Genomic DNA, 144,179 nt, shown 5'->3' with positions numbered 1-144,179 from the left:
GCCTACTGATGTAAGAAAATAAAAAAAAAAATTATATACCTTAGGCTCAACATGAGGGGCTGAGTGTTCTGTTAATCATGGTGGAAGAAACAGTGACTCCAAGACTGAACAGATATCCTATCTGTACATCAGCCATTATTTCTGCTAGTTTGTGATTTTGTTCTCCATGGCACTGTGGGGTATAAAAAAAGTTGTATGGATTAAATTTGCTGCTACAGTATTCACTGGACAGGCATGCCAAATCTATCTTGTATCACTGTGTCTTCTTTCTGCTTTTCCTCACTGTCTCATCAGAGGACTGCCTAACTTGTGCCTGTGGGTCCAGTACAGCCTTCTAAATCAACATTAGCAAAGTGAATATAAACTCACAGAGACTGAAGCAACATGCATAGGAACTGCATGGATCTGTTCCAAATCTTCTGTGTATATATTGTCTTTCAGTTGAGTGTTTTTATGGGATCCTGAGTGATTCAATGGGTAGATCTCTGAGTCTTGTATCTTCTCTTATGTTCCTTTCTGAGTTTTGATATGTCTTGTCCAACTCCAAAATGATAGTATTTTCATCATATTTTTATATAAAAAAATAAATTTTCAAAAATGAAGACCTAGTTGTAAGAGTAAAGGCGAGCAACTGAACTGTCACTTATACCTGTTGGAAAAGGGAAAATCAGTTTTATCCAATGGAGTGACACTAAGTACGTAAAATGTAAGGGAAAGGAAGCACCTTAGAGTCAGTATAGAACACAGCCAATCACCAAATTCTTAGCACAAAGATTTATTATCCTGGGGAAGGGCATGGGCAACGGAAGGAGAGAGGGTATAGCCTCTGGATGAGCATATTAGACAGGATGTAGCAGGTGGTTTGTTTGTTTGTTTATGTTTTGGGGTTTTTTTTTTGTTTATTTGTTTGATTTGGTTTGATTTGGTTTGGTTTGGTTTGGTTTGGTTTTTGGCAGGAGTAGTATTTTAAGGAGGAAAGGGGAAAACTGTCCTAGGGTGAGTTTAGAAGTCCTGATTATATAGGTTAGCCAGGGTATTTAGGGAGTATATAGACCACTGTGGTGTGTCATGATATAATGTTGAATGTAAATTGGAGATACTAGTCAGAATGGAGAGTACAGATATCCTTTGTTAATTGGTGGGCCACAAAACATGGAGCAGTGTCCAGGGAATCCCCTATGGTCTTATATTTTGATTCCTGGTAAGAGGTGACAGGTAGAATTACAAAAGCAACAAAACTGGCCCACAGTTCTGGGCTACCAGTCAGTTATGGTGTTCCTGTGGTCCTGTGTCAGAGATTTTTGAGACCAACAGCCTATAGAAAGGGTGAAGGAAGCTCAACTTGGACTTGGAGATTAGAAGCAGTGGGGAACAGGAAAAGGCACAGATATTCCTGGAGAGGAGACACTATGAAAGAGAGATATTTCCTTCCTTCAGTTCTTGTGCTCGCATTTTTTTTTTCGGTTTTTCAAGACAGGGTTTCTATGTACAGCCCTGGCTGTCCTGGAACTCACTTTGTAGACCAGGATGGCCTCGAACTCAGAAATCCACCTGCCTCTGCCTCCTGAGTGCTGGGATTAAAGGCGTGCACCACCATGCCCGGCAAAATTTTTAAGTTGTCATTTTGTTTTACATCTGTGGAATATATAGAATGTTTTGAATGTTGAGATGCACTAGTAATGTTGGATGTGAATTGGGGGTATTAGTCAGAATGAAGAGAACAGATCTCCATTCCTAGTGGTGGGCTATGAACATAAGTGACCTCAAATGGCCAATAGAGCGGTCTTTGAAAGGGATGGGTTGCCACCCAATCTCTGTCATGAAAAGAGGGACATAGTATCTGAGGAGAAATCCAGGACAGGATTTTTGAACTGTTATGACTGCAGATTCCAGTGGAGAGACCACCAAAAGTGAAAGGACAAGTAGCAAATTAGCTGAACTGAATGGAATGTGCCTATCATCCGTCCCAGGGAATCTAAAGTGGAAGCTGAAGGCGATGGTGAGGTGCATTCTCGCCATACTCAAAAGGAAGAGCAGGGATGCAGGGCATTCAACAGTCATTGCCTTACATCTTGTGGAATGTTTAGGACAGGAAAACTTGGGGAAGGTCACCAATTTACCACTCTTGGATGAAGGGACCAGTGACACGATGGTCTTGTGCATATGAAAAGTGAGTTAAGGGTTTTGTTGACCCATCCAAGATATAATCCAAGTCACAGCACCAATATAAGGGGAGGGAGGCACCTCAGAGTTGGTACAGAACACACCCAAATTCTTGGCCCTGAAAGTATAATGCAGGGAGTGAGTGCTGCCTCTGGATCAGGTGAAAGCAGACAGCAAACAACAGATGATTTTTGCAAGAGTTGGTTTTTAAGGAGAAAACGGAGAATCTATGCTAGGCTGAGATGGAAAGTCCTGGTTAGACAGGAATTTTGATTGGACCTTGGTGGTTATTCTCAGAAATAAGTCAGTAAATATATAAGGAATCAGACAGTGAAAGCCTGCTTTAGGAATGTGATCTAAGGGTTTAGTAAGAGAGAGGGAAGAGCAAGTATGGGTGTGCATCATGCCTATAGTGCTTGGGTCTGCTGGATTGCCCTTCATTAACAACTCCCTAACAGGCCTCGTGTTGGGGAGTAGTTGACCAACGTGTAATGGACTATATAGTTTTTCTCTGTGTTTAATTTAATTATAGTTCAGTGTTTTTATCCTTTCTTTCATTCATTCTGTTTTTGTTGTTGTATTTGGGCATGAATTTTTTCATTTTTTTCTAAGTTTTGGAGGGTTCTGTTATTGTATTGGAATTTTCTTTTAAAGTACCTAAAAGTGTGTACAAAGGGCAAAAGGTTAGGGAGGACTTGGGGGAGAATAATAATATGATCAAAACATATTTAATTTAAAAATTAATTATAAAGAGAAAATTTTAAACATTATATTTATATTATATATTCTAAATATTAATTATATAATTATTAGTTATATTATATCATGTATAAATATATAATTATAATATATTAATATATTATACATTACATGTAAACATATTTTTATTTTATAAATATGAATATAATATAAAGATATGTTTATAAAATATACATGCATATATTCTCTTTTTACCCTTTGCATATATATATATGTGTGTGTGTGTGTATATATATATATTAGCTTAAAATTTTAGTGTTTTTGTGGAATTCATGTGGTTGTTTTTTTGGTTTGGTTTGGTTTGGTTTGATTTTGGTTTTTGGTTTTTTGGAACAGGGTTTCTCTGTGTAGCCCTTGCTTTCCTGGAACTCACTCTGTAGATCAGGCTGGCCTTGAACTCAGAAATCTACCTGCCTCTGCCTCCCAAATGCTAGGATTAAAGGCATGTGCCACCACTGCCCAGATCATGTGTTTTAAGAGAAATAATGTGTTGGATTCTGCAGATATATCTGCTTCTGATACCTTTCCATGAGCTCTTTTACCCCCAATGGTTTTGTCCAATATCTTATATTCATTTTATTATTATCACTTAGAAGCCTGTTTGTTTTTTATTGTCATAAGGATGCTTGATCCACATGGGAACAGTCATAGGGAGGAATTGGAAGGAGTAAAGGGAATGGATAACATAATCAAGAAGAAATGTGATGGAAAATCCCTATTTTTCAACGACGGAATAAATCACACACTAAAAAAATAAAGAAAGTGCTAAAATTTGCAGGAGAATGCACAAACATGTGGGTAAATAATCTTGTCCACAAGTGTGACACTCACAGGTTTCTATAAAATAGAAGCTTTCCTCTCTGAGGACAAGTATTTTTCCAATATTGGGTTGTCATTTCAAGTTAGAGGGTTAAATAAAAGTATTTATTTATCTAATTTATAGCTACTAAAAATACATTTCAAAAGAAGATTCATTGAAGAATATACAGAAAGAATGAAAGAGCCAAAGATGGGACATGAAGTAGGAAAGTATTGTCTGGTCATGTTTTTAGTTCTTTGTCTTATGAGATCCTTGCAGTTATGGTTACCTAAACAAGACCTGTTCAAGATTTGTCCTGTCAAATCTGCATCATGGATGGGATGCGAGATGACATCAAGGGGTCTATGATGTTCCATCATCCATAATTTGCAGGAATTATTGCCAATTCATGGTTTGGGTGTAATATTCTCCAGTGTATAGCTATCAACAATTTCCTTTTAATAACTCCTTACCCATGCTCAAGAAAGAGTATCTAATTAGTTTCATTGGGCCACTATGCGGATTCGGTTTCTAGGGAAATGCCTCCAAGAGACTGGCTTATAGGTGTTGTTTTGATGATTGATAGGAGAGGGTGCAGGTCATTGTGGGTGGTGTCACCACTGAGCACGTGGTCTTTGGTCACAAGAAGGCAGGCTGTGCAAGTCATGAAAAGCAAGTAATTTGATCTCTAGCCTATGGAGGTGTTTAGTCCTGTAATAGTTCTTCAGGAAACGGAGTCTAGCAGTAGGAAGGAAGCTGTTTGGAGCAGTATTTGAGAATTATAGGCTGGTCCCCCTTCTTGATCATGCTTTGTTTTCTGATTGTAGATGAAATGTGACCAGTCAGCTTCATGCTCCTGTTCTTTGCCTACCTTTATTGTTTCCTATGCCTTCCTTTCCATGATGGATGATCACTGAGGAACTGTTGGCCAAACTAAACCCTTTCTTAAAAGATGAAGAATAAAGAAAAATATTGGCAAATAATGTATGAAAGAATCAACAGTAAAGTTTACCATGTTGACACAGCAGATATCTCTATGCATAAGTGCCTATGTCATGGATTTTTAAAAAGCATAAACATGGTAATATGGGCAGAATAGGACTTCTTAGAAACTTTTTGTATCTCTAATATGCAGTATATCTTAAAATAGCACCATATTTATTTTCAGGATCCCTCCAGGTGTTGTTTTAGTGTTACAGACATCACTGTGCTAGTGACAGATATGGAAAAAAATAAACAGGGTGTTATTTCTGGTACTCGTATACCTAGTGGACTGTATTCCTAAATAATCCTCTTTTGAGGGACCAGAGAGACATAACAATTGTAATGCCACCTGTCATCAACCCTGATAGCAATGCCTGGCACTCAACCATGTCCATGTGGTAGAAGGCAAAAACTGATTCCCCCAAGATGCTCTGACATCTACCTTTGTGGTGTGATGTTTCCCTTAGCTAGTTAAGAAGTAAATATCATAAAACAGTTACTTTTATTTAAAGCAGTGTCAAATATATCACAGCTGACATGTTAATTAATAAAAGTAGAGAAAATAGGGGTTCTGTCAGAATATTTTATTAACCCTTAATATTACAGAAGATAATTCAGGTCATATGGGACTAATTTTGAACCAACTTTTCTGTCCCATTGATCTCTATATATCTGCTCAATATTGATAATATTGGAGTTTACAGTCTATAATCAAAGTATATCTCTTTGAAATTAATAAAATGTTACACACATTCTTTTTTAAATTTCAGTAAGTATTTTCATTGATGCTCTTAATTTCACTCTTAAGTTTTCCAACTGTTTCTGTGTTAACATTTTTTGTTATATAAAATTAAAATATTTTCATATATGTTAGACATGTGCATATATGTTAGTACAGAATAAATAGAACTGATACTAGTATTGAAGTTAGCTAAGGTGGGAATGGGTCATATTAGTTTGAATTGAAATCCCCATGGGGTAATTAATATTATAATAAGGAAATGAGAAAGGCTTCTAAGTATGGAAAAAGGGCAAAAAGTTGCCAGGTGAAAAACAGCAAGTGCATTCATCTTTATAATCTAAAGAGAGAGCAAGTCAAGTTAATCTAAGAAAAGGTTTATGGAGCATAATAGACTATCTAGAGTCTATTCTTAATGGAATGGAAGGTATTAAAATATTTCAATACAAGTAACATAAATATGTTTTTAAATAGCATTTGTTGTACAGACAACTTGTGTTACGAACTTTACAACCTATAACAACCACCAGAAGTGTCTACTGGGCTATAGTGATATGAATGTCATGAGAGTAACAAACTACTTTATAACTGGATGTAAAGCTATCTCTAGAAGATGAAACCCATACCTATCAATACTCTCAGAGCCAAAACCTGTGCTAGACAGGTCAAAAGTCCTAGAGAAAAATCTACCACTATTATACTACTAAATGGATGTAGTATTAAACTGCTTTTTAATGACTTATCATTATACCCATAGATTAGAAGACCTCCCAACTTTCATCAGAGAAATGCCTGGTAATTGTAGTAGCAGTTAATTAACACACAAGTCCTCAGTGTTCAGGGAATTAGAGGCCACTGTAGAAGGCACAGCTCTAAATACGGCATCTATTTTATCCCCCTCTCATCTATAAGCACAGGCATCTTGTCAATGAGTGGGTGAAAAGATTGCAAGAGACAGATGCTGTGTATGACTACTAAGAAACCCTTTTCTCAGACACAACAGAATGGTTGTAGATATGAACTCATGGTACCTCTGTCAGCATGTATGAGCTAAAATCAGACAAACTCAAATGTGGCCATGGGAAGTAATCATGAAATGAACCTCTAGCTGAAGTGTAAATTGACAATTGATAGCTGACAGGAGAAAGAGAATCAATTGCCTTTAATGATATGTCCTTTGGTAAGATAACTATTCTCTGGTGGATGCCTACACACCAGAGTATATACAGATATCACAAGTATTATTTGATAGAATAAAAGAACATGGAGTTGAGAAACAGAGCTCTAGGACTAGGAGGAGTTGGGGAGAGAGTGTGAAAACAATACATCTACTTTGCACAAAATTCTCAAAGAGGGATTGAATAATACAAAGGGGGAAACGCACTAAAACGGCTATATGTTCTGGGAGGAAATGGAAATGAAAAGGAAAAAGATTATTCATAAGGCAAATAACCAAGCCTGAGATGATGATTATATTTGTCTGCATAATTTTTGTCATCATATTCTTTTACAAAAAAACAAGATTATTTTAAGAAAGTGTTTTCATACCAAGCTGTCTCTTCAGAGCACCTTTAATTTCATTATTGCTGAGGCTGTAGATGAGGGGATTCAACATGGGGATCATCACCATGTAGAACACAGACACCACCTTGTTCTGGTCTGTGGAGAAGCTGGACTTGGGCATCACATAAATGAATGTAATGGTGCCATAATAAAGAGTGACTGCAGTGAGGTGGGAGGTGCAGGTGGAGAAGGCCTTATGTCGGCCCTCAGTGGAGTGCATCTTCAGGATGGTGATGAGGATGTAGGAATAGGAAATGACTATGACAAACACTGTAATCATAGTAACTGAGCCAGCCGAAAATGAGATAATAAGTACAGAGACACTGACATCAGAGCAGGAGAGTTCTGCTAAAGGAGCAAAATCACAGAAAAAATGATCGATTCTATTTGGCCCACAGAAGAGAAAAGAGAAAAAGTAAACTGTGACGATGAGGGAAGCATTAAGGAAACCCCCTATATAAGATCCCACAACCAGCTGGACACAGACTTGTGTGGACATTTTGGTGGAATAAAGCAGCGGGTTGCAGACTGCCATGAAGCGATCATAAGCCATGGCAGCCAAAAGGAAGCATTCAACGGATGCAATGAAATCAGCTGAGCCAAGCTGGATGCCACATCCAAGGTAGGAGATTGTGCTTCTCTCCAACAGGAAGTTGACAAGCATACTGGGTGTGACAGAAGATGAAATGCCTATGTCAACAGAAGCCAAGTGGCTGAGAAAAAAGTACATGGGGTGATGGAGTTGGGAAGAGACTCTGATGAGAAGGATGGTGCTGAGGTTGCCAAACACAGTCACCAGATAGATGCACAAGATGATGGTGAAGAGGACAACTCTGAGGACTGGGTCATCTGTTAATCCCAATAAAATGAACTCTGTCACTGCAGTGTGGTTCCCATCCTGCAGGAAAGCCATGGGACAGTGTAGTCACTGCCACATCAAGGCTGTGATAGAGACAGAATAGGAAGTGATTATAAATATTTCACTTCATTTTAATTAATATAGACATAGAGAACATGGCACATCAATATATTATTCAAGAAATTGAACCAACAATAGATGTTTGGGGTTTTTTTTGTTTTTTGTTTTTGTTTTTGTTTGTTTGTTTGTTTGTTTGTTTTTCGAGACAGGGTTTCTCTGTGTAGTCCTGGCTGCCCTGGATCTCACTCTGTAAACCAGGCTGGGCGAGAACTCAGAAATCTGCCTGCCTCTGCCTCCCAAGTGCTGGGATTAAAGGCGTGCTCCACCACGCCCAGCTAGCAATGGATGTTTTAATCAGGGTTTTCATTGTTTATGTATCTGTGTGAAATAAGGCCTTGAAAATTATGTAAGCAGAGATCCTAGAAATAGCTTATAAATAATAAGCTTTATTTCTATTTATTTAAAATAAAAATAAATTAGTAGCTACTAAAGCTAAATATTTAAAATTATTGGATTTTGACTGGCAAGATGGTATTTGAGGTAAAGGTTCTTGCCATCAATCTGACATCTGATATCAAGAATTTTTTTGCTGGAGCTCAGATGATGGCAGAAATCTTGTCTTTAGGTATCCACACATATAGTATTTTCTATACCATTCTATTCACAGAGAAAAAAGTCAATAAAAAATAATACAAGTTTTGATGAAAATATATTGAATGTAAGTGTGAAAAGGAAGTAATATAAAACATATTATTAGTTAATAAAGATAAATCTTTGCTATTTTTGACTGCTTACTAAATCATAAGCACAGAATTTAAAATTTGTTATGTTTTTACTGTTATGTTTTTACTATTATGTCTATGAGCCATTAATTTCTTTTTATAGAATGAAATAGGTTTAAGGTAAATAACAAACATGTAACTTTCATTTACATTTATTTATAATAAAACATAATTAGTTGTCATTAAAGCTAAATATTTGAAATTATAAGACTTTGCCTGGTGAGATGGCTACTCAGTTAAAGGTTCTCTTTATCAAGCTGACACACACACACATATAATTTATCACACACAGAGACACACAGACACATTTAAGAGCACTTGATATGTTTGCATAGAAACCATGTTTGTTCTCTAACACTCAGAGTATCTCCCAGCAATCTGTGGTTTCAGTTATGGGCATCCAGTGACCTCTTCTGTGGTTCACAAGCACTAGACATGCATGAGGTGCATATATATGCATATATATATTTATATATATACATGTGTGTGTGTGTGTGTGTACATAATGCAACATTCATATACACAAAAATATTTTTAAAAACTTTAAAAGAGAATTAGAATGAACAAAAGGCTGGTTGGACTCAGTCTATTCCTATTAGTGTCCATGCTGTAAATAAAGGGTGTCTATGAACTTGAAGGCACATAAAAATTTATACAAACAGCTTGTCAGTATTTTACTTTTCCAATGACTAATACACAGAGAGACGGTTTTTTAGTAACACTGGTTATAAATTCTAGCATTTCTGTAAGTAAGGCCATATCTTCAAAAACTTTTAAAAAGATGATACATTTTCTTTTCAGGATTGAGAAGAAATAGAATTGAGATCACACTAAATTTACAAATGGAACTTCCTATTATAGGTTCATTAAATACTGTAAATGATTCTCAATGGATATCTGTCTTTAAAGTAATTTGAAATATCAATTGCATCACCATGTAAAATATGAATAATATGATATTGTTATAAATTTTTATCAAAGCACACCAAATCCTTTCCCAATATCACAGCTTGTTAAAACTAGAGTTTGATGGAATCAATTCACATGACTTTTAACAGAGGATACTGATTAGTAAATATCCAAACTAAGAAGTTGGGATATTTATCAAGGTTCACCCAACAATATCTCTCAGATTCTATATTTATATTTTCATTTGCCCACTGTGATGTCTTTGAACTTGGAAAACTTATTCCACAAAGGTCTTTGCATGTGATGTTCACTGACATAAGCAACCAAAGCATTTCAAAGCTACTGAACTTGTTAGTCTGTTGACTGAAGGCTACATGTGTACACACTTGAGGGTCATGATAGTTTTGTGTCTTACCAATGGATGGAAAAATAAGGAGTCTTTGAAAACTGGATGGTAGATGGGAAGAGTAGAAGGAGGAAAAACTGTGATTACAATGTACTGTATGAGAGAAAAATGTATTTCCAATAAAATACAAAAGGATCTTAGTTTTATACCAAATCATCCTGAATTATTTGCCTTTCTAAATATAACATGTTCCATAAGATTTACTTTTCTTCTGTTACATATCTGCCTGATTCCTTTTCACTTCTTTTTATACCATATTTGGAAATATAGTACATTTTCAAAAAAGAAAGTATCTCCAAAGTTAAAAAAAAAAACAAAACAAAAAACATACCTCTTGAAGTAAGAATTCATTTCCAAATAAGAAGTTCAAAGTTACTGTGATTTTTATAACTGCACCGTTATCTCCACTGTCATAGTTTGTCACTGAGGATAAGTCCCTCTGAGGCTCTGGATTCCAGTATGAATTCAAATCATCAGGGATCATTACCTCATCCAGGTGAGAACTGAGCAGTTCATTTCACACATGCATATGATAAATTTTCAAAGACTCTGTCAATCTCAAGTAATACCTTGTTTTTCTCTTTATGTGAGTATTGATGCACTTTCACTTGATAATCATGGGAGGTACAGAATCACAAATAATTTTAGGTAAATTGTTCAAGTTGATATTTGATTCATTTTGGTTTGTGTTAGATAATATTAAACAAGGTAAAAAGTGAACTATTTTTATTTTCTTCATCCATGCACACCAGATTTTTCCTTTAGTATTTTAGTGGTTGACATAACAAACTCTATTAGGTAGGTGCTTTGTTGAATATAGGGAGGAATGAGATGCAAAGTTCAATTATTATTTGAAGCAAAATCAATTTTTATAGGAAAAGAGTGCAAAGAAAGAAGTTTTCCAAGTAATGATTAACATTTCATAATTCCCACCTCAAAGATGTGACAGGTGGCAAAGCTTATATGCTATAAGGGAGAAAATAAGACTTAGTGATTCTCCACCTGAAGAGTCATCTCAACTCTATTGCTAATATTACTTTCACGAAGTTCCACACTTTACTATTGATATTACCTTGAGAAAAGATTTTGACCACTGACCAACAGTCAGCTTTCATTCAAAGTATCTCCTGTCCCTGTTGGCAAAGGAGAGGTAGGGACAGGATCATCACTGAAAACTCCCTGGTACACTATCCTGGAGTATAGGCCAGTGAATGACAGAAAAGACCCTGTATCAGAAGGGTGGCAAATCAGGAAAGATAGTGACATTGAATTCTGATCACTGTATCTATTTACTCTGGCATAATGGCACCTGGACTCACATGATCATGTGCACAAACATGTGTAGGGAATTGCAGGCTGGTCTCCAGTCGAGCTGAAGTCTGAACCTCGATAGTCATAATTCACCTACATGACACGGTAGGTGTTCCCTCATGCTCCTGGAACTCAGGCCCCTGCCTAAGGTACCACCTCCTACAGTCCCCACAAGAGAAGCATGGTCAGTAGTCACGTAAGCAATGGCCCAAGCTTCTGACCTTCAGGCTAAACTCCTCCCCAGTTACCTATCAACAGTGAAAACCATAAAAAGGGTGCTCAGCCTGCACCTCACTCACTTATTCCTTTGTCCTCTCACCTCTCTCTTCTCTCACTTCTCTCTCCTCTTCCCTTTCTCTTTGTCTTCTTCTTCCCTCTCTTCTCTCTTCTCTCTCTTCTCTCTTCTCTCTCTCTCTCTCTCTCTCTCTCTCTCTCTCTCTCTCTCTCTCTCTCTCTCTCCTTCTCTCTCTCCCTCCTTTCTACCTTCTCTCTTTCCCCTGCATTTCTATAATAAAGCTCTTAAACCATAGAGTCTCTGCTCTGCTCCTTCAAGTTCCACTACGTACTCTTCTGGTCAGTGTTGATGTACCATTATGGGTGTGGGTTTTAAGACCCTATTCTAGTTGCCTGGAAGGCAGTATTCTGCTAGCAGCTTTCAGATGAAGATATAGAACTCTCAACTTCTCCTGTACCATGCCTGCCTGGATGCTGCCATGTTCCTAACTTGAGGATAATGGGCTGAACCTTTGAACCTGTAAGCCAGCCACAATTAAATGCTGTCATTTATAAAACTCTCCTTGGTCATGGTGACTGTTCATAGCAGTAAAACCCTAACTAAGACAGAAGTTGATACCAGGGACTGAGGTTTGTTGTGATAGACCTGACCATATTTTTGTTTGGAAGAATGTGGATTATGGGATATTGGATTTGGATAGCAGTGGAATGCTTTAAATGGGGCTTAATGGGCCATCCTAATAGGAATATGGAAGACATTATTGCTGAGATAACTTGAAATCTGAAAACCTGGGCCAAGAGGTTTCAGAAGAGCAGAATTTCAGTATGTGGCATAGAGACTGTTTTTGTGGTAATTAAGAAGACACCAGCATCTTCTGGGAAGTGTTTTCTGAGAGCACAAAGAAGCTGTGTTCCAAAAATAGTTAAAATTCTACTGAAGTTCATCAGGACTGTAAATGTTATAGAAACCTATACTGATATAAATATGTGTTAATCTACCTGCATCCTTAGTTACACTTTGTGTGCACTAAAACAATAAATGACTAAAAGTTTGTGAAGTTTTTTTACAAACACCTAATTGTAAGCCTCCCTTTCACTCCTCCTAGATAAATTCATCAATAATGGTCATCATTCTGCCATGTAAAAGATGAAGAACATTGGGCATCAGACTTGAATGTATGCTGTATATCACGTCTCTTGATGTTGCAGAGTCAATACATATATGATATTGTTCAAGAATATCTGTTTCAAAATGAAAAGTAAAACCAATTAAATACATAAATATAGCATGAAAACAGAAATGGTGTCACCAACAAAGATTAAAGGAACAAATACAATGTAGAACTTAATGGAGTTAAGATTAGTGAGAGAATTGAGCTGTGTCTTCAGGTCAACCATGATTTCTGTTCTACACTATATTATATAAATTGACACAAACTGTCTCTTGCTTGGTATGAACTATGAAATATTTATTCTTACCTAGAAAACATCCATATCTCTCTGTACTCATTATTTTCTATTTAATAATAATATTTATACTCTTGCCTAAAAAAATGTTAGTACCTATAAATGTTACTCAACTAAACACCTCATTCCTGCCTATACTCACCAAGTACCTAATAGATTATATTAAACAACCACAATGAAAAGAGTAAACCAAGAACATATGCACACTAAATGAAAGAAGCCAATATAGTTCATTTTAGTGGTCAGTTCAATATTTTCTAACTTGACCTAACCTGAAACAAATATCAAATTGCAGGAGTATTTACCTAAGATAATTTGTTATCATGTATGTTCCATAATCACTGAGATAATGTGCACTAATACGCACACAAATTGAAAAACAAGAGATTGCTTGAAATTTATGGACTCCCTGAAAATTAATTGTGTTTGTTTTAAATGAACTGCTCAGTACTCATCAGGAAAGCAGTAATGATTCCAGATGCTTTGAATTCATACTGGAATTTAGAGCCTCTGCAGGGACTTATCCTTAGTGACAAACAATGACAGCAGGGAACAGCTTTGCAGCTATAAAATCATAGCAACTGTGAATATCTTAATTTGAAATGAAATCATATTTCAAGAGGTAAGGTTTTTACTTTGTTGGTACATGGATTTTCTTCCTTGACATGTACTGTATTTATAAACCATGGTGTTGAAACATGTCAGATGGGATTATGCAGTTATATAACAGAAGGAAAAAACAAACTTTCACACAATCACCTTGTATTTTATTAATAAATTGTTCAACATGATCAGGCATAGAATGAAGTTTTCATAGATTCCTTATTTATCCATCCATAAGTAAGTTCTTCATAGCTGTACCATTCACCAAAAGGATAAGACGTTCACTAGCTTTGAAGTGCTTTGCTGGCTTACTGTCAGGGGATATCCTGTGTAAAGACCTGCTTTGTTTATGGACAGAATGTGCCAGCCTCATAGATATCTCTGTAGATGTAAGTGTAGAATGTGAGGGATGACAGTCAATCTGCCTTTTATTGGGTAAGCGTGATAAATAATTTAACATCTTAGGTTGAGTATTGAACAGTGTGAATTCATTCCATCATATTCTAGTTAGAAAACACTGTGACTCTAGATAAGGAGCTACTGTGTCTAAACTAATAGTAACTAATAGTGTGTTAAATATTTATATTTGGCATGATGATAAAGTTGATATTTAAAATAACTTTAGAGAATATTGGTCTATTTGAAAGAATTTTAAATATCCAATGAGTTTATAACAATAAGCTCTACTTGTAAATTTTGTGAAAACTTTATTCAGTTTTACAAACTATGAGATCAACATCACCAGCAATGCACCTTTCTATGTACATGGGGAAGCTGAAATATTATCCTTTTGTCTTTCCCTGATCTGAACAGCATTGCCACCACTCACTTACAATGTGCTTACTAAGAGCAACAGACAGAGTTCAATCAGCTGGTGTTTATATCTAATACTCTTTTAAAATTTGTTACTTTCACTTAGCATATATGAGTGCTGCCTGCTGTACATACATGCACCATGTGAATGTCTAGTTTCGGTGAGGACCAGAACAGGGTACTGAGTCCCAAGAACTGTAAAAACAAATTGCTGTGAAAAACAATGTGGATATTAAGAATCAAACACAGGCCCTCTGCAAGTACAGTTAGTGAGCATATCTTGAGAACAATCTCTGAATTTCACATCATGTTACTTTATATATACATGTGGTGTGTGTGTGTGTGTGCATGTGCATGATGTGTCTGGGTATATATGTATATATACACACACATGTGACTGTGAGTGCAATTTTGTATATATGTTTATGTGTTTGTTCAAGGCCAGCCTGGTCTACATATTGAAAGCCAGGATTACACCATGCCTTGAAAAGAAAAAAACAGTAACAACAACAAAAAATAACTAACTGATATTTCATGGAAATAAAATTATAAATTAAAAATGAATACATTTTTTTAAATTCTATTCTGGGCATTTCATAAGCATTCCATAAATTTAGCAATAATTTCAGACTTCATTATATAATTCTATAATTTTACTTTTTATTCCTTTGCTATAATAAATAAATGACTACTTTGAAAGGAATCACAAATTTTGTATTCACTCATTTGTTTATTTGTCTGAAGAGAATGATGCAGCTAAAAGCATAGGTCTGAGTGTCAAAAGACAACATCCAGGAGTTACTTCTTCTCTCCCACCTTGTGAGTTGCAGGAGTAAAACTCTGGATGTCAGAAATCAGGCTTGGTGGCAAGAATGTTTACCTGCCAACTCGTCTTACCTGAATGTAGCATGATTTTAAATATTTACTAACAATTAACTATGTTTTATTATAAAAACTATAATCAAAAGTTATTTATTATTTTTAGCATATTTCTAGCTATTCTGATTGAATAATTTGAAGAACATTTTGTACAGATATGTAAAACAATAAAAACTTTGAGTATAACATCCATTGTTTCTCCACCTTTTGGATAATATGCTTACTTGTAATGGTCTCCAACTATGTATTATAGGAAATCATGTAACCTATGATAAATGCCTCCCTGTAATATATCCATCACAGCCTCAATCTAGCAGCAGCTACACTGTCCCATGGCTTTCCTGGAGGATGGGAACCACACTGCAGTGACAGAGTTCATTTTGGTGGGTTTAACAGATGACCCAGTCCTTAAAGTCATCCTCTTCACCATCATCCTGTGCATCTACCTGGTGACTGTGTCTGGGAACCTCAGCACCATCCTTCTCATCAGAGTCTCTTCCCAGCTCCATCACCCTATGTACTTTTTCCTCAGCCACTTGGCTTCTGTTGACTTAGGCTACTCATCTTCTGTCACACCCAATATGCTTATCAACTTCCTGGCAGAGAATAATACCATCTCCTACATTGGATGTTCTATACAGTTCGGCTCAGCTACTTTCTTTGGAGTACTTGAATGCTTCCTTCTGGCTGTCATGGCTTATGATCGCTTTGTAGCAATCTGCAACCCACTGCTTTATTCCATCAAAATGTCCACACAAGTCTGTGTCAAGTTGGTTGTAGGATCTTATATAGGGAGTTCTCTAAATGCTTCCTTTGTCACTGTTTCTATATTTAATTTGCTCTTCTGTGGACCAAACAAAATCAATCACTTTTTCTGTGATTTCGATCCTTTGATTGAGCTCTCTTGTTCTGATGTCAGTGTCCCTGTGGCTGTTACCTCATGTTCTGCTGGCTTAATTACTATGATTACAGTGTTTGTCATAGCCGTCTCCTATACCTATATCCTCATCACTGTCCTGAAGATGCGCTCCACTGAGGGCCGCCACAAAGCCTTCTCCACCTGCACCTCCCACCTCACAGCAGTCACTCTGTTCTATGGAACTGTCACATTCATTTATGTGATGCCCAAGTCAAATTACTCTACAGACCAGAACAAGGTGGTGTCTGTGTTCTACATGGTGGTGATCCCCATGTTGAACCCCCTCATCTACAGCCTCAGAAACAATGAGATTAAGGGTGCTCTGAAGAGACAGCTTGGTAAGAAAATATTTTCTCAGAGTAATATATTGTTTTGTAAAAGTTAATATAATAATAGCAATTGTACCTTGGAGAGCGGGGTGGGGTGCGGCGGTGTGGACGCCCGAGGTCTCCAGCGCGTCCCATGAAGGATCTTAAAAATTGTACAGAATTTCAAGATGAGTGATACTTCTGAAGAAATTCCAAATTTTGAAGAGATGTTTGCAAGCAGATTCACGAAAGATGACAAAGAATACCAGGAATACTTGAAACGCCCTCCTGAGTCCCCTCCAATTGTTGAGGAATGGAATAGCAGAGCTGGTGGTAACCAAAGAAATAGAGGCAACTGGCTGCAAGACAACAGACAATTTAGAGGTAGGGATAACAGAGGATGGCCAAGTGACAATCGGTCAAATCAGTGGCATGGACGGTCATGGGGTAACAACAACTACCCACAGCAGAGACCAGAGCCCTACTATCAACAACAGTACACACAGTATGGCCACAACCAGCGGCCTCCATATGGTTACTACTGACAGAAATGTCAGCAGCTTTTAACAAAGACCTTTTATTTTGACAACGTGCTAAATGCTTGTGTGTCTTCTGTTGGTCATAGTTTTTCATTCTATTTTAAAGAATGGGTTATTAATTGATTAGAACTTGAGACTTGGAAAAAAGTAATCTTATTAGAAACCTGATGATTGATGGGAATAAATTTACTAAATGAGGATTATTTGACTTCTTTTACATACTGTTTTGTTCTATGATTTGGTAGTGTTTTGAGTTTTCCTTATTTGGACTCTAGGGATTCTGGATCACAGAAATAAAAATTTTTAATTAAAATGCTGGCTTTTGCTGTATGAAAGAATAGCATGCTCACATGTGCTCACCTCTGAAGTGTTTCAGAGGCTAGGACTGTCAGTCTGTGAAAACACACCCACAATTACTTAAAGTAATTGAACCGCAGTTCAGTTGAAAGGTAAAACAGGTATGTCGCTTCTGTGTTTGTATGTGATCATGGTGTCTTGTGGTTTATAAGTGAGTCAGCTCCAGAACTGCTTTGGTCCTATGTGGAAGGGCTCATTTTCTGTGCAGCCTCCTGAGGCGGTGGAGGGTGGGATGGTAGCACTCAACATTTTGTATATCCCAAGGTTTTTGTAAACTTACAACAAGGAAGACATGGATGTGCGCTGTAACACAATACTCATGTAAATATTGTTGCATTTTGATTGTTTTGGTATTATGTATTGATTTTTATGAGATTATTTTCATTTTCAAATGCTTACCTTCGATGCTTCCTCTTACAATTATAGTAAGGCTGTCACTTGCTTCAGAACAATCATTCTTGAAATATTTTCATGATAACAGATTTATTCAAATAAAAAAATTTAAAGTCCTTAGTATATTATGTGTGTACCAAGTTGTGAAAGAATGAATAAATAAATTGCATTAAAATGTAGGCAACTTAAAAAAAATAATAATAATAGCAATTACCCAAGACCAATGGGACTGTCAACTGAGGTTTAACACTTCACTTTCTTGTTATTCCACTTGTCTTCATCACCTTTTACTTCTAGTATATATAGCTATTGTATTCTATTACATTTATCTTTGTGTATTTTGAAGTGTCTTTGAGAACATTATGCAATAAATTTGACTGTGTCCAGCTCCTCTCTCAATTCTTCTCAGTATAACTCCCTCTCCTACACACCTAATTATTCTTTCTTATCAAATTCATCTTTTGCTACCTGTAATTACTTATATATTTACATTTCCACTGAAGCATAGCTGTTCTTACCAGGGGCCAAGCCATTATGAAAAAACAAGTTTCCTTCTTCTAGAAGATTACAGTTGCCAAAAACTCCTCAGCTACCTGTGAACTTCATGCCCTTGTCCTGTCTCCAAGCTGAAATTTTGTCTGGTTTGAGATTGTACATGCAAACAGCTAACATAAGATCATATTTGAATTCACTCTGCTGTGTCCTGAAAACATTTTTTTATCCCTAGTCATCTACAAGCTCTGGCTCTTAAAATCTTTCCACCCTCTCTCCAAAATTATCATAACCTTGGAAAGAAAGAGGTCACACACACACACACACACACACACACACATACACAGAGAGAGAGAGAGAGAGAGAGAGTGAGAGAGAGAGAGAGAGAGAGAGAGAGAGAGAGAGAGAGAGAGAGAGGTGATATACATATATATCTCCCATTATAGTGCTGAGCCTTCCAGTCTCTAATTCTCTGCACATTGGCAAGTAATGCTAATCTCCTTCTATTACAAAAAGAATCTGTGCTGGGCAGTGGTGGCCCATGCCTTTGATCCCAGCACTTGGGAGGCAGAGGCAGGTGGATTTCTGAGTTCGAGACTAGCCTGGTTTACAAAGTGAGTTCCAGGACAGCCAGGGCTACACAGAGAAAACCTGTCTCGAAAAAAAAACAAAAAACAAAACAAAAAAAACACAAAAAAAAAAAAAAACAAAAAACAAACGCAAAAAAAAAGAGCCTTAAAAAAAAAAAAAAGGAATCTGTGACAATGAGAGTTCAAAGGTGTACTAATGTATTGGTATAATATTAAGTCATAGCAAATTGGTTTGATACTATGTCCATTGAGGGGAATAATGGTGATGGGGGCTTCCCTAGGGTCTATGACCTGTCTAACACAGATTTTGGCTCTCGTAGCGGTATAAGGTATGATATTCATCTTGTGGAGTTAGACTTAGATCGAGTAAGGAAGTTGTTTATTCCCATGATATTTGTGCCACTATAGCAGTAGTAAGCCTGTCTTTCCTGGATGGTGCATATAGTACTTGAAGTGTTCATAAGATAAATTGTATATACAACATATAATTGAAAACATGGTTGTTTTAGGCTACACCTATTTTAATCTTTCTATTTCCTTTAGAATAGAATCCAGATACTCTTCTTTTCTCAAATACTTTTTAGTTTCATGCTCTAATACCACTTGTATCATGGGAATTTCACTGTAGCCTACACAAGTTCATACCACCCACTTGTGCCACAGCTTCCTTTACTAACCATATCAGCTCCATTTACTCTTTCCCACCACATTCTGTGTTTTAAAAGATTGATTCATCTCTAATGTATTCTATGTTGAAGTATTAGTTCCATGAGAATTGTTTCACTCATTTATAAATCTTTAGTATCTGTTTGTTTTGACAATACCATAAATACTCAATAAAAACATCTCAATGGAATGAATGCCTCAGTGCTTATTGTGTATCTACCTGAAAAGTAATTCCAAAGCTCTGAAACAATATTCCAGAAAGAATTTCTTGTCATGACAGAAGACATTACCGGAGTTTGATGGCTTTTCACTGTCCTCTTCATAAGCCATTCTCAAACATGTAAAGAATGAGATAGTAATCTTCATTGTCACTTGAATTAATGTCTCTTACTGGTCATTAACTTATTATTTCTCACATATCCAAGCTCTGCTAATACCTAATGGAAAGTACAGAAAACATTTGAACACTTTGACATTACAACTATATACTCAGATTTTATGGGGAGTCTAACTTTATGTTCAGTAATTTGCACTAACATGACTAAAGTTCTAAGGTCTCATGTAGTCAGATCTACCTTAAAATTGTACACAATATTCTGAGATGTTTGTCAAGTGCTAAAGATTTTAAACAAGCTATTAGGAGAGGTAGGCATAATGCTCCCAACGTGACTGTTGTTAATGTGAGAAGCAGAGGCTTACTGGAAAAAATAAATGCCAGCATGCCCAATAATCAGGTTTTGACCCCAGGAACCTACATGGTAAAAACAGAGGACCTTCTCACACAAGTTTTACTCTTACACACACACACACACACACACACACACACACACACACACACACACACTAAATTAAACAATAAAAACATAAAGAAGTGGTCGAGACAGACTAGAGATTCATAACAAGATGATATAGGGTAGAATTAAGAGTAGATCTGTTGGACATGAAAGATGGCTAACCTTTTAAGAGCACAGACTACTCTTGCAGAGGACCTGGGTTACCAGAACCCATATTGTACACACAGCCATTTAAAACTACAGGTCTAAGGTATTCAGTAAACATTTTTGCCTTCTAAAGTGACATGGCTTGCATATGATGCACATCATTAAATGTAAAACACTCATACACATAAAAGGAGAAGGAAATAAATGGTTTTAAAAAAAATAGGATATTAGAGAGAGGTGGTCTATGGGATCTTTAGAAATTTCTCTGCTGACAGTATCTGTTCCTGATAGGATTGGTCATGGTGTTAATAACAGATTTACTTTTACTTACATTAGCCTTTATTTCCTACTTTATCTGAGAACATCAACAGGACAATGGTGTGGATCACAGCATCAATTCACCTCATCTGGGCAATGGATGTCAGGGCAACACTTCCTCTTTGAATGATCCCCATCTAAGGGTCAGTTCTGATTCCTAATATTTTTCAATATATAGTTTCCTCATCTTCTACTGTACTAATCATTGGAATGAGCATAGAGTAGCATCCCAGCTGGAGGAGTTGGAGAAGGGAGTGAAGGAGCTGAGGGGGCTTACAGCCCCATGGAGGGAGCAACAGTGTTAACAGGCCAGACTCCCTGGAGCTCGGGGGCAGGGGGGTGGGGGGAATGACTGGACCACCAACCAAAGAATACACATGGAGGGACCCATGGCTCTGGCCGCATATGTGGCAGAGGATGGCCTTGTTGGACATCTGTGGGAAGAGAGGACCTTGGGCCTGATGGTGTTCCATTCCCCAGTGAAGGGGAATGCCAGGGCAGGAAGATGGAGGGGGTGAGTTTGTGGGGGAGCATCCTCAAAAAGGCAAGGGAGAGGGATGGGGTAGAGGGTTTCCAAAGGGGAGACCTGGAAAGGGGGAAACGTTTGAAATGAAAATAAAGAAAATATCCAATAAAAAAGAAAATATATAATTTTTCAACTATGCAAAAAATATTAGAATATACACTGTATAAGGAGCTTCACTAATCCAAAGAAACAGAGGCAGCTACATTATGAGCCAGGTTGTCAGAAACAAAGACAGGCAAATTCCTGAGATCCTGGTCAGCCTGGAATACAGGGAATCCAGGCCCAGTTGTGGTAAAAATGTTAATTTCAGGACATTGTTCCACCCACCTATTTTAGCATCTGTGCTTAACAGAGGCGGACAAAACTCTGAGTTCTTTTTGAAATATTGAAAGGAAATGTGGTCTTGTCTCCTAAGAATCAAAGGGCTGGGTTATGTGATGCAATTCATAGGATAATCAAAAGAAAACCTGGAATACATTACTGAAGTAATACGTAAATAAAAAAACTGAGCTTTTTTGTTCAGAGTAATATAAGCTAGAAGAAAGCTATAGCAGTTCCTTAGAATTTACTTTTTTTATTAGATATTTTCTTAATTTACATTTCAAATGCTATCCCCTTTCCCAGTTTCCTCTCTGAAAGTCCCCTATACCCTTCCCTCCAACTACCCCCGCTTTGCTCCCCAACCCACCCACTCCTGCTTCCTGACCCTGGCATTCCTCTATACTGGGGCAAATAATCTTCACAAGACCAAGGGCCTCTCCTCCTATTGATGGCTGACTAGGCAATCATCTGCTACATATGCAACTTGAGACACAATCTCTGGGGGATACTGCTTAGTTCATATTGTTGTTCCTCCTATAAGGTTGCAGACCCCTTTAGCTCCTTGGGTACTTTCTCTAGCTCTTTCTTTCTTTCTTTCTTTCTTTCTTTCTTTCTTTCTTTCTTTCTTTCTTTCTTTTTTCTTTCTTTCTTCCTTCCTTCCTTCCTTTCTTCCTTTCCTTCTTTCCTTCTTTCCTTCTTTCCTTCTTTCCTTCTTTCTTTCTTTCTCTCTCCCTCCCTCCCTCCCTCCCTCCCTCCCTCCCTCCCTCCCTCCCTCCCTCCCTCCCTCCCTCCCTCCCTCCCTCTCTCTCCCTTCCTTCCTTCCTTCCTTCCTTCCTTTCTTTCTTTCTTTCTTTCTTCCTTCCTTCCTTCCTTCCTTTCCTTCCTTCCTTCCTTCCTTCCTTCCTTCCTTCCTTCTTTCTTTCTTTCTTTCTTTCTTTCTTTCTTTCTTCCTCCCTCCCTCCCTCCTTCCCTTTCTTTCTTTCTTTCTTTCTTTCTTTCTTTCTTCCTTCCTTTCTTTCTTTCTTTCTTTCTTTCTTGAGGTTGGGCAGCAGGTTTCTTTACTGGGGAAGTGGAATTGCTGTCCCTCACAGCTTTTTTTTTTAATGGATATTTTATTTACTTATATTTCAAATGTTATCCTATTTCCAGATCCCACCACTCACCCCAGCCTGGAAAATCCATATCCCATCCTTCCTCCCAGATTCCACCCACTCCCACCCCACCAGCCTGGCATTGCCCTACACTGGGATATCCAGCCTTCACAGGACCAAGGGCATCTCCTCCCGTTGATGTCCAACAAGGCCATCTACTACATATGCCACTGGAACCATGGGTCCCTTTAATTTCTTTTTTCAGAGACTTGAATTCTTGTCATACATATCTATCACTTGCTTCTTTAGAGCAACCCCAAGGTATTTTACATTGTTTGTGACTAATGTGAAGGATGTCATTTTCCTAATTTTGCTCTCTCTTTTTATTTTATTTTATTTTATTTTATTTTATTTTATTTTTGGTTTATTTACTTTTCAAATGTTATCCTCTTTCCTAATTTCTTCTCCAAAACTCCCCTATCTCCTCCACTTCACCCTACGCCCCAACCTGCCCATTCCCACTTTCTGGCCCTGTCATTCCCCTTTACTGGGGCACAGAACCTTCACAAAACCAAGGGCCTCTCCTCCCATTGATGATCAACTAGGCCATCCTCTGCTACATATGCAGCTGGAGCCATGAGTCCCACCATGTGTTCTCTTAAATTGCTGGTTTAGTCCCAGAGAGCTCTGAGGGTACTAGTTAGTTCATATTGTTGGTCCTCCTATAGGGCTGCAAACCCCTTCAGCTCCTTGGGTACTTTCTCTAGCTCCTTCATTATCTTAAGCCTGTGATGTTAGAGAATTTAGTCAGTAAGCAAAATCTGTATTTCAATGAGATATTTGTTATGAAATCACCAACCAATGCCAAAACTAGTGAACTTATCAGCATTTTTTCCCCTTGAGTGCTAAGCTTACATTCCATTAGAGACCATGTGGGTTTCCAGTCTTCTTAGGGTTTGGATTTAAAGTATGTTGTTTCAGTTAATGTTTATCTTGATCACACCTGACTTGTGTGTTTGTGTGTGTGCATGTGTGTGTGTGCATATGTGTGCACATACATACATTTTACAGGGAAGCCAGGACATTCACCTTTTGAAATAAGGATTTATTGTAAAGCATGAAGTCTGGATAATTATAAGACAATTTTATAACTTCCTAGCTGCCGCCCACAATGATTATTTACTATTGAGCACAGTCTCTGAAGAATCATGGAATTTGCACTGACTCAAATCCCCAAGGACCATTATCTCTGGTGAAACTTTTTCACTTCTCATGAACACAGTTTTCAAGGAGTCAATCTGACTTGTCTTTTTTTGTGAGAGTTGCTACCCCTTTATTTTATAATTATTAGAATATATGATAAATTATATCAGGTAAATATTGGCACTAGGTCCACTTTATATTTCATTTTAGTGGATATTGAATTAATATCCACTAATTAAAATAGACAACATTGGCTTCTTTCATTCAATAGCTTTTCAGGTCTTTTACTTGTTTTGTTAGAATTACTTTAAGCTATATTTTTTTGAGATTATTGGGAATAGTATTATTTCTCTGATTTCTATATCAATCCATGTTTAATTTGTACATAGTAAGGCTACTGAGTTTTGTACACTGATTTTGTATTGTTACTTTTTCTGAAAGTATTTATCAGCTGTAGAAGTTTTTCTGATGGAGATTTTGTAATTTTTGCAACTGAGGACTTTCTAAGTATGTAAGAATTATAGAATTCTCAAAAACATAGGTTCTTGAACCTTATAGCAGTGTGCCAGGCTGTGTAAATGGAGTTATGTGTATATGCCAGAGATTGTATTGTAGTTAAAAAATTCTGAGAGCAAGATTCAAGAGTGCAAGAAACTAGAGACTTGACTTTGAAATTTTCAGAGTCATTTTCTATTAACAAATTTGAGTTTTTCAAAATGCACAGCAACTGGCTGGGCAAAAATAAGCTGAAAGGCTGAGTACAGATTTTAGATTTTTGTACTTTACTTATCAAAGTTTTGTAATTTTAAGTCATTGAGGAGAGAGTAAAACTATAATGTCATAATATTTTATTTAGAATATCTTTAGTTCAGGAAGACTTTAGGTTAGTCTAGGAAGACATAGTCCTCAACTGCAATCAATAGTCGAAACTTCCTTGCTACTGGCAGTTGTTGGAAAAGTATTTGAAATTTAAGTGTTAAACTGTATATAAAGAGATACCAGCTGCTTTCCTGTGTGACTGACCTGTTTGGGCATAGCATTCTCATTTCCTCAAAGGTAGTAACTAGATGTTTCAATTTCTTGGACTACAAAATAAAATGGATTTTAGAGTAAGATATGCTTATGTCCTGTCTGTAATGTTTATCTTTGTTGTCCATCATTCAATAATTAAAACATGATTGGGCATGGCATAGGTGCAGCCAAATGAAAATAATTCAAGCATTGCAGAGAGAGAGAGAGAGAGAGAGAGAGAGAGAGAGAGAGAGAGAGAGAGAGAGAAAGAAGGAAGGAAGGGAGAGAGAAAGAGAAGGATGAAAGGGAGGGAAAAGAGAGAGAAAGGAGTAAAGCTGACTCTGAGAAATGAAACCTAAGTGAAGGTTATGTATATACAGTAAAATAGGTGGGGTTTAAAAGAGAAGAGGCAACTGAAGATAGCAACGGATTGCAAAAGCTATAATGCATATACAGTAAAGTAGGTAGGGTTTAAGAGAGAGTAGGCAGCAGTCTTGAGAAATAGTCAGCAGTTGTTTTTTATATGGCTTGTATGGATGAGTATGTGACATCATTGTCAAAAAGTTTGTAGAGTAAGGTTAAAATGAGGGGAAACCAACAGCCCTCTTGCACAAAGCTTTACTCAAATGATCATATACACAAATGTGAACATAAGGCTGGTCATTTATTTACTAGTACATATACTCCTATAACTGTTACTTCAAGTAAAATATACAATGATTTTTGTGAACACCACATATTGATCCATTTTCCTTAGACTTTTAAGCATCAACTCACTGCTGTATTTTCAAATTTGAGAAATTTTATGGTTCCTAAGTTCAAGTCCATTTCAGAGGAGGGAAACTTTAATGAAATATATAGACAAGAAAACTTTTTTTAAAAAAATACAGGTAAAAATTTAAAATCTTTCCCAGTTTGAATCCCTGTCTTATAACTAGGAATCTTACAAATAATAAGTGGAGACTACACACACACACACACACACACACACACACACACACACACACGCACCTATGAGAATTTTGGATTGCTTTCGATGAGAGTAGAATCATTATCATTGAATCTTATTTATCGACTCAGTCTATTTGGGTGAAATACCTTTTATTGCTACTGATACTTATTATTTTGTCTTTTCTCATTTAAGAAGGCATCTATTATCATGTGTTCCTGGTACTCTCCAAGCCTCCATTACCCTCTCTTCCAGGATTAAATTACCAGATAGTGAAACTTAAGAGCAAACTATATATGCAGTTGCATTTGCTTGCTAGCACTACTATAGCCAAATGTCATAAGTTGGATGTCTTAAGCAATATAGATGCATGTCTTGCAGTTCTGGAGGCTTGGAGTCCAAGATCAAGCATCATTAGGGTGTTTCCTCTCATAGTTCTGAGGGAGAATTTGTCTCACATTTAAGGCTATTTTTGACATTCATTGGCACATAGCAGCAGCATCCAGATCTGTGTCATCTTTTTAATAGTGTTTTGCTTTTTGCAGTGTTTGCATCCAAAATTTCCCTTTTGTACTAGTTCCCTAGTCTTAGTTTACTCGGGTCCCAATTTATTCCAGTAGGCTATCTTCCTAAAAAATTTTATCTGCAATGAATTTGTTTCCAAGTAAAGTCACATTCAATGACCCTGGGAATTAGAAGTCTTCCGTGTATATTTTATAAAGACACAATTCATTTTCAAACTGTACCCTAGTCTTCATTACCTTTTCTCTTGGGAGCATGCACACCTTCAGCACTCTCAGCTGCTTTGGGCCCTATAGTAAGATAATGGGTAAAGTCATAGTTTTGAGGAAAAAGACCTGAATATCTGCCCTGTGGTACAAGGTAAGGATCTCAGGGTATAAAACAGGGTAAGGGGTTAGTTGTAGTAGAGTGTTTACCTAGCCCCCACAAACCTTTGGCAGTCTCCAGCACCAAAACAAACCAAACCAAATATGATACCATGTGATCATTCATATAAATTTAATGTTCTAGCATCACTTACTCTGTTTGTGCAGGTAATGCTTTGTTCTTTCATGTATCTTCAGAACAAGAGAGCAGAACATGAATCTAACTCATCGCCCAAAAGGACTATATCAATGAGAGTTCTACCCACACACTTTACACCTGGATGAATTAAGCCTGAATTCTTTAGCATTGAAACACATGAGACATACCTCTGTATGAATCAGTAAGGGAACATTTAAACTTCCAAACCAAAAAAAAAAAAAAACCCACAGGTAAATATGTCACATAGCAACCTTTTGAATGAAGGAAAAAGAAAGAGGTAGACTGACCATTTAGAAGGGCATTCAGTAAGGTACATCCATGTCTATGAGAATACAATGCCTATATTATAGTCTGTATGTAAAATGTCATGACCCATCTCCTCCCATGTTCTCAGATTTATGTTTGAATACTTACCCTCTGGTTCGTGGGATTGTATCTGGGGAAAAGACTATGGAATAAGCCTCAGGTCTGTGGCCTATTAAAAGGGGCATGACTTAAAGGTGATATTAGGTCCTACTTGTGCCCCAAACTCTCTGCTTCCTGCCTTACCACATTGTGATAAGTCATGAGACACCCCACGGGCCATGCTTTCCCACCATGATAGAACTATGAAACAAAAGATGTCTTTCCTCCCTTAAGTTGTTTCTGTCTGGTACAATGAAAAAAAAATAAAAGATAACATTTTACAAAGAGATGATGTGTATTAAGAAAGGAGATGAAAAGCTGGACATGGTGGCACATGCCTTTAATCCCAGCACTCAGGAGGCAGAGACAGGAGGATTTCTGAGTTCGAGGACAGCCTGGTCTACAAAGTGAGTTACAGGACAGCCAGAGCTATACAGAGAAACCCTGTCTCAAAAAAAAAAGGAGATGAAAAAAGAATATTAAGAAGAGATATAGCCAATTCAATAAGGTGCACTGGATTTGAGAGTCTTGGAGAAAAATTTGTCTGTCCTCTAAGGAAGATTCCATTTGGAGAAAGAGTTATATTACCTTCCTGAAGGGCCAAGTGGAAGTAAAGATGAGGATAGCCAGAGAATGAAAATCTTCAGGCAGCAGAGTTCGGACTCCCACCATAACATTGAAATAATCTTTTCCCCGGGATGAAGTCAAACCCTGGAGTACCCAGCCCACATAGGTCTGTGCAGGGGTCTGCCCTAAAAGTATTGCATTGGTGAAAGCATGTGTCCATTATGAGACAAGCAGAGAAATGTAAATGAACAAATTTCAGAACCATAAACAGAGAAATCTGCTACCAGCAGACAAGGACATCTGCTCAGTCTACCTAATGAAGGATCCAAGAACGAGAGGTCAGCTTATGAAATGTGTTTTTCATAATCTTCTCAGGGTTTTTCCAACATTACAAATGTGTTAATTTTAAAAAGTATATTCACTAAAATATTAATCAGAAATCAGTTAGAAGAGTTAAAGGGAGAGATTGCCACACAGATACTGATCATGAATTGTGTAAGCATTATTATCCTCCAGTGCAAAGTCTATACCCAATTCCACTCTAATACCTATGTATGGAGATATCAGTTATCAGATCTAGACTAAGAGTCATTCAATCTCCTCTGTTATCTGATTTAGATCTTACAAAGGTAAAATGGCAGGATCATGGGCTGTTTTTTTGTTTGTTTGTTTGTTTGGTTTTTGTTTTTGTTTTTTTTTTTCATTCTGAATCAAATTAAATAAAAATAAACAGAGTTTTTTTTTTTCTGAGACATAATTCTCACTGTTTCCTGGAGTTAAAAGAGTGTTTTATCATGTAAGGGAAAAACCTCTAGAGGGTGATGAATACCTAACTTGTCAGATATACAATTTTTTATATGTCTACTGGAAATTTCATTCCCAAATGTTATTCTAAATAGGAGATTGAAAGACATTTGATCTTTGAAATATGTCTATTTAAATAACATTACAAAATTGGCCAATAAGGAATATTCAGAGTCATAAACTATCCTGTGAAGTATTCTTACCTTTTAAAAAGTCCACATTTCATTTAAATGTAGCAGATATTAATGTAAATGGCACTTTTAAACTTGTAAATGGAAATAAGCAGCCAGTGAGATTATGAATCAGAGAATATAATCAGGTGGGCTATTTTTCTCCTAAGAAATGGACAACCATGATGGGTGTGACCAATGTGGAATAGACAATGCCCACAAAAGTTAGATGGCTGAAAAACAGGTATGTTGGAGAAGCTGTGGGTTGCTTATAATTAAGAGGATTATGCTGATATTTCCCACTACAGTCACTATAGAAACTATAGAAAAACCACAAATAAAATGCAGAAGAAATGGATGTAGATATTTCAGCAATATAAGCATGACCACAAGAGAGCTTCCCAAGTGGAAAGAGGTCAAATTTCTGTATTTATAGGAGCTTCTCTCTATCTAAATGTTTAGGGTAAATAACATGAAAATATCAAGCACCAATGTTCCTCAAATTACTGATTTTATTAGCCTTGTTTTTTTTTTTCCTTTTGATTTACTTCAAGGGAACCAATGTGTTCTCGCCATTAATTTTTTCATTGCCTCCTTCACCTCCTTGTTCCTCAAACTATAGATCAGAGGGTTCAACATGGGGATCACCACTGTGTAGACCACAGAGGCCACTTTGACTTGGTCAGCTGAATAGCTGGACTTGGGCATCACATACACAAACAGAACTGTCCCGTAAAACAAAGTGACTGCAGTAAGGTGGGACGTGCAGGTGGAAAAAGCCTTGTTCCTTCCCTCAGCAGAGCGCATCCTTAGGATTGAGTGCAGGATGTAAATGTAAGACACAATGATCGTAGAGAGCGTGCTCACAAGGACGGAGGCAGAAGAGATGGATGGAGATATTTCAGCAATATAAGCATGGCCACAAGACAGTTTCACAAGTGGGAAGAGATCACAGAAAAAATGGTTGACTTTGTTGGGGCCACAGAAGTTTAGGTTCACAAAACAGCCTGTGAATGATGAAGCATTCATGCATCCACCCAAATAGGATGCCCCGAGCAGGAAGCAGCAGATTGCTGGGGACATTTGAGTGGAGTAGAGCAGGGGTGAGCAGATGGCCACATAGCGGTCATAAGCCATGGTGGCCAGCAGGAAGCACTCGGTAGTTCCAAAAGCTACATCAGAGCCAAGCTGGGCTGCACAGCCAGCGAGAGGGATAGTAGTTTCTTCTCTTAAGAAACTGATGAGCATTATAGGTGTGACTGATGTGGAGTAGCCAATGTCCACAAAGGCTAGATGGCTGAGGAACAAGTACATGGGGGTGTGAAGCTGTGGGCTGCTCCGAATTAGGAGGATTATACTGATATTTCCCACTACAGTCACTATATAAACCGGTAGAAAGAACACAAATAAGATAGCACGTAGTGTAGCACTATCTGTTAGTCCCAAAATAATGAATTCTGTCACCATGGTGTCATTTTCAGTCTCCATTCATTCACTCAATGGTGCCTACTGGAACCAGAACCAGAGGAGAGTCACTGACTGAAATGACCCTGTAGTTAATGTATGTACCTAAATATAGTCTTATAATTACATTATAAAATGGCAATTATATCATAGTCATAGAATGCTTTGTAAGTTTTCTTTAAAATTCCATAAGGTATTGTAATAGGAAATTCAATTACTTTAGGATCCAACTATGAAGTTCCTACTTGCATGTGATAAAAACAAGTTTGTTCCAGGTATGTATAGGAACTATATACATGGGTAATCCATAGTGATATTAATTTTAATAACAAAAACTTAAATATTTATGCCAGGGCTAACTCTTAGTGCTCCCATACCCATTGCAAACAAGCCTCTGCCCCATTGTTCTTTTCTCCAGTAAGTGCAGCCACCTTTTGTGTCATTGTGTTATTAATAACAATAGGACTAACTTGGACATCTTTTTTTTAAATGACATGTTAGAATATATTAAAAAAAATCAGTACTATGTTCAAGATAGAAAGGCTCAGAACAATTTTTATTATCACTCTGTTGTAAACTTACTAGACATTTTGAAAATTTTCACATGACTCTTCTCCACTATATACAAGCTATATACAGAAATACAATGGAGTGAGAAGCCACACAAACCAAGGACCAATTTGTACTTCTCCTAGTGCATGGAAACAGGCAAATGACAAGTACTTTTAACCTCCTGTTTCCCACCTGTATAAAGGAGAACATACATACCACACTGGATTCCTGTGTTTATAAGTGTGAATAAAGACAATACTGAGCACAGTTCAAACTCTAAAGAAACAGCAAAAATGTATCAATCATCTACACCTTCCTCAAGACAAATAGTTACTTCTGCAACACCTAGGAAATTTAAGTATTCCTATATCCTTGAAAAGCCAGTCAGTGACAAATCTACCACAACACCCAAGAGGGGCTCCAAGGAATTGTTACTGCACAGCAAAGCCAGTTTTAAGTGAGTTTTGATCATTTGGGATACAGCCCAAAATAACTTACTTCCCTTAAAATTACAAGTTAATTACTTCACTTATTTTGGACAATCTTACTGACAATCTAGTGGGACAGAGAATTTACAAGTACTTACCTTTTGAGACAGTGAAATAAAATGTGCCTATGATTATATACAAGTATATGGATGAAATATTTTTAATTACCCATGGGTTTAATTTGTTTTTAATTGAATGATTCTCAAAAGCAAATGACATCACTTAGCTGTAACTTAGAATTGGTACTTCTAAAATATGGCTGTATTCTGTGGTCCCCGTTTCATATTTCTTTTCAGAGATGATACATTTATCAGAAGAATTTATTGTACAGCTATGCACCCAACAGATATGAAATATCATTTTTGTTAATGAAATCATATTTATTTTCCACACCTTGTAAGTTTGTTTTAGAAGATGAGATATGAACGGTACTTGTGGACAGATACTCCCCCCAATTCTTCATTGCCTACTAACATTTATGATTTTCAATAGAATAATCAAACTAATACTGACACTTTAATGTCCCTGCCATGCACACTGGCATTCTGACTGTCAGATTATCCTAGCCATGATTGACACTTACAATGACCTTAAATTGGGCCTGCACTTTCCTGGTTAAAAGGCAAGATCTTTTCATGGTGGGCTTAAGGATTCCATTGGTCATCCCTCTTCACTACAAAGCTAAGCCTGAGGACCCACACTTGGAAATCTAGAACCTCAAATGGCCCAATTCCAGCTAGTTAAGAAATAGGATGCATACTTTCATCTACTCTATAAACACACTGCTCATTTAGGCTGTAAGAAAGTACAGTGGCTGATGAATAGTATAAGCAGCCAGCCAACAATTAAAGTGTCCCAGAGTGCATCTGGGAGAATGAAGGTCATTCACCTTCGTCTTCCCATTAGCATTTTGCTCATAGTTGTTGATCTGTATGTGACTTCTTATATGCATATTTAATAACTCAAGTCTAGAATACAGGGAAAGGTAAATAGATATTTGTTGACTTCATGCTAAAGTGTTTAAAAATTGTTCATACAATGATCAAATCATCAGTGTGACATAGTTAAATGATAATATAATCTTCCACAACTTTATCCTTACTCAACTGTAAATCATTCTGTATGTCCTGCTCCATGACTTTTCTCATAGATGACTAACTGTAGTCAATTTATGTCCTAAATTTAAATAACTTTGTTATCAATGACTTTCCTGACATCTTGGACTAAGACATTTTCTACAAATGGGCAGTCTCAGAGAACCCTGAAAAAAGAAATGTTTGCAGTGTTCTATAACTAACCCAGGGGAGGGATCTCTTTTGACTAGTTCTTAAAACTCAGAAGATTGGCATTCACATCATACTACCCTACCCATATCAAATAAATGAATAACAAATCTTTTTAGAGTTCTTATTTTATCATGCTAAGACCATCACATGTGCTCTACCTGTCTAACCAATTTTAAGTGTATAAGAAAGCATGGTTAACTACAGAAAAGTTATATGGTAACATATCTATAAAATGTATTAATTCTTCCTAGCTGAGAATGTATGCCCATGGTCTAGGAAAGGTATAAAATACTTTCCCTTCCCTCAAGCTCAGGGCCCACAGTTTCACTTGCTGGGCTTGTGCACTTGTCTATTTTAAAGAACTCATATTACCTGGAGTCATGCAGCACTGGCTCTTCTGTGATGGGCTTATTTCACTTTGTTTGGTGTCCCCGGGGACTATGAATTATTCTGTAGTGTATTGCACTTTCCTTCTGCTTTAAGATTAAGTGATATTCCCTTGTATAAACAGACGACAGTTTTTTCATCGATTCATCTGTTAATGGGCATTGGATGTTTTTTTAAGTTTTGGTTGTTGTAATGAATACTGTGCCTAATAGGAAGCCTTAATAGTGCTTAAAAATAGAGATTTTAATTCTTTTGATTGAATATTGAGAAGACAGATTGTTGTCTCACCTGGCAATTTCATTCTTAATTTCTAAAAGAAAACTGCATATTTTTTTCTGCAGAGACTACACTGCTTTACACCCTTCACCCTTATCTACAATACAGATTACTATATACTCCACATAAATGAAACACTTGCTTCTTTTGCAACAGTCATCCTAAGAAGTATACGAAATATGTAATTGTAGTTTTTATTGACATTTTGGCTACGATTAGTGACACTAAACATTTTTCAGTATATCCACTGGTAATTCATATGTCTGTTCAATTTCTTAGCCCACCTTTATTTTTTAAATTTATTTATTTATTTATGCTATGTATATAGGTCTTTTACCTGGATGTATATGTGGAGACCAGAGAAGGATGTCAGGTCCACTGGGACTAAAGTTAACTAACAGTTATGAACTGACATGTGAGCGCTAAGGCTTTTTTTTTTTTTTGGATTTAAAATTTCTTTTAATTAGATATTTTCTTTATTTACATTTCAAATGCCATCCCGAAAGTTCTCTATACCCTCGCCGCACCATTCTCCCCTACCCACTCACTCCCACTTCTTTTTCCTGGCGTTCCCCTGTACTGGGGCATATAAAGTTTGCAAGACTAAGGGGACTCTCTTCCCAATGATGGCCAACTAGGCCATCTTCTGCTACATATGCAGCTAGAGACATGAGCTCTGGGGGTACTAGTTAGTTCATATTGTTGTTCCACCTATAGGGTTGCAGACCCTTTCAGCTCCTTGAGTACTTTCTCTAGCTCCTCCATTGGGGGACCTGTGTTTCATCCTATAGATGACTGTGAGTATCCACTTCTGTATTTGCCAGGCACTGGTATAGCCTCACTCAAGGTAGCTATATCAGCAAAATCTTGATGGCATATGCAATAGTGTCTGGGTTTGATGGCTGATTATGGGATTGATCCCTGGGTGGGTTAGTCTCTGGATGGTCCATCCTTTCATCTTAGCACCAAACTTTGTTTCTGTAACTCCTTACATGGGTGTTTTGCTCCCTATTCTGAGGAATGAAGCATCCACACTTTAGTCTTCCCTCTTCTTGATTTTCTTTTGTTTTGCAAATTGTATCTTGGGAATTCTAAGTTTCTGGGCTAATATCCACTTATCAGTGAGTGCATATCAAGTGACTTCTTTTGTGATTGGGTTACCTCACTAAGGATGATATCCTCCAGATACATCCATTTGCTCAAGAATTTCATGAATTCATTGTTTTTAATAACTGAGTAGTACTCCATTGTATAAATGTACCACAATATCTGTATCCATTCGTCTGTTGAGGGACATCTTAGTTGTTTCCAACTTCTGGCTATTATAAATAAGGCTGCTATGAACACAGTGGAGCATGTGTCCTTAATTACCAGTTGGAACATCTCCTGGGTATATGCTCAAGAGAGGTATTGCTGGATATTCTGGTAGTACTATGTCCAATTTTCTGAGGAACCACCAGAATGATTTCCAGAGTGGTTGTACAAGCTTGCAATCCCATCAGCAATTGAGGAATGTTCCTCTTTATCCACATCCTCGCCAGCATCTTCTGTCATTTTTTATTTTAGACATTCTGACTGGAGAAAGGAGGAATCTCAGGGTTGTTTTGATTTGCATTTCCCTGATGATTAAGGATATTCAACATTTTTTCAGGTGCTTCTAAGCCATTCAGTATTCGACACTTGAGAATTCTTTGTTTAGCTCTGTACCCCATTTTTAATGGGGTTATTTGAATTTCTGAAGTCCAGCTTCTTGGGCTCTTTGTATATATTGGATATTAGTCCCCTATCTGATTTAGGATTGGTAAAAATCCTTTCTCAATCTGTTGGTGGCCTTTTTGTTTTATTGACAGTGTCTTTTGCCTTACAGAAGTTTTGTAATTTCATGAGGTCCCATTTGTCAATTCTTGATATTACAGCAAAAGCCATTGCTATTCTGTTTAGAAACTTTCCCTCTTTGCCCATATCTTCGAGGCTTTTCCCCACTTTGTCCTCTATTAATTTCAGTGTCTCTGGTTTTATGTGGAGGACTTTGATCCACGTAGACTTGAGCTTTGTACAAGGAGATAAGAATGGATCAATTAGCATTCTTCTGCATGATAACTGCTTGTTGAGCCAACACCATTTGTTGAAAATGCTGTCTTTTTTCCACTAGATGGTTAGAGCTCCCTTGTCAAAGATGAAGTGACAATAGGAGTGCGGATTCATTTCTGGGTCTTCCATTCTATTCCATTTATCTGCCTGTCTGTCACTGTACCAATACCATTAAGTTTTTATCACAGTTGCTCTGTAGTACAGCTTGAGGTCAGGCATGGTGATTTCCTCAGAGGTTCTTTTATTGTTGAGAATAGTTTTTGCTATCCTAGGTTTTTTTATTATTCCAGATGAATTTGCAAATTGCCCTTTCTAACTCAGTTAAGAATTGAGTTGGAATTATGATGGGGATTGCATTGAATCTGTAGATTGCTTTTGGCAGGATAGCCATTTTGACTATATTAATCCTGCCAATCCATGAGGATGGGAGATCTTTTGATCTTCTGAGATCTTCAATTTCTTTCTTCAGAGACTTGAACTTTTTATCATACAGATCTTTCACTTCCTTGGTTAGAGTCACACCAAGGTATTTTATATTATTTGTGACTATTTTGAAGGGTGTTGTTTCCCTAATTTCTTTCTCAGTCCATTTATCCTTTGTGTAGAGAAAGGCCACTGATTTATTTGAGTTAATTTTATATCCAGATACTGCACTGAAGTTGTTTCTCAGGCTTAGGAGTTCTCTGGTGGAATTTTTAGGGTCACTTATGTATACTATCATATCATCTGCAAATAGTGATATTTTAATTTCTTCCTTTCCAATGTATCCCCTTGATCTCCTTTTGTTGTCGAATTGCTCTGGCTAGGACTTCAAGTACTATATTGAATAGGTAGGGAGAAAGTGGGCAGTGTCCTGAAGTTAGTAGGATTGCTTTGAGTTTCTCTCCATTTAGTTTGATGTTGGCTACTGGTTTGCTGTGGATTGCTTTTATTATGTTTAGGGATGGGCCTTGGGTTCCTGATCTTTCCAAGACTTTCATGAATGGGTGCTGAATTTTGTCAAATGCTTTCTCAGCATCTAACGAGATGATCATGTGGTTTTTGTCTTTGAGTTTGTTTATATAGTGAATTACGTTGATGAATTTCTGTATATTAAAACTTCATTGCATCCCTAGGATCAAGCCTACTTGGTCATGAGAGATGATCGTTTTGATGTGTTCTTGGATTCGGTTTGCTAGGATTTGATTGAGTATTTTTGCATCGATATTCATAAGAGAAATTGGTCTGAAGTTCTCTTTCTTTGTTGGATCTTTGTGTGGTTTAGGTATCAGAGTAATTGTGGCTTCATAGAATGAATTGGGTAGAGTTCCTTCTGTTTCTATTTTGTGGAATAGTTTGAGGAGAATTGGAATTAGGTCTTCTTTGAATGTCTGATAGAACTCTGCACTAAACCTATCTGGTCCTTGGGTTTTTTTGGTTGGGAGACTATTGACGACTGCTTCTATTTCTTTAGAATAAATGGGACTGTTTAGATCAGTAATCTGATCCTGATTTAATTTTGGTACCTAGTATCTCTCTAGGAAGTTGTCCATTTCATCCCGGATTTCCAGTTTTGTTGAGTAAGCCTTTTGTAGTAGGATCTGATGATGTTTTGGAGTTCCTCAGGTTCTGTTGTTATGTTTCATTTTTCATTTTTGATTTTGTGAATTATAATACTGTCCCTATGCCCTCTAGTTAGTCTGACTAAGGGGTTATCTATCTTGTTGATTTTCTCAAAGAACCAGCTCCTCGTTTGTTTGATTCTTTAAATAGTTCTTTTTGTTTCCACTTGGTTGATTTCAGCCCTTAGTTTGATTATTTCCTGCTGTCTACTCCTCTTGGATGAATTTGCTTCCTTTAGTTCTAGAGCTTCTAGGTATGCTGTCAGGCTGCTAGTGTATGCTCTCTCTAGTTTCTTTTTGGAGGCACTCAGGGCTATAAGTTTTCCTCTTAGGTCTGCCTTCATTGTGTCCCATAAGTTTGGGTATGTTGTGGCTTCGTTTTCATTAAACTCTAAAAAGTCTTAATTTATTTCTTCCTTGACCAAGGTATCATTGAGTAGAGTGTCGTTCAGTTTCCACGTGAATGTTGGCTTTCTATAGTTTATGCTGTTATTGAAGATCAGCCTTAGTCCCTGGTGATCTGAAAGGATTCATAGGATAATTTCAATATTTTAGTATGTGTTGAGGCCTGTTTTCTGACCGATTATATGGTCAGTTTTGGAGATGGTACTATGTGGTGCTGAGAAGAAGGTATATTTTTTTGTTTTAGGATAAAATTTTCTATAGATATCTATTAAATTCATTTGTTTCATAACTTCTGTTAGTGTCCATGTGTCTCTGTTCAGTTTCTATTTCCAGGATCTGTCCATTGGTGAGGGTGGGGTGTTGAAGTCTCCCACTATTATTGTGTGAGGTGCAATGTGTGCTTTGAGCTTTACTAAAGTTTCTTTAATGAATGTGGCTGCTCTTGCATTTGGAGCATAGATATTCAGAATTGAGGGTTCATCTTGGTAGATTTTACCTTTGATGTGTATGAAGTGCCCCTCCTTGTCTTTTTTGATAACTTTGGGTTGAAAGTCAATTTTAATCGATATTAGAATGGCTACTCCAACTTGTTTCTTCAGACCATTTGCTTGGAAAATTGTTTTCCAGCCTTTCACTCTGAGATAGTGTCTGTCTTTTTCCCTGAGGAGGGTATCCTGTAAGCAGCAAATGTTTGGTCCTGTTTGTTTAACCAGTTTATTAGTTTATGTCGTTTTAGTGGGGAATTGAGTACATTGATATTAAGAGAAATTAAAGAAAAGTAATTGTTGCTTCCTGTTATTTTTTTGTTAAAGTTGGGATTCTGTTCTTGCAGTTGTCTTCTTTTAGGTTTGTTGAAGGATGACTTTCTTGCTTTTTCTAGGGTGTAGTTTCCATCCTTGTGTTGGTGTTTTCCCATTATTATCCTTTCAAGGGCTGGATTCGTGGAAAGATATTGTATGAATTTGGTTTTATCATGGAATACTTTGGTTTCTCCATCTGTGTTATTTGAACATTTTGCTGGGTATAGCAGCCTGGGCTGGCATTTATGTTCTCTTAGGGTCTGTATAACATCTGTCCAGGATCTTCTGGCTTTCATAGTCTCTAGTGAGAAGTCTGGTGTAATTCTAATAGGCCTGCCTTTGTATGTTACTTGATCTTTTTCCCTTACTGCTTTTAATAGTCTATCTTTATTTAATGCATTTGTTATTCTGATTATTATGTGTTGGGAGAAATTTCTTTTCTGGTCCAGTCTATTTGGAGTTCTGTAGGCTTCTTGTATGTTCATGGGAATCCCTTTCTTTAGGTTTGGGAAGTCTTCTTCTATACTTTTGTTGGTGATATTTGCTGGCCCTTTAAGTTGAAAATCTTCATTCTCATCTACCCCTATTATCTGTAGGTTTGGTCTTCTCATGGTATCCTGGATTTCCTGGATGTTTTCAGTTAGGATCTTTTTGCATTTTGCATTTTCTTTAATTGTTGTGCCCATGTTCTCTATTGGGTTTTCTGTACCTGAGATTCTCTCTTCCATCTCTTGTATTCTGTTGCTGATGCTCACATCTATGGTTCCTTATTTCTTTCCTAGGGTTTCTATCTCCAGAGTTGTCTCACTTTGGGTTTTCTTTACTGTTTCTACTTCCCTTTTTAGGTCTTGAATAATTTTGTTCAATTCCATCACCTGTTTGGTTGTGTTTTCCTGTAACTCTTTAAGGGATTTTTGTGTTTCCTCTTTAAGGACTTCCACCTGTTTAGCAGTGTTTTCCTATGATTCTTTAAGGACTTCTACCTGTTTAGCAGTGTTCTGCTGTATTTCTTTAAGTGAGTTATTAATGCCATTCTTAAGGTCCTCTACCAGCATCATGAGATATGATTTTTGAATCTGAATCTTGCTTTTTGTGTATGTTGGGGTATCCAGGACTGGCTGAGGTGGGAGTGGTGGGTTCTGATGATGGTGAGTGGTCTTGGTTTCTGTTGGTAAGATTCTTATGTTTTCCTTTCTCCATCTGGTAATCTCTGGACTTAGTTGTTATAGTCGTCTCTGACTGGAGCCTGTTCCTCCTGTGATTCTGTTAGCCTCTGTCCTGGGAGTCCAGCTCTCTTCTGAGTCTCAGTGGTCAGAGTACTCTCTTCAGGCAAGCACTCCTCTTGCAGGGAAGGTGCACAGAGGTCTGGCATTCAGACCTGCCTCCTGGCTGAAGATAAAGGCCTGAAACAGGGCCTGTCCCAGAAGATGGGTTGCCTCTGCAATCTTCAAGCTCACCTGCACAGACTGGTCTCCGAGGGATCCAAGACACAAGATGGTTCCCTCACCTGATCTGGAGGTCAGAGACCTCCCAGGTGGTCACCTCTCCTCTGGCAGGGAAGGTGCCCGGATCTCTGGAGCCCGAAATGGGGATCTGTCCCAGAAGCTGTGTCACTTCTGCCTGTCCCAAAATCTGAGTTGCTTCTGCAGCCTGCTTGCTCACCCTCTGCAGTCCGGGAGCTGATCTGCACAGTCTGGTCTCAGAGGGACCTGGGAGACAACATGGCTCCCTCACCTGCTCTAGGGGTCACAGCCCTCCTGGGCTGCCACCTCTCCTCTGGAAGGGAAGGTGCCGGGATGTCTGAAGCCCAAAACTGGGCCTGTCCCAGAAGCTGTGTCACTTCTGCCTGTCCCAGAAGCTGTATTGCTTCTGCAGTCCACTCACTCACCCCGGGTGCTAGGGCTCTTAACTGCTGAGACATCTTTCCAGCTCCAATCCATTTATAAATCACGAATTTTTCAGTTCAAAGAATTCTTTGCTTATTTTTGGCAAAGTAACTCTTTTTGGATATGTGATCTGCAAATATTTTCAAGTTCCATGACTGTTGCTTCCTTCTCTTAAGTATTTCTCTTTGCTCTGGGGAGGCTTTGATGGAAACTGATTTGGTTTTTGTTTTGCTATTTGTATCTTTAAGTTTCATGTGCAAAAAATAACTCCTCAGGCAAATATCATAAATTGGCTGCCCATGCATGATTCTAGAGTATTTATGTTTTCAGGTATGACATCAATCCTGTTGAGTTGATTTTTTTATATCGTATAAGGCTGAGGTTGGACTTCATCCTTTTACATTTAGTTATTTAGTTTTCTCAGCCATGAGTTAATGAGAAATTCCATTATCTGCTGTGTGACAATGACACAGTCTTCAAAGATTATTCAGTATATAGGTGAGAGCTTATTCTTTTCATTATTATTATTCTCTTATATATACATCCTGACTAAAGTTTCCCTCCCTCCACTTTCCCTAGATTTGTCCCTCTCCTCTCTGTTGCCCTCCCCTCCCCTGCCCTCTCTACTTTACCCCAGATCTACTGTCCCTTTACCAACCTTCAGAAAATAGCAGCTTCCCAGTGACATCAACTAAACACTGCATACACAGCTAGAATAAGATCAGGCACATACCATCATATCAAGGCAGGACAAAGCAACCCACTAAGGAGGAAAGGGTCCTACAAATAGGCAAAGGAGTAAGAGGCAGCCCTTGCTCCCACCACCAGGTTTCCCATAAGAACACCAAGCTACTCAGCTATACCATATATGCATAGAACCAATACCAGACCCTTACAGGCTCCCAAATCCCTTTTACGAGTAGCCTGGTGGAACATGGGGGTGAGAACAGGAGGGATCAGATGGGGGAAGAGATAAAATACTGGGAGAAAAGACTGGTATTGGAGGCATTTCAGTGGTGAGGTAGAAACCTAGTCCAAACTCAATGAAATCTGTAAAAGTAACCTTAGCAAAGACTCCTAGCAATGGAACACACAGGGCCTGAACTATCTCCTAAAATTTATGAAATCAAGCAAGACCTCAAGTGGAGGGATTAGGACATCAACCCAGCCACAAAACCTTTGACCTACAGTTTGTCTTGCCTGCACAGTTTTCTGGGACTGGAGCCAAGCATAATGGTCATCAAAGAAAGCAGAGAGTGGCTTCATCCACCAACAGATAGGAACAGAAGCACAGTCTCACAGACAAACATATATACAGAAATCAGAAGTCCTGTGGATGATGGAGAGGAAGGATTGAGGAACCAGTGGGATCAGGGACATGACGTGAATCAACTGACAAGAGTTCATGGGGCTTGCAGAGATGAATATTCATTCTTTCCTGGGTCTCTGTATCTTCTTTAAACCAGCACCATATAGTTTTAGTCACTGTAGCCTTGGCACATACTTTGGAAGCCTGGAGAGATAGCTCAGCCATTAAAAGCTAGATTGATGAGCGATCTCCCAGCAAGGCAGCAAAATGGAGGAGGGATTCTTCTGTGGAACAAGTGCAGAGTAGGGTAATCAGTTCAGTGACCAACAGAAGAAACCGCTCAAGCAGCTGAAATTTGCAGAATGCCTAGAAATAAAAGATGGACATGTGCAAAGTAAGTTTGGAGGTTATTAAGCCTTGGATAACAAAAAGCTATATTCACAACCAAAAATAAACATACTTTGAAAACACCAATTATGACACTTCAGCTATGTTGTTTCTCAATATAATTTTGAGGATTTTGAGGGTTTCTTGAGTGAATAGGAATTGTTGAGTTTGTATTTCTGTTTATATAAAGAATGTCTTCAAGGTTTTGGTAGGGTTTGGGTGACTTTATAATTACAATGGATACTGTTAACATTTAACAATATTAAATCTCTCAGTGCATGAGCCAAAGATGTTACACCATTAATTCACATCTGTGGCAGTTTTATTCATCACCTTCTTGAAGCTGTCAGTGCAACACCTTCCTGTGTTTTTTCCTGTGTGCTTCATCTTGTTTAAGTTCTTAGAAATGGGTTTCTTCTCTTGCTCTCTTGCTTTCTCTTGCTCTTGCTTTCTGTTCCCCCCTTCCCCATGTGCTCATGGTCAGCCTCTACTCCTTTTCTTCTTCTTCTTCTTCTTCTTCTTCTTCTTCTTCTTCTTCTTCTTCTTCTTCTTCTTCTTCTTCTTCTTCTTCTTCTTCTTCTTCTTCTTCTTTTCTCTCTCTCTCTCTCTCTCTCTCTCTCTCTCTCTCTCTCTCTCTCTCTCTTTCTCTCTCTCTCTTTCTACCTCTATTACCCTCTTAACTCCCCTCCCCATGCCCTTAATAAACTCTAGTCTATAAACCGAAGAGGAAGAAGAAGAAGAAGCAGAAGGAGCAGAAGCAGAAGAAGAATCAATCAGAAGAATCAGAAGAATCAGAAAAAGAAGAAGAAGAAGAAGAAGAAGAAGAAGAAGAAGAAGAAGAAGAAGAAGAAGAAGAAGAAGAAGAAGAAGAAGAGAGGGAGGGAAGGAAGGAAGGAAGAAAGGGAGGGAGGGAGGGAGGGAGGGAGGGAGGGAGGGAGGGAGGGAGAAGTTTCTTTTCTGAGTTTTCTTCTCAAGTAGTTCATAGTCCCTCTACAGAAAAGCAATCAACTTGGTTGTTTTGTTACAAGGCATACAACTTTGATTATACATTTTAGTTTTTTGAGCAAATTTTTGGGGTTTTATAAAAAAAAGTCATAGATATTCAAAGAAAATCCACCTCTTTTCCTTTTCTTACATGTTTCTTTTACTGTATTTTGTCCAATTATCCAAACTAGGACTTTCAGTACTACTATGAATTCAAGTATCAGAAGTTGACCCACGTTTCCCCTATGTGACTGTATGAAGGCATCAAAATTTGACCTCTATGTATAATGTTTGTTATGAGGTGGTAATATGCAACTTTTATTATTGTGAAACAAGTTATTTTATTCAGACCTTGCTGTTTGAGAAACTAAATTATAAAAGTGCTTGTATCCTAGGCCTTTTTAAACTTACAGAGATAATTCAGTGATATTTATTATTTATTTTATATCACATTAATTTGCTTATGCTACAGCATTCTTATATGTTATACATAAACTTAGAGTATATGGTCTTCTGTTGTTAAATTCACTTTGCTAGGTAATTTATGGAAAAGTTTTATATTTATATTCAGCAGTAATTGTGACCTATGTTTTTATTTTTTCATAAATCTGTCAAATTTAATATCAGGACTGCAACTACTTAAAACTGAAAATTTAACTAATAAAAAACAAACAAACAAACAAAGATGGTGTCATCCACAGAGGCATAAAAAAAATCATTTCCTGAAAGTTTTCAACTTTGAGTTGAAACTGATTATACATAGTGCACCCTTGTTCACTTTTGCTACTTCCAAGAGAGTTGGAATAGATTTTAGGAATTCATGAAAGGTTTTCAACAAAAAAAGTTGATGCAGACAAAAAGTAACTAGCAGATAATACATATTTATTCAAATACAAACATCTGTAATTTTCATAGTCCAGATGGATTATCATTGGAATTTTAACAAGCAAGTCAAGTACTCAAGGGGTTATATCCCAAAAGGCACTGTTTCTCATAAACATAACCTTGCTTTACATTGCCAATTCCATGCCATTTATCTTTCTTGTTGAGTCACAGAAACAGACAGGTAACGGGGTTTTTTTCCTGCTGATACATGATGACTATTTCTCATTTTTGTATTACAAATTAAGTATTAGGTTGTGTTAAGGCATTGATAATTTGTCCCACATTTACCTATGCTCAATACATAGTATTATTTTCTATATTCATCCTATTCAAAATAAGAATTCTATGAGGTACATGCTGAAGCACCTTATGATGAAGTAATGGTGGGTTTTCTGTTTTATATGCTAATTGTTTAAAACTCCACAAGTTGTCAGTCATAAAGCCAAAGACCTGAGTTCACCTGCCTTGTCACTGACCTTTAGAAAGAAAAGATATTTTCCCCATTTCAGTAGATCTCTATTGCTCACTGAAATATAAACTAGCAACATGAAGAACATATGATTGAACTATATCAAAGAAACAAATTTTTCTAATCATAAATGACCATGAATCATTGAATTTTATAAGCTGAAGTTCTTTCATGAGGTACCACACAACAGCATGTTCCTGTACACATGTAACTACCTATGTTTTGTCATTTATATAATGAGAACAATATGCAAGTGGCAATCCTGGATTCCATTCTAATACCTTCTTATTTTTCTTTCCTGACAGAGATGGAGCCTGGAAACTACACAGTTGTAACAGAATTCATTCTTTTAGGGTTAACAGATGATATTACAGTCAGTGTCATTTTATTTGTTATGTTTCTAATCGTCTATTCTGTTACTTTAATGGGTAACTTGAACATAATTGTGCTAATCAGAACCAGCCCTCAGCTTCACACCCCCATGTACCTTTTCCTTAGCCATTTGGCCTTTCTAGACATTGGGTACTCCAGCTCAGTTACACCCATCATGCTGAGGGGCTTTCTCAGAAAGGGAACATTTATCCCTGTGGCTGGCTGTGTGGCTCAACTCTGTATTGTGGTGGCATTTGGGACATCTGAATCTTTCTTGCTAGCTTCCATGGCCTATGACCGCTATGTGGCCATCTGCTCACCTTTGCTCTACTCAACACAGATGTCCTCCACAGTCTGCATCCTCCTAGTTGGAACTTCCTACCTAGGTGGATGGGTGAATGCTTGGATATTTACTGGTTGCTCCTTAAATCTGTCATTTTGTGGGCCAAATAAAATTAATCACTTTTTCTGTGACTATTCACCACTATTGAAGCTTTCTTGTTCTCATGACTTTTCTTTTGAAGTCATTCCAGCAATCTCTTCGGGATCCATCATTGTGGTCACTGTGTTTATCATTGCTCTGTCTTATGTCTACATCCTTGTGTCAATCCTGAAGATGCGCTCTACTGAAGGTCGCCAGAAGGCCTTCTCCACCTGCACTTCCCACCTCACTGCAGTCACTCTGTTCTTTGGGACCATCACATTCATTTATGTGATGCCCCAGTCCAGCTACTCCACAGACCAGAACAAAGTGGTGTCTGTGTTTTACACAGTGGTGATCCCCATGTTGAATCCCCTCATCTACAGTTTCAGAAACAAAGAGGTTAAAGAAGCCATGAAAAAACTGATTGCTAAAACACATTGGTGGTCCTGAAATATTTGAATTTACAAACAGTAAATTCTGCTCTTACAGGTAAATGGCAGTATACTAAGTAAATTTAAGATTATATTATAATATTGTAAACTTATTAATTTTGTCATCTCATTATCAAGTATTTTCTGTATAAAAATTAATGGATTCACTAAGATAGCAAAACTTTTTATTGTTTTTTTTCTTTATCCTTTTATTGGCCACCTTTTTTTTTCATCTGTAAGTACAAATATTTTCACCTAAGTCCTGTGTTCTTTGAATGCAACCTTTAAAATTAAAACGATAGAAGTTTCTGGAACCCTCTGAATGAGGATAGCATTGGCATCCACCATAATGTCAGTCTGAAAAACAGCCTCCTGCTCTACAGAAGTTTACTGATTGAAGCTAGTGGGACTGGTGTTGGAAGGATGCTCTTCCCAACAGGATTCTTTCATGGCTCTTCTGCTAGTGAACTATAACCCAGCCAAATTGGAAGATAACCTAAATTACATCTTAGACAATGGCTATTATCTTCTAGGAATCTATTGACAAGGATACTCCACTGAGGATAATCAGGATTGCCTTACTCCTGTGGAGATGAAGCACTCAGTATACTCTTGGGCCATTTCACTATTAAAAAAATATATTGCATATAGTATTTTTAAACAATTTATTTTTATTTACTTTAGACCTGAGCATTTTTGTTTTCTTTTTTAAGATTTGTCTATTTTATGTGCATGAGTATTTTGTCTACATGTATACCTGTATACCATGTGCTTGCTTGGTGCCCATGGAGGTCAGAAGAGTGTGCCATATCCCCTGGAGCTGGGACTCCTACCATGTAGGAACTAGGAATCAAACCCTGGTCTTCTGGAAGAGCAACTCATGCTCTTAACCTCCAAGCCATATCTAACCCTGTATTCTCACATTTTATACATATTTTATTGAAAAAAAACAGTCATAGTTGGAATTCTTTCTCTGAACCATTTTTCTCTCATTCATTTTTAGAATTTAAAATTATTTGTGTTGTAATCAACCCCTTTTGTGATTACCTATCAATTATCTTTTGTGTAAATTCATTTAAACAACAGTATAACATTCCATGAAGCTGTTTTTAATGACAACGTAAATATTTGATCAATCAATGCATTCTACATTAAAAATGTGTAGTGTTTTCACAGCCTTCAATTTTCCTGAGTGCAGGAAGAACAAGCATCTGTGGCAGTAAAATTTTGAAATTGAAAATTCGATGGAAGCCTCATAAATTCTACTTCTTTAGATCTTTTCAGTAATGTTTTAATATCAGACTATACTAATTAAACAATTTTCTATTATAAATAATGAGAAATGGTTGGTCTCTCCTATGCAAACTCTTTGACTAAAGTTTTCCCTAGAGGTTTATTTAGGACCAAGCAGTACATACATAATTGGCACCAGAGACCATGATATTGTCTGCAAACAATTCCTGTGTGACATAATAGAAAAGGAAAATATCACACTGGTCATTAGGGGACTGTTTTGTAGTCACAGGAATCTAGTGACTGTGCTGTGTAAACACATATGATAAAAAATTTATTTCCATTAGGGTCTATGGATAAAGAAGCAAGCAACAAAATCTTTAATTTTTGTTTTCTGTGAGATGATATAAAGGTAAGAGGAGGGGATATTAGGCTTTCCAGCATTCACTTTAGATTGACCATGGTACGCATTTTGAAACCACCTATGATCCAAAACATAGTGCTCCAAGGTGCTTCCTAATGCAGCTGCAGCTGGTATCTTTCAACTTGAAAAGAAATGAGCTAGGTATATTGAGCATTTAGTCCATGAATGTGAAAGTTTGTTTTCCCTCTTTTATCCTTAACTCCACCTGAATTTTTCAGTTGGAAATCGATCAGTCCATCAGTGTGATTGTTTTTTCTTCTCTAAATAAACAGCTGCTTATTTACCTATAGATTATTAATATTGTGCCAGTAGAATAGGGAAACATAAAAGACCCAGAGTTAAGGGGTACAGCTAACTGAATGATTGTTATGGAAGCGCATAGAATCTAATCAAATATAAAGGCATAAGGGAAGATGAGAGGAATGGAGAATAAATACTCTGTGAAATCAAGACACCAAAGTTCCCATCAAAATGTGACTAAAGGATTTTAGAAAAGGCTCACTAAAGCTATAAAATCAAGTTACTTGAGGTTTCTAAATAAAATGCGCCATGAAGAATACATCAGACACACTCTCTGTACACAGTCCAACTGCTTTCAGTCTCTCTGGTCTTGAGAATTTAAATTATCAGTGTCTAAGAATTCTACTCTGGGAAGTTCTTGTTTAACAACTATCCATATACTCATCTACCCATCTGATGTATATGATTAAGCCTAAAATGGTATCAAGGAACAGAAGTTAAATAACTGAATGACCTAGCTCTCATCCTCAAAGTGATAATCAGACAGTCATGAGAGACAGATACAAAAATAAAGTTTAAATTATCAAGTGGTAACGTGTAGCTGTTTAGAAGATGCCATGGAGAGACACAAGGAGTCTTACGTTATGAAGCAGCATGCTGGTAGACTCATTGATGGTCTTAGATGGAAAACTTCCATTTTCTGATAAAGTCTTTTCTGGGCTTTAGCTCGCCAAAATCAGTCTAGATACCTCTGTTGTCAGCAGAGTATTTCAGTTATATCTTAGCCCAGCCGCTCTCTCTGCAGACTTATCTGGTCATCTCATGGTAGTTTGATTCAACATGAGGAAGACATGGTTGTGATAACAGCTGAAAGATAGCACCCATGAGTTTGGATTGTTATCTTGCAGAATTAGAAAAAAAACATGGTGAGATAGTATGAATAACCTCAGTTTTCCAGCACTGAATGAAGGAGTCAATGGTTACATTAAATAACACTCTGTTAGTTTCCCTTTGGTGCCATAAGAAACTACTACAGGTTAGTAGCTTAAGGCAGTACGGATCATTCTCTTATAGCTATGAATGTTTAAAGTCCAGTATAATTCTTATTGAGATGCAGCCAATGAGGAAATAGTGTAAAGCTGTTCCAGAGGTTTAAGAGACAATCAGAAGCCACTCTCTCTCTGTGGTTTCTAGCTTCTTTTCTCTGTATTCCCCACCAGTATGGTTTTATGTATATTTCTTTTTAAGTCCAAAATTTTAACTTTTTTCATCTAGCCTCCTATTTTTAAGAACTTTTATTGTTGTAACAAGTCTACTTTGATAAGATAACTTATTTTTCAGCTGACTAGTGAATTTAATTTATCTGAGTAATTTAGCATATTGTTAGTTGATGAGATTTTTTTCCAGAGCATCTTTGGAAAGTGACTATCAGGCTTTCCCCATCAAAGAGTAAGAGACATTTTGTTTTCAAGAAATTGTGACCATCAGAAACCTTTTGTCTAATTACTTCTGTCATTAACTAATACCAAAGATTCAACATTCGTAGTCTTATCTAAAACTTATACAAAATAAGATAAGTAAACTTTAGGAGCACATAAAAGTGTTCTCTAGCCAGGTATGCTATACCATGCTATAATCTCAAGAATTATGAGACTGAAAGAGGTGGATTTCTGAATTTCAGGCCTTCCTGGTCGACAGAGAAAGTTCTAGGATAGCCAATGTATACAAAACCTATCTTGAGAAAACAAAAATAAAGGAAAAATAAATGACTAAGACAATCTAGGATTTGAAAACTGAAATTAATTAAGAGGTTAAAGTAGGAAAGAAAATTCAAAGGTAGGCAAAACCACAACATGAAGGGATGGAAAGTACTCCAAGCAAATGGCACCTGGAAGTGTTGCTATTATAATATAAAAAATAAACTTCAAATCAAAACTAATCAAAAATAAAATAAAATAAACAGGAACATCTTATTCTAATCAAGGGAGCAGTTAAACAAGAAGCCATTACAATACTAAATATATATACCCCAACCACTGATGCACACTATTTAATAAAAAGCATACTTCTGGAATTTAGTACACAGTCTGTCATCAACCAATTAATAATAGGTGATTTCAATGGGTATATTAGTCATTAAGTAAATTATAAAGCTTCAATCTGTGGAGCCAGAGAGATTGGGTATAGAGGAAGGGACTGTGGGGGACATATCACCTTTCTGGGAGGTAAAAATAGAATAGATTTTACGGGTGGAATGGAGGTAGGGATGCTGAAATGGAGGATCAGGTGGGGAGTGAGTAAGGGACAGGGGAGGGGGTGCAGTAAATCACAGCTAGAACTAAGGGGTATTTAAGGGCTGCTATGTGAAGCTAGTACAGTGAAATCTTCCTAAAATTTATGAAGGTGATCCTAATGAAGTCTCTAAAAAATGGGAGAGACAGAATCCCAACTGGCCATCTCTTGCCCTCAAATGAACCAAGACTGGATTATATCCAATTGAGTTGTTGGCCAAAGTGGTCATGGTAATAAAACGACTCCTAGTGATATTCTAATATACTCATAGATCAGTGCCTTCTTCGGCTGTCATTAGAGAAGCTTCTTCCTGCAACAGATGGGAACAAATAGAGAGACCTGCAGCTAGATAACATGCAGAGAGAGAGAAACCTTGGAACACTCAGCTCTAAATGGAAGGTCTCTGTCAAATCACTCCCCTCAAAGCTCAGGAAACCCTGCAAAAGAGGAGGCAGACATAATGTAAGAGCCAGAGACATAGAGGACACCGAGAACAAAGCTCTCTAAATCAACCAAACCAAGTTCATATGAACTCACAAAAACTAAAAAAGCATACACAGGGCCTGCAACATCCTGCACAGAGTCCTGTGCACATACATTATGGTGTTGCTTTAGTGTTTTTATGGTATTCTCCAGTGTGTAAAGGAATGGGTCTCTGATTCTTGTGCTTTCTCTTAGGCTATTTTCCTTCTATTGGTGTATGCATTTTTCAATTTTGATGTGATGGTCTTTGTCTTATTATATTTTAATATTTGTGTTTTGTTATTATCTCTTAGAAGCCTATTCTTTTGAAATGGGAGACCAAAAGGGAGTTATCCAGATGGTAGAGGAGATGGGAAGGAACTTGGAGGGATAGAGGGAGGGAAAAATGAAATCAGGACATATTGTATGAGAAAAGAATTTATTTTCTATAAAATGTATTAAAATAAAAGATGTACTCTGTAGAAGTGACTATATTTAAGACCTTGACATGTCAGTAAAAAAGTCTGCTGAGCATGGGTGGCTAGAATTACTGTTGCCACCCCTTTTGTAAAGGATATTAGGTACCTATAATAAATTTACATTTGCTTCATCATTTATTTACTTATGGGTTGATATATCCATTATGTATAATCTATAAGTATTAAAGGAAACTTCAGATATCATTATATTTTCCTATAATTATTACTGCTCACAAACCAATAGCAACTATTCATTATTTTTATCTGCTTTATTCTATGCATTTTAACAAAAATGTAAAAAAAATGCCTTCCATGTTTGTTTGAAGTGCTAGGAAATTCATAAAGTTGTGTAATTAGAACATCTCCCATCACAGGAGTTAACATCAGCCAGGGAAATTTACACACAGCCCTCCCTAGTCAGCCTTGCCTTGCACTATGCTGAGGAGTTCGTTGTTTTCTTTAATATCAGATTTGAGACTTTCACGTGTCATAAAATCTATTATATTCATAAGATTTCTTTTTTTGTCATTTTTTAATTAGGTATTTTCCTCATTTACATTTCCAGTGCTATCCCAAAAGTCCCCCATACCCTCCCCCCCCCCCCACTCCCCTACCCACCCACTCCTACTTTTTGGCCACGGCGTTCCCTTGTACTGGGGCATATAAAGTTTGCAAGTCCAATGGGCCTCTCTTTCCAGTGATGGCCAACTAGGCCATCTTTTGATACATATGCAGCTAGAGACAAGAGCTCCGGGATACTGGTTAGTTCATAATGTTGTTGCACCTACAGGGTTGCAGATCCCTTTAGCTCCTTGGGTACTTTCTCTAGCTCCTCCATTGGGGGCCCTGTGATCTATCCAATAGCTGACTGTGAGCATTCACTTATGTCTTTGCTAGGCCCCGGCCTAGTCTCACAAGAGACAGCTGTATCAGGGTCCTTTCAGCAAAATCTTGCTACTGTATGCAATGGTGTCAGCGTTTGAAGGCTGATTATGGGATGGATCCCTGGATATGGCAATCTCTACATGGACCATCCTTTTGTCTCAACTTTAAACTTTGTCTCAGTAACTCCTTCCATGAGTGTTTTGTTCCCAATTCTAAGAAGGGGCAAAGTGTCCACACTTTGGTCTTTGTTCTTCTTGAGTTTTATGTGCTTTGCAAATTGTATCTTATATCTTGGGTATTCTAACTTTCTGGGCTAATATCCACTTATCAGTGAGTACATATCATTTGAGTTCTTTTTTGATTGGGTTACCTCACTCAGGATAATGCCCTCCAGGTCCAACCATTTGCCTAGGAATTTCAGAAATTCATTCTTCTTAATAGCTGAGTAGTACTCCATTGTGTAAATGTACCACATTTTCTGTATCCATTCCTCTGTTGAGGGGCATCTGGGTTCTTTCCAGCTTCTGGCTATTATAAATAAGGCTGCTATGAACATAGTGGAGCATTTTTCTTTCTTACTAGTTGGAACATCTTCTGGATATATGCCCAGGAGAGGTATTGCGGGATCCTCTGGTAGTACCATGTACAATTTTCTGAGGAACCACCAGACTGATTTCTAGAATGGTTGTACAAGCTTGCAATCCCACCAACAATGGAGGAGTGTTCCTCTTTCTCCACATCCTCGCCAGCATCTGCTGTCACCTGAATTTTTGATATAAGATGTCGTTTAGGAAGTACAATGTTTTATTGTTTTATTTGTATTATTTTTACTTCTATGTATGTATATTTGTGTCTCTGTATGGGTATGTGCGCATGAGTATAGGTACCTACAGAGGCCAGAGGAGTCAGATAATCCTGGAGCTAGAGTTACTGGTGGTTGCACTCTCCCTGATGTGGGTGCAGGGTCTTGTAGAAGAGCAACACATACTTGTAACTGCTGAGACATTTCCTCCAGCCCAACCACAGTGTTTTATACACTTGTTCAAAATATCAATAATTTGTATTCTTTTATGAATTATTGTTATTCCATTGTGTGAATACACAATTATTGGTCAACCAATCATCTACTAATGGTAATTTGATCTATTTCAAGCTTGCAAGTAAATAAATATAAAATATATATTAAAATGGAAATTAATATAATAACAAATAGAGATTAACAGAAAAATCAATGAAAGTAAAAGCTGGTTCATTGGCTTCTATCTTCTAGCCCTGAGCAAGACTAACAAAATGGATAACACACACACACACACACACACACACACACACACACACACACACATACTTACATAAAAAAACAATTAGAGAGAAAGAGGTTATGGTTTGAAATAGAGCAAGGAACAAGTGAGGGGTATGCACAGGAATGTTTGTTGTAGAATGGTTGACCAATAATACTGTATTCACACAATGGAATAATATTAACCAACAAATGAATACAAATTATTGATATTTTGAAAAAATGTGTAAAACACTATCATAGGGCTAGAGATATGTTCAAGGAGTTACAAGTATGTATTGCTTGTCTAGAAGACCCTGCACCCACATCAAAGAAAATAGGAAAACAGTATTTGACCAAAGTATCCGTGTTAATTAGTGTATTAAAAATGTCTGTTAATAGTCCTGGCCATGTCATCCTGGGAGGCCAGAAGAAAGACATCCAAGTGTCTGATCCCAGGCTGGCTTGTGGTGGCTGAAAGAAAGACACCCAAGTACCACGTGTGAACCACTATGAAGGGCAAATGTGTGATGGAGAGATTGAAAAATAGAGCATGTGGTAGAGAGGTGGAAGCAAGAGTGAAACTGAGGGGTTGGCACACTATGGGAGAAAGATGGAACTGGAGACTCCATGGCAGTTAGGAACAGATAGATATTGGAATTCATGGTGAGGTCCTGGGCTGGGCCCATGTCCAGGTCCATGATTCTGCTACAGCCAGGGTCTGGGCATATCTCTATGACCAGAGTTACCATTAAAGAACAAGTGGATGTCCATGGTCAGAACTACCACTAGAGACCGTGTAGATATCTGATGGACTTCATGCCAGTGGGCAACTTGCTAATCTGAGTGACCTGCACCACCATTTGAGAACATGAGGACTAGGCCAATGCTGCTGCTGGAGGTCATGTCTGGATCTGTGGGTTCTATGGCAGCTTTTAATGTCCCAAGCCTGTGTTATCACCAAAGACTATGTAGATGTCCCTGGTCTGGACTGCCACCTGAGGCACTGTGCTGAATTGGCCCCACCCCTCAATGGCTGACACACTCGGGAGAGTTGGCATGGCCCCTAGCCTGGTAGAAAAATACAGCTGCTTCTATTGGTAGAGGTGCAGATAAGCCTTCCCCAAATGTGTGAGCACTGGAGATCTGTCCCTATCTCTAGTCTTCCTAGGGTGGCTTGGGTGAGGTGCCCTACCCCCACCCCCTTGCTGCCTGTGGCAGGCAGGAGAGCTGCCCTGCTCTTAACCAGCTAGAACATCCTGGAGAATAGGCCCTGAACCTCAATGAGCAGCACAGTAGCACTGACCATGGTGGCAGGCCTGTGGGCGAGTCAACCCTAAGGACATGAAAGCAGGAGAGATGTCCCTGATCCTCTCAGGCTGCATCATTGTGTAAGCTAGCATAACAGGCAAAGTGCTGGGATAGCCCGCCCTGGTGGTATGGGTGCAGCTGAGCTTGCTGGCTAATCAACTCAGCTACCTCCCAGGTCCAGATCCAAAGCTTTGAGTTGGCCCACCCCATCTACCCCATAGATGGGGTAGAACATACCCCATCTATGTTCTACTGGAACATGTGAAAGGGCCAATCCTGCAGATCCAAAGCTGCCGGATCTCCATGACATAGTATAATGACAGGATATCCTAGACAAGGCCCTGTGATGATCCATTATACATAGTGGAGTAGAATCCAGAGGCTTCAAAACAGACAAATGACCCATTGCAATGAATATTTATGAATAAAAGACTTGTAGACAAAAATAGTATACTGTATAATATACTGTGACACTTCAAGTTTTCACAGGACTTTTTTATTCTCTTATTCTATTCTATTCTATTCTATTCTATTCTATTCTATTCTATTCTATTCTATTCTATTTTACTTTATTTTATTTTATTTTATTTTATTTTATTTTATTTTATTTTATTTTATTTTGTGGAGGAAGCTGCGAGGTCAGAGGGTGGATATGAAGGGATGGGGAAATGAGTGAGTGTTTGTTGATCTGGGGATTTTATTTATCATTATTTTTGTGTAAATATATCCATTATATTTAAGCTCTGATTTTAATAGTAATAAATCATTCTTTTAAGTTGACATTAAGATTTTCATTATTATGAACATATCTCATCCTCTGTTCTCTTAAAGAACTCTCTTAAAGAGTTTATGTTTTCCTTCATCAGCTAATCACACTGTTAACTACTCCCTCCACATCTCTTCCTCTTCTGTTTTTCTATCTGTATCCCTAGACTTCTTTTTTCTTCACTGTTGTATTCTTTTATTTTCCTCACTAATATAATTATTTTCTTTTTCACCAAAGCAACCATAATCATGAAAATAGTGTTCCAAAGAACTCTGATACGTCTGTTAAAGGTATACATGTACTCATAAATGCTTTAAAACCATGCATGATATATTTGCTATAGGAAAATGGTGAGACCAGGACAGTTCATGCAGTTAGACAATAATTTAATTGCTATATTGTACATTAAATAATGTTTTTGATGGAAATACCCAATTTCCCACTATTGTTGTCAGTGCTCAATAGTTGTTCTTAAATGTTCAGGTTTTTTAATTGCCAAACAAGGTAACATTTTATTGATACTGCTTAGTACCTTCCTCAGGGCTGTCTGCATTTCTTTGTTTCTTAGGCTGTAAACAATGGGATTGAGCAGAGGTGTCAGTACTGTATACGTGACAGCCATCAGCATGTCTTCACGGAAGGAGTCACTGTTCTTGGGTATCAAGTAGACAAAGCAGGCAAATCCATAGTGCATAGAAACAACTGTGAGGTGGGAGGAGCACGTTGAGAAAGCCTTATGCCTCCCCTGTACAGAAGGCATTTTTACAACAAGGAATACTATGAAGGCATAGGAAATCATGATTAAAACAAAGCTGCCCACCAGCACAAATGCAGAGACCATAAAAATAATCATTGCATGATGAGCAGTGTAATCACAGGCAAGGTGAACCAGGGGTGAAATATCACAGAAAAAGTGCTGGATAGTCTTGGAGTCACAGAAAGACAAGTTGAATATAGTGAAGGTGATGCTAAGAGAACAAAGGAACCCAACAACACAGGAAGCTATTACCAGCTGAGAGCAGACCTTTGGGGTCATAAAGATATGATAATGCAGTGGGCTGTGGATGGCAGTGTAACGGTCATAGGACATGGCAGCCATGATGAAACAGTTGTTGGCAGCTAGTCCAAAGAAGAAAAACATCTGGGTAGCACATTCAGGGAGAGAGATGGCCTTGCTCTCTGATAGCAAGTCCACTAACATTCGGGGCAAAATCACCATAGTGGTGCATGTTTCTGAAAAGGACAGGGCAAAGAGGAAAAAGTACATGGGGGTGTGAAGGTTGTGATTGAGCTTGATGGCCACCATGATGGATGCATTTGCTAGAAGAATAGTCACATGGGAGAGGAGAATCACAACAAAGAGTAGATTGTGTAGCTCTGGGAAGCTGGAAAAACCCCACAGAAGGAATGTAGTCACTGTGCTGTGATTGCCCATCCTCTAGGTGGCAGCAATTTTGACCCAGAGATGAATATGTGCTTAAGGTCAAGACCCTAGATGGTTGTGAGGAGCTTCTGCACCGATGCTGTCAGTAACTTAATCAAGACTGTCCAGTTAGTATAAAACAACTGAATAAAAGAATCTGCAAAAGAGGATGTAAGGGTGTTGAAATAACTCAGCAAAGATAATTCCAGCTAAGCCCAATGTAAGTTCAACCTCAATTACCCACATGTTGCAAGGAAAAAAAAACTGATATCCACACATGTTTACATATGTACCATGAAATGTTTTTGTGCGTGCGTACACACACACACACACACACACACACACACACACACACAAACACACACACACACACACACACTACATATAGCACAAATAAGGAATGAATGCATATTTATATGAACAAGTATGGACTTAACTAAGTCAAGTCAGGAGCCTAAGAATTGAGGGAATGTTTCAAGTATGAAAAGCTGCATGAAACTCACAGAATGGCCCCAAATATGTTCTTAGGGTCTACTTTCACAGCATTCTGTAACACTTTTTTTTCCTTTTCTTGGTCTGCACAAAAGAAAACAGAGAATATAAATGTCTTCAGTCACTTGATTTTGATATGCCACAGTGTTCAAATGATATTTCTCATCTAATGTTGCGCTGGCCCCCTCAGCATTGTTTACTAGAATTATTACTAGTTTATTATTACTAGTTATTAGAATATTCGTTTATTAGAATACACACAGTAACTGAATAACTTGCTTTCAAATTGACATGTTTTTTTTTTTAATTCTGCAGAGATAAAGCAGGAAATTCTAAAGAAACTTCTGCTGTTTTCAGTGTGGTCCTATTACTGTTTGTATTCTCCACTACCTAGCGATTCCTAGTAAATGGTTTTTGCACCAATGACCAGGTCAGATGAAGAAATGAAATCAGCATGTGTGAGTTCCAGGTTCTTAACTTAGTATAGTAAGTGAAGGTAGAGAAACAATAAAATCCACAGTTTTAATGTATTAGTTCTTTAAGCATAGCATAATTTTTAAGTACTTACAGAAGTTAAGGTCTCATCATTGTTCTTGTCCAATACTTAGATGACATAATGAACTCAGATGAAGCTAACATGATCTCAAAGACTCAGGTTCATTCCAGAACTGCAAACTGTTGCCAGGGTGATGTGATGACCTCTTAAGTTTTAAGCAGAACTCACAGTGCCTCTTCTAGCTGATGAAGCTGAACATTTCTCTTTGCAGTGCAGGCCTAAAAAGAACAACTTAAGTTTCTCAGACCAATCTCACACAGTCAGAGTTCTATCTTGTCTGTTCCTTTGGCATACTATCTATGAAGAAAACTGGGAGAGGAAATTTCCAGAAACTCTCTAGAGAATTTTTCTATTTAACCTCATTTACTGTTGAAGGTGAAGGGGAAAAAACTTTAAGTTGAATAGAAAAAGAAGGCATGGAAGACAAATAGAGAAAGAGATGCTACTAGAAATTATCAGTAAGATTCACAAAGATTAAATTAGAATGATAAAAGACAAAACTACATTATTACTGGAAAAGTTTCTATTTTCTACTTGCATTGTAGATTTAGGTACAGAATATAATTGTAGCAAAGCCAGAAAATGGGCACATATGTCATACTAACAATATGCCACAAATATGTTGAGTTAAGATAGTGTTATCTCATGGAATCCTCAGAAAACATGTGGTAGGGTTAGTAATTAAGATTTACAAAGAGAGATTTAGGTTCAGAATGTATAACTGTCTATTAGAGGTCATTAATTTATTGAAATATGTTTACTAAATTCCAGCAGTGTTTCAGAACAGCCAATACACAGAGCAACAGATCTACTCAAGCCATTCTCACTCAGATTCCAAGGACTTGTCTTCGAGTTCACCCCACACAGAACTCTTTCTCAGAGGTTTCCTGGTCAATTTACCTCAAAAGGAAAAATGTTTTTCTGTTCTTATTGACTGAGATACAGTTTACTCTATATGAGTCCCTGTACTGGCTCTTATTAAAAAAAAATCTTCCTATCTGGATTTAGCAGTACATGCCTGTAATTCCAGAACTTGGAAGGAGACAAGCAGATCATAAGTTCAAGGAAAGTCGTGGCTACATAGTAATTCCAAGGTCAGACTGGACTAAACAAAAGCTTGTCTCAGAAACACATATTGTAACTTTTTCCTGGTACATCTTTAGTGTCACAATTCTTCCAACTATTGAATAAAACATTTTCCTTTTTCATACTGGTAAGTCCCTTCCATAATTACAGAGCTCTGGTTGATGATATCTTGATCTAAGTAAAACCTTCTGGCATGCTTTTCCCCTGTATCTATCAGCAGGATGAATACAGGGGCCACCTCCTCCCATTCATGCTGCATACCTCCTTCTGATGTTTAAATGTCATAACTGTACTCAGGCTTTGTTTCCATTACTGTTGCTTTTTTATCCTCACTGCTTTTAAGAGAGATGGTGCCAATAACTCCCAGTCCCTAGTGTTTCAGTGAACAGGTCATAATGTCCACAAAACTCCTCTAACACCAGCTACTAAAATGACCTTGTTTATGAGGAGGAAACTGTAGTCAGAGGTAACACAGGTGGTAAGTCTGCCTGGACAGTACATTATAGCAAGGTGTTGAGAGCATAGATAACAACTTACTTGCCTCACTACCAACAAAGACTCCTCCCCAAGCATACATGCTTTAGCATGAGTTTGCTCAACTCTCCATCTTCATTTCTCATCAACCACATAGGAACAACATGCACTATTTCTAAAATGCAGCATATCCTTTCTTAACTCTTCTACTTTACACATTTTTTCTGAACTACAATGAATGTTTGTTTGCCATTTTTCAAACAACAGCGACAAACAATAAACAAAAAACCACACCTTTCTTGAAATTTTATGAATAGCAGTTACTCTTAGAAGCCTTCCTAAGTCATCCTGGATGTTGGTCAACTTTTTCTGGATTAATATAACTTTTATGGTGATGAGAACGTTTGCCAAGATTGATTTTGATATGAAACAAGGCAAAGGCTTTTGACAACTTTCACTTGCCCCAACTTTCAGCCTAAGCTGAGTGAATGTGGCTTGTGAGTACTGCTTTTTAAATTATCATGGGGGAAAAATCAGATGGCCCATAGCATGAAGAAAGTCATCCATATGTGCTACTTCAATTTGCTTACTAATTATTCTCCAATACATTATCCGATCCATTTGGCTGTACTTAAATATGTACTGAAATAGGTGGCTGCTCTCAAAACAGGTTTTAAAAATCATCTCTTTAAGATTCAGTTGTGAGAACAGGTACTTTATAAATGCTTACATCACTAATTTAATGAATTGTGACAACAATAAAAGCAATCAGATGTCTCTTAAAACTCAACTGTATAACAGCATTCAGGAGAAAGATGTGATCATTTTCTATTTGACAGGCTTCTATATTTTCTGTAGTATCAATTTCTACTCAAGCTCTAAATGATCTTACCAGAGAAGTTTTAGAATTACTCTAAGACAGTATCAAAGTGCTACACACACCTGCTTTAACACCCACCTCCTACATACACATGCATACACACACACCAAAAGTTTAGGAAAAATTCTAGTCCATACCATGTTACATGTAGCTTGACAGTGTTTCTCAGCAATTTTAGTTGAACGTTTTAGTATATATATATATACTGTTACGATGGTTCTCGTATATGTTGGTGATAGGTTCTGTTGTCCTCATATTATTCTGGTACAGCTGAGACAGGACATACAACTGTGTGATATTATTTCCATTCTCCCCAATGACCCTTACAGCCACTGAGGAGCAGAATACCTCTAACACTGGATCTATGATCGTCTTTGTTTTGTCCAGACCTAATCCTCTTTGATAGATACACCTCTCTTTTGCCTTGAGTTTGATATTCCTATCTCTATTTCACATCATCAAAGCTTTCTATACATGGTTTTCTGCTCTACGAAGAAAAAAATGGCTAGCAGTATTGTTGTCTTCCAGCTCATCTATGCATATAAATTCTTTGGTACTTCCTAACAGAGTATAAATTCCACAAATACTTGATCATTAGAATAATATTCACTAAGATCAATATCAAAACTGCTCTGAAACTGCCATCTTCTGAAAAGAAAAACTCACTTTCCAACCTTTAAAAATAAAGAAGCAAGTGAGCTGCAGGAAAAATTTAGTCTCACAATGGAGGTAACTTTTAAAGTTTTAAGTACTTTCCTCTTTAAATATCCATGATGAATTCCTTATAAAGTTAGACTCCATAAAAGGCAGTTTTGTGTTCATTTATAGTCAGTAGAGCTCAGTACAATAGATTTTTTAATGAGAGTCCTGAGCCCAGGGGACTATCATCTTGAGACTCTTCATTTTGGATCCAAGGTACATCATACAATGCAATGCCCATAAATAGTATTATTTCATCCCGAAAACCATGGGGAGTTTTTGCTTATACTTCTTGTGGTTCCACTGAATAATAAGAGAAATAATTTAATTTTCACTTAGTGAAAATATTTCCTGGTACGTATATGACTCCCATGGGCATAGTTTACTTCTTACATGATACCATTTTTTTTATTTTAAAATTCTGAAAATTTGCCAAGCATATAAGATCTCTTCCACCTATTCACAGGACATGAGACTAAGGTGCTGTAAGAAGCAATTGCTTAGGGAAGCAAACAAAGCATGGATGAAAAAAAAACCACACAGTGTGCACACTGTGAATGTTTTTCTTGGGAGTGACCTTGCTGAAGAGGAAGCCCACACTTATTCCAATATCCAGATTGTACTCGAGCCTTGGTCCCCTAAGAGCCCCCCTTTATCTGTCTTATCTGCTTTCCCTCTCAGTAACATCACTGACTTTTTCTTGTGATTCCCATTTTTTCAGTCTTACCCCTTGTATCTATTGTTATAATATTAATACCATAGGTGAGCCAATTGGTGGTCTTTCTTAAATTCTCCATTTCACTTGACCTTCTCCATATTTCTTTTTTTTTTTTATACTTTGATCTTATGGTAGATTTTTTTTTTAAATTTTTTATTAGGTATTTAGCTCATTTACATTTCCAATGCTATACCAAAAGTCCCCCATACCCACCCACCCCCACTCCCCTACCCACCCACTCCCCCTTTTTGGCCCTGGCGTTCCCCTGTACTGGGGCATATAAAGTTTGCATGTCCAATGGGCCTCTCTTTCCAGTGATGGCCAACTAGGCCATCTTTTGATACATATGCAGCTAGAGTCAAGAGCTCCGGGGTACTGGTTAGTTCATAATGTTGTTCCACCTATAGGGTTGCAGATCCCTTTAGCTCCTTGGGTACTTTCTCTAGCTCCTCCATTGGGAGCCCTGTGATCCATCCATTAGCTGACTGTGAGCATCCACTTCTGTGTTTGCTAGGCCCCGGCATAGTCTCACAAGAGACAGCTACATCTGGGTCCTTTCGATAAAATCTTGCTAGAGTATGCAATGGTGTCAGCGTTTGGATGCTGATTATGGGGTGGATCCCTGGATATGGCAGTCTCTACATGGTCCATCCTTTCATCTCAGCTCCAAACTTTGTCTCTGTAACTCCTTCCAAGGGTGTTTTGTTCCCACTTCTAAGGAGGGGCATAGTGTCCACACTTCAGTCTTCATTTTTCTTGAGTTTCATGTGTTTAGGAAATTGTATCGTATATCTTGGGTATCCTAGGTTTTGGGCTAATATCCACTTATCAGTGAGTACATATTTTGTGAGTTCCTTTGTGAAAGTGTTACCTCACTCAGGATGATGCCCTCCAGGTCCATCCATTTGGCTAGGAATTTCATAAATTCATTCTTTTTAGTAGCTGAGTAGTACTCCATTGTGTAGATGTACCACATTTTCTGTATCCATTCCTCTGTTGAGGGGAATCTGGGTTCTTTCCAGCTTCTGCCTATAATAAATAAGGCTGCTTTGAACATAGTGGAGCATGTGTCCTTCTTACCAGTTGGGGCATCTTCTGGATATATGCCCAGGAGAGGTATTGCTGGATCCTCCAGTAGTACTATGTCCAATTTTCTGAGGAACCGCCAGACGGATTACCAGAGTGGTTGTACAAGCCTGCAATCCCACCAACAATGGAGGAGTGTGCCTCTTTCTCCACATCCTCGCCAGCATCTGCTGTCACCTGAATTTTTGATCTTAGCCATTCTGACTGGTGTGAGGTGGAATCTCAGGGTTGTTTTGATTTGCATTTCCCTGATGATTAAGGATGTTGAACATTTTTTCAGGTGCTTCTCTGCCATTTGGTATTCCTCAGGTGAGAATTCTTAGTTCAGTTCTGAGCCCCATTTTTTAATGGGGTTATTTGATTTTCTGAAGTCCACCTTCTTGAGTTCTTTATATATGTTGAATATTAGTCCCCTATCTGATTTAGGATAGGTAAAGATCCTTTCCCAATCTGTTGGTGGTCTCTTTGTCTTATTGACGGTGTCTTTTGCCTTGCAGAAACTTTGGAGTTTCATTAGGTCCCATTTGTCAATTCTCGATCTTACAGCACAAGCCATTGCTGTTCTGTTCAGGAATTTTTCCCCTGTGCCCATATCTTCAAGGCTTTTCCCCACTTTCTCCTCTATAAGTTTCAGTGTCTCTGGTTTTATGTGAAGTTCTTTGATCCATTTAGATTTGACCTTAGTACAAGGAGATAAGTATGGATCGATTCGCATTCTTCTACATGATAACAACCAGTTGTGCCAGCACCAATTGTTGAAAATGCTGTCTTTCTTCCACTGGATGGTTTTAGCTCCCTTGTCGAAGATCAAGTGACCATAGGTGTGTGGGTTCATTTCTGGGTCTTCAATTCTATTCCATTGGTCTACTTGTCTGTCTCTATACCAGTACCATGCAGTTTTTACCACAATTGCTCTGTAGTAAAGCTTTAGGTCAGGCATGGTGATTCCACCAGAGGTTCTTTTATCCTTGAGAAGAGTTTTTGCTATCCTAGGTTTTTTGTTATTCCAGATGAATTTGCAAATTGCTCCTTCTAATTCGTTGAAGAATTGAGTTGGAATTTTGATGGGGATTGCATTGAATCTGTAGATTGCTTTTGGCAAGATAGCCATTTTTACAATGTTGATCCTGCCAATCCATGAGCATGGGAGATCTTTCCATCTTCTGAGATCTTCTTTAATTTCTTTCTTCAGAGACTTGAAGTTTTTATCATACAGATCTTTCACTTCCTTAGTTAGAGTCACGCCAAGATATTTTATATTATTTGTGACTATTGAGAAGGGTGTTGTTTCCCTAATTTCTTTCTCACCCTGTTTATTCTTTGTATAGAGAAAGGCCATTGACTTGTTTGAGTTTATTTTATATCCAGCTACTTCACCGAAGCTGTTTATCAGGTTTAGGAGTTCTCTGGTAGAATTTTTAGGGTCACTTATATATACTATCATATCATCTGCAAAAAGTGATATTTTGACTTCCTCTTTTCCAATTTGTATCCCCTTGATCTCCTTTTGTTGTCGAATTGCTCTGGCTAATACTTCAAGTACTATGTTGAAAAGGTAGGGAGAAAGTGGGCAGCCTTGTCTAGTCCCTGATTTTAGTGGGATTGCTTCCAGCTTCTCTCCATTTTCATTGATGTTAGCTACTGGTTTGCTGTAGATTGCTTTTATCATGTTTAGGTATGGGCCTTGAATTCCTAATCTTTCCAAAACTTTTATCATGAATGAGTGTTGAATCTTGTCAAATGCTTTTTCTGCATCTAACGAGATGATCATGTGGTTTTTGTCTTTGAGTTTGTTTATATAATGGATTACATTGATGGATTTTCGTATATTAAACCATCCCTGCATTCCTGGAATAAAACCTACTTGGTCAGGATGGATGATTGCTTTAATGTGTTCTTGGATTCGGTTAGCAAGAATTTTATTGAGGATTTTTGCATCGATATTCATAAGAGAAATTGGTCTGAAGTTCTCTATCTTTGTTGAGTCTTTCTGTGGTTTAGGTATCAGAGTAATAGTGGCTTCATAAAATGAGTTGGGTAGAGTACCTTCTACTTCTATTTTGTGAAATAGTTTGTGCAAAACTGGAATTAGATCTTCTTTGAAGGTCTGATAGAACTCTGCACTAAACCCGTCTGGTCCTGGGCTTTTTTTGGCTGGGAGACTATTAATAACTGCTTCTATTTCTTTAGGTGGTATGGGACTGTTTAGATGGTCAACTTGATCCTGACTCAACTTTGGTACCTGGTATCTGTCCAGAAATTTGTCCATTTCGTCCAGGTTTTCCAGTTTTGTTGAGTATAACCTTTTGTAGAAGGATCTGATGGTGTTTTGGATTTCTTCAGGATCTGTTGTTATATCTCCCTTTTCATTTCTGATTTTGTTAATTAGGATTTTGTCCCTGTGCCCTTTATTGAGTCTATCTAAGGGTTTATCTATCTTGTTGATTTTCTCAAAGAACCAACTCCTCGTTTGGTTAATTCTTTGAATAGTTCTTCTTGTTTCCACTTGGTTGATTTCACCCCTGAGTTTGATTATTTCCTGCCGTCTACTCCTCTTGGGTGAATTTGCTTCCTTTTTTTCTAGAGCTTTTAGATGTGTTGTCAAGCTGCTAGTATGTGCTCTCTCCCGTTTCTTCTTGGAGGCACTCAGAGCTATGAGTTTCCCTCTTAGAAATGCTTTCATTGTGTCCCAAAGGTTTGGGTACGTTGTGGCTTCATTTTCATTAAACTCTAAAAAGTCTTTAATTTCTTTCTTTATTCCTTCCTTGACCAAGGTATCATTGAGAAGAGTGTTGTTCAGTTTCCACATGAGTGTTGGCTTTCTGTTATTTTTTTTTGTTATTGAAGATCAGCCTTAGTGCATGGTGATCTGATAGGATACATGGACAATTTCAATATTTTTGAATCTGTTGAGGCCTGTTTTGTGACCTATTATGTGGTCAATTTTGGAGAAGGTACCATGAGGTGCTGAGAAGGTATATCCTTTTGTTTTAGGATAAAATGTTCCGTAGATATCTGTCAGATCCATTTGTTTCATCACTTCTGTTAGTTTCAGTGTGTCCCTGTTTAGTTTCTGTTTCCATGATCTGTCCATTGGTGAAAGTGGTGTGTTGAAGTCTCCCACTATTATTGTGTGAGGTGCAATGTGTGCTTTGAGCTTTACTAAAGTTTCTTTAATGAATGTGGCTGCCCTTGTATTTGGAGCATAGATATTCAGAATTGAGAGTTCCTCTTGGAGGATTTTACCTTTGATGAGAACGAAGTGCCCCTTCTTGTCTTTTTTGATGACTTTGGGTTGGAAGTCAATCTTATCAGATATTAGGATGGCTACTCCAGCTTGTTTCTTCATACCATTTGCTTGGAAAATTGTTTTCCAGCCTTTCATTCTGAGGTAGTGTCTATCTTTTTCTCTGAGATGTGTTTCCTGTAAGCAGCAAAATGTTGGGTCTTGTTTGTGTAGCCAGTTTGTTAGTCTATGTCTTTTTATTGGGGAGTTGAGACCATTGATGTTAAGAGATATTAAGGAAAAGTAATTGTTGCTTCCTGTTATTTTTGTTGTTAAACTTGGCATTCTGTTCTTGTGGCTGTCTTCTTTTAGGTTTGTTGAGGGATTACCTTCCTGTTTTTTCTAGGGCATTGTTCCCGTTCTTGTATTGGTTTTTTTCTGTTATTATCCTTTGAAGGGCTGGATTCGTGGAGAGATAATGTGTGAATTTGGTTTTGTCGTGGAATACTTTGGTTTCTCCATCTATGGTAATTGAGAGTTTGGCTGGGTATAGTAGCCTGGGCTGGAATTTGTGTTCTCTTAGTGTCTGTATAACATCTGTCCAGGCTCTTCTGGCTTTCATAGTCTCTGGTGAAAAATCTGGTGTAATTCTGATAGGCTTGCCTTTGTATGTTACTTGACCTTTTTCCCTTACTGCTTTTAATATTCTATCTTTATTTAGTGCATTTGTTGTTCTGATTATTATGTGTCGGGAGGAATTTCTTTTCTGGTCCAGTCTATTTGGAGTTCTGTAGGCTTCTTGTATGTTCATGGGCATCTCTTTCTTTAGATTTGGGAAGTTTTCTTCAATAATTTTGTTGAAGATGTTTGCTGGTCCTTTGAGTTGAAAATCTTCATTCTCATCCACTCCTATTATCCGTAGGTTTGGTCTTCTCATTGTGTCCTGGATTTCCTGGATATTTTGAGTTAGGATCTTTTTGCATTTTCCATTTTCTTTGATTGTTGTGCCGATGTTCTCTATGGAATCTTCTGCACCTGAGATTCTCTCTTCCATCTCTTGTATTCTGTTGCTGATGCGCGCATCTATGGTTCCAGATTTCTTTCCTAGGGTTTCTATCTCCAGTGTTGCCTCACTTTGAGTTTTCTTTATTGTGTCTACTTCCCTTTTTAGGTCTAGTATGGTTTTGTTCATTTCCATCACATGTTTGTATGTTTTTTCCTCTTTTTCTGTAAGGACTTCTACCTGTTGATTGTGTTTTCCTGTTTTTCTCTAAGGACTTGTAACTCTTTAGCAGTGTTCTCCTGTATTTCTTTAAGTGATTTATTAAAGTCCTTCTTGATGTCCTCTACCATCATCATGAGATATGCTTTTAAATCTAGGTCTAGGTTTTCAGGTGTGTTGGGGTGTCCTGGACTGGACGAAGTGGGAGTGCTGGGTTCTGATGATGGTGAGTGGTCTTGGTTCCTGTTAGTAAGATTCCTACGTTTACCTTTTGCCATCTGGTAATCTCTGGAGTTAGTAGTTATAGTTGACTCTGTTTAGAGATTGTTCTTCTGGTGATTCTGTTACCGTCTATCAGCAGACCTGGGAGACAGATTCTCTCCTCTGAGTTTCAGTGCTCAGAGCACTCTCTGCTGGCAAGCTCTCTTACAGGGAAGGTGCACAGATATCTTGTTTTTGGACCTCCTCCTGGCCGAAGAAGGCCCAAAACAGGGCCTTTCTCAGAAGCTGTGTTGCTTTGGCAGTTCCCAGAAGCTGTCAGCTTCTGTGGTGCAGACTCTCACCTGTGCAGACTAAATTCCTAAGTTCCAGGGAGTCCCGGAATCAAGATGGCGACCGCTGCTGCTGAGGCTGAAGCTGCCTCCCAAGCCAGGCAGACACCTGTCATCTGGTCCGGATGGTGGCTGGCTGTCTGCGGCCTGCCAAGGGTGCTGCCTCAGCGGCTCTGTGCTTCTGCCTGTCCCAGAAGCTGTCCGGTTCTCTGGCGCACCCTCTCACCTGTTCAGACTAATTTCCTAAGTTCTGCTGAGTCCTGAAACCACCTTCTCCATATTTCTTTTGCTTGAAAATCCCCTTTTCTATCTATACAATTTCATCAGTACATATTTTTGCCTATTTTTTATTGGTTATTTTATTTATTTATATTTCAAATGTTCTCCCCCTTCCCAGTTTCCCCTCCAAAACCCTCTATCCCATCCCCCATTCCCTGCCTCTATGAGAGTGCTTCCCTACCCACCCATCCACCCACTCCCACCTCACCATCCTATAATCCCCCTATGCTAGGGCATCAAGCCTCCACAGAACCAAGGACTTCACCTCCCATTGATGCCAGATAAGGCAATACTCTGCTACATATGCAGCTGGTGCCATAGGTCCCTCCGTGTATACTCTTAGGCTATAAACCCTCACAAATGTTTGATCACTGTGTTTGTTTGTTTGTTTGTTTGTTTCAGAACAAATCATACTTCATCCAAGAAACTCCCATTTTCCATAGTAACAGAGACAAAAAGTGTAATCCTTCAAGAGGAACTCCATAGCTAATGAAGGAAATCTGTTGGGAAGAGGCTCTTTGGTTGCCTCAATTCAATAGCAACACCTTACTGCTAACAGATACATAGTAGCTAATGAACAGCTGTATGTAACTATGATTTGGGACATTTACAAGATTTGTTTTTCCATCAGTGCATATTCATTATACATAGCAATAGGTTTCACAGGGGTATATTCTTTCAGTTTTATCGTGCATTTTGACCGTATTCACCAGTACCACTCCCTCTCTATTTATATGTGCCCCTTTCTCCTTCCTACTCGTCTTTTGCCTTCCTCTATTCTCCCTTCTTGCCTTCTTTTGTCTCTCTCTGCATTCATGCTTCATATTTTATAAGGAATTATAAAAGCCATGATAATAGAATAAAATATTAATACATTCATAAAAATAAAATCTGATATTCACATATTGATTTTGTGCCCTGCTCCTGGACGAAGGTACTTACAAGTTCTAAAAGTTTTCTGGTTTTGTTTTTGTTTCCTCTTATGTCTGATCACATTATTTGCAAATAGTTACAATTTTACTTCTTCCTCTCTTAGCTGTATCTTATTTCTTTATCCTGTGCCATTACACAAGCTAGAACTTCAAGAAAGCACTAAATAAGAAAGCAGTCTTTTAATTTCTGACTTTAATGGAAATACTTTTGAGTTTTCTCCCATTTAGTATAAAGTAGGTTATAGCTTTGTTCTATGTAACCTTTAGTGTATTGAGGCATATTTACTTAATTACTAGTTTCCTTGGGGCTTTTATAAAGAAGTAATATTAAGGTTTCTCATAGACCTTTTCTTCAGCTACTGATACAATTATGTGATTCTGCTTTTTGTCCATAAGTACATTAATGCATTATTTGTTAATTTGCCTATGTTAAACCATCCATGTATCCTTCAAATATGTCAATATGGTCATGATGAATTATTTTTCTGATATGTAGTTGAATTAGATTTGGAAGCATTTTATTAAAAATATTTGCATCCATCTTCATCAGGGAAGTTGGCTTGCTAGCTTATTTTTGTTTGTGTCTTTGTCTGTATTTATTACAAATATAACTCTGATCCGGGGAGTGGTGGCACACACCTTTAATCCCAGCACTTGGGAGGCAGAGGCTGGTGGATTTCTGAGTTCAGCCTGGTCTACAGAGTGAGTTCCAGCACAGCCAGGGCTAGACAGAGAAACCCTGTCTCAAAAAAAGAAAAAGAAAAGGGAGAAAATATATATATATAACTCTTCTCAAAATCAATTTGTCAGAATATTTTTAGAAAGTTTGAAGAGCACTGGTGTCAGCATCTTTTCAAAGATCTGACAAGATTCATGGATGAAACAGTATGGATTTTTTTAGTTGAGTGGCGAGCATTTGTGCATGGGCATATATTGCATTCCTATGACTGTACACATGCATATATCCCTGTGCATACATGTGAAGAACTGAACATGATATAGGATATCTTTCTCTACCAGTTGTCAAATTGATTTCTTTTGATACAGGGTCTTTCATTGAACTAAAAGTTTAATATTTAAATATTCCAACTGGCAAGCAAGATCTCAGAATCTGTCTGTCTCCACACTCCAAATGCTGGGATTACAATTATATAGAGCCTTATCTAGTATTTTATGTAAATGTTACAAATTTAAACTTGGTTACTCATGATTGCAAAACAAGTGTGTTTACTTTCTGAGCCATAAAGCTAAAACCTTTTATTACTACTGAAATGTAGCTTTGTTGTTGTTATTATTATTATTATTATTATTATTATTATTATTATTATTTAAATCTTTTTTTACAGTCCAGACTTTATCTCCCTCCTGGTCCACTCTCTGACTCTTCCACAAAGCACACCTCCCTCCCTACCCCTGTCTCCAAGAGGATTTCCACCACAACACCCCACCAGACCTTCCCACTTCCTGGGTCACCAAGTCTCTCAAGGGTTAGGTACATCTTCTCTCACTGAGTCAAGACCCAACAGTCCTCTGCTGTATATGTGTTGGGGGCCTCATATCAGCTGGTGCATGCTGTCTGGTTGGTGTCTGAGCAATCTCAGGGATTCAGGTTAGCTGACAGTAATGATCTTCCAGCTTTTTCCAAATTCAAGCACAGAGATTACAAACTTCTCTCCATTGATTGGGTGTAAATATCTGCATCTGACTCTTTCAGCTGCTTATTTGGCATTTTGGAGGGCAGCCACACTAAGCTACTATTTGTAGGCACACCATAGTATCACTAATAGCATCAGGCCTTGGGACCTCCCCTTGAGCTGAATTGGCCTATCACTGGACTTCCTTTCCCTCAGGCTCTTCTCCATTTTCGTTTTTTTTTATTTGATATTTTCTTTATTTACATTTCAAATGCTATCCTGAAAGTTCCCTATACCCTCCCCCAGCCCTGCTCCCCTACTCACCCACTCCCACTTCTTGACCCTGGTATTAGAATACCCAAGATACAATTTGCAAAACACAAGAAAATCAAGAAGAAGGAAGACCAACGTGTGGATACTTCATTCCTCCTTAGAATAGGGAACAAAATTCCCATGGAAGGAGTTACAGAGACAAAGTTTGGAGCTAAGTTGAAAGGATGGACCATCCAGAGACTAACCCACCCAGGGATCTATCCCATAGTCAGCCACCAAACCCAGACACTATTGCATATGCCAGCAAGATTTTGCTGAAAGGACCCTGATATAACTGTCTCATGTGAGGCTATGCCAGTGCCTGGCAAATACAGAAGTGGATGCTCACAATCAGCTATTGGATGGAACACAGGGCCCCCAATGGAGGAGCTAGAGAAAGCACCCAAGGAGCTGAAGGGTTCTGCAACCCTATAGGTGGGACAACAATATGAACTAACCAGTACCCCCAGAGCTCGTGTCTCTAGCTGCATATGTAGCAGAAGATGGCCTAGTCGGCCATCATTGGGAAGAGAGGCCCCTAGGTCTTGCAAAATCTTCTCCATTTTTGACCCTGCAGTTCTTTCAGACGGGAACAAATCTGGGTCAGAGTTTCCCTTCAAATGATGCTCTGTCTTTCTACTGGAGGTGTACTCTACAAGTTCCCTCTCCCCACTGTAGGGCATTTTATCTAAGGTCTTGAGTCCTGAGAGCCTCTCACCACTCAAGTCTCTGGTACATTCTAGAGGATCCCCCCACCTCCTACCCCTCAAGGTTGCTTGTTTCCATTCTTTATCATGGCCCTCAGGGCTTCAGTCCCCCCCCCCATCATGTACCTTATCATGTTCCCCTCTTCCCTTCACTGTCCCTTTTCCCACCCAGGTCTCTCACTTCCCTCAACCCCTGTGATTGCTTTCTTCTCCCTCCCAAGTGGTATTGAGACATCCTCACTTGGGCCCTTCAGCTTGTTAGCCTTCTTGAGTGCTGAAGATTGCATCCAGTGGAACTCCTGGGATGCCTTTAGGCTGTGGTGTCTTCAGGGAAGCAGACACGCTATCGATATGCACCAGTAGAAGGCCAGCCTTGTTGTTCTTCATACATGTATTTCTAAGTTGTTTGTATATCATCTTTATCTAATCTTAGTCTAGAGTTTTTAATCTTACCATAATGTAAGTTTTCAAATTATTCCTTAAATATTATCTGGATATCCTTGTATCTGTTGCTATGTATCTCCTTTCACCTCTAATTTCATTGTTACTTTTGGCCAGTTTGAAAGGGGTTTGTCTATGCTGTTTTTTTGTTTTGTTTTGATTTTTAAGAAACAGTCACTTTATTCAATCATTCTTTATATTATTCTCATTTCCATTTCATTAATTTTTAACCTGATATTTATTATGTCTTTCTGGGCATTGATTTTAGTTGGCTTTTCTTGTATTTACATGTCTCTTGAATGCCCTCATTCACTTTTACTAATTTCTTGACCTTAGTCTTTATCAGGTATTCCAAGTGACAAGGCAGCCAAGTAGAATAAAAGGGTCCCAAAGGTAGGTCACAGAGTCATAGTAGGCCCCTGCTCCCACTGTTAGCAGGCCCACATGAAGACAAAGCTGCACAACTATTACACATATACAGAGAGACTCGGTCAGTTCTCTCAGACTTTTATAATCAAAGGATGTTATAGTTTATAAAAGGCTTATTGTGCATGTAGATACATCTAGGTGATTATATGGTTTCTGTTCTTTAGTCTATACATGTAGAAGGCTATATTTATTGATTCAGATATTTCTGCATCTCAAAGATGAAGATTACTTGATCATGGTGTATAACTTTTTTAATATGTCCTTGAATTTGCTTTGCAAATGATTTTTGAAAATTTTGTAACTGTGTTTGTTGCAGATAGCCCTGGGGCTAATTGTATTTTATGTTAATTCTGTTCTCCTGTGAAGGGCTGCAAACAAGGAATGAGTCAACACTCAGGTGATTTTCTGTAAACCTTCTTCCCAACTTAATTTATAAAATAAAGGCTAGAGCTGGTGAATGGGCAGAGAAAGAGGGACTGGTGAAGCTGATAGTTTTGGGAGTGAGAGAGAAGGTGACTAAGGAAGAGGAGGAAGGAAAGTGGAGCAAAAGCACTTGGCCTGGAGAAACTGCAAGTTATAAGGGGTTCCTTATATGGGGAAGATCGTAGTGTAGTGGTATATCTGCGCAATCTAGCCTCACAGCATGTATTCATATTAATTGAGTTGTATTTTCACTGTTGAGTTGTATTTTATTTGAGTTGGAGATTTACCACAACATGTGCTCATCAGAGAGGTTGGCCTGTAATTTTCTCTTTTATTGACTATTTATCTTATTTGGGTATCATGATAATAATGGTTCCATAAAATGAATTTAGAAACAGCTCTTCACTTTCTTCTTTACAGAATAAGACAACATAGTAAAGATATCTTAAATGAATAACTTCACAGTGAATGTTAAAGCCTTGAAGAAAAAAAAAAACATGCAAAATCAAAACCAGTAAATGGAAAGAGTTAATTAAGATCAAGAAAAGAAGCATGGAACAGAAGACACCCAGAAACATGCCAGCCACTAGGTGTTGGTGGATGGGTGGGCTCCAATATGATGAGCAAGTATGTGGGAGATACTTTGGAGGGCAAAAAAGAGGGAATGGTTTCTTTCCTATGAAGAGAGGAGGAGTTGGAAGCATGAGGGTGATGAAGGTGAGGAATAGCCTGATGTGAGATGCATGTACTTCCACCAAGTCCATGGTGAGATTCCAGTCTGTACTCCTGAGGGCCATGTCTGGGTATGTGGCCCTAAAGCAGCACTGGTGTGTGTCAATGTCCATGGCCCATGTTACCACCATGAACCATGCATACATCCCTGGTTTGAACTGCCTCCTTGGTCCATCTTGAAGGCTGAGGCCTGCACAGAGCTGGCTCCACCCCTCACTGGCTGCAGCATATGGGAAAGATGTCCACACCCCTTCCCTGGGCAGTGAATGAGAAATGACCTGATGATAGAACACCAGAGAACCAGTCCTACCCCTTGCCAGCTAAAGCAAGCAGGAAAGCTTCCCTAGCCCATCAGCTGGGAAAAACAGGAGAGCTAGCCCTTGTGGTGCTGGTGTAGGAAAGATAGCAAGGTGAATAACTCAGCCACCACCCAGGCCCAGATCCAGGGCGTTGAGTTGTTCCACCCCAACATTTTACCCCATCTATGAACTGCTGGAGAAAGTGAAGGTTCTGGTCCTACAGATCCAAAGCAAGATTTTCATGGCACAGGACAACAACAGGGTGTATGAGAGGAGTCTGGGGAGGATATTTATAGTGTGGCAGAAGCTAGAGACCTCAAACCAGACTAATGACTCATTGCAATGAGCATTTGCAAATAATTTAGTCAAAAGGATATTCTGTGTGACACATCATGAAACACTGCAGCTTCCATACCAAGGTGGATTTTTTTTTTTATTTTTTAACTTTTATGTATTTATTTTTGTTAATTTTTATTTTGAGGGGGAGGTTGCAAGAACAAAGGGTAGATATAAAGGGATGGGTAATTGAATGGGATTGGTGTGCATGCTGCATAATTCACAGAGAATCAATGACAAGTTAAAAGTAATGATTTTTTTAAATTTAAAAAAAATAAGTAAAACATAAAAAGAACAAGAATGGAATTAATCAAATGGAAATTAAAAGACAATAAAATGAACTGATAAAACAAAGAATTGATAAACAAAATGGACAGATTTTATCCAACATAACCAAAAGAGGTTGAGAAAACCCAACTAATAAAATTAGAGAAAAAAATAGAAACATTACAATGAATACCAATGAAATTCAGAAAATCAATAACTAGAAAATTGAAAAGAAATGGATGGATTTCTAGATGACAATTATATATCAGAAATATGCAAATCAAAGCAACCCTGAGATTATACCTCATACCAGCCAGAATGGCTAAGATCAAAAACTCAGGTGATGCCAGGCAGTGGTGGCACACACCTTTAATCCCAGCACTTGGGAGGCAGAAGCAGGAGGATTTCTGAGTTTGAGGCCAGCCTGGTCTACAAAGTGAGTTCCAGGACAGCCAGCGCTATACAGAAACCCTGTCTTGAAAAACCAAAACACCAAAAAAACAAAACAAACAAACAAAAAACAAAACCAAACAAACAAACAAACAAAAAATGTCAGGTGACAGCAGATGCTGGCAAGGATGTTAAGAAAGAGGAACAGTTACCCATTGCTGGTGGAAATGCACACTGGTACAACCACTTTGGAAATCAGTCTGGTGGTTACTCAGAAAATTGTACATAGTACTTACTACCTGAGGACCCAGTTATTCCATTCCTGGGCATATACCCAGAAGATGCTTCAACACGTAATAAGGACACGTGCTCCACTATGTTCATAGCAGACATATTTATGATAGCCAGAAGATGGAAACACCCAGATGTCCCTCAACAAAAGAATGGATATAGAACATGTGGTACACAATGGAATACTACTCAGCTATTAAAAGTAATGACCATGAAATTTGCTGACAAATGGATGGATCTAGAAAATATCATCCTGAGTGGGTGTAACTCAGTCACAAAACAACACATATGGTATGTACTCACTGATAAGTGGATATTAGGCAAAGAGCATGGAACACCCACGATACAACTCACGGACCACATGAAGAGGAAGGAAGACCAAAGAGTGGATGTTTCAGTCCTACTTAGAAGGGAGAACAAAATAATGAAGGGAAGTACTGGGAAGGAGGGACTTGGGAGAAAGAGAAGGGGGGTGGGGAAAGAGGGGGAAGAATCAGGTATGGAAGGAGATGGAAGAGATGTACAGGAAATTTAACAGAGGTGTGTAGCAATAAAGGATGGGGAACTGGGGGTAGCAACCAGAAAGTCCAAGACACAGGGAAATCAAGAGCCTCCCAGGACCCCATGGGATGACATTATCTGAAATACCCCACAAAGGGGAGGAAGAACCTGTCAAGACCATAACCAGAGTTTAGGTATGGTCCCCTGGTTGAGGGATGGAGCCACCCACTCATCTCCAAAATTTTAACCCAGAATTGCTTCTGTCTAAAGGAAATACAGGGACAAAGAGTGTAACAGAGACCGAAGGAAAGGCAATCCAGAGATTGCCCCACCTGGGAATCCATCCTACATGCAGACACCAAACCCAGACACTATTGAGGATGCCAAGAATGCTGACAGGATCCTGATAACAGCTGTCTCCTGGGAGGCTCTGCCAGATCCTGACCAATACAGATGCGGGTGTACACAGCCAAACATTGGATTGTGCACCAGGACCCCGATGAGGAAGTTAGGGCAAGGACTACAGGAGTTGAAGGGGCTTGCATCCTCATAGGAAGAATAATACCAACCAACCCAAAAAAGCTCACAGGGACTAAACCACCAACCAAAGATTACACAGGGGGTACCCATGACTCCAGCTGGATATGTAGCAGAGGATTGCCTTATCTGGCATCACTGGGAGGGGCGCCCCTTGGTCCAGTGGCGGCTTGATGATGTAGGATAGGGGAATGCTAGGCCGCTGAGGGAGGAGTGGGTGGGCATGTGGGGGAGAACCCTCATAGAGGCAGGGGGAAGGGGGAGGGTATAAGAGACTTGTGGAGAGGAAACTGGGAAGGGGAATAACATTTGAAATGTAAATAAGTAAAATAACCAATAAAAAATGAAAAAATAAGATATATAAACAATTGTGTAAAGAGCAAGAAAACTTGCAAGGCTAGGTTGCTGGGCCATTGGTTGTGTTTCTTACATGAGACATTCAACTACATGGAATTAGTTAGTGGATATAAAATGAGTAAATTTAAAGCACATTATTAACTAACTCTGCCTATTATGAAAAAAAGGCATCTTGGACACAGGAAAGTCAACTAAGACAACTATTACAATGGAGAAATTGAGCAAAGCATCACTGTTAAAAAGGGATGTAGGGACTAAGATCAAGAGGACTTAGGCCTGACAAGACCTTAAGAAGTTAATCAGCTTATTAAGCAATGGCCAGTGACTATAGACATGGTTAATTTTAGGTATCTGGGCCTAAATGAAGAAACAGGAAAGGTAGAAGCAGGTGAGAACTTGAGGTTATCCCTAAGGTGTTAATTCCTGGTGACAGTAGCATCTCAGATCCTGTGTTGTGTATAAGTCCTCAGTGATTGTGATACTATACATAAGATCTTCACAAGCTTGAGTCAGCCAAGTTCCCAGCATGAGCAGTGGAGGTGAGTGTGGAGTCCCACCCTTTACTGAAGTCTATGCTCTTGAGAGGAGAACCAATTTTCTTGAAGGGTGTGTTCGTTGCAGGTCAACTATCCACACCCACAAGTCTATGGGCAGTATAAAATTGGCTTGATGGATTTTTTTAAAATGATAACAAAGTTATGTGGATAGAAAGGGATGTGGCTATGGGAGCACTTGTAGTGAATAAAATCAAAATATTTTATGTAAAGGTCTCAAAATTAATAAAATAATTATTTTTTTAAAAAATTACATATACCAAGTGAAAGAAAGCTGTTACACTTTTAAATAGTCAGCTGAGTACCCATTAATCTGAAATACTGATATAAACATCAAACTATTCACCTTTCAGATAATTTGTTATACTTCAAATAACTAACAAATGAGAGTGCACTTATGTTTACACAAACAAAAGAATGAGGATTGCTGTAGTCCTTGAAGATTACTTGTATTTGTGTTACAGTTGTTTGAAATAAACAATTCAATAGTAATTAGAGACTGCTATAATGATCCCTGGTGTGTTGCATGTCACCTTTGATTCTATAGAATCACACTCATCAGGGAGATCTTCTGAGAAAAAAAACGATAATAAAAGAAAGCTTAGAGTTCTATGATCGTAGCTTTGGATTTCTGTCAGAATTCTGGGCTGATTCTTATTTCGGGAGGTGAGATTTAGGAATTTGTGAATTAATTGGTTTCCCATTATTTCTGATAGATATGTGTATATGTTCTTCAAAATTGTGTTCATAAGCTATCACTTAAACAGTGTAAATGCAATTCAGCATTCACTTAGCATCTTTCACTGTTTTAAATTTAAGTTTTTCATTAACTTAAATGGAGTTAATTTAAATTATTGTGGCTAAATAGGCATAATTCAGTTTATCAATATTCCTCATTTGAACAACTATAATGTAAGAATCTGATATAGGTTTAACAACATCTAAACTTAGCACTCAAACATAGTGTTAAAAAATTACTGTCATTGAAATAAGTTGGCATGAGAGTTCTATATCAAAATATCTTCTGGAAAACCTACTTTGTGTATTATTCAAACTCCAACAGCATTGCAGACAACTAGACACTTTGGATAATGGGTAGGATATAAAGGAAAGAATCTTGGGAGATGGGTCAACCTGGCCCCTACCTATGTAAACCTAGGTTCACTTTCTAACTGTCTAGTATCCTAATATATTCACTAATACAATGTTCTAAAAGTCACATTCTTTTCCAGGAGGCTGCAGTTAAATATTATGTGAAGAAATGATTGTGTACAGCTAAATATACAACATCACAATTTAGTTCTGAATATTCATGTCACATTTTGCATAAATAGATTGACATTTCAAATGAATAAAGTAATGGTTTAATTGGTATTATTTAGAATAATAATTTTATGCACAGATTTCATTTCAAAATTCTTTCTTATCCTTTCAATAAGATTTTATAACATTGTTGATTTTTTAAATGTCTTGTTCAATGGACAGACATTGTAAACTATGTAAATAACTAGAAACCTTTTTATACATTGGCCATCAAAACTGAAATCTAACCTATTTTCTTCCCATTTACCAGATATCCAATTCCATTGTAACTACTAAGTAATTTCACTTGAAAAAATTTACAAAAAGAATAAACTAAATTCAATCTGTAGATTCACATTCTGACTTCACTAATACCTAGACAATTTTAGGGAAGTTACTATACATTTTCCAATTTAGTTTCCTCATCAATAAATTACAAATAATAAAAATACTTAACCATTTCATGAATATTTAAAAAGAATTAGATATAAAATGGTAATTCTGTATCTATCATCTAGAAAGCATGACATAAATGTTAGCTACTACTCAGGTTCCAGTGTCCCATCCTGGACATACACAACTTTGGGATTTTTCTTTTTTGTTTGTTTGGTATACCAAAAAATTTAAATATTATTAAACATTTCATTATCTAATCCTTGCATTAACAGAATGTTTATGAAAGCAATGAAACACAATGCTTCAAACATGGTTCCTGTTGTTCCACCTAGAAATATTAAACTATAACAATGCATTGCACATAAACCTATAAACATTGGAACACAATTCTTAGTATAAAATAAAACAAAATTTAAGTTCAATTTTTAATAATGCACTTGTTTATAATAACTTCCATCTATGAACTAATGAGAATGACATATTTATGAATTCCTTTCTGGAATGTCTCCATTACAGCATTGATCTGGCAGCAGCTATACTATCTCATGGCTTTCCAGGAGGATGGGAACCACACTGCAGTGACAGAGTTCGTTTTATTTGGATTAACAGATGATCCAGTTCTTAGAGTCATCCTCTTCATCATCTTCCTGTGCATCTACCTGGTGACTGTGTCTGGGAACCTCAGCACCATCCTTCTCATCAGAGTCTCTTCCCAGCTCCATCATCCCATGTACTTTTTCCTCAGCCACTTGGCTTTTGCTGACATAGGTTACTCATCTTCTGTCACACCCAATATGCTTGTCAACTTCCTGGTGGAAAGACATACAATCTCCTACATTGGTTGTGCCATCCAGCTAGGTTCTGTTGTCTTCTTTGGATCAAGTGAATGCTTCATTCTGGCTGCAATGGCTTATGACCGCTTCATGGCAATTTGCAACCCACTGCTTTATTCTACCAAAATGTCCACACAAGTCTGTGTCCAATTGCTCTTAATTGCTTACATAGGTGGTTTTCTTAACACATGGTCTTTCACTATATGTTTCTATTCGTTAGTCTTCTGTGGACCCAATGGTGTCAATCACTTTTTCTGTGATTTTGCTCCATTAATAGAACTTTCCTGTTCCGATGTCAGTGTCCCTGCAACTGTTCCTTCATTCACAGCTGGATCCATCATTGTTGTGACAGTGATCGTCATAGCCATCTCCTACATCTACATCCTCATCACCATCTTGAAGATGCACTCCACTGAGGGTCGACAGAAGGCCTTCTCCACCTGCACCTCCCACCTCACAGCAGTCACTCTGTTCTATGGGACCATCACATTCATTTATGTGATGCCCAAGTCCAGCTTCTCCACTGACCAGAACAAGGTGGTGTCTGTGTTCTATATGGTAGTGATCCCCATGTTGAATCCCCTCATCTACAGCCTCAGAAACAATGAGATTAAGGGTGCTCTGAAGAGACAGATAGGCAGAAAAATATTTTCTTAGAGACATCCTTTGTTCTGTGGGATGTGCCATTGTAGGAGCATACCAAACTCTAAGATTAAATCTTTTTTTAAACCCTTAAATATGCTGACATTCTTCACTTCCTAAGACTGCTTCTCATGAAGTAACTCTGCTGCTGTGTGCTTTTTCTTCACTTAAGAAATATCAAGTCACAGAATTGACATACCCATCATCTCAAATCGTTTTATGTTAGAAATATTGCAACGTGCCTTCAAATTCATAGCATATAATAAATACTATTATCTCTTGCTGTTCAGTAGGTCAGCAGACTTTAATTTTATATAATTATATCCTTTGTTCTCTTTGACCTCTGTATCTATTGTCCACACATCCTGCCTGATAACCAACAGTGTACCCTCTCTGTGAATTTGAATGTTAAAAAATTTCACGTGACTGAGATTCTGAAATGTTTTTCATTCTACACTTGGATTTTTTTCAATAGCACAATGAACTCAAATTCCATCCATACTGCCACAGGTAGAAAGCAACTATATTGAGGCGTGTGTGTGTGTGTGTGTGTGTGTGTGTGTGTGTGTGTGTGTGTGGGTGTGTTTGAATTTCTTTATACATTCATTACTGATAGACACTTAATTTGCTTCTATAGCTTGAGTATCCTAACTGAAATTGATTTTCTGAATGGTGTATCCTTATGAATTGTTACTTTACTTCATTTAAGTGTGTACCCTTAAGAGGAATTGCTAGGTCACATGGTTAGACTGCTTAAAGGTTCTATACAGTTCACATACTGGTACAGTTTGCATACTGGTACAGTTCACATACTGGTACAGTTCGCATACTGGTACAGTTTGCATACTGGTACAGTTTACATACTGGTACAGTTTGCGTACTGGTACAGTTCGCATACTGGTACAGTTCGCATACTGGCCATGCCAACACTGTACAGAAGCTTTGTTTTCCCTACTTACTACTCTCATCAACACTTGTAATTTATCTTTTTCTTTGGTGTGTCAAAATCAATTTCCACTTTTACACTAATAAAAGAGCTACACAATAATAGCTTCATTGATCAAATTCCAGCTCCATTTCCAAAGAATGTGTGATGAGGAGAAAGAAATATGAGAAAGTATACAAGACCATTTTCTTACAGACTGCTGCAGTTTGAGGCAGCTCCTGGGAGTGAGGAAATTTACAGGCCATGGAGTACAGGAGGCAGGTGATAATGAGTCCCAGAGAGCCTCAGATATTCACAAGTCACCTTTTCCTTAGGGATTTCACTGCAGGGTTGACATGAGTTTTTGGCTGACTATGTTGTTCCTCATGACTATGGACACTGATTATCAATTTCTACATTCTCATTTTCTTTTGTGTGTATTCTGTAAAGAAATATCCATCCAATTGTCTACCAACTTTAAAATCAAATTATTTTTTCTTGCTAATAAATTCTATTATTTCATTATCTATCCAGATGTTAAAATTAATCATATATCAGTTACCAAATATTTTCTCCAAATAAGTATACTGCTTTTCATTTTTTTTGTTTTCTTCCTTTGATGTTTAAATAATTTTAGTTAAATATAGTAGTATTTGTTTATATTAGATTTTGTTATTTGTGCCTTTAAAGTAACAGCATTCCCATAGACAATATGAAAGACATATCCCTATATTTTATTCTGGTTTAAACGACTCCGTGTTTTTTCGAAATTCTTTTGTTTTCCTGCAAACTTTTTATTTTTTAATTTTTAATGTATTTTATTATAATTCCCCCATAAAACTCTTTATATATCACATTTTTACTATTCATTCAGTTGATAGCTTTTTAGGCCTATTCTATTTTTAGGTATAGTAAATAGAACAGCAATGAACATAGATGTGTATGTATCTCTATCATAGGTCTCAGACTCCTTGGGGTATATGCCCGAAATTGGTATAGTTAAGTAGTTCTAGTTTTGGCTTTATAAGAAGCATCCCTGCTGATTTCTATAGGGATACAGTCCCATGCAGAGCAAATAAAAGTTCCCCTTTCTTCATATTTCAGCTATTATCTGTTTTCAATTGTCTTCTAGATAGAACCCCAGTGTATTAGGGTTAGATGAACTCTCAAAGTAGATTTAATCTGTGTTCCCCTGGCTAATAATGTTCAATTCCTTTTAAATGTTTATTAGACATTTACTAAGCTAGGAAATGCAACTGTATAACTGAGAGGACATAGCACAACACTTGTGATCTCATAACTGAGATTTTGCATGTAAAAATAGAGTATCTTCATAACACACCGATAATTGTGATGTTCCATGCAGCATTGTGATGGCATGGTATAACATAATAATGACACAGTGGGGAGGTAAATCTGAAATGTATGTTTACAGAATCACAATTGAGGACGTAGACATAAAAATAGAGCATTATCATAGCACAGTAAAGGATTGTGATGTCTCATGGAGCATTACAATAACAGTGGAAAACTGTGATGCCAGAGTGGAGCATTTTATTCCACAATGGATTTGTGAGGCCATGATGTACCACTATTGATCACTGTTATGTAAAAATCAAGCATTCTGATGTCACAATGGAGCATAGTGATTGCATAGTGGAACTGTGATATCACAGGGGAAGATTCTATTGGCCTGATGGAGAATCATATCACATGCAGAATTTTGAATGTAGGGCTAGAGAAATGGTTTTTCAGTTAAGCATATCTACCACGCTTTGAAATGACTATAGTTCCTGTTCCCAGTAAATGGGTTGTGCAGCTTACAACTACTTATAACTCCAGATTTAGCATATCTGAATCTGTGTTATAACCTCAGAAATGTACATGGGCATACAAACATAGATATAAATAACAATGAAATCAATCTTATTGAAGGAAAATAACTCTGAAGACTCAATGTTCCGTTGTTGTGTCACAGTAGAGCAATAAGATGTCATAGTAGAGTGTTGTGATAGTACAGTCAAATTGTGATAATATGTTGCAGCTGTGATATCACAAGGTGACACTGTGTTGGTACCATGGATCATGGTGATGTCACACTTAGTATTGTGATACTTGATGCATTAAGAGATTATTTTGCTAGCATTTCTTTATTAAATGGTGATACACCTGTACACACACACACACACACACACACACACACACACATATGCAGGTGCACACACACAGGATGCCAAACTTGTGGATGTCAGAAGACAACTTGAAGAATTCTCTCTGTCTACCAGGGACTGAATTCACTAAGCTCAGTGCTAAGTGTTTTTACCAGTTGAGCCATATTGCTAATCTTATAATTGATTTCTGTACTAGGTGAGCAATAAGAATGTAATTTCGAGAGAACCTGATAGCTTCTGGAGCAGGCGGAGGCACAGAGGCGCTGAGGCAGCACCCTTTGTGGGCCGGGGACAGCCAGCCACCGTCCGGACCGGAGGATAGGTGCCCGCCCGGCTGGGGAGGCGGCCTAAGCCACAGCAGCAGCAGTCGCCATCTTGGTCCGAGACCCACCTAACTTAGGAAATTAGTCTGAACAGGTGAGAGGGTGCTCCAGAGAACCTGACAGCTTCTGGAACAGGCAGAAGCACAGAGGCGCTGAGGCAGCACCCTGTGTGGGCCGGGGACAGCCGGCCACCTTCCGGACCGGAGGACAGGTGCCCGCCCGGCTGGGGAGGCGACCTAAGCCACAGCAGCAGCGGTCGCCATCTTGGTCCGGGACCCGCCGAACTTAGGAAATTAGTCTGAACAGGTGAGAGGGTGCGCCAGAGAACCTGACAGCTTCTGGAACAGGCGGAAGCACAGAGGCGCTGAGGCAGCACCCTGTGTGGGCCGGGGACAGCCGGCCACCTTCCGGACCAGAGGACGGGTGCCCACCCGGCTGGGGAGGCGGCCTAGGCCACAGCAGCAGCGGTCGCCATCTTGGTCCAGGACCCGCCGAACTTAGGAAATTAGTCTGAACAGGTGAGAGGGTGCGCCAGAGAACCTGACAGCTTCTGGAACAGGCAGAAGCACAGAGGCGCTGAGGCAGCACCCTGTGTGGGCCGGGGACAGCCGGCCACCTTCCGGACCAGAGGACAGGTGCCCGCCTGGCTGGGGAGGCGACCTAAGCCACAGCAGCAGCGGTCGCCATCTTGGTCCGGGACCCGCCGAACTTAGGAAATTAGTCTGAACAGGTGAGAGGGTGCGCCAGAGAACCTGACAGCTTCTGGAACAGGCGGAAGCACAGAGGCGCTGAGGCAGCACCCTGTGTGGGCCGGGGACAGCCGGCCACCTTCCGGACCAGAGGACGGGTGCCCACCCGGCTGGGGAGGCGGCCTAGGCCACAGCAGCAGCGGTCGCCATCTTGGTCCAGGACCCGCCGAACTTAGGAAATTAGTCTGAACAGGTGAGAGGGTGCGCCAGAGAACCTGACAGCTTCTGGAACAGGCAGAGGCACAGAGGCGCTGGGGCAGCACCCTGTGTGGGCCGGGGACAGCCGGCCACCTTCCGGACCGGAGGACAGGTGCCCGCCCGGCTGGGGAGGCGACCTAAGCCACAGCAGCAGCGGTCGCCATCTTTGTCCGGGACCCGCCGAACTTGGGAAATTGGTCTGGACAGGTGAGAGGGTGCGCCAGAGAACCTGACAGCTTCTGGAACAGGCGGAAGCACAGAGGCGCTGAGGCAGCACCCTTTGTGGGCCGGGGACAGCCGGCCACCGTCCGGACCGGAGGACAGGTGCCCGCCCGGCTGGGGAGGCGGCCTAAGCCACAGCAGCAGCGGTCGCCATCTTGGTCCGAGACCCGCCGAACTTAGGAAATTAGTCTGAACAGGTGAGAGGGTGCGCCAGAGAACCTGACAGCTTCTGGAACAGGCAGAAGCACAGAGGCGCTGAGGCAGCACCCTGTGTGGGCCGGGGACAGCTGGCCACCTTCCGGACCGGAGGACAGGTGCCCACCCGGCTGGGGAGGCGGCCTAAGCCACAGCAGCAGCGGTCGCCATCTTGGTCCCGGGACTCCAAGGAACTTAGGAGTTTAGTCTGCTTAGGTGAGAGTCTGTACCACCTGGGTACTGCCAAAGCAACACAGTGTCTGAGAAAGGTCCTGTTTTGGGCCTTCTTCTTCGGCCAGGAGGAGGCCCAAATACAAGATATCTGCGCACCTTCCCTGTAAGAGAGCTTGCCAGCAGAGAGTGCTCTGAGCACTGAAACTCAGAGGAGAGAATTTGTCTCCCAGGTCTGCTGATAGACGGTAACAGAATCACCAGAAGAACAATCTCTAAACAGAGTCAACTATAACTACTAACTCCAGAGATTACCAGATGGCGAAAGGTAAACGGAGGAATCTTACTAACAGGAACCAAGACCACTCACCATCACCAGAACCCAGCACACCCACTTCGCCCAGTCCAGGGAACCCCAACACACCTGAGAACCTAGACCTAGATTTAAAAGCATATCTCATGATGATGGTAGAGGACATCAAGAAGGACTTTAATAAATCACTTAAAGAAATACAGGAGAACACTGCTAAAGAGTTACAAGTCCTTAAAGAAAAACAGGAAAACACAATCAAACAGGTAGAAGTCCTTACAGAAAAAGAGGAAAAAACATACAAACAGGTGATGGAAATGAACAAAACCATACTAGACCTAAAAAGGGAAGTAGACACAATAAAGAAAACTCAAAGCGAGGCAACACTAGAGATAGAAACCCTAGGAAAGAAATCTGGAACCATAGATTTGAGCATCAGCAACAGAATACAAGAGATGGAAGAGAGAATCTCAGGTGCAGAAGATTCCATAGAGAACATCGGCACAACAATCAAAGAAAATGGAAAATGCAAAAAGATCCTAACTCAAAATATCCAGGAAATCCAGGACACAATAAGAAGACCAAACGTACGGATAATAGGAGTGGATGAGAATGAAGATTTTCAACTCAAAGGTCCAGCAAACATCTTCAACAAAATTATTGAAGAAAACTTCCCAAATCTAAAGAATGAGATGCATATGAACATACAAGAAGCCTACAGAACTCCAAATAGACTGGACCAGAAAAGAAATTCCTCCCGACACATAATAATCAGAACATCAAATGCACTAAATAAAGATAGAATACTAAAAGCAGTAAGGGAAAAAGGTCAAGTAACATATAAAGGCAAGCCTATCAGAATTACACCAGATTTTTCACCAGAGACTATGAAAGCCAGAAGAGCCTGGACAGATGTTATACAGACACTAAGAGAACACAAACTGCAGCCCAGGCTACTATACCCAGCCAAACTCTCAATTATCATAGAGGGAGAAACCAAAGTATTCCACGACAAAACCAAATTCACGCATTATCTCTCCACGAATCCAGCCCTTCAAAGGATAATAACAGAAAAAAACCAATACAAGAACGGGAACAACGCCCTAGAAAAAACAAGAAGGTAATCCCTCAACAAACCTAAAAGAAGACAGCCACAAGAACAGAATGCCACCTTTAACAACTAAAATACCAGGAAGCAACAATTACTTTTCCTTAATATCTCTTAACATCAATGGTCTCAACTCGCCAATAAAAAGACATAGACTAACAAACTGGCTACACAAACAAGACCCAACATTTTGCTGCTTACAGGAAACTCATCTCAGAGAAAAAGATAGACACTACCTCAGAATGAAAGGCTGGAAAACAATTTTCCAAGCAAATGGTATGAAGAAACAAGCAGGAGTAGCCATCCTAATATCTGATAAGATTGACTTCCAACCCAAAGTCATCAAAAAAGACAAGGAGGGACACTTCATTCTCATCAAAGGTAAAATCCTCCAAGAGGAACTCTCAATTCTGAATATCTATGCTCCAAATACAAGAGCAGCCACATTCACTAAAGAAAGTTTAGTAAAGCTCAAAGCACACATTGCGCCTCACACAATAATAGTGGGAGACTTCAACACACCACTTTCACCAATGGACAGATCATGGAAACAGAAACTAAACAGGGACACACTGAAACTAACAGAAGTGATGAAACAAATGGATCTGACAGATATCTACAGAACATTTTATCCTAAAACAAAAGGATATACCTTCTTCTCAGCACCTCATGGTACCTTCTCCAAAATTGACCACATAATAGGTCACAAATCAGGCCTCAACAGATTCAAAAATATTGAAATTGTCCCATGTATCCTATCAGATCACCATGCACTAAGGCTGATCTTCAATAACAAAATAAATAACAGAAAGCCAACATTCACATGGAAACTGAACAACACTCTTCTCAATGATACCTTGGTCAAGGAAGGAATAAAGAAAGAAATTAAAGACTTTTTAGAGTTTAATGAAAATGAAGCCACAACGTACCCAAACCTTTGGGACACAATGAAAGCATTTCTAAGAGGGAAACTCATAGCTCTGAGTGCCTCCATGAAGAAACGGGAGAGAGCACATACTAGCAGCTTGACAACACATCTAAAAGCTCTAGAAAAAAAGGAAGCAAATTCACCCAAGAGGAGTAGACGGCAGGAAATAATCAAACTCAGGGGTGAAATCAACCAAGTGGAAACAAGAAGAACTATTCAAAGAATTAACCAAACGAGGAGTTGGTTCTTTGAGAAAATCAACAAGATAGATAAACCCTTAGCTACACTCACTAAAGGGCACAGGGACAAAATCCTAATTAACAAAATCAGAAATGAAAAGGGAGACATAACAACAGATCCTGAAGAAATCCAAAACACCATCAGATCCTTCTACAAAAGGCTATACTCAACAAAACTGGAAAACCTGGACGAAATGGACAAATTTCTGGACAGATACCAGGTACCAAAGTTGAATCAGGATCAAGTTGACCTTCTAAACAGTCCCATATCCCCTAAAGAAATAGAAGCAGTTATTAATAGTCTCCCAGCCAAAAAAAGCCCAGGACCAGACGGGTTTAGTGCAGAGTTCTATCAGACCTTCAAAGAAGATCTAACTCCAGTTCTGCACAAACTTTTTCACAAGATAGAAGTAGAAGGTATTCTACCCAACTCATTTTATGAAGCCACTATTACTCTGATACCTAAACCACAGAAAGATCCAACAAAGATAGAGAACTTCAGACCAATTTCTCTTATGAACATCGATGCAAAAATCCTTAATAAAATTCTCGCTAACCGAATCCAAGAACACATTAAAGCAATCATCCATCCTGACCAAGTAGGTTTTATTCCAGGGATGCAGGGATGGTTTAATATACGAAAATCCATCAATGTAATCCATTATATAAACAAACTCAAAGACAAAAACCACATGATCATCTCGTTAGATGCAGAAAAAGCATTTGACAAGATCCAACACCCATTCATGATAAAAGTTCTGGAAAGATCAGGAATTCAAGGCCAATACCTAAACATGATAAAAGCAATCTACAGCAAACCAGTAGCCAACATCAAAGTAAATGGAGAGAAGCTGGAAGCAATCCCACTAAAATCAGGGACTAGACAAGGCTGCCCACTTTCTCCCTACCTTTTCAACATAGTAATTGAAGTATTAGCCAGAGCAATTCGACAACAAAAGGAGATCAAGGGGATACAAATTGGAAAAGAGGAAGTCAAAATATCACTTTTTGCAGATGATATGATAGTATATATAAGTGACCCTAAAAATTCCAACAGAGAACTCCTAAACCTGATAAACAGCTTCGGTGAAGTAGCTGGATATAAAAACAACTCAAACAAGTCAATGGCCTTTCTCTACACAAAGAATAAACAGGCTGAGAAAGAAATTAGGGAAACAACACCCTTCTCAATAGCCACAAATAATATAAAATATCTCGGCGTGACTCTAACGAAGGAAGTGAAAGATCTGTATGATAAAAACTTCAAGTCCCTGAAGAAAGAAATTAAAGAAGATCTCAGAAGATGGAAAGATCTCCCATGCTCATGGATTGGCAGGACCAACATTGTAAAAATGGCTATCTTGCCAAAAGCAATCTACAGATTCAATGCAATCCCCATTAAAATTCCAACTCAATTCTTCAACGAATTAGAAGGAGCAATTTGCAAATTCATCTGGAATAACAAAAAACCTAGGATAGCAAAAACTCTTCTCAAGGATAAAAGAACCTCTGGTGGAATCACCATGCCTGACCTAAAGCTTTACTACAGAGCAATTGTGATAAAAACTGCATGGTACTGGTATAGAGACAGACAAGTGGACCAATGGAATAGAATTGAAGACCCAGAAATGAACCCACACACCTATGGTCACTTGATCTTCGACAAGGGAGCCAAAACCATCCAGTGGAAGAAAGACAGCATTTTCAACAATTGGTGCTGGCACAACTGGTTGTTATCATGTAGAAGAATGCGAATCGATCCATACTTATCTCCTTGTACTAAGGTCAAATCTAAGTGGATCAAGGAACTTCACATAAAACCAGAGACACTGAAACTTATAGAGGAGAAAGTGGGGAAAAGCCTTGAAGATATGGGCACAGGGGAAAAATTCCTGAACAGAACAGCAATGGCTTGTGCTGTAAGATCGAGAATTGACAAATGGGACCTAATGAAACTCCAAAGTTTCTGCAAGGCAAAAGACATTGTCTATAAGACAAAAAGACCACCAACAGACTGGGAAAGGATCTTTACCTATCCTAAATCAGATAGGGGACTAATATCCAACATATATAAAGAACTCAAGAAGGTGGACCTCAGAAAATCAAATAACCCCATTAAAAAATGGGGCTCAGAACTGAACAAAGAATTCTCACCTGAGGAATACCGAATGGCAGAGAAGCACCTGAAAAAATGTTCAACATCCTTAATCATCAGGGAAATGCAAATCAAAACAACCCTGAGATTCCACCTCACACCAGTGAGAATGGCTAAGATCAAAAATTCAGGTGACAGCAGATGCTGGCGAGGATGTGGAGAAAGAGGAACACTCCTCCATTGTTGGTGGGATTGCAGGCTTGTACAACCACTCTGGAAATCAGTCTGGCGGTTCCTCAGAAAATTGGACATAGTACTACCGGAGGATCCAGCAATACCTCTCCTGGGCATATATCCAGAAGAAGCCCCAACTGGTAAGAAGGACACATGCTCCACTATGTTCATAGCAGCCTTATTTATAATAGCCAGAAACTGGAAAGAACCCAGATGCCCCTCAACAGAGGAATGGATACAGAAAATGTGGTACATCTACACAATGGAGTACTACTCAGCTATTAAAAAGAATGAATTTATGAAATTCCTAGCCAAATGGATGGACCTGGAGAGCATCATCCTGAGTGAGGTAACACAATCACAAAGGAACTCACACAATATGTACTCACTGATAAGTGGATATTAGCCCAAAACCTAGGATACCCACGATATAAGATACAATTTCCTAAACACATGAAACTCAAGAAAAATGAAGACTGAAGTGTGGACACTATGCCCCTCCTTAGAAGTGGGAACAAAACACCCATGGAAGGAGTTACAGAAACAAAGTTTGGAGCTGAGATGAAAGGATGGACCATGTAGAGACTGCCATATCCAGGGATCCACCCCATAATCAGCATCCAAACGCTGACACCATTGCATATACTAGCAAGATTTTATCGAAAGGACCCAGATGTAGCTGTCTCTTGTGAGACTATGCCGGGGCCTAGCAAACACAGAAGTGGATGCTCACAGTCAGCTAATGGATGGATCACAGGGCTCCCAATGGAGGAGCTAGAGAAAGTACCCAAGGAGCTAAAGGGATCTTCAACCCTATAGGTGGAACAACATTATGAACTAACCAGTACCCCTGAGCTCTTGACTCTAGCTGCATATGTATCAAAAGATGGCCTAGTCGGCCATCACTGGAAAGAGAGGCCCATTGGACACGCAGACTTTGTGTGCCCCGGTACAGGGGAACGCCAGGGCCAAAGGGGGGGAGTGGGTGGGTAGGGGAGTGGGGGTGGGTGGGTAAGGGGGACTTTTGGTATAGCATTGGAAATGTAAATGAGCTAAATACCTAATAAAAAATGGAAAAAAAAAAAAGAATGTAATTTCATTTTTGGTACATAGAGAACCAAATTTCCCAGCACAATTTGTTGAAAACACTTTATCTACTACATATTCTTGGCATCTGTCAAAACCCAGGAAGCAGCATGTACTTGCAGGAAGATCTTCTCATCTATTCCATTGATAGACATGTTTGTTTTGTGCCAGGGCCATGTTGTTTTATTGCAATGCCTCTATACTACAGCTTGATATCAGATAGTGCAGGAAATGCCTCCAAAAATGTTTACCTTACTCAGGATTGCCTTAGCTATCAGAGTCTTTTTGTTTCTATATGAATTATAATAATATTTCTTCTATTCCTGTGAAGAAAGCCATGGAAATTTAATCTGGCATTGATTTGAATGTAAATATGACTGCCTTTTCACAAGATTAGGATCAGGTATGAGAATGGGAAACATTTCCATCTTGGATAGTCTTCTTTGATATATTTGTTCAGTGTGTTAGAGTTAACAGTTTTCATTTTTAAAGTCTTTCATTTTTGCAGTCTTTCATTTCCTTTGTTGGATTTATTCCAAAGAATTTTAGAGGTTATTGTGAGTTGAATTCTTTCTCTGATTTCTTTGCCAGTATAACTGCCATCTAAATAGAGTAAAAGTAATAATCTGGGCATTTTAATAATAATCTGAGTTTTCTAGGAGGCTCTACAGGATTAGGGTAAATTAAGCATTGAGTGTCTGCTATAGGGTTAAACCCAATCATCTAAGAGTGTCTTCCATTTTTATCATTTTTCTTATTTAGTTTTTATCCATAGTCATAAATTTAACTTTGTAATACAGCTAGACTTGAAGAGGAATGATGAAAATATGGAACCCTAAGAACTTCAGTGACAGCAGAGATTACAGGATATTGTGAGCAGATGGGGTAGGGGTGCTCTCCTGAGCTACAGAAGGAATGGTTTGATGGGTAAAATACTCTTAAATCAAAAGAAATTAGACTTGTCCATAGTCAGTGATCTTCTTGCTGGTCTTGCCATTCCTGGACCCAAAACACTCCATGGCTTCCATAATGTTCATGCCTTCTTTCACCTTCCCAAAGACCACATGCTTGTCATCCAGCCATTCAGTCTTAGCAGGGCAGATAGGAAACTGGGCACCATTTGTGTTTGCTCCAGCATTTGCCATGAACAAGATGCCAGGACCTATATGCTTCAGGATGAAGTTCTCATCCTCAAATTTTTCTCTGTAGGTGGACTTTCCACCAGTGCCATTATGGTGTGTGAAGTCATCACCCTGTCACATGAATCCTGGAATAATTCTGTGAAAGGAGGAACCCTTATAGCCAAATCCTTTCTCTCCAGTGCTCAGAGAATGAAAGTTTTCTGCTGTCTTTGGAACTTTATCTGCAAACAGCTCGAAGGAGACATGGCTCAAGGGCTAATCATCAGCCATGATGTCTAAGAACACAGTGGGGTTGACCATGGCTGCAGTGAGTGGCAAAAAGCAACAGTGGCGTTCATTGTAATGTGTGTGTGTGTGTGTGTGTGTGTGTGTGTGTGTGTGTGTGTGTGTGATATGTATATATTGTGTTTATGAATATATATGTGTATATATATATGTATATCACTTGGTTGTAATATGACATTTTGAGATATTATTTATTATAGGGTGGTTAAACTATGATGTATCACCTCACCAGCTTATTTTCACAGCAAAAACCCATTTTTGGTATTGTTATATGTACTGTATACTAACTGCAACTTTGTTTCCCATTCAACATTTCCCTTTGCCACGCTGTGCTGCTCACCATCTCTCACCTCCTTCTCTTCTTTATGTTCCTAGCAGATTGACTCTTAGCTTCCACACATGAGTGAGATTGTATGGTACCTAGGTCATTTCATTTAGAACACTTGCTCCAGTTCCATTCATATCTTGCAAATTAAATCATTTCCTTTCTCTTTAAGCATGAGTAGTAATCCATTGCATTAATCTGTCATGTTATCTTCTGTTGTTTCACTGGTGGGCACTTAGATTGTTCTATCATCATGGCTATTACAAACAATACTGAAATGAACATGAAAACACAAATAATCTCTTCAAAATAGCAACTTCAAACTTACAGAAATGTACTCAAAAGTGGAATTTGTAAACCCTATTATAGTCTATCATTTATTTTAAGGAACCTGTATACCTTTCTAAATTGGTAGTAGTAATTTATATCCCCATTAAACCTGTGTGATTATCCTGAGGCATGTTAGAGGAATATTCACAGTGTTGTGTTGAGGTAATATAGAATGGCTGTACTATATACTAACTTAAAGGGAACATGTTTTCCAGAAGTACATTTATGACTTGACATCTTTTCCATGGATTATTATAGATAAGAAAATGCCTGCTGTATAGTCCTGTACTGTCTTTTCAGTATATACATTCCTGTTGTTTCTTAAAATCATCAAGCTCTAGAGTTTTCCATTTTCCATCTAGCAAAATTTCCCCACTCCCTACACCAATAAGTTTTCTAATCAATCTAATCAATTCTCTAATCAAATAACACCGTCTGGATGAAGATTTCTTATCATTCAGTCTGTACTTAGAGGACCCATACTGCTGGGGATTCCTTTGGTCAATCATACCAACCCCACAGGTGCATTCTTCCAAACCATCTTTCATACTCTAAGTTAAAATGTCAATTTATTCTCTCATACCCTCTCTAGTAATGAAAGTTCTTTGAATCATTGACATCTATTCAATATTAAGTTAGTTTTCAGAATAGATTAAGTACTAAACAAATAATTTAAAAATGGTTATTTTCCCTATATTTCTTATAATAGTTTCAAATCCCTGCTACAGCACTCTGGAAAGAACCTTAAGCCACTAAGGAACAAAATTATTGTTGTTTGAGTCATCTTTAAACCATCTCCCTCAACTATTCCTAAAAATGTCAAATGGAATATAAATTTAATTGATCTGGATGTTAATACTTATCACTTGTCATTAGATTGGATTACTTATCAGTTATCAAAGTTCAGTAAGTATATAATATATAGTCGGGCGTGGTGGCACACGCCTTTAATCCCAGCACTCAGGAGACAGAGGCAGGCTGATTTCTGAGTTCGAGGTCAGCCTGGTTTACAAAGTGAGTTCCAGGACAGCCAGGACTATACAGAGAAACCCTGCCTCAAAAACCAAATATATATATATATATATATATATATTTGCAGGAGATCCTTGAGCACACTGACCTCTCACATTTGGGCCCAATGTCCATTGGATGGCTAATCTTTTATGTTGCAGGATGAGATATTTAGACAATTATGTTTATATAGTGTCATGGGACCAAAACATGTCACACCTTAGACTTTCACCAGACTTTTGTAGATATTTGTCAATAGAGAAATTATGGTGCTGAGATTGATGGCTTGTACCTATAATTAATTTCAACACATGGGAGGCTGAGACACATCATTATACCAAATATAAAACATCCTATTAGTGCTATCATTTGTTTTCAGATTTTGTCTTTTCACCTCCTGTTTTGCATTCCCTGTACCCCTCTTTTGTTCAAAACCCTCTGTTTGTCTCTGTATTTTACTTTTTATTCATGTTTTTTCTTCTTTATTTCTCACACAGATATTTCACAACAATATTACCTAGTGATCTTTTGCTATTAAAACTGGAAGATGACAAAATGATTCTTTTAACTACTTGGTGTGCTCTTCCCCTAGGGAAATTACTCCGCAGACTATTCTCTGAGGAAACAAAGGTCAATTCATTAGGGTGGCACTTCTTGTGGCCATGGAGAAACTCAAAACTCTTTTAACTCTTAGGGGTCAGCAAGAAAAAAAAGAGAAAATTCATACACACACATACACTCAAACACAAATACACACACACTGAGTGGGTGAAACTATTCCCTAGCTTAACTATTAAGAGTGTAGCTTGCTAAACTTCAAATTGTTCCCTAAGATTTTCTACAACAAAGCCAGTAGCAAAAGCATCTTTACCTAACTTAATTTACAATTTTATTTTTCTAAATGCTTCCTAAGGTTGGTGGTCATTGATGACAATTTACATCTCTAAGTTCTTTCCTAGAGTGGTAATTGGATCACTAATCTGCTCCAGCAGTAATGCTTGAAAGAGATCAAGCACTACTGCTGTGAGTGTCAGTGATACTGCCCAGAGAGGGGTTGGAAGTCCCCTTAGAGTTTTCATATAATTCATAGATTAAGAAGGAAGTGAGGGCAGCAAGCAGAGCAGAACTCCATTACAGCATAAAGTCCTCAGAACACATAGTCCTCAGGGCGATGCTTGTTCAAGGAAAACCCATCATGGCAATGCAAACTGGTAGGCTGCATTCCATGAGTTCTAAAGCTGTTGTTCTTCCTGCATGACTTTTGGTATCCCTACATGAGACTTTATCTCTTGGGATGTTTGCATTTAACATTCACAGTTACCTAGCTGTATGACTTTTTCTATTTGACTTCTCCTCATCTAATAAAGGATGTGTATAAAAATAATATTATAAAGGATTGTCTATTCAGGTTTGCCGCAATAATATAAACTGACTTTTATATAACAAATGAAACTAAAACCATCAGTATTAAAAACATATCAAAGCCAAAAATTACAAAGACTCCTCTGACTTTTAAAGGGTGAATGTGTAACTCTTTCTCTGCCCTAGACTTCTTCTGAAGAAGTCTCATTGCATATGGATGGTGTCTCCTGTTTGATGCCTTGTTTGTCCTTCATTTCTCCTCAGCAATGTTATCATCAATAAATGTTTTCAACTTTTTAAAAATGCATTCAAGAAAAATATGCCAAAAAATTTTGGAAAATGTATGTATAATTAAGGTAGATTTTTTTTTAAATCTTATTAGTTATTTGTTGTTTGACTGTTATTTTCAGAATTTTTTGTTTTTTGTTTTGAGTGAAAGAGAGACCCCAAACCTCACCCCAATAACTGGAGTACTGGGATCCCTATGACCCCAGGATGCAGGTTCTCCACCCAGCCAGAGACCTGTCCATCTTCAGTTTTCCACCTGTGCAGGGAACTCTGGATTAGAACACATACAGCCTACACCCCAGTTGTAGCTCGACTCCCTAAGTATTCTGACACATCCAGGATCACAGGATCACAGGATCACAGGCTCACAGGAAGGACAGACTCCAGTAACACCAGAGATAACCAGATGGTGAGAGTCAAGCATAAGAACATACGCAACAGAAATCAATTTGACATGGCAACAGCAGAACCTAGTTCTCCCACCACACCAAGTCCTGGATACCCCAACACACCTATAAAGCAAGATTCAAATCTAAATTCTCATTTCATGAAGATGATAGAGGACTTTCAGAAGGACATAAATAACTCCTTAAAAGAAATACAGAACACAAGTAAGCAAGTAGAAGCCCTTAAAAAGGAAACACATACATCTCTTAAATACAGGAGAACACAATTAAAAGGGGGGAGGAATTGAACAAAACTGTCCAGGATCTTAAAAATGGAAATAGAAAACACAAAGGGAGACAGTCCTAGAGAACAAAAACCTAGGAAAGAGAACAGGACTCACAGATGCAAGCATCACCAACAGAATACAAAAGATAGAAGAAAGAATCTCAACAGTAGAATGAGCAAGCCCGGGCAGTCAATCAATGAGTTCTCCAGCACAGGAGTGAGGATTGAAAAGAAAGAGACAGACAATGCTGCAGAGTGACCCCAGTCAATTCTGAGACTGAAGGCAAATTCAATTTTCCCATGCCACTTCTTATACCATTTTAAAGACATGCAAGTATAACGTGAGAGCAGTACAATAAGGAACAAGAAAGACAATAGTCAAGGAACAAGCAAGACAATAAACACAAAGCCCCATGATCATTCCTATTATAGCTGTTTCTAAGGATGATCAAGATATCTGAGCCTACTTCTTTGTTCTACCCTAAAACCAGATTCTTACTTCCTTGTCCTTGGCCAATGTCAGGTCCCTACCTGAACTTACTTCTTTGTCATGCTCTAATGTCAGATTCCTGTCTGGACTTACCTCTTTGTCATTGCCTAATGTCAGATTCCTGCATGAGCTTTCTTCCTTGTCAAGGCCAATGTCAAATTCCTGCCTGAAGCCCATTTTCTTGTCCTTGGCCAATGTTAGACTCCTGCCAAGTGGCACCCCATAAATACTCTCCTCAGTAGAATATACCATAGAAGACATTGACACAACAATCAAGGAAATACAAAAAGCTAACAGAGTAGATATGCAAACAGGATCCATCATTTTGCTGCATATAAGAAACACACCTAAATGACAAAGACAGACAGTACCTCAGAGTAAAAGCTGGGAAAAAAGTTTTCCAAGCAAATGGTCCCAAGAAACAAATAGGAAATGCCATTCTAATATCCAATAAAATACTCCTTATCCAAAAGTTATCATGTGAGATATGGAAGGACACTTCATATCCATCAAAGGAACATCCACCAAGATGAAATCTTAAGTTGAACACCTATATCCCAAATGCATTGGCAACCACATTCATAAAAGAAACTTTACTTATGCTCAAAACACACATTGAACCTCACACAATAATAGTGGGAACCTTTAATACCCCACTTTCACCAATGGGCAGGTCATTGAAACAGAAACTAAACAGAGACACATGAAACTAATAGAAGTAATAAACCAAATGGATTTAACAAATATATACAAGACATTTCATCCTAAAACAAAAAAGATACCTTCTTCTCAGCACTTCATGGGAACCTCTCAAACATTAACTATATAATAGGCAACAAAAGAAGCCTCAACAGATACAAGAGGATTAAAATAATCCCAGTTATCCTAAAAATCATCACTGACTAAGGCTAAACTTCAATAACAATAAAAACAAAAGCAAGCCCACAGCAGCAGCGGTCGACATCTGGGTTCCGGGACTCCGTGGGACCTAGGAAATTAGTCTAAACAGGTTAGAGGGTGCGCCAGAGAACCAGACAGCTTCTGGGACGGGCGGAAGGACAGAGCCGCTGAGGCAGCACCCTTGGCGGGCCACAGACAGCCGGCCACCGTCCGGACCAGAGGACAGGTGTCCGCCTGGCTTTGGAGGCAGCCTCAGCCTCAGCAGCAGCGGTCGCCATCTGGGTTCCGGGACTCCGCGGGACCTAGGAAATTAGTCTAAACAGGTTAGAGGGTGCGCCAGAGAACCAGACAGCTTCTGGGACAGGCGGAAGCACAGAGCCGCTGAGGCAGTACCCTTTGCAGGCTGCAGACAGCCGGCCACCATCCGAACCAGAGGACAGGTGTCCGCCTGGCTCGGGAGGCGGCCTCAGCCTCAGGAGCAGTGGTCGCCATCTTGGTTCCAGGACTCCCTGGAACTTAGGAATTTAGTCTGCACAGGTGAGAGTCTGCACCACAGAAGCTGACAGCGTCTGGGAACTGCCAAAGCAACACAGCTTCTGAGAGAGGCCCTGTTTTGGGCCTTCTTCTTCGACCAGGAGGAGGTCCAAAAACAAGATATCTGCGCACCTTCCCTGTAAGAGAGCTTGCCAGCAGAGAGTGCTCTGAGCACTGAAACTCAGAGGAGAGAATCTGTCTCACAGGTCTGCTGAGAGACGGTAACAAAATCACCAGAAGAACAATCTCTAAACAGAGTCAACTATAACTACTAACTCCAGAGATGACCAGATGGCGAAAGGTAAACGTAGGAATCTTACTAACAGGAACCAAGACCACTCACCATCATCAGAACCCAGCACTCCCACTTCGTCCAGTCCAGGACACCCAACACACCTGAAAACCTAGACCTAGATTTAAAAGCATATCTCATGATGATGGTAGAGGACATCAAGAAGGACATTAATAAATCACTTAAAGAAATACAGGAGAACACTGCTAAAGAGTTACAAGTCCTTAGAGAAAAACAGGAAAACACAATCAAACAGGTAGAAGTCCTTACAGAAAAAGAGGAAAAAACATACAAACATGTGATGGAAATGAACAAAACCATACTAGACCTAAAAAGGGAAGTAGACACAATAAAGAAAACTCAAAGTGAGGCAACACTGGAGATAGAAACCCTAGGAAAGAAATCTGGAACCATAGATTTGAGCATCAGCAACAGAATACAAGAGATGGAAGAGAGAATCTCAGGTGCAGAAGATTCCATAGAGAACATCGGCACAACAATCAAAGAAAATGGAAAATGCAAAAAGATCCTAACTCAAAATATCCAGGAAATCCAGGACACAATGAGAAGACCAAACCTACGGATAATAGGAGTGGATGAGAATGAAGATTTTCAACTCAAAGGACCAGCAAACATCTTCAACAAAATTATTGAAGAAAACTTCCCAAATCTAAAGAAAGAGATGCCTATGAACATACAAGAAGCCTACAGAACTCCAAATAGACTGGACCAGAAAAGAAATTCCTCCCGACACATAATAATCAGAACAACAAATGCACTAAATAAAGATAGAATATTAAAAGCAGTAAGGGAGAAAGGTCAAGTAACATATAAAGGAAGGCCTATCAGAATTACACCAGACTTTTCACCAGAGACTATGAAAGCCAGAAGAGCCTGGACAGATGTTATACAGACACTAAGAGAACACAAATTCCAGCCCAGGCTACTATACCCAGCCAAACTCTCAATTACCATAGATGGAGAAACCAAAGTATTCCACGACAAAACCAAATTCACACAATATCTCTCCATGAATCCAGCCCTTCAAAGGATAATAACAGAAAAAAACCAATACAAGAACGGGAACAATGCCCTAGAAAAAACAGGAAGGTAATCCCTCAACAAACCTAAAAGAAGACAGCCACAAGAACAGAATGCCAACTTTAACAACAAAAATAACAGGAAGCAACAATTACTTTTCCTTAATATCTCTTAACATCAATGGTCTCAACTCCCCAATAAAAAGACATAGACTAACAAACTGGCTACACAAACAAGACCCAACATTTTGCTGCTTACAGGAAACACATCTCAGAGAAAAAGATAGACACTACCTCAGAATGAAAGGCTGGAAAACAATTTTCCAAGCAAATGGTATGAAGAAACAAGCTGGAGTAGCCATCCTAATATCTGATAAGATTGACTTCCAACCCAAAGTCATCAAAAAAGACAAGGAGGGGCACTTCGTTCTCATCAAAGGTAAAATCCTCCAAGAGAAACTCTCAATTCTGAATATCTATGCTCCAAATACAAGGGCAGCCACATTCATTAAAGAAACTTTAGTAAAGCTCAAAGCACACATTGCACCTCACACAATAATAGTGGGAGACTTCAACACACCACTTTCACCAATGGACAGATCATGGAAACAGAAACTAAACAGGGACACACTGAAACTAACAGAAGTGATGAAACAAATGGATCTGACAGATATCTACAGAACATTTTATCCTAAAACAAAAGGATATACCTTCTTCTCAGCACCTCATGGTACCTTCTCCAAAATTGACCACATAATAGGTCACAAAACAGGCCTCAACAGATTCAAAAATATTGAAATTGTCCCATGTATCCTATCAGATCACCATGCACTAAGGCTGATCTTCAATAACAAAAAAAAATAACAGAAAGCCAACACTCCCGTGGAAACTGAACAACACTCTTCTCAATGATACCTTGGTCAAGGAAGGAATAAAGAAAGAAATTAAAGACTTTTTAGAGTTTAATGAAAATGAAGCCACAACGTACCCAAACCTTTGGGACACAATGAAAGCATTTCTAAGAGGGAAACTCATAGCTCTGAGTGCCTCCAAGAAGAAACGGGAGAGAGCACATACTAGCAGCTTGACAACACATCTAAAAACTCTAGATAAAAAGGAAGCAAATTCACCCAAGAGGAGTAGACGGCAGGAAATAATCAAACTCAGGGGTGAAATCAACCAAGTGGAAACAAGAAGAACTATTCAAAGAATTAACCAAATGAGGAGTTGGTTCTTTGAGAAAATCAACAAGATAGATAAACCCTTAGCTAGACTCACTAAAGGGCACAGAGACAAAATCCTAATTAACAAAATCAGAACTGAAAAGGGAGACATAACAACGGATCCTGAAGAAATCCAAAACACCATCAGATCCTTCTACAAAAGCCTATACTCAACAAAACTGGAAAACCTGGACGAAATGGACAAATTTCTGGAAAGATACCAGGTACCAAAGTTGAATCAGGATCAAGTTGACCTTCTAAACAGTCCCATATCCCCTAAAGAAATAGAAGCAGTTATAAATAGTCTCCCAGCCAAAAAAAGCCCAGGACCAGACGGGTTTAGTGCAGAGTTCTATCAGACCTTCAAAGAAGATCTAATTCCAGTTCTGCACAAACTATTTCACAAAATAGAAGTAGAAGGTACTCTACCCAACTCATTTTATGAAGCCACTATTACTCTGATACCTAAACCACAGAAAGATCCAACAAAGATAGAGAACTTCAGACCAATTTCTCTTATGAATATCGATGCAAAAATCCTCAATAAAATTCTTGCTAACCGAATCCAAGAACACATTAAAGCAATCATCCATCCTGACCAAGTAGGTTTTATTCCAGGGATGCAGGGATGGTTTAATATACGAAAATCCATCAATGTAATTCACTATATAAACAAACTCAAAGACAAAAACCACATGATCATCTCGTTAGATGCAGAAAAAGCATTTGACAAGATCCAACACCCATTCATGATAAAAGTTCTGGAAAGATCAGGAATTCAAGGCCCATACCTAAACATGATAAAAGCAATCTACAGCAAACCAGTAGCCAACATCAAAGTAAATGGAGAGAAGCTGGAAGCAATCCCACTAAAATCAGGGACTAGACAAGGCTGCCCACTTTCTCCCTACCTTTTCAACATAGTACTTGAAGTATTAGCCAGAGCAATTCGACAACAAAAGGAGATCAAGGGGATACAAATTAGAAAAGAGGAACTCAAAATATCACTTTTTGCAGATGATATGATAGTATATATAAGTGACCCTAAAAATTCTACCAGAGAACTCCTAAACCTGATAAACAGCTTCGGTGAAGTAGCTGGATATAAAATTAACTCAAACACGTCAATGGCCTTTCTCTACACAAAGAATAAACAGGCTGAGAAAGAAATTAGGGAAACAACACCCTTCTCAATAGTTACAAATAATATAAAATATCTCAGCGTGACTCTAACTAAGGAAGTGAAAGATCTGTATGATAAAAACTTCAAGTCTCTGAAGAAAGAAATTAAAGAAGATCTCAGAAGATGGAAAGATCTCCCATGCTCATGGATTGGCAGGATCAACATTGTAAAAATGGCTATCTTGCCAAAAGCAATCTACAGATTCAATGCAATCCCCATCAAAATTCCAACTCAATTCTTCAACGAATTAGAAGGAGCAATTTGCAAATTCATCTGGAATAACAAAAAACCTAGGATAGCAAAAACTCTTCTCAAGGATAAAAGAACCTCTGGTGGAATCACCATGCCTGACCTAAAGCTTTACTACAGAGCAATTGTGGTAAAAACTGCATGGTACTGGTATAGAGACAGACAAGTAGACCAATGGAATAGAATTGAAGACCCAGAAATGAACCCACACACCTATGGTCACTTGATCTTCGACAAGGGAGCTAAAACCATCCAGTGGAAGAAAGACAGCACTTTCAACAATTGGTGCTGGCACAACTGGTTGTTATCATGTAGAAGAATGCGAATCGATCCATACTTATCTCCTTGTACTAAGGTCAAATCTAAATGGATCAAAGAACTTCACATAAAACCAGAGACACTGAAACTTATAGAGGAGAAAGTGGGGAAAAGCCTTGAAGATATGGGCACAGGGGAAAAATTCCTGAACAGAACAGCAATGGCTTGTGCTGTAAGATCGAGAATTGACAAATGGGACCTAATGAAACTCCAAAGTTTCTGCAAGGCAAAAGACACCGTCAATAAGACAAAGAGACCAGCAACAGATTGGGAAAGGATCTTTACCTATCCTAAATCAGATAGGGGACTAATATCCAACATATATAAAGAACTCAAGAAGGTGGACTTCAGAAAATCAAATAACCCCATTAAAAAATGGGGCTCAGAACTGAACAAAGAATTCTCACCTGAGGAATACCGAATGGCAGAGAAGCACCTGAAAAAATGTTCAACATCCTTAATCATCAGGGAAATGCAAATCAAAACAACCCTGAGATTCCACCTCACACCAGTCAGAATGGCTAAGATCAAAAATTCAGGTGACAGCAGATGCTGGCGAGGATGTGGAGAAAGAGGAACACTCCTCCATTGTTGGTGGGATTGCAGGCTTGTACAACCACTCTGGAAATCCGTCTGGCGGTTCCTCAGAAAATTGGACATAGTACTACCGGAGGATCCAGCAATACCTCTCCTGGGCATATCTCCAGAAGTTGCCCCAACTGGTAAGAAGGACACATGCTCCACTATGTTCATAGCAGCCTTATTTATTATAGCCAGAAGCTGGAAAGAACCCAGATGCCCCTCAACAGAGGAATGGATACAGAAAATGTGGTACATCTACACAATGGAGTACTACTCAGCTATTAAAAAGAATGAATTTATGAAATTCCTAGCCAAATGGATGGACCTGGAGGGCATCATCCTGAGTGAGGTAACACATTCACAAAGGAACTCACACAATATATACTCACTGATAAGTGGATATTAGCCCAAAACCTAGGATACCCAAGATATAAGATACAACTTCCTAAACACATGAAACTCAAGAAAAATGAAGACTGAAGTGTGGACACTATGCCCCTCCTTAGAAGTGGGAACAAAACACCCTTGGAAGGAGTTACAGAGACAAAGTTTGGAGCTGAGATGAAAGGATGGACCATGTAGAGACTGCCATATCCAGGGATCCACCCCATAATCAGCATCCAAACGCTGACACCATTGCATACACTAGCAAGATTTTATCAAAAGGACCCAGATGTAGCTGTCTCTTGTGAGACTATGCCGGGGCCTAGCAAACACAGAAGTGGATGCTCACAGTCAGCTAATGGATGGATCACAGGGCTCCCAATGGAGGAGCTAGAGAAAGTACCCAAGGAGCTAAAGGGATCTGCAACCCTATAGGTGGATCAACATTATGAACTAACCAGTACCCCGGAGCTCTTGACTCTAGCTGCATATGTATCAAAAGATGGCCTAGTCGGCCATCACTGGAAAGAGAGGCCCATTGGACACGCAAACTTTATATGCCCCAGAACAGGGGAACGCCAGGGCCAAAAAGGGGGAGTGGGCGGGTAGGGGAGTGGGGGTGTGGGTATGGGGGACTTTTGGTATAGCATTGGAAATGTAAATGAGCTAAATACCTAATAAAAAATGGGAAAAAAAAAAGCAAGCCCACACACCCAATGTAAACTGAACAACTCTCTATGATACCTTGGTCAGGGAAGAAATAGAGAAAGTAATTAAGACTTTCTAAAATTCAATGAAAATGTTGACACAACATACCCAAGTTTATGGGACACAATGAAAGCAGGACTAAGAGGAAAATTCATAGTTTTTTAAGTGCTCTTATAAAGAAACTGGAGAGATCCTACACTAACAACTTAATAGGACATCTGAAAGCCCTGGAACAAAAGGAAGCAAACACACCCAATAGGAGTAGACTGCAGGAAATAATCAAACTTATGGTGAAATCAACCAATTAGAAATAAAGAGAACAATACAAAGAATCAACAAAACCAAAAGCTGGTTCTTTGAGAAAATCAACAAGGTAGATAAACCCTTAGCCAAGCTAATAAAGGACACAGAGCCAGTATTCAAATTAACAAAATCAGGAGTGAAAATGGAATGATAAAGACCGAAACTGAGGAAATTTTTTTAAAAATCAGATCTTACTACAAAAACATTTACTTAACAAACAGGAAAAAAATCTAGATAAAATTGATGATATTTTAGACAGATACCATGTACTAAAGTTTAATCTAGAGCAGGTAAACTATCAAAACAGGTCCATATCCCCTAAGGAATTAGAAAAAGTCATTAAAAACCTTACAACAACAAGAACAAAAAGAATCCTAGGGTCTGATAGCTGAAGAAGGCCTAATACCAACACTCTCCAAACTATTTAATACAATAGGAACAAACGGAACACTACCTAATTTATTCTGTGAAACCACAGTTAACTCTCATACTGAAACCACACAAAGACCCAACAAAGAAAAACTTCAGACCGCTTTCTCTCATGATTATCCATTCAAAAATAGTCAATAAAATTCTAGCAAACTGAATCCAATAACATATCAAAATTATCATTTGCCACCATCAAGTAGGCTTCATCCAAGGGATGAAGCGGTGGTGCAATATATGAAAATCCATCAGCATAATCCAATATATAAACAAATTCAAAAAAAATTACATGATCATCTCACTAGATGCTATAAAAGCATTTGATAAAATACAAGATGCCTCATGCTAAAAGTATTGGAGGGATCAGCAATTCAAGGCAAATAACTAAACATAATAAAAGCAATGTAGAGCAAAACAACAGCCAAGAGAAGATTAAAGCAGAGAGGAGAGGAAGGGAGGGAATTGGGTGAGAAAAGAGGCAGGGAAGAGGAACATGATCAGGTATTGTGGTGGGGGGACAGTAATGAATCCTCGAGGCCCAGCAAAATGAATGGAAACAAGCAACCTTGGGAGCTGGGAGGTGGGGGGACCCTCTAGAATGTACCTGAGACCTGGGAGGTGAGAAAATCTCAGGACTCAAAGGGAGAGACCTTAGATGAAATGCCCAACAGTGGGGAGAGGGAATTTGTAGAATCTACCTCCAGTAGAAATACAGGGCATCAAGTGGAGGGAGGTGATTGCCATCCCACAATCAACAACTCTCACCCAGAATTGTTTCTTTCTTTAAAAAAAAAATACTGCAGAGACAAAGATGGAAAGGAGACTGAGAGAAAGGAGGTCCAGTGACTGGCCCAAATTGGGACCCATCTTAAGGGGAGGTTCCAAGGCCTGACCCTATTACTGATGCTATAGTGTACTTGCAGACAGGAGCTTAGCGTGGATGCCCTACTAGATACCCAACAAGCAACTGACTGAGACAAAAGCAGATAATTACACTTAACCAATTGCATGAAGTCAGAGACCCCTACAGTTGAATTAGAGGAAAGGCTGGAAGAAGCTGAGGAGGAGGGCAACTCCTTAAGAAGACCAGCAGTCTAACCTGGACCCAGAGATCTCCCAGACAGTAAGCCACCAACCAGGCAATATACACTAGCTGGTCCAAGGCTCCTGACACATATACAACAGAGGATGGCCTGATCTGGCCTCTGTGAGAAAAAACACACTTAACCCTTGAGAGACTTGAGGTCCTGGGGATTGGGGGATTGTGGAGGACAAACAGGGTGTGGGAGGGTATGAGGTGTGGGGACATACTCTTGGAGACCATGGATGAAGAATGGGATGAGGAACTATCAGAAGGCAGAATGGAGGGGGATAACAACTGGACTACAAAAAAAGATTAGAGATAATAGAAAAAGTCAAGGTATCACTATTTGTAGATGATATGATAGTATATACAATCGACCACAAACAAATCTACCAGAGAACTTCCACAGCTGATAAACAACTTCAGCAAAGTTGCTGCATATAAATTTCACTCAAACAAATCAGTAGCCTTTCTTTATATAAATGATAAACAGACTGAGAAAGAAATTAGGGAAATAACATCATTCACAATCATCACAAATAGTATAAATTATCTTGGTGTAACTTTTACCAAGCAAGTGAAAGATCTTTATGATGAGAACTTCAAGTCCATGAAAAAGGAAATTGAAAAAGTCCTCAGAAGATGGAAAGATCTCCCATACTCAGGGATTGGTGGGATTAACCAAAAAAATGGCCATCGTACCAAAAGCAATCTACAGATGCAACAAAATCTCCATCAAGATTCCAACACAGTTCCTCACAGATGGAAATAACAATTCTCAATTTCATATAGAAACAGAAAAAAAAAACAGGATAGCAAATAACAATAATAACAATAAACAAACTTCTGTGGGAATCACAATCTCTGACCTCAAGCTATACTAGAATTGAAGACTCAGAAATAAGTCCACACATTTATGGACAATTGATCTTTGACAAAGAAGCCAAAACCATACAATGGAGAAAAAAAAAAAAAAAGCATCTTCAATAAATGGTGCTGGTCTAACTGGCAGTCTATATGTAGAAAAGTGAAAATAGGTCCATATGTGTTATCTTGTAGAAAGCTCAAGTCCAAGTGGACCAAGGACCTTCATATAAAACCAGATATGCTGAATCTAATAGAAGAGAAAGTGGAGAAAAGTCTTAAACACATGGGCACAGGGGAAAAGTTCCTGAACAGAACACCAATGTCTTATGCTCTAAGATCAAGAATCAACAAATGGGACCTCATAAAATTGCAAAGTTTCTGTAAGGCAAAGGACACTTTCAATAGGACAAAAGGGAAACCAACAGATTGGGAAAAGATCTTTAACAGTCCTACATCCAATAGAGGGCTAATATCCAATATATACAGAAAACTTAAGAGCATAGACACCAGAGAACCAAATAACCCTATTAAAAAATGGGGAATAGAGCTAAACAGAGAATTCTCAACTGAGGAAACTCCAGGGGCTCAGAACCACTTAAAGAAATGTTCAACATCCTTAGTTGTCAGGGAAATGCAAATCAAAATGACTCTGAGATTCCATGTCATACCAGGCAGAATGGCTAAAACTCAGGTGACAGCAGATGCTGGCAAGGATGTGGAAAAAGAGGAACACTCCTCCATTGCTGGTGGGATTTCAAGCTGGTACGGCTACTCTAGAAATCAGTCTGGTGGGTCCTCAGAAAATTGGGCATAGTACTACCTGAGAACCCAGCGATACCATTCCTGAGCATATACCCAGAAGATGCTCCAACATGTAATAAGGACATATATGCTCCACTATGTTCATAGCAGCCATATTTATAATAGCCAGAAGCTGGAAGCAACCCAGATGTCCCTCAACAGAGGAATGGATACAGAAATTGCGGTACATTTACACAATGGAGTACTACTCAGTCATTAAAAACAATGACTTCATGAAATTCCCAGGCAAATGGATGGAACTTGAGAATATCTTTCTGAGTGTGAACTCTGTCACAAAGGAACAAACATGGTATAGACTCACTAATAAGTGGATATTAGCCAAAAAGTTCAGAGTACCCAAGATTCAATTCACAGATGATATGAAGCCTAAGAAGAAGGAAGACCAAAATGTGGATGCTTCAGTGCCTTTTAGAAGGGTAAACAAAATACTCACAGGAAATATGGAGAAAAATGGGGAGCAAAACTGAAGGAAAGGCCATCTAAAGACTACTCCACCTGGGAATCTATCCCATATACAGTCTCCAAACCTGGACACTATTGCAGATGTTTGCTGATGGGAGTCTGATATGGCTGTCTCCTGAGAGGTTCTGCCAAAGCCTGACAAATACAGAGGCAGCTCAGGGGTTCCCAATGGAGGAGTTGGAAAAGGGACTGAAAAAGCTGACAGGGTTCAGAGCCCCATGGAGGGAGCAACAGTGTCAATAGGCAAGACCCCCAGCCCCACCTCCTGGATCTCCTGGGGATTGGACTATCAGTCAAAGAATACACATGGAGCAACCCATGGTGCTGGTCACATGGCACTGGTCACATATGTGGCAGAAGATGGCCTTGTTGAACATTACTGAGATGAGAGGCCCTTGGGCCTGAGGGTGTTCAATGCTTCAGTGTAGGGGAATGCCAGGGTCAGGAGGATTGGAGTGGGTGGGTGGAGGAGAACCTTCATAAAGGCAGGGGGAGAGGGGATGGGATAGGGGGTTTCTGAAGGGGAGACCTGGAATGGGGAGAAAACATTTGAAATGTAAATAAAGAAAATATCCAAGAAAGAAAGGAAAGGAAAGGAAAGGAAAGGAAAGGAAAGGAAAGGAAAGGAAAGGAAAGGAAAGGAAAGGAAAGGAAAGGAAAGGAAAGGAAAGGAGAAAAAAAGAAAAGAAAAGAAAAGAAAAGAAAAGAAAAGAAAAGAAAAGAAAAGAAAAGAAAAAGGAATTCTTTGTACAATTATGACATCAATAAAAAATGCTGACAAGTTTGATCTTGAAAGGAAGAAAGAAAGAAAGAAAGAAAGAAAGAAAGAAAGAAAGAAAGAAAGAAAGAAAGAAAGAAAGAAAAAAAGAAGAAAGGAAGGAAGGAAGGAAGGAAGGAAGGAAGGAAGGAAGGAAGGAAGGAAGGAAGAGAGAGAGAGAGAGAAAGAAAGAAAAAGAAAATCAGGGAAACAAACCCCTTCACAATAGCCACAAACAATATAAAATGTCTTGGGATAACTCTAACCAAGCAAGTGAAAGACCTTATGTCAAGAACTTCAAGTCTCTGAAGAAAGAAATTGAAGATGATATCAGAAGATGAAAAGATCTCCCATGGTCATGGATTGGAAGAATTAAAATAGTGAAAATGGATATCTTACCAAAATCAATCTACAGATTCAATGAAATTCCCATCAAAACATCAACACAATTATTTGCAGATTTTGTTAGAACAATTCACAACTTTATATGGAAAACCAAAAGCCCATGATACCTAAAATAATCCTGTACATCTAGAGATATCAAAATATCTGATTTCAAGCTGTACTACAGAGCAATAGTAATAAAAATGGCATTGTATTGGAATAGCAATAGACAGGTTGATCAATGAAATCAAATTAAAGACACAAAAATAAACCCACACACCTAGGGACACCTGATTTTTGACAAAATAGCAAAAAACTACATAATAGAAATAATAAAGCATCTTCAACAAATGGTGCTTGTCCAATTGGATGTCTACATGTAGAAGAATGCAAATAGATTCATGTCTATCACCCTAAACAAAACTCAAGTCCAAATGGATCAAAGACCTCAACATAAAACTGGACATACTAAATCTAACAGAAGAGAAAGTGGGGAATAGCCTTGAACACATTGGCACAGGAGACAACTTCCTAAAAAGAACACTGACAGCTCAGGCACTAAGATCAACAATTAATAAATAGGAACACATGAGCTTAAAAAGCTTCTGTATGGCAAAGGACACCACCATCAATAGGAAACATCAGCTTACTGGATAGGAAAAGATGTTCACCAACCCTATATCTGACAGAAGGCTAATATCCAAAATATAAAATAAAACTCAAAAAGTTAGACACCAACAATCCAAATAACCCATCCTAAAATGGGGTACAGAGCTAAACAGAGGATTCTCAACAGAGGAATCCCTTAATGGCCAAGGAGCACTTAAAGAAATGTGTCCTTTGTCATCAGGGAAGTGCAAATCAAAAGGACTCTGAGATTCCATCTTACATCTGTCAGAAGGGCTAAGATCAAAATCTCAAGTAACAGCACATTCTGGCAAGGATGTGAAGCATGTGGAACATTCCTCCATTGTCAGTGGAAGTGTAAATTAGTACAGCCACTCTGGAAATCAATTTGGTGATTTCTCAGAAAAGTGAGAAAAGTTCTACCCCAAAACCCAGGTAAATCACTCCTGGGCATGTATATTCCCAAAAGATGTTCCACCATATCAGAAATACACTTGTTCCACTATGTTTGTAGTACCCTTATTAATAATAGTCAAAAATTGGAAACAACCCAGATGTCCCTCAAGTGAAGAACAGTTGAAGAAATTGTTGTTCATTTACACAATGGACTACTGCTCAGCTATTTAAAACAAAGGAAAACATTAAATTTGAAAGCAAATGAATGGAACTAGAAAATATCATCCTAAGTGAGGTAACCCAGTTCCAAAGGGCATGCATTGTAATGTGCTCAATTTGTAAGTGGATATTAGCCAAAAAGTACAGGATAACTATGCTACAATTCACAGACCCAAAGAACCCAAATTGAGAGGCCCCAAGGGAGGCTAGTTGGATCTTTCTCAGAAGAGAAATTAAAATAGATATTGAAGTGGAGGGAGGGAGGGAGGGAACTGGATAAGAGGAGAGAATAGGACGGGAACAGATGCGGGGGAGGGGGGTGCGGGGGGAGATCAAGTGGAGGGAGAGCAATGGAGAAAAGGCCAGGGGAGTGAAAGAAAATTCATGGCAGGCAGTAGGGAGAGTAGGGGAGGTGGTATCTATAGGACATGCCAGAGATCTAGGATGGAGGAGGTTCCAGGAGTTCTATGAGGATGACTCTTCCTGAGACTCCTAGCAGTAGAAGATATGGAACCTGAAGTGGCAACCTTCTATAGACAGGCTGGACTCCCAGTGGATGGATAAGGATACCTATCAACGTGCAAAACCTTCAACACAAACTTTGCCCTGCCTACAAGAAATGCAGAGACAAAGATGGAGCAGAGACTAAGCAAATGGCCATCTAATGAGTGGCTCAGCTTGAGACCCACCCCTTGGGCAAGAAGCAATCCCTGACACTATTGATAATACTCTATTATGCTTGTAAACAGGAGCCTAGCAAAGCTGTCTTTTAAGAGGCAACATCCAGTAGCTGGTAGAAGCAGATGAAGAGACACACATCCAAACAGACAGAGCTCAGGAAGTCTTATAGAAGAATTAGGGGAAGTATTGAGGAACCCAGAGAGGATAGGGACTCCACAAGAAGACCAACAAAGTCAACTAACCTGGATCCTTGAAGCTCCCAGACTCTTAACCACCAAGGTTAAAGCATACAAGGGTCAGACCTAGGCCTCCTGCACATATGTAGCAGATGTGCAGCTTGGTTTTCATGTGGGTTCCCCAACAACCTGAACAGGGACTTACCCTGACTCTGATACCTGACTGTGGATCCTGTTCCCCTAACTGGACTGCCTTGTCTAGTCTCAATAAGAGAGGATGTGCCTAGGCCTGCAGTGACTTGAGATGCCCGGGTAGGTTGGTACCCAGGGGTACCTCCCTCTTCTCAAAGGAGAAAGGGTATGAGGAGATGGGGTTGTGTGAGGGGTGGCCTGAAAGGGTAATAGCAATCAACATATAGAGGGAATTAATTAATAGAAAACTTAAAAGAAGTATTTTCTGTATTCAATATGTTTAATGGTATTCCCCAAGCCCCAAACTCCTGCCTGCTGGGTCCCTGGCAAATCCAGAAGTTATGAGGTCTACCTTGACTGTTTGCACTCCATCTTCTATTCTAGTTCCATACCTCCAACCAGAACCCAGACATCCATAGCCAACAGAGACTATCAGTTGAGACTTCTAATCCCAAACCCCTGCCTTTTATCACCTCTGGGAAAACCCAGCAATGGTGAGATCTGCCCTGTGGCCTTGGAACTTGATTTCCCTCCCACAGCTCTACCTGCATTCCTAAAGATCTGCTGTGGCCAGGGCCAACCAAGTGAGTTCTCCAAACTCCAAGCCCATATCCCCCAAAAGCACAATATCTGAGAAGTCTTCCCTGATCCCATTCTGTTCCATATTCCAGTTCCACACCTACAACCAAAACCCCAGACACTGGCAGCCATCAGTGAGCAACAGGTGAGACCCCTACCCCCAATCTCCTGCCTACCAGTTCCTTTGGGCAAACCCAGAAGACCTCTGCGTTAGCCCTTCTATGTTCCATTTCTGGGGCCACAAATCCATCTACATCACTGGAGGCTTGCTCCTACTCAGGACAACTAGCAGCCTGAAGTCATCAAGGTCTACCATCTCAGCCTGCATCCCTGGAAGCCTACTACCATCAGAGACAATCAGAGCTACCTGGAATCCTAGAGGCCTGCTGATATCAGGGACTCCAAGTACTACCTACAGCACTTTTGGGCCTACTCCCATCAGAGACTACCAGGCCAGCCAACACTAGGAACAACCAGATGGCTAAAGGCCAGCATAAGAACACAATTAACAAAAAAAGCAGCTGGGCAGTGGTGGTGCATGCCTTTAATCCCAGCACTTGGGAGGCAGAGGCAGGTGGATTTCTGAGTTCGAGGCCAGCCTGGTCTACAAAGTGAGTTCCAGGACAGACAGGGCTATACAGAGAAACCCTGTCTCAAAAAAACAAACAAACAAAACAAAACAAAAAAAGAAAAAAAAAAACCAAACAACAACAACAAAAAAAACCAGCACAATATGACACTACCAGAATCCAGCCAGCCTACTACAGCAAGCTCTGCATATCCTATCACACTTGAATCACAAGAAAACGGCCTTAAATCTAATCTTATGAAGATAGAGGACTTTAATGAGGAAATGAATAAATTTCCTAAAGAAATACAGAAAATACAATCAAACAGGTAAAGTCCCTTAAAGAGGAAACAAATAAATATAAAGAAAAACAGAAAAATGCAATCAAATAAGTAAAAGAAATGAATAAAACTGTTCAAGGCCTACCAAACATCAAACTAAATACAGAGAAACTTGAAGCAAGACAAGACAAGGCTGCCCACTCTCTCCCTGTCTACTCAATATAGTACTTGAAGTTCTAGCTAGAGCAACAGGAGAACAGCAAAGGGAGATCAAGGGAAATCAAATTGGAAAGGAAGAAGTCAAGGTATCACTATTTTCAGATGATATGGTAGTAGACATATGTGATCCCAAAATCTTACCATAGAACTCCAACAGCTAATAAACAACTTCAGCAAAACGAATGAATGTAAAATTAACGCAAAGAAATCAGTAGCCTTTCTTTATACAAATGATAAATGGCCAGAGAAAGAAATTAGGGAAATAACACCCTTCACAATCACCACAAATAACATAAAATATCTTGATGAAACTGTAACTGAGCAAGTTAAGGATCTGCATGACAAGAACTTCAAGTCCCTGAAGAAACAAATTAAAGAAGATATCAGAAAATGGAAAGAGTTCCCATGCTCATGGATAGGTAGGATTAACAGTGAAAATGACCATCCTACCAAAAGATATAATGCAATTCAAATAAAAATTCCAACAAAAATTTTTACAGATCTTGAAAGAAAAATTAATAACTTTATATGTAAACTCAAATACCCCAGGACAGCTATAATAATCCTGAACAATAAAAGAGCTTCTGGAGGTATCACCATCCCTGACCTCAAGCTGTATTACAGGCCAATAGTAATAAAAACTGCATGGTATTGGTATAGAAACAGACAGCTTGACCAATGGAATCAAATTGCACACCCAGGGGACACTTGATTTTTCCATAAAGAAATCAATGCCATAAAATGGAAGAGAAAAAACAAAGGATCTTCAAGAAATAGTGCTGGTCTAACTGGATGACTGTATGTAAAAGAATGCAAATAAATCCATATTTTATTACTCTTCATAAAGCTCAACTCCAAGTGGATGAAGACCTCAAGGTAAAACCAGATTCTCTACTGACTGCAGAGTTCTTCAGAATGGAGCTGAACAAATACAAGGCATTGTTTCACAATTTCCATCCATGCTGGCTCACACATGATAGCTTATCTTTTTGTATATCAGTTTCTGTACTTAAACAATGGGATTGTGTATCTAATGCAGTTTTGCCATGAGATTATTGAAAATGATATGTAGAATGACGAAAGTATTTGGTCACACATTGAGTTGAGAAAACATTTTTAATTAAATGAAAACTAAATACTGGTAGAACTTTGATAATAATTCCATGATTTGAAAAGCATCATAATGTTACAACATGTCAGGAGACCTTGGCACAAATCCAAAATAAGCAAGGATAGTCTTTGATAACTCCCCATTACTTAACTAAGCCCTCCAAATATATAGTATACCGACTGATTCTTACTTGCCCCTTCATCTTCACTGAATACTAAAGATCTAGAGCTTTCTACTCTATACTCTTTTGGGGGGGAGGGGAGGGTGTTAGGAGCTTTTTGCATGTTGCATTTTCTTTGACTGTTGTGTCAATGATTTCTATAGTATCTTCTACACCTGAGATTCTCTCTTCTATCTCTTGTATTCTGTTGGTGATGACTCCTGATCTCTTTTCTCGGTTTTCTATCTCCAGTGTTTCCTCCCTTTGTGATTTCTTTATTGTTTCTATTTCCAGTTTTATATTCTGGATGATTTTGTTAAATTCCTCACCTGTTTGGTTGTGTTTTCTTGTAATTCTTCAAGGGATTTTTGTGTTTCCTCTTTAAGATCTCCTACCTGTTTACCTGTGCTCTCTTGTATTTCTTTAAGTGAGTTATTTATGTCCTTCTAAGAGTCTTCAGTCATCATCATGAGATGTGATTTTAAATCAGAGTCTTGCTTTTCTGATGTGCTGGGGTAACCAGGGATCACTGTGCTGGGAGAACTTTATTCTTATGATGCAAAGTAGCCTTGGTTTCTGTTGCTTATGTTCTTGCAATTGCCTTTCTCCATCTGGTTATCTCTAGTGTTAGCTGGTCTTGCTGTCTCTGACAATGCCTTGTCCCTCCTGCAAGCTTCTGTGTCAATACTCCTGGGAGACCAGTTTTCTATCTGGAAGGAATTTAGGTATGGAGAACTGTGGTACAGGGTCAGCTCTGGGGTGCAGACAGAAACCAGAAGGATCCTGTCCCCAGCTGATCCTTGGTTCCTGTATCCTGATGACTCTGGGAGCGTCCCTCTTGTGCCAGGAATTTGAAGAGAAGTGGTGGTCTTACCTGTGCTCACAGGTTTGTCTGCATTCCTGGGAGGCTAGCTCTCTGTGGCTCTGTGGCACAGGATCAGTTCCGGATGCAGACAGAAACCTGAAGGCTCCTGTTCCTGTGTCCTGAGGGCTCCGGCTGGGCTCCTCTGAGCAGCAGTGCTGGTCTTACCTGTGCTCAGTGGCTTGTTTGCACTCCTGGGAGGCAAGCTCTGTCCAGGCAGTATTTGTGTCTATAGATCTGTGGCACAGGACCATCCCCTGCCCTAGTAGAGAGAAACCAGAAGGCTCCTGTCCCTTGGTTCCTGTGTCCTGAGGGTTCCGGGCTGGTTCTTCTAAGCAGCAGTGGTGGTCCTACCTGCAATCATAGGCTTGTCTGTACTCTTGGGAGACCAGATCTCTCCTGGCAGGGTTTCTATCTTTCTTCTCTTTTGATTATAGGTCATACATAGACTATGGTGTGCCTTGAAACACTTATCCCTTTTATTCTGAAATTGAAGACCTTCATTTATCAAATGAATATCCAATGTACAAAACAGGTACCTTAGATGCTTCTGTAGAGTCAATGTGCTAACACTGTAGTTTCATGCTTCTGAGCATGAATCAGAGACTACAACAACTCAAATATGTTTTCTCTCAATGCTCTGTCATCTATGATATTAAGAAAGAATAAAAGTGCAAGCCTAATCTAACCAAATATCTCCCTTTTATTCTGATCTACCTTTTATATGCTCAGCTCCTCAAACTTAGCAACAGTTTTGGCTGAAACAAGCCATCTACAGTTGTCTAAGAGAATCTGAGCAGACTGGCCTAGGTGTCAGGTAGCCAATTCAGTGCATCTCAAGTGGATATCATTCTTCTACAAGGTAAGTGCTTAATGTAAAAAATTAATTTTTAATTTTCTTTCTTCTTTAACAAATAATTCATCTTACCCCCAAATTTTTCTGTTTACATTTAATAGCAGAGTGCTTACATAGAATTTTGATAAGGTGTTATAAGTAGAATTATTAATGGCTAGAGGTTGAATATTTTGGAAAATGAATATTTGAATGTACCCTTTGGCCAAGAAACTTACTTACTATACGTAGTAAGAACGAGGCTGAGTGTCTGTATGCATCATGAAAGAAAAGGGGCTCTCCTCAAACATGACTTGGGGGCCACTGTTGTTTGACACTATGAAAATAAGTTTATGAGTTTGTTTTATGCATACATACACACACACACACACACACATATATATTCTTATGGAACAAAGTGACTCATTATAGTGTGACTAGACTTTCCCTATGGAAGCTGCATTGCCTTTAAACATGTATTCATTTATACTGAAATTGAATACCTTCATTTACCAAATGAATAATCAATGTAGAGAACAGATAGCCTTACATGCTTCAGTAGAGTTGATATGCTAGGATAGTAGTTCCTGATGAACATTCAAACAAATTGAAACTGAAACTGAACACTAGATTTGATGGACAGAACAGGAAGTATAAAAAGATTAGTTTCATTCATTCTTCATTTTACTAAAGAGGAATGAAATTATTCCAGAAATTATAAGATATATTAAGCCATTTTTAGGTATGTTGGCCCTCTTCCAATCTTATAGTACAACTATTTAAGCACAAGCAATCCATTAGCCAGTAAGGGAGGAGCCAAGTATATGAAATATTTGAATCATTTGCACTAGTTGCAACCTTCTTTAAATGCACTGAGGCTTCACATTGTCTGTCATCATTTCTACTGCTCTTTAGAGTAGCTCCAGAAGGCCACACATCTGAATATGCTTTATTTTATTGTACTCAGTAGTTTTCTGGTCACACAATTGATTATGTTCTATAACATAAAGCCATCAGGATATTTTTCTTCACTTCCAGGATGGCCCTCTGAAGGGCCTTGCTGTGGATATTAACATGACACTTTAAGTCAGATCCTGCTTGCCTCAGTTGTATTCACAAACAATATTGAGGGATACACATATTTTGACCACAGGGACTTTGGGTTTAATTCTTATTTTTTTTCTCTCCCTTCCACCCACCCCCTGGGCTTAATTCTTGAGCAACTTGAGTACTATTTCTTAAAGAAAATGCTATTCTACAATTCTAAGAAAGGTGTCTACTCTTTGATCTATATTTGCTCTTATTTAAATCATATGTGTAAATGTGCAAACATTTCTGGGTAAAGAAATATAGGACTTCGAAATAGTATATGGATTATCTTAGATAAGCCAATGGCTTGTTTTCTTGCCAGCATGATACCTGCTATTAATAATCATGAAGATCAAGTTAAACAGGCATATTTCAAAAAATATTGACAAAATAACCCTTGGAGGTCTGATTCCCTCTTTTGTGCAAGGTGGTAACTGGAGAAAAATGAAACTTGACATGTTCACAGAGATTTTCTTTCTGACAAGAGGTTTAATCTCCATGAATGGGAGAAGCAATGCCCTCCTAATCCTCAGAGAATACCTACAAAGTTTTCATTTTCACTGTGTAGATGAAATAATAAATTTCTATAATTTATTTAATTGTCTGGATTTTTATATCCATTTCAATATAATAAATATTATGATGTCACAAGTTTTAAGGCTGAGATAACATCATAATTTTTATATCTATTTATAAAAATCATTTATATCTATTAGTTTTCATTTGTTCTGTGTTTTCCTCTAACAAGTATGTACTCTAGTTTCCATTACTAAATCATAAATATTTTTCTTTCCCTTAGTTATTAAAATAGTAACTCCAAATTCTGATATCTCTAGCTCTACTGCCCCGGGTAATCAGATTCTAAATCTTGCACTAAAAGGAAATAAACACTAACTTAAGTCTGTTCTCTGGAGTTCCCATATGAAAGCCATTTTCACCTTAGCTTTTTCAGGCTCATGATGAGGTGATGAATGTCTCAGGCAAAAAGATACTTTCTACAATAAAATTGTGCACTGTAACCTGTAGCATCATCTTTGGGTTATTATATCAGATGTTATAATATTGGGGTTGTTAAATCCTAATTTCTTCATAGACCCAGATTCATGACTGATGTGGAAGCATTAATCAAAATACTTTGATTATAAAATGGTCTTCTATATTGTTACATGTACTGTTATGGCAGAAGTCTGAGTGTAATGTGTATTTAAACATGTCTGAAATGCCAGCATTTGTACAAGTGTGATATCAATACTTTATTTTACTGAAAGTGGGGATCAGAGCACTTTCCCCAGGTAAACATGGTTACGGTGTACATAAACTAGACATTCTTCATAAAACAAACTTCCCTAGGATTAAGGGGATGTACTAAGGCTTCATTTTCTTGTACAAATCTTGGGTATCATAACAGTGCTCACAACATTAGATTTGGAATCACATATTATAGGTCAAATGTATGAAAACAGGACCAGAGGAATTGAATCAACACTTTTATTTCATGGAACATAGAATCAGAGAGAATAGCTCTACATCACTCTGGAGAAACTGCCTGATTTCTCCAAGGCTTGATATCCATCTCTGTAAATTGAGAGCAATTTAAAATGACAGGATGTGAGCCTAGCCTTTAACGGCTGAGACAAAAACACCCATGGAAAGAGTTACAAAGTTTAGAGCTGAGACAAAAGGATGGACCATCTAGAGACTGCCATATCCAGGGATCCACCCCATAATCAGCTTCCAAACGCTGACACCATTGCATACACTAGTAAGATTTTATCCAAAGGACCCAGATGTAGCTGTCTCTTGTGAGACTATGCCGGGGCCTAGCAAACACAGAAGTGGATGCTCACAGTCAGCTATTGGATGGATCACAGGGCTCCCAATGGAGGAGCTAGAGAAAGTACCCAAGGAGCTAAGGGGATCTGCAACCCTATAGGTGGAACAACATTATGAACTAACCTGTACCCCGGAGCTCTTGACTCTATGTATCAAAAGATGGCCTAGTCGGCCATCACTGGAAAGAGAGGCCCATTGGACATGCAAACTGTATATGCCCCAGTACAGGGGAATGCCAGGGCCAAAAAAAATGGGAATGGGTGGGTAGGGAAGTCGGGGGGAGGGTATGGGGGACTTTTGGAATAGCATTGGAAATGTAATTGAGGAAAATATGTAATAAAAAATATTTAAAAAATAATAATAAAATAAAATATTAAAAAATCTTTAATTTGAATCTAAAAAAGTAAAATAAAATAAAATGACAGGATGATGAACTTATTGTACAATCTAAATGTAAAGCCAAAGACTATTGGTTTCTTAGTCTCTGAATTTCACTATTAATCTTATATCTCTATTTCTCCATGACTTTATGGTAGATCAAATTTATTTTTCACCGTCCAGACAGTCTTTTTGTAAATTAAGAAATAACAATGACATATTATTTGTTTATTTTTCAAAAATAAATGGGTTCCATAGGCAATTGATTTATAACATGTTCATAAAATTGAAAGATTAAACTATTGTTTCTTTCATAAACAAAATAAATAAAACATCTTGACATATTGAGGAATTTTGTAATAGTAGTAATTATTCTTGTGTTAGTATAACTTGATACCAAGATGTCTTCTTACTATATTCAAGTGTATAAAGGGAAAGCTGATGAAAAGGAATAGGAGTTTAACTAACACAAACAGTTGAGCAGCACTTACTAGGTACTAACAGTGGTATGCATACGTAAAATGCTTACACTCTATGGAAATATTCTGATGATGGCCTTCCTGAGAGCCTCTTTTACATCTCTGTTTCTCAGACTGTAGATGAGGGGGTTGAGCATGGGGATCACCACTGTGTAGAATACAGACAGTATCTTGTTCTGTGCAGTAGAGTAGTTTGATTTGGGCATCACATAAATGAAGGTAATGGTTCCATAGTAGAGAGTGACTGCAGTGAGGTGGGAGGTGCAGGTGGAGAAGGCCTTGTGGCGACCCTCGGTGGAGCGCATATTCAGGATGGTGATGAGAATGTAGGTGTAGGAGACAGCTATGACAAACACTGTGATCACAATGATGGATCCAGCAGAGATAGAAGGAATAATTCCAATAATGGAGACATCTGAGCAAGAAAGTTTCAGCACAGCAGGGAAGTCACAGAAAAAGTGGTCTATCTGATTTGGTCCACAGAAGGACAGAATCAACAGACAACTAGTAAATGTCCCTGAATTCACACAGCCACCTACATATGAAGCTCCAACTAAAAGGAAGCAGATCCTGGGAGACATATGTGTTGAATAGAGCAGGGGAGAGCAGATGGCCACATAGCGGTCGTAGGCCATGACAGCTAGGAGGAAGCACTCAACTGTCCCAAATGTCACTGCAATGCAGAATTGGGCTACACAAGCAGCCACAGAGAGTGTTACTGTATGTCCAAGGAATCCTGTAAGCATTATAGGTGTGATTGATGTGGAAAACCCAATGTCTACAAGAGCTAGATGGCTAAGGAACAGATACATGGGAGTGTGGAGTTGGGGGCAGCTCCTTATTAAACTGATGATGCTGAAATTTCCCACTAAAGTAACAGTATATATTCCTAGAAATATCATAAATAGGATGACACGTAGTGTGGAATTCTCTGTTAACCCCAAAAGGATGAATTCTTTCACAGTGGTGTGGTTTTGAGCCTCCATCTCAGGTGTGAAATGTCCCTGATGAAGATAATGAGAAAATTTTTTTGTTTACTATTTTTTCAATACTTTTTATATTTTTCTTTTTTATCACATATTAATCCCATCCTTTTACCAAAATTATAAATATCTGCCTTTTTAAGATTTAAAGATTGTGTTCCTTCTTTAAATAGAATGTGAATAATGTTCTCACCCTTCTCTTTCCATTACCTTTCTCTATTTATGCAGTACTTATACAAAGTTTCCTGAAATCTTGACTTCAGAGATCTTTCCCTCAAGGTGGAGGTCCATAATTTCAATGATCTCTTGAGATTCTCCTCATGCACACATCAATTAAGAATCCTCTAACCACTTTAAATTTTGTCATTCCACAGTCTTCTTCAAAATCTCCACCAATATTTGATATTCTTTCTATGTATGTTTTTGTGTGTGGTTCTTTTGCCCACATGCATGTTTATATACCAGATGTATGTCCTGTGCCTGGGGAGATCAGAAGATGTCATTAGATTTCCTGGAAGTGGAATTATGGCCAGCTGTGAGCCACCATGTCAGTGCTAGTATAATCTGTTTCTGCTGCAAGGACAGCCAGTGCTATTAACTGCTGAGCCATCTCTCCAAGGCCCCTCTCCAGTCATCTCATTCATTCACAACGTCATGTCTACTACTTGGCCACCTTCCTGGTCATCTTCCTCACATTGTACTCCATCCAGTAAAATCCTATCGCTTTGTCTAATTTGTTTCCAGTTCTTTTTTCATCTCCTTTTCCATTCTCTGTGTAACCACTTAGCTAAAATACCTGATCACTTTTATTCTGTATTCTGTCTGCTTATTTACCTTCTAACTCACATTGATTTCTTCTTACAGTTTATCATACTATGACATAATGTCATAATTCCAATAAAAACAGGATAATGCCAAAATTTAATTCTTTTTTGGGTTTTCATGACAAATTATAACCTCATTGGTATAACACTCACTATTCTTTCTGACTTCTCCCTGTATCTAACTATGTTTCTCAACATATTTCCATGCAGTTCTCAAACTAACCAGATGTCCACAATTGTCCCTGGTGCCTTAGCCTCCATTATTATTCTCTTTACACAGCCTTCTCTGACTCAGCAGGATGGATCTGGTTCAGTTCCTTTTTGTTGCAGGCATCTGCTTCTACAGATAGCTGATGTGTACACTGGGTTATTGACTTCTTTGCCTTTCATTCCCATCAAAATGTACATGTTCCCATCGATAACGTTTATCTCTTTGTCTTAAAAACACTAAGAATTTGGGCAGAAACGTGCTAAAAAAATTTGAGTATGTGCATAATTAATGTTGTAACTAGATTCTGGAAAACCAAGCATGCATATAATTTACCCACCTGCCCAGAAAACCAGACTTCAGAAAGAATAAAATTAATTAAATATTTCATGTAACATGTTACAAAGCAATATGAATCACATCTCATTTTTCCAATTTTTAAATTGAAATTAAATAACAAATATGGAAAAAACACTTGAAAATTCCTTGGACACATTTGAAATTTTCCTATTACACATTTCAATCAATAGATATTTTCTACATATCTATGTTCTTTTTAACTATTTTAATATGCATTTTAGAAAATCATTTGAGAAAGACAGAGCTCTTTTTCAGAAAATGTCTTGCTATACATCTACTAGCCCCAGCTCACCTCAAACTTGTGATGTTCCTGTTTCAATATGAGAAAACAGATATGTTTGAGCCTGTCTGGTTTACATATATTTAAATAATGCCATGCTTAATTACTTTTCTAAGGCCAAAACTGAAAGAAGTGTGTTCTGTGCTTCATGGTATGTTTACAACAAAGATTTACAATAATTAAACTACTAAAGGAAACTGTTCCCTATTGTTCACTGATGGGTTAGTCATTGGCTGCATTTTGATTGAAGGTATTGATATTTTTTATCTCCCTATGTATGGTATAATAGTCATATAAGTAATAGTCTGCTTATTATATAATCAGTTCTTAAGGAGTTAAGCATTTACCAGCTATCAGTATTAAATGTCTTCCTAATGTATTTATTCTTTTAATTTTTAAATTTTCCTCAGAGTAAATAAACATATAATCCATTTTTTAATGCCACTGATCAACTGACTTGGTGAATTGGGAAGTCCAGTGAATCAATAGCTGAGAAAGTCCCCTGTATTTTATCTAGGAGATCTTCCTGTTTAAGTTACTATAGTAGCAAAGAGATTACTGCTTTCAATGTCTCTGTCATTAGAAGTTTGTCTTTTAAACTTATTAGTTATATTCCACAAGTTTATTGGTACAAAACTTTCACTTTCCATATAAAATCTTTGGGATTTTGAGTTGTTGCACCTCATTTGCTTTCACTTTTCTAAAAGAAAGCACCCAAGCCCCTTTGTCCATTCCACGTGCAGTTTGGTTTCCACCTTTGTTGAAGTCTTCTTCAGACTGAATATAATCAGAGATGAAGAACAGACAAACCACCAAGCAGCCTTCAGGCTCTGCCTTGTGACTCAAGCAGACTTTAAGGCAGCAACCCTGTTTTCATTTTGGCTCACACTAGTCATTCAGCAATGACTGTGGAATTGTAAGAGAAGGCACAAAATGCATACATGCACAAATCATTTATATTAAATTTCACATGACACTTAGACTCTTTGGTGCTCAGGATAGTTTGAACAATGAGAGAACTGACCTCATATTATAGCTTGTTGAGAGGTTCAAGGAAATTTGTGAAATGTCAAAGGTCTTTAGTCATGTATAAGAGTTAACCATGTCTTTATTTAATAAAATGGAATGAAGTTTGGGTAGCTTTACAATTGGTTAGTGTTGTGGTGACTATAGTTTTGCTTTCAAACATGTCAAATAGTTTTACCATAAATCCAAAAATAAGACAAGTGGAATAGTAACTATGTGACCTCAGTTCTGAATTCTTCTTTTCAAATGCAAAATATGTGGGCTAATATTTGCTTTGTTTTTCTTTTCCACTGAACAATCAATATCTAGAACTCTGTTCTGGCTTTCAGCTGAGATCAGGGATGCTGACCACTCAAATATACTTTCTCTCAAGGGATCAGTCACTGTGGTGGGAAAATAGAGGAGGTAGGACAGTGAATCTTACCTAGTTGAAATCAGGCTGTTTCTTCTTATTTCCTCTCCTTGTCTCACTCAGCTCCTTAAGACCAGCAACAATACTGGTTTCATAGATCATACATGTGGTATCCACGTGCCTTATGTTTATTGGCCTACATGTGCCAGCAAACCACTGCACAGCAATTCTTGCTGAGGGCATGATTTCCACACAGATCAAGAGCTCAAACTGTTCAAAGTACTTTTCTAATTTTCAAATTCCTCTTGAGTTATTTAAAAATACATCCTAATAAATTCATCAGTCTTTCATTTACCATTTAGAATTGATACTTACACTGAAATCCATAAAGGACTTCATGAAGTATTTATTTTTTATTTACATAGAGAAAGTTGGGATGTGCACAATCTGCAATAAAAACCATTAGTGCACACACTTGTCAAGGAGCCTAACCAACACCTGTAGAAAATATTAGGTTGGGTGTCTTTGTGTGCATATTAAATGAGGAGGAGAATGGCTTAATAAACCAGGCAACCCTTCGGAGATTATTGTTACTAGCCTCTTAAGAGAAAGGTCCATGGATTTCTTATACAGAAATGCTTATAGAACCAAGTGATTCATTATCTCCTGGCTTGTTCTCCCCAGGTAATACCGACAGTATGACAAAGCATACAATGGGATTATTTTGTCCTGATTTACTGAAAGTGAAACAGACAACAAAGAATATTTGACATTGAAAGTAATAATTATTTTTGTGTAATGTGATGGTATTTTTCAATTATAATAACTATTGAATCAAATTCAAAAGGAGGCTTGAGATAGTAAGCAAGAATAGCAGTGAATGAAATTGGTACTTAAACTCATTGTCTATTTGACTAGAGAAATAGAAAAAAAAATGATGCTAAAGTCTTGCAGATGTAGGACTGACTTTACAAAAAGGATTTTTGAACTTCTTTCCCCATGTGGTTCAGTAGAACAACGTAAGAATATCCTCTGAGTCATCTGAGCACCCACAGTTCATTAAGTTATAAAGTAAAAAGCGAGAAATTGTGGTGCTTGAAGTTTTGTTCCTCACTTATGACTTCACCTACTCAGCATCTTTTTTAGGATTCTTTTTACAATTCTGAAGAGAAAACATTAAGATTTGGTAAGGGTTACACTGAATCTAAAGATTGCTTTGCAGAAAATAGCTATTTTAACATTTTTTTATTTTTCCAGCTCATGCATTGCAATGTCTGGTCTCTGAATTCATTTGTATCTCACTTTCTTTCATTAATGTATTATAATTTTCAGTGTGAAGACTGTTTATATCCTTCACAGATTTTCTGATAGTCTTTGTGTCCAAGAAGGTGGAATTTACACAAATAAAGCTCTATGATCTCACAGTCAGAATGTACCATAAATGTTTCAACAGACTATTGGATAATTTTATTAAAAGTTAAGAGTAATTTTAGAGGAGCTATGGCTCAAAAATTTAAAACATTTACTGCTCCAATTTACAGAAGACCAAATTTGGTTCTCAACACTCATTTCGGGCAGCTCACAACTACCAGTAACTTCTTCTCTAGGGAATCTAATGCTCTGTTCTGTCTTCCATAGGCACCTGCACACATGTGGCTACATACATTCATACAGATGCATATACATAGATAAAAATAAAAAATAAATGTTTGAAATTTACAAGTCATGGAGTCATGCTTGCTGGCCCATACCTAACACATGAAAGGACAAAGGAATAGAATTTCTGTGAGTTCAAGGCCATCCTGTGCTACATAGTAAGTCTGACACCAACATCAGATGCAGAATGAAGTTCTTGATAACCCCAAAGCAGAAAGTTTCTGGGTATTTAATTAGTCTTTTCAGGGAAAAGTCTAACAACCAGTTATCTTATACCAAATTGGGAACCTTGAAAAGATACGTACAAGTCATACTGTACATACTGAACAAATTATATTTAGAAATGTGTGTGTGTGTGCATGTGACAAGAATTAATGAAAAGAGAGACCATAAATTTAAAAGAGTAAAAAATGGTATATGAGAGGGTTTGAATGGAGAAAAGGGAAGAGAGAAATATTGTAATTACATTGTAATCTCAAATATTTTTATTTATATTTCATATAAAACATACTCATTTGGAAGCCAAAAAAATAAATAAATAAATGGTGAAGTCTAGTAATATATTCATGAGAAAAGGGAATTAAGAAATTCCTACCATGTGAACTGTAATAGTGATAAAACACAGTAGGAGTCCATAGAAAGCAAGGGTAAGTAGAGTGGTATGAAAAAAAAAATTGGAGAGGGTTCATCTATATGAAGGTGGGGTGTCTATGTCCTTTACTTGAACCTTGAACCTCACACTCTTCTCCCATGAAGAAAAGTGTATAGTCAAAGTAGTGAACAATTTTGCTGATAGAATACAAAAGATGGAAAACAGAATCTCAGTCATTAAGATATGATAGAAAAAATAGATATATTTGTCAAAGAAAATGCTAAATCTCAAATTTCAGGAAATCTGAAACACTGCAAAAAGAATAAACCTAAGAATAATATGAATAGAAGGAGAAAATTCCCAGCTCAGAGATCCAGAATATATTTTCAAAAAATTTAATAGAAGAAAATGTTCCTTGCTTAAAGGAAGACCTCCTGTAAAGAAATAAAAGATGCTTAGAGAACACCTAATAGATTGAAACACAAAAGAAAGTCTGTTTACCATATAGTAATCAAAATATAAAACATTCACAAAAAATGAAATATTAAAAGCTATAAGAGAAAAAGACCAAGTTATACATAAAGGCATACCTATTAGAATTACAACTGACTTCTCATCACACACACTTAAAGCCAGAATGACCTGGACAGATGTCTTGGGAGTCTAAGGGACCAGAAACATGAACCCACACTTCTATACCTAGAAAAATTTCCAATCATCATTGATCAAGAAAAACAAGAAATTCCATTACACAGTCAAATTTAAACAAAATCTATCCATAAAAACAGCCTTACTGAAGGTACTAGAAAGAAAACACAAACACAGAAGATTAACTACACTCACTAAAATACAGGAAGTAAGTAATATCAGACCAACAAAACCAAAACCGAGAAAAACACACACATAACACACACATACACACACACGGGCACATGTGCACACTATCAGCACCACCACTATCAACAACAAAAAAGGAATTAATAATTGGTCATTAATATCTCTCAATATCAATGGATTCAATTCCCAATAAAAACAAGCTAACAGAATGGATGTGAGAATAGGAATCATTCTTCAGCTGGATACAAAAAAATGCCACAATATCAAAGATAGACATTTCCTTGGAATAAAGAATTAGAAAAATCTTTTCTAAGCAAATGAACCCAATAAACAAGCTGGTGTAGCTATTCTACTACCTAACAAAAAAGACTTCCAACCAAAATTAACTGAAAGCAATGGGGAAGTACATTTCATACTCCTCAAAGGAAAAGTCCACCATGATGGCCTCTCCATTCTTAATATCCATACCCTAAACACCAAGGGAACCACTTTAATAAAACAAATGTTACTCTAACTTAAATTATACATTAAACCTCACACATTAATAGTGGGAGATTTCAATACCCCAGTCTCACCAATAGACTGGTCATCCAAACAACAGCTAAATAGGGAAATAATGAGCTTAGCAGACACTATGAATTAAATAGACCTAACAGACTTCTACAGAATATTTCACCCAAACACAAAAGACTATGCACACTTCTTAGCACCTCGCAGAACTTTCTCCAAAATAGACCACATACTCAATCACAAAGCAAGCCTCAACAGGTACAAGAAATTTAAAATGCCCCCCTCCTCATTCTATCAAATCACCACATATTTAAGCAGGACTTCAACAACAACAGAAGAAGAAATAACAGAAAGCCTACAAATTTATGGAAAGTGAACAACTCTCTACTAAATGACAACCACTGGATCAAGACAGAAATAAAGAAATTAAAGACTTCCTAGAATTCATTGGAAATAGATGCATGACATACCCAAACTTGGAGGACACAATGAGTATTATACTAAGAGGAAAGTTCATAGCACTAAGTGATTTCACAAAGAATTAGAGAGATCTCATATCAGCAACTTAACAGCACATCTGAAACCTCTCAAACTGAAAGAAACAAACACAAGAAGAACAGATAGCAGTAAATAATCAAATTGAAGGCTGCGGTCAAAGAAATAGAAACAAAGAAAACATCAATGAAATAGTTGTTTCTAACTATAAGTCATAAAGCAAATATCCAAATAAACAAAATCAGAAACAGAAAGGGGAATATAGCCACAGACACTGAGAAAATCAGTAAATGCATATATTTAGAAGAAATCTAAAAGAAATGGGTATTTTTGATACACACCAATTACCAAAGTTGAATTACATTTAGATAAACAATTTAAATAAACCCATAATTCCTAAGGAAATAGAACCAGTCATTGAAAGTCTCTCAGCCAATAAAAGCTCAAGACCTGATGATTTTTGTCAGAATTCTGTTGGACTTTCAAAGAAGAAATTATGCCAATGCTCCTCAAATTATTCCACAAAATAAAAACAGAAAAAACTTTGGAAATTTTATTTTATTAGGCTACAGTAACCCTGATACTCAAACTACAAAAACACTCAACAGAGAGAGAGAGAGAGAGAGAGAGAGAGAGAGAGAGAGAGAGAGAGAGAGAGAATGAATTAGAGACAAATTTCACTTGTGGACAGTGATGCAAAAATAATAAAATTTTCAAAACTGAATCCAAGAACACATCAAAAAGATCATCTACCATGATTAAGTAGGTTTCATCCCAGAAGCACAGGGATACTTCAACATACAAAATATATATATATATATATGGAAACCCCACAACACCCCAAAGAAGCTTGCTACCCAGGAACTCTAACACACCCAGGATAGTAGGTGAGGTTCCCAAAACATCTGCCCCCAAACCAGGATTAACTGGGACCCCTGGGAATACAGGGACACAGAAACTGCCACTCAGCTAGTGGCACAGGGTCCTTCAGGTCTGATCTGGTGCCCTGAGCAGACTGGGCACTAGTTCCACACCAAGCCTCTCAACACCAAGAGGAAGCTCTGGTGCTGTAACATGCCCAGGATCATAGGATCACAGGATCTCAGGACCTTGGTCACAGAAAGATTTGAGGATCCCAGAGGCAGCTTGATTCGCAGGAGCTCTTATACCCAGGATGTCAGGAACACAGTATCAGAGAGACAGCTGAACTCTAAGGAGTTCTAACACAACCAAGATAGCAGGAGGGAGAGGTTCCAGTCAGAGTCAGAGAGTGCATGTAGCAATAGAGATAACCACATGGCAAGAACATAAGCAACAGAAACTAAGTCTACTTGGTATCATTAGAACCCAGTTCTCCCACCAGAGCAAGTCCAGGATACTTCATCACACTGGAAAAGCAAAATTCAGATTTAAAAACCACTTCTCATAATGATGATACAGGAATTTAAGAAGGATGTAAAAAAAAAAAACCCTTAAAGAAATGCAGGAGAACACAGGTAAACAGGTAGAAGGCCTTAAAGAGGAAACAGAAAAATCCATTAAAGAATTATAAGAAAACACAAACAGGTGAAGGAATTGAACAAAACCTACCCAGGATCTAAAATTGGAAATAGAAACAATAAAGAAATCACAAAGAGAGACAACACTAGAGATAGAAAACCTATAAAAGAGATCAGGAGTCATAGAAGCAAGCATCACCAACAGAATATAAGAGAAAGAAGAGAGAATATCAAGTGCAGAAGATACCATAGAAAACATTGACACAACAGTCAAAACAAAATGTGACATGAAAAAAAGCTCCTAACCCAAAACATCCAGGAAATCCAGGACACAGTGAGAAGACAAAAACCTAAGGATAATAGGTATAGAAGAGAATGAAGATTCCCAACTTAAAGGACCAGTAAATATCTTCAACAAAAATGTAGAAGAAAATTTCTCTAACCTAAAAAAAAGAGAAGCCCATGAACATCCAAGAAGCCTACAGAACTCCAAATAGACAAGACCAAAAAGAAATTCCTCCATCACATAATAGTCAAAACACCAAATGTGCAGAGAAAGAACATTAAAAGTAGTAAAATAAAAAGGTCAAGTAACATATAAAGGTGGACCTATCAGAATTACACCAGACTTCTCACAAGAGACTATAAAAACTAGAGAATGCTGGACAGATTACATACAGACCATAAAGGAACATAAATGCAAGCCCAGGCTACTATACCCAGCAAAACTCTCAATTGCCATAGATGGAGAAACCAAGATATTACATGATAAAAATATCTTTCCACAAATCCAGCACTACAAAGGATAATAGAAGAAAAACTCTAATACAAGGAGGGAAAATACAACCTAGAAAAAAACCAAAAAAGTAAACTTCTTTCAAGAAACCAAAAATAAGATACACACACACAAATTCCACTTCTAATATTTTTGTTAAAATAAGAGGAAGCAACAATCACTTTTCCTTAATATCTCTTAATATTAATAGACTAAATTCCCCAATAAAAAGACAGACTGCATAAGTAAACAGGACCCAGCATTTTGCTGCATACAGGAAACAGACATCAGTGACAAAGACAGACATTACCTCAGAGTAAAAGGATGGAAAACAATTCTCCAAGCAAATGGTCCCAAGAAACAAGCTGGAGTAGCCATTCGATATCGAATAAAATCAACTTTCAACCAAAAGTTATCAAAAAAGATAAGGAAGGACACTTTATACACATCAACTGAAAAATCTACCAAGATGAATTCTCAATTCTGAGCATCTATATTCCAAATGCAAGGGCACCCACATTTATAAAAGAAAATTTACTAAAACACAAACCACACATTGCATCTCACACAATAATAGTGGGAGACTTGAACACCCAACTCTCAGCAATGGAAAGATCAAACACAAACTAAACAGAAACACAGTGAAACTAGCAGAAGTTATGAACTGAATGGATTTAACAGATACCTATAGAACATTTCATCCTAAAAAAAAGAATATACCTTCTTCACAGCATCTCATGGTACTGTCTCCAAAACTGACCATATAATTGGTCACAAAACAAACATCAACAGGTACAAGAAGATTGAAATAATTCCATTCATTCCATCAGATCACTAAGGACTAAAGCTGGTCTTCAATAACAACAAAAACAGTGGAAAGCCCACATACACAGGGAAACTGAACAATGCACTATTCAGTGCTAAATTAGTCAAGGAAGAAATAAAAAAAAAAAGAAATTAAAGGCCGTTTAGAATTTAATGAAAATGTAGGCATATTATACAAAACTTATGGGACACAATGAAAGCAGTGCTAAAAGGAAAATTCATTGCTCTAAGTGCCTACAAAAAGAAACTGGAGAGAGCACACACTAGCAGCTTGACAGCACACATGAAAGTTCTGGAACGCACCCAAGAGGAGTAGACAGAAGCAAATAATTAAACTCGGGGCTGAAATCAACCAAGTAGAAAAAATAAAGAAAGAATCATCAAAACCAGGATCTGGTCCTTTGAAAAAAATCAAAAAGATAGATAAACCCTTACTGTAACCCGAGGGCACAGAGACAATATCCAAATGGATGAAGTCACAACTGAAAAGGGAGACATAACGACAGAAAACATGGAAATTCTAAACATCATCAGATACTACTACAAAAACCTATAAGCAACAAAACTGGAAAATCTGGATGGAATGGACAATTTTCTAGACAGATACCATGTACCATAATTAAATCAGGATCAGATAAACCATCTAAACAATCCCATAACCCCTAAAGAAATAGAAGTCATTAAAAGTCTCCCAACCAAAACAAAAAACAAAAACAAAACAAAAAAGCCCAAGACCAGATGGTATTAGTGCAGAATTCTATCAGACTTTCAAAGAAGACTGAATGCCAAATCTCTTCAAACCATTCCCCAAAATAGAAACAGAAGGAACACTATCCAATTCATACTATGATGCCACATTACACTAAAACACACAAAGGCTCAACAGAGAAAGAGAACTTTACCCCAGTTTCCCTTATGACTATTAATGCAAAAATACTCAATAAAATTCTCACAAGACAAATTCAAGGACACATCAAAACAATCATCCATTATGATAATGTAGGCTTTATACCAGGGATGGAAGGATGGTTCAATATATGGAAATACATCAACATAACCCATATATAAACACCACCCCAAAAAAATCACATTATCACCTCATTAGATGATGAGATAGCATTTGACAAAATTTAACAAGTCTTCAGAGTAAAAGTCTTAGAAAGATCAGGAATTCAAGGCCCATACCTAAACATAGTAAAAGCAATATACAGCAAGCCAGTAGCCTACATCAAAATAATTGAAAAGCAATTTGATTACTTTCTCTAGCTCCTCCATTGGGGGCCCTGTGATCCATCTAATAGTTGACTGTGAGCATCCACTTCTGTGTTTGCTAGGCCCCGGCCTAGTCTCACAAGGGACAGCTATATCACGGTCCTGGAGCTAAAGAGATCTGCAACCCTATCGGTGGAACAACATTATGAACTAACCAGTACCCCAGAGCTCTTGACTCTAGCTGCATATGTATCAAAAGATGGCCTAGTCGGCCATCAATGGAAAGAGAGGCCCATTGGTCAGGCAAACTTTATATGCCCCAGTACAGGGGAATGCCAGGGCCAAAAAATGGGAATGGGTGGGTAGGGGAGTGGGGGGGGGGTGTGTGGGGGACTTTTGGGATAGCATTGGAAATGTAATTGAGGAAAATACGTAATAGAAAGAAAGAAAGAAAGAAAGAAAGAAAGAAAGAAAGAAAGAAAGAAAGAAAGAAAGGAAGGAAGGAAGGAAGGAAGGAAGGAAGGAAGGAAGGAAGGAAGGAAGGAAGGAAGGAAGGAAGAAAGAAAAGCAACTTGAAGTAATCGCACTAAATCAGGAACTAGACAAGGCTACCCACTCTCTCCCCTACCTATTAAATATGGTACTCAAAGTCCTAGCCAGAGAAATTAGACAACAAAAGGAGTTGAAAGGGATACAAATTGGATTCGAAGAAGTTGAAATATCACTATTTGCAGATGATATGATAGTATACATAAATGACCCCAAAAAAATCCACCACAGAACACAAACACCTGATAAACAACTTCAGCAAAGTGGCTGGATATAAAATTAATTCAAACAAATTAGTAGTCTTCCTCTACTTAAAGGATAAAAAGGCTGAGAATGAAATTAGGGAAACAACACCCTTCATAATATTCACAAATAATATAAAATGTCTTGGTGTGACTCTAGCTAAAGAAGTGAAAGATCAGTATGACAAGAACATCAAGTCTCTGAAGAAAGAAATTGAAGAAGGTCTCAGAAAATGGAAAGATCTACCGTGGTAATGGATTGGCAGGATTAGTATAGTAAAAATGGCCATCTTGCTGAAAGCAAACTATAGATTCAATGCAATCCCCATCAAAATTCCAACTCAATTCTTCACTGAGTTAGAAAGGGCAAATTGCAAATTCATCTGAAATAAGAAAAAAACTAGGATAGCAAAAACTCTTCTCAACAATAAAAGAACCTCTGGGGGAATCACCATGCCTGACCTCAAGCTGTACTACAAGCAATTGTGATTAAAAAAAAAAAAAAAAAAAAAAAAACTACATGGTACTGGTACAGCGTCAGAAAGGTAGATCAATGGAATAAAATTGAAGACCCAGAAATCAACCCACACACCTATGGTTACTTGATCTTTGACAAGGGAGCTAAAACCATCTAGTGGAAATAAGACACCATTTTCAACAAATGGTGCTGGCACAACTGCAAATTATCATGTAGAAGAATGAGAATTGATCCATTCTTATCTCCTGTACAAAGCTCAAGTCTAAGTGGATCAAAGATCTCCACATAAAACCAGAGACACTAACATTTATAGAGGAGAAAGTGGGGAAAAGCCTCGAAGATATGGGCACAGGGGGAAAATTCCTAAACGGAACAGCAATGGCCTGTGCTGTAACATCAAGAATCGACAAATTGGACCTCATAAAATTGCAAACCTTCTGTAGGACAAAAGATACTGTCAATAAGACAAAAAGGTCACCAACAGATTGGGAAAGACTTTTTACCAATCCTATATCAGATAGGGGACTAATATCCAATATATAAAAAGAGCTCCAGAAGCTGGACTCTAGAAATTCAAATAACCCCATTAAAAATGGGGTACAGACCTAAACAAAGAATTCTCAACTGAGGAATCCTGAAGGGCTGAGAAGCATTTGAAAAAATGTTCAACACCCTTAATCATCAGGGAAATGCAAATCAAAACAAACCTGAGATTCTACCTCACACCAGTCAGAATACCTAGGATCAAAAATTCATGTGATAGCAGATGCTGGTGAGAATGTGGAGAAAGAGGAACACTTCTCCATTGCTGGTGGGATTGCAAGCTTGTACAACCACTCTGGAAATCAATCTGGCTGTTTCTCAGAAAACTGGACATAGTACTACCGGTAGATCCAGCAATCCCTCTCCTGGGCATATACCAGAAGATGTCCCAACTGGTAATAAGGACACATGCTCCATTATGTTCATAGTAGCCTTATGTACAATAGCCAGAATCTGGAAAGAACAAAGATGTCCCTCAACGGAGGAATGGATACAGAAATTGTGGTACATTTACACAACGGAGTACTACTCAACTATTAAAAACAATGAATTTATGAAATTCTTGGGCAAATGGATTTATCTGGAGGGCATCACCCTTAGTGAGGTAACCCAATCACAAAAGAAGTCACCAGATATGCACTCACTGATAAGTAGATATTAGCCCAGAAACTTAGATTACCCAAGATACAATTTGCAAAACACAAGAAAATCAAGAAGGAAGACCAACGTATGGATACTTCATTCCTCCATAGTAGGGAATGAAATATCCATGGAAGGAGTTGCAGAGACAAAGTTTGGAGCTAAGACGAAAGAATGGACCATCCAGAGACTGCCCCACCCAGGGGTCCATCCCATAATCAGCCTCCAAATGCAGACACTATTGCATATGCCAGCAAGATTTTGCTGAAAGAACCCTGATATAACTGTCTCCTGTGAGGCTTTGCCAGTGCCTGACAAACACAGAAGTGGATGCTCACAGTCATCTATAGAATGGAACACAGGGCCCCCAATGAAGGAGCTAGAGAAAGTACCCAAGGAGCTAAAGGGGTCTGCAACCCTATAGGTGGAACAACAATATGAACTAACCATTCCCCCTGGAGCTTGTGTCTCTAGCTGCATATGTATCAGAATATGGCCTAGCCGGCCATCATTGGGAAGAAAGGCCCCTTGGTCTTGCAAACTTTATATATGGGGGAACGCCAGGTCCAAGAAGTGGGAGTTGGTGCGTAGGGGAGAGGGGAGGGTCTGGGGGACTTTTGGTATAGCATTTGAAATGTAAATGAAGAAAATACCTAATTAAAAAAATAAATTAAAAAAATTTCAAGCTACAGACCCCAATGGAGGAGATAGAAAAAGGACTGAAGGAGCTGAAGTGGTTTGCAACCCCATAGGAAGAACCAACCAGGATCCTCCCAGAGCCCCAAGAACTAAACCACCAACCAAAGAGTACACATGGAGGACCCCATGGCTCCAGCTGCATATGTAGCAGAGGATGACCTTATTTGGCTTCAATAGGAAGAGAAGCCCTTGGTCCTGTGAAGGTTCAATGCCCCAGTGTAGGGGAATGCCAGGGTGGTAAGGTGAAAATGGGTGGGTGGGTCGGGAGCACCCTCATAGAAGCAGGGGGAAGAGGGATGGGATAGGGAGGTTGCAGAGGGGAAACTGGGAAAGAGGATAACATTTGAAATATAAATAAATAAAATATCCAATTTAAAAAATAAGAAGAAATGTGGAAAAAAGAAAGTGAAAAAAAAAGCAATTTCTTCAGAGACTTGAAGTTATTGTCATACAGACCTTTCAATTGCTTAATTAGTTTCATACCAAGATATTTGTTGCAGATTTCCCCTGTCCAATCACATTAGGGTAGTGGGAGGCTTGTGATTGGACAGGAGAAAGGACGAAGAGTGAGGAGTTGAGGAGGAGGGAGAGAGGTCCGAGAAAGAGAGAGAGAATCAGAATGGAGGATGACGTGGTGTTATCAAAAGATTAGAATAGTTAGGTTAAAGCGTTATTATCATTTTGCTCTGTAATTATTGTATTGCCATCTTGTAAGTTATGTTATTATTGATACATAAATATGATTGGCTAATTAAGCATTAATAGTTATGATTCTACCAGGTGTTGAGATGGCTAGCCAGTGGTGCATGGGGCATTGTGTGAAAGCAAGAGGAACTCCAGGGCTCATCCAAGAGATGGCCCAGTGGCAGCCATGTAGCCTTGCAGGGCTGAAGAGTTGGTGGGCAGAGACTGAGCAAATAACCCGGCACCTGGCACAGGGGCTAGCTCTAGAGAGTTGTTGGTGGCAGCAGAATCTCGGGAGTGTGGCCTGGCCCCACTGAGAGTTGGCAGGTTCATTTATTAATATTTTCTGCAATAGATATTTCCTATTATTTGTGACTACTGTAAAGGGCATCGTTTCCCTAATTTCTTTCTCAGCCCATTTATCTTTTCATAGAGAAAGGCTACTGATTTGTTTGAGTTAATTTTGTATCCAGCCACTTTTCTGAAGTTATCAGCTGTAGGTGTTCTCTCATGGATTTTTTTTTTGGGGGGGTCACTTATGTATATTATGTCATCCACAAATAGTGATATCTTGGCCTCCTCCTTTCCAATTTGTATCCCTTTGACCTCCTTTTTTTTCCCCTAATTGTTCTGGCTAGAACTTCTTCAAGTACTATCTTAATAGATAGGGGATGACTGGGCAACCTTGGTTTGTCCCTGGTTTCAGTGAGATTGCTTCAAGTTTCTCTCCATTTAGTTTGATGTTGACTATTGGCTTGCTGTATATAGCTTTTATTATATTCTGTATGGACCTTAAATTCCTGATCTCTCCAATACTTTTGGCATAAAGGGGTGATGTATTTTGTCAAAGGCTTTTTTAACAGCTAATGCTATGATCATGTAGTTTTTTTCTTTGAGTTTGTTTATATAGTATGTTACATTAATGGATTTCTGTATTTTGAACCACCCCTGCATCCCTGAGATGAAGCCTACTTGATCATGGTGAATAATAATTTTGATGTGTTTTTTGATTCAGTTTGCAAGAATTTTATTGAGTATTTTTGCATCAATATTCATGAGGGAAATTGGTCTGAAGTTCCCTTTCGTTGTGTGATTTGGGTATCAGTGTAACTGTGGCTTCATAGAATGTGTTGGACAGTGTTCCTTCTGTTTCTATTTTATAAAATAGTTTGAGAAGTTTGGTGTTAGGTCCTCTTTGAAAGTCTGATATAATTCTGCACTAAAACCATCTGGTCCTGGGGAATTTTTGGTTGGGAGACTTTTAATGACTCTTTGTATTTCCTTAGTGGTTATTGGAGTGTTTAGATGGTTTTATCTAGTCCTGATATATCTTTGGTACCTGGTATCTGGCTAAAAAAGCATCCATTTCATCTATATTTTCCAGTTTTGTTGAGTATATTCCCACAATACAACTCACAAACAATATGAATCCTAAGAAGAAAGACCACACCAAAGTATACATGCTACAGTCCTACTCAGAAAGGGGAAGAAAATAATCTCGGGAAATAGAGAAAGAGAGGAATCTGGGAGGGAGAGTGGATTGGGGAGGGAAAGGAGGGCAGGATCAAATGTGGGAGGAGATAAGTGAGAAGTACAGAGGATCAGGAATTTGAAAGAAGGTGTGTAGCAGTTGGGGAGGAGGAACTGGGGGGTAGCCAGTAGAAAGTCCTAGATGCCAGGGAACGAAGAGGTTCCCAGGACTCAACAGGGAGTACATTAGCCAAAATGCCCAACAAAGGGGAGAGAGAACATGTAGAAACTATATCCAGTGAATAGGCATAGGCCCCAGTTGAGGGATGGGGCCACCCATCCACCTCAAAAATATTAATCCAGAATTCTTCCTAGCAAAAGGAAATTCAGGGACAAAGAATGGAGCAGAGACTGAAGGAAGGCCATCCAAAGACTGCCCCACCTAGGGACCCATCCCATCTGCAGACACCAAACCCAGACACTATTGCTGATGCCAAGAAGTGCTTGGTGACACGAGCCTGGTAAAGCTGTTCCCTGAGAGGTTCTGCCAGAGCCTGTCCAATGCTGATGCAGATACACATAGCCAAACATCAGACTGAGTTCGAGGAACCCAATGGTTATGTTAGGGCAATGACTGAAGGGGCTGGAGAGGTTTGCAACCCCACAGGAAGAACAACAATATCAACCAACCAGAGTCCCCAAAGCTCCCAGGGACTAAACCACCAACCAAAGAGTACATATGGAGGGACCCATAACTCCAGCTGGATGTGTAGCAGAGGATTGCCTTATCTGGTTCCAATGGGAGGAAAGCCCCTTTGTCCTGTAGAGGCTCCCAGGGTAAGGGAATGCTATGGAACTGAGGTAGGAGTAGGGGAACACCCTGGTAGAGGCAGGGGAGGGGGAGAGGATAGGGGTTTGTGGAGGGGGGAACTGGGAAGGGAAATAATATTTGAAATATAAATAAATAAAATAACTAATAAAATGAAGAAAATAAATATTCATCATCCTTAATCATCAGGGAAATGCAAATTAAAATAACTCGGAGATTCCACTTTACACAAGCATAGTCTCTGATACCTCTCAATATTTGACTAAGTCATTGATATGTGTAATAGTACTGACTGATTCTTGGTTTTCCTTTCATCCCCACTGGATAAAGGCCCAAAATTTTCTACTAGTTTAATGTTTCTGAGTCTGAATCAGAGACTCTAAACACTCAAATACCACTTCTCTCAATGCATCTGTCATCTATGATATTAAGAAAGGATAGACCTGTGAGGCTTATCCAACCAAGCGTATGCCTTTTACTTGGTGGCCTTTTAATATACTTAGCTCTTCAAACTCAGCAATGGTTTTGGCTGTCACAAGCCATCCATACTCTCCTAAGTGACCCTGAACAGACTGGCCTAGGTGGGCAAGTATCTATTGCAGTGCCTCTCTAATGGATGACATGCTTTCTACAACATAATTGCTAAAATGAGCTAAAATTCGTTTTTAATTTACTTTTTTCTTGAACAAGTAATTCACTGTGCTCCCAAATTCTTCTACTTACACTTAAGAGCAAAGTGATTACATGGAATTATGATAAGGTTTCATAAGTAGATTTATTCAATTAACTTGTATAAATAGCTAGAGGCTGAATATTTTGCAGAATGAATAATTGAATGTATCTTTTGACTAAGAAAGTTAATAACTACATATAGTAAAGATGATGCTGGGTATCTGTGTGCATCATGAGAGAACAGGGACTCTCCTCAAACATGACAAAACCTTGGGCGCTGCTGTTGTTTGTCCCTTTTTAATTAATTATTTTATTTATTTTCATTTCATCGATTGCCTCCTTCCTAGTCCCTTCTCCCACACAGTTCCTTATCCTATTCCCCCTCTCCCTTGCCTCTGAGAGGCTCCCTCTTTGAGCCCCCAGGAATATCCTCTTTCCCTGGGGCCTCAAGTTCTTCAAGGATTAGGTGCATCTTCTCCCACTGAGGCCAGTCCAGGAAGTCCTCTTCTATATATGCTATATATGTGCCAGGGGTCTCTGACTAGCCTGTGTATGATACCTGATTGATAGCTCAGTCTCTGGGAGCTCCCAGAGGTCTGGAATAGTTGAGACTCTAGTCTTCCTATATGGTCACCCTTCTCTTCAGCTCTTTTCAATCCTTCCCCTAATTCCCAGACTTCAGTCCAATTGTTAGGTGTAAGTATCTGCATCTATTCCAGTCAGCTGCTGGTAGGGCCTCTTAGAGAACATCTATTCTAGGCTCCTGTCTGTAAGGGCGTCAATAGCATCAGTAATAGTATAGGCCTTGGTGCCATGCCCCAACCCATCCCTATGAGATGAATCCCAAGTTAGGCTGGTCACTTAACAGCCTTTCCTTCAGTCTATTCTCCTTTTTCATCCCAGAGGTTCTTTTAGACAAAAATAATTCTAGGTCAGAAATTTTGACTGTGAGTTGGTAACCCCGTGCCTCCAACTGGGGCCCTGTGTATCTACTGTAACTGGACTCTTTGAGTTCTCTCTCCCCTATTGAGTGTCCCTTTTAAAAATAAGTTCATGAGTTTGTTGTACATGTATGCCTTATGGAACCAAGTGAGTGACTGTGGTCTGACTAGCCTTCCCCCAGAACATACATAGTCTGTGGACTGCTTTTGAACACTTATTGCTGGTATACTGAAAATGAGGACATTTGCTTACCAAATGAATATCCAAGGTGCAGAACCTGACAAGCGTCAGTAGAGTGAGTATGCTAGCATAGTACTTTATGATAACCTTTCAATCAAATTGAAAAGAATCACTGAAGTGACGGAGAGAAAAGGAAGTAATGAAATGATTAGTTTCACTTGTTCTTCATTTTACTAAAGAGGAATAAAAAGATTTGAGAATTTATAAAGAGGGGTTGAGCCTTTCTTTAGGTGTCTTCAACCTCTTTCTTCCTACCTCATAGTAGAAGAACTTAAGAATCTATGCTGAAGCATCTAAGAACCAGCATTCCACTAGCAGAAGGTGAATCCAAGTACATAAAATATTTGAATTATTTGCACTAGATGCAACCTTCCTGAAATGTCCTGAGGGATCACATTGTCAGTCATCATTTCTGCTGCTATTTGGAGTGGTTCCAGAGGCCAAACATCCAAAAATGCTTCATTTTGTTGTACACAATAATTTTCTGGTCACACAATTGATTATGTCCTTTAACATAAAGCCATCAGGATTTTTTCTTCAATTACAGGCTGGCTCACTGAAAAACCATGCTGTGGGTACTAACATGACTTTTTAAATCAGATCCTGCTTGCCTCAATTGAATTCAAAAACAATATTGAAAGATATGCATATTTTGACCACAGGGACTTTGGTCTTAATTCTTGAGCAACTTGAGTACTACTTTTTAAAAGAAAATGCCAATTTACAATCTTAACTATTTTCTCTTCTTTAGGTCATATGTGTAAATGCCCAAACATTTCTGGGTTAAGAAACATGAAACTTCAATATAGTATATGGATTATTTTAGGTGAGACAGTGGCTCAATTTTTTCCTTGCCATCATGACTCCTGGCTACTAATAAGCATTGAGATCATATGAACAGATGTGTCTCCAAAACCACTGACAAAATAGCCCTTGGAGGACTGTATTCTTCCTCTTTGCAAGGTGCTAACTGGAAGGAAAGGAAACTTGACTTATTCATGGAGATTTCTTTCTGAAAAGAGGATTATTCTCAATGAATGGGAGAAGGAATGTCCTCTTAATTCTCAGAGAACAGCTACACGGTTTTCATTTTCACTGTGTGAGAAGTCCGTACCATAATTTATTTAATTGTCTTCATTTTTATACCTATTTAAATGCAATAAATATTCAGATATTAGTAGTTTTAAGGCTGGAATAATGTCATAATTAGGCATTTATATCTATCATTTTTCATTTGTTCTATTTTCTCCTCTGACAAGTATTCTACTCTACTATTTCACTTAGTAAATCGTAAATATTTTTTCGATTAGTTATTAAAATAATATTTCCAAGCCCTGATATCTCTAGCTCTATTGCCCTGGGGAATCAGATTCTAAATCTTGCACTAAAAGGAAATAAACACTAACTTAAGTCTGTTCTCTGGAGTTCCCATATAAATGCCTTTTTCACCTTAGCTTTTCCAGGCTCATGATGAGGTGATGAATGTCTCAGGCAAAAAAATATACTTTCTACAATAAAATTGTGCACTATACCCTGTAGTATCATCTCTGGTTTATTATATAGGATAGGGGCATTAAATCCCAATTTCCTCATAGACCCAGATTCATGATTGATGTGGAAGCATTCATCAAAATACTTTCATTGTAAAAATGTTCTTCTAAATTGTTACATGTACCATGATATCAGAAGTCTGATTTTAATGTGTATTTTAAAATATGTAGAATCATAGAAAATTTTTACAAGTATGATATCAAAACTTTATTTCCCCCAAAGTAGGAATGAAGCCAGTTTTCCCAGGAATAACCTAGTTATGATGTGCATAAACTAGATATTCATTACAAAACCAACTTTTCTCAAAGATTAATGTGTTGTATTCAGTATTGATTACTTTAGGCAAATCTTGGATATCATAACATTGCTCACAGCCTTAGATTTATCATGGTATAATATATGTCACGTATGGGGAAAATAGAACCAGAAGAATTGAATCAACACTTATGTTGCATAAAATCTAGAATCAGAGGGAATGGCTCTATACCTCTCTGGAGAAACTGTTTGATTTCTCCAATGCCTGATATCCTCCTCTGTAAATTGAATGCAATTTAAAGTGTCAAATTAAATGGTGTATTATACAAACTAAATGTAAAGCCAAATCCATTGGTTTCTATATTTCTGGATTTTACTATTAATCTCATATCTCTGTTCCTTCATGGTTATATGGTAGATCAAAATTTATTTTACACTGTCCAGACAGTCTTTTTGCAAAATAAGAAATAACAATGCCACTAGACTTGTGGTTTTGTTTTTTTTTCAGAATAAATGGATTCTATATGCAATTGGTTTATAGCATGTGCTTAAAATGGAATGATTCAATTATTTTTTGTTTCAGAAACAAAACATTTTCACATATTCAGTAATTTTATAATAGTAATAATTGTTGCTGTGTTAATATAACATGACAGATACCAAGAAGTGTTCTTACAATATTCAAGTGTATAAAGGGAAGTTGATGAAAAGGATTAAGACTTTAACTTATACAAACAATTGAGCAGCACTTACTAGGTACTAACAGTGGTATGCATACGTAAAATGCTTACACTCTATGGAAATATTCTGATGATGGCCTTCCTGAGAGCCTCTTTTACATCTCTGTTTCTCAGACTGTAGATGAGGGGGTTGAGCATGGGGATCACCACTGTGTAGAATACAGACAGTATCTTGTTTTGTGCAGTAGAGTAGTTTGATTTGGGCATCACATAAATGAAGGTAATGGTTCCATAGTAGAGAGTGACTGCAGTGAGGTGGGAGGTGCAGGTGGAGAAGGCCTTCTGTCGGCCCTCAGTGGAGCGCATCTTCAGGATGGTGATGAGAATGTAGGCGTAGGAGACAGCTATGACAAACACTGTGATCACAATGATGGATCCAGCAGAGATTGAAGGAATAATTCCAATGATGGAGACATCTGAGCAAGAAAGTTTCAACACAGCAGGGAAGTCACAGAAAAAGTGATCTATCTGATTTGGTCCACAGAAGGACAGAATCGACAGACAACTAGTAAATGCCCCTGAATTCACACAGCCACCTACATATGAAGCTCCAACTAAAAGGAAACAGATCCTGGGAGACATATGTGTTGAATAGAGCAGGGGTGAACAGATGGCCACATAGCGGTCGTAAGCCATGACAGCTAGGAGGAAGCACTCAACTGTCCCAAATGTCACTGTGATGCAGAATTGGGCTATACAAGCAGCTACAGAGAGTACCAGTCTATTTCCAAGAAATCCTTTAAACATTGTTGGTGTGATTGATGTGGAAAACCCAATGTCTACAAAAGCCAGATGGCTAAGGAACAGATACATGGGAGTGTGGAGTTGGGGGCAACTTCTTATTAAACTGATGATGCTGAAATTTCCCACTAAAGTAACAGTATATATTCCTAGAAATACCATAAATAGGATGACACGTAGTGTGGAGCTCTCTGTTAACCCCAGAAGAATGAACTCTGTCACAGTTGTGTGGTTTTGAGTCTCCATTTCAGGTGTGAAATGTCCTTGTTGAGGGAAATAAGAAATTCTTTAGTTCAGTATTATTTTTCAATGTTTCCTGTGTTTTCTTTTATTATTTCAAAGATAAAATTATATTCCCTTCCTTTGACCAAATACAAATATCTATGCTTTGAAGAACTGGGGATTTTGTTCTTTCCTTTTTGAATAAACTGTATGTAATTGTTTCACCCTTTTTTTCCCCATTACCAATGGCAAAAAATACAAATACCCTCAAACTTTGACTTCAGAGATCTTTCCCTCAGTGTTGAGGTCCATAATTTCAATGATCTTTTGAGATTCTCCTCATGCTCAAATCAATTAGAAATACCATAAAC

The 144,179-nt window shown here is 38.4% G+C and overlaps 8 protein-coding genes and 2 pseudogenes across 8 annotated transcripts; 4 read left to right on the top strand and 6 right to left on the bottom strand.

Moving 5' to 3' along the window:
- Positions 1-6,972: 6,972 nt before the first annotated feature.
- Positions 6,973-7,920, bottom strand: Olfr483 (olfactory receptor 483). The gene has a single exon (NM_146735.1). The coding sequence runs from the start codon at positions 7,918-7,920 to the stop codon at positions 6,973-6,975; it is 948 nt and encodes a 315-aa protein (NP_666946.1).
- A 7,742-nt stretch (positions 7,921-15,662) lies between these two features.
- On the top strand, positions 15,663-16,634 carry Olfr482 (olfactory receptor 482). Its single transcript, NM_146733.1, has one exon. It carries the CDS (start codon positions 15,663-15,665, stop codon positions 16,632-16,634), a length of 972 nt encoding a protein of 323 aa, NP_666944.1.
- Positions 16,635-16,688: 54 nt separating this feature from the next.
- On the top strand, positions 16,689-17,379 carry Gm4199 (annotated as a pseudogene).
- Positions 17,380-29,496: 12,117 nt separating this feature from the next.
- Positions 29,497-30,435, bottom strand: Olfr481 (olfactory receptor 481). The gene has a single exon (NM_146925.1). It carries the CDS (start codon positions 30,433-30,435, stop codon positions 29,497-29,499), a length of 939 nt encoding a protein of 312 aa, NP_667136.1.
- A 14,000-nt stretch (positions 30,436-44,435) lies between these two features.
- Olfr480 (olfactory receptor 480) lies at positions 44,436-45,463 on the top strand. The gene has a single exon (NM_020291.2). It carries the CDS (start codon positions 44,525-44,527, stop codon positions 45,461-45,463), a length of 939 nt encoding a protein of 312 aa, NP_064687.2. The 5' UTR covers positions 44,436-44,524.
- Positions 45,464-55,263: 9,800 nt separating this feature from the next.
- Olfr479 (olfactory receptor 479) lies at positions 55,264-56,247 on the bottom strand. Its single transcript, NM_001011742.1, has one exon. The coding sequence runs from the start codon at positions 56,245-56,247 to the stop codon at positions 55,264-55,266; it is 984 nt and encodes a 327-aa protein (NP_001011742.1).
- Positions 56,248-77,263: 21,016 nt separating this feature from the next.
- Olfr478 (olfactory receptor 478) lies at positions 77,264-79,936 on the top strand. The gene is made up of 2 exons (NM_146734.2): positions 77,264-77,312; positions 78,861-79,936. Exon 2 carries the CDS (start codon positions 78,890-78,892, stop codon positions 79,832-79,834), a length of 945 nt encoding a protein of 314 aa, NP_666945.1. The 5' UTR covers positions 77,264-77,312; positions 78,861-78,889; the 3' UTR covers positions 79,835-79,936.
- Gm6702 (predicted gene 6702) lies at positions 91,525-92,249 on the bottom strand (annotated as a pseudogene).
- On the bottom strand, positions 119,932-120,864 carry Olfr477 (olfactory receptor 477). Its single transcript, NM_146926.1, has one exon. The coding sequence runs from the start codon at positions 120,862-120,864 to the stop codon at positions 119,932-119,934; it is 933 nt and encodes a 310-aa protein (NP_667137.1).
- A 22,035-nt stretch (positions 120,865-142,899) lies between these two features.
- Positions 142,900-143,832, bottom strand: Olfr476 (olfactory receptor 476). Its single transcript, NM_146924.1, has one exon. The coding sequence runs from the start codon at positions 143,830-143,832 to the stop codon at positions 142,900-142,902; it is 933 nt and encodes a 310-aa protein (NP_667135.1).
- Positions 143,833-144,179: the final 347 nt, after the last annotated feature.

This window comes from Mus musculus, chromosome 7 (genome assembly GCF_000001635.26).
Source record: "Mus musculus strain C57BL/6J chromosome 7, GRCm38.p6 C57BL/6J".
In the NCBI taxonomy this organism is placed as follows: domain Eukaryota; kingdom Metazoa; phylum Chordata; class Mammalia; order Rodentia; family Muridae; genus Mus; species Mus musculus.
This window is presented reverse-complemented; position numbering and strand designations above follow the sequence as displayed.

Coding starts and splice junctions, on each gene's coding strand:
- Olfr480 (NM_020291.2), top strand. CDS start 44,525: ATGGAGCCTGGAAACTACACAGTTGTAACAGAATTCATTCTTTTAGGG.
- Olfr479 (NM_001011742.1), bottom strand. CDS start 56,247: ATGGGCAATCACAGCACAGTGACTACATTCCTTCTGTGGGGTTTTTCC.
- Olfr483 (NM_146735.1), bottom strand. CDS start 7,920: ATGGCTTTCCTGCAGGATGGGAACCACACTGCAGTGACAGAGTTCATT.
- Olfr476 (NM_146924.1), bottom strand. CDS start 143,832: ATGGAGACTCAAAACCACACAACTGTGACAGAGTTCATTCTTCTGGGG.
- Olfr478 (NM_146734.2), top strand. CDS start 78,890: ATGGCTTTCCAGGAGGATGGGAACCACACTGCAGTGACAGAGTTCGTT.
- Olfr482 (NM_146733.1), top strand. CDS start 15,663: ATGGCTTTCCTGGAGGATGGGAACCACACTGCAGTGACAGAGTTCATT.
- Olfr481 (NM_146925.1), bottom strand. CDS start 30,435: ATGGAGACTGAAAATGACACCATGGTGACAGAATTCATTATTTTGGGA.
- Olfr477 (NM_146926.1), bottom strand. CDS start 120,864: ATGGAGGCTCAAAACCACACCACTGTGAAAGAATTCATCCTTTTGGGG.